The sequence below is a fragment of the Macrotis lagotis genome, chromosome 4 (genome assembly GCF_037893015.1).
Source record: "Macrotis lagotis isolate mMagLag1 chromosome 4, bilby.v1.9.chrom.fasta, whole genome shotgun sequence".
NCBI lineage: Eukaryota > Metazoa > Chordata > Mammalia > Peramelemorphia > Peramelidae > Macrotis > Macrotis lagotis.
Genome location: NC_133661.1, coordinates 205,410,383 through 205,531,217, shown reverse-complemented (window position 1 = coordinate 205,531,217; position 120,835 = coordinate 205,410,383). Strand labels below are relative to the sequence as shown.

General features: G+C 34.7%; 1 protein-coding gene and 1 non-coding gene across 7 annotated transcripts; one reads left to right on the top strand and one right to left on the bottom strand.

Annotated features, from left to right (window-relative positions):
- Nucleotides 1–6,518: 6,518 nt before the first annotated feature.
- On the bottom strand, nucleotides 6,519–113,568 carry GOLM2 (golgi membrane protein 2). 6 transcript variants are annotated; one of them, XR_012478135.1, is made up of 12 exons: nucleotides 113,227–113,568; nucleotides 82,697–82,751; nucleotides 79,449–79,551; nucleotides 72,425–72,515; nucleotides 69,150–69,294; nucleotides 68,476–68,556; nucleotides 42,675–42,773; nucleotides 40,012–40,188; nucleotides 25,822–25,989; nucleotides 18,475–19,982; nucleotides 14,343–14,454; nucleotides 6,752–7,206 (listed from the first exon to the last, which is right to left on the bottom strand). XR_012478135.1 is itself a non-coding variant. In XM_074235284.1 (10 exons), the coding sequence occupies exons 1-10, from the start codon at nucleotides 113,551–113,553 to the stop codon at nucleotides 19,912–19,914; spliced, it is 1,317 nt and encodes a 438-aa protein (XP_074091385.1). In that variant the 5' UTR covers nucleotides 113,554–113,568; the 3' UTR covers nucleotides 15,386–19,911. The 6 variants fall into 6 exon arrangements, 4 of the variants coding, with proteins under 4 accessions (XP_074091385.1, XP_074091386.1, XP_074091387.1 ...); XR_012478134.1 differs by having other exon boundaries at nucleotides 6,519–14,454; XM_074235284.1 differs by lacking the exons at nucleotides 6,752–7,206; nucleotides 14,343–14,454 and having other exon boundaries at nucleotides 15,386–19,982.
- Nucleotides 113,569–115,390: 1,822 nt separating this feature from the next.
- On the top strand, nucleotides 115,391–115,497 carry LOC141523262 (U6 spliceosomal RNA). Its single transcript, XR_012478444.1, has one exon. It is a non-coding gene; the product is annotated as a U6 spliceosomal RNA (small nuclear RNA).
- The last annotated feature ends 5,338 nt before the right edge of the window (nucleotides 115,498–120,835 follow it).

Below are 120,835 nucleotides of genomic sequence, written 5' to 3'. Positions count from 1 at the left end.
TCAATGAAAAAAGTACAAAAGAAGGTTGCTTAGCCCTACCTGATCTAAAATTATAAAGCATCAGTCATCAAAACTGTCTGGTATCGGCTAAGAAATAGAATAGTGGACCAGTGGAATAGACTAGGTGCAATAGCAGGAAACAATTACAGTAATCTGCTGTTTGATAAACCCAAAGGGTCCAGCTATTAGGATAAAAACTCTCTCTTTGATTAAAAACTGCTGGGAAAATTGGAAGTTAGTACAAAAGAAACTTAGATTAGATCAACACCTCACACCTTAATACCAAGATAAGATTAAAATGGATACAGGATTTAGACATAAAAAAACAATATTATAAGCAAACTAAGAGATCAAGGAGTAGTTTATCTGTCAGATCGATGCAAAGGGAAGCAGTTTATAACTAAGGAAGAGATGGAGAACATCACTAAAACAAACTAGATAATTTTGATTACATTAAAAAGCTTTTGCACAAAACCACTGCAACCAAGATCAAAAGAAATGTAAACTGGGAAACAATCTTTACAACTAGTATTTCTGACAAAGAACTCCTAAAAATATTCAGAGAACTGAATCAAATTTATAAAAAAAAAAAAACCCAAGCCATTCCCCAAATGACAAATGGTCAAAGGATATGCAAAGGCAATTTACAGATGAAGAGATCAAAGCTATCCATAGTCATATGAAAAATTGCTCTAAATCATCACTTATTAGAGAAGTGCAAATTAAAGCATCTCTGAGGTACCACCTCACACCTCTCAAATTGGCCAATATGACCAGAAAGGACAATGATCAATGTTGGAAGGGTTGTGGGAAATCTGGGACACTAATGCATTGTTGGTGGAGCTGTGAACTCATCCAACCTTTCTGGAGAGCACTCTGGAACTATGCCCAAAGGGCAACAAAAATGTGCATACCCTTTGATCCAGCAATACCACTACTAGGTCTATACCCTGAAGAGATGAGGAAAAAGGGTAAAAACATCACTTGTACAAAAATATTCATAGCAGCCCTGTTTGTAGTGGCAGAGAATTGGAAATTAAGTGAATGTCCTTCAATTGGGGAATGGCTTAGCAAACTGGTATATGTTTGTCATGGAACACTATTGTTCTATTAGAAACCAGGAGGGATGAGAATTCAGGGAAGCCTGGAGGGATTTGCATGAACTGATGCTGAGTGAGATGAGCAGAACCAGAAAAACACTGTACACCCTAACAGCAACATGGGGGTGATGATCAACCTTGATGGACTTGCTCATTCCACCAGTGCAACAATCAAGGACAATTTGGGGCTGTCTTCGATGGAGAATACCATCTGTATCCAGAGAAAGAACTGTGGAGTTTGAACAAAGACCAAGGACTATTACCTCTAATTTAGGGGGGAAATACTGATATCTTATTGTCTGATCTTGCTATCTCTTTTACTTTATGTTTCTTCTTTAAGGATATGATTTCTCTCTGGTCACATTCAATTTGGATCAGTGTATACCATGGAAACAGTGTAAAGACTGGCAAATTGCTTTCTTTGGGGGGTGGGGAGGGAAGTAAGATTACAGAAAAAAATGTAAAACTCAAAATAAATAAAATCTTTTTAAAAGAACAGCACCCACCTCCCAGAGTTATTGTGATAATCAGATGAGATATTTCAAATCATTAGGTGATAAATGAATGCTTGTTCTCATTATTTGCCTGATGTCAGTGGTTTGTTCAGCATTCTAGAAGGCAATTTGAAACTGTGAGCAAAAGAATGACTACAATATCCAGACTCATTCACCCAGAGATTCTTCTCTTTATCATCTACCCCAAGGAGGCCAAAGAGCATACCTGTCTGTATGCCATCAGTCCTCATTTAGGAGCTTAGTTCTCTTCTGGCCCCCAAATCGTCCTCTCCTGTCTGTATCTGTTCCTCGTTCTTGCCATGGCCATTGTTCCTCCTCCTACTCTCACTTCTCTGTCCCAGGCCCCCCATCTATTCTTGAACTGTATGCACTTCCTTTGGTCCATAGACTCTCTTTTCTTCTTCCCTCCCTCCCTCCCTTCCCCTGTCCATGAGAAATTGGCATTATATAAAAATTGCTTCATGTAAAGGTCTGCTGAAACATCAACTTATGTAAAGAAAGTACTGTCCATACATGCTCTGGGGAATAGGGCAGATGTAAATAATAATTGTCAATCAATCAATTAATCTGAACAATGTAGTTAGCCAAGTAATTAACTTTTTAAAAATACTTTTTCATTGTAAGTAACATCAGTCAAATACTAGTCCATAAACAGTAAATGAACAAAACAGTTTTTCAGCAGGAAAAGTGTTTCCTCTCCAAATGTAGAAACAATCAAAAAGTCAATTTTCTTTGATTTCAGCTTGGCTATAAGTTTTCAATACCAATGTATTCCTCTGGATGAACCTTAGTTTCCTATTCATGTTTGGATATTTTTAAATTATATTTTTATAAGAATCAGTTTAACTGGGGGCAGCTAGGTGGCACAGTGGATAGAGCACCAGTCAGGAGTACCTGAGTCAAATCCTTAATAATTAACTAGCTGTGTGGCCTTGGGCAAGCCACTTAACCCCATTTGCCTTGCAAAAAAAAAACAAACCAGCCCTTAAAAAAAGAATCAGTTTTAACTGGACCTTAGAATGCCAGAGAGAGAGAGAGAGAGAGAGAGAGAGAGAGAGAGAGAGAATAATATACAAAAACAAAAACAAAAAAATGGAAAGATAGGCTGGGGACAAGTTTTGAAGCACTTTAAATGCCAAAGAGAGGAATTTAAATTTGATCCTAAAGTCAATAATGAGTCACTAGAGTTTACTGAATGGGGAGGCAAGGGTATATGTGATATGGTCAGACTTGCACTTTAGGAAAAAATCACTTTGGCAGGGATGTGGAGAATTGGATCAGAGTTGGGTGGAGAAGATAGGATACCAGTTAGGAAGCTATTGCAGTAGACCAGGCAAGAATGGAGTAAATGGAGTAAATGGGACTGGTTGAAGAGACAGCGAAATTTGGCAGCTGCTTGTCTAGATACTTGTGAGGTAAGTGAAAATGAGAAATGGAGGATGGCATGGATTGTAAAATATGAATGACTGAAAGGATAGTAAATTATGGAGTTAGAGCTAGAAGGATCCTTGCAGGATTATCTAGTCTAGCTCTTTATTTTATAAATGAAGAAACTGTAGCTCAGGGAAGTTAAATAACTTACCCTGGATCATATAAGGGCCAGATTTGAACCCCCATCCTCAGATATCTTTCTATTTTGCCATGCTGCTGGTGCTACCCTCAGAAAAAGGAAATGTTTTGGGGGAAGGATGTTAGGGAGTCTTAAGTACATATAAAAACCTATCCATGACTATCCAACCTGTGTGACTCAGTCTTTCTCACCTGAAATAGAGATGGAGTTGGGGATAAGCCTCCTACCCCACTCTTACCACTGCTCCAAAGCTCAGAGCCTGTGCCATTAGATGATGGGGACTTTTGGGATGAGGGAAGTGAAATCTTTTGGAGAGGGAGAAGTTTTCCTGCCACACAGACCCAGCTACTGCAGATTATAATTGCCCTCAGGGGCAGGATGCAGAAGGGTGAATTCAAGAACTCTAGTACAGTTTAGGAAGTGGGAATATTCTGGGGAGAATAAGCTGAAGGGGTAAGTGTGGTTGTGTTGGAGAAAACCCCCACAACTGAATGTTATAGGAAGGGGAGGATACACTCCCAGTTCATTTTCCCATCATGGAATTAATTGATCAACTCTTTGATTTCATGCTGATTTCATCCCTTTGGAGATTATACTTTCAAGATAATCCTGGATTATGAAATTACTTAAACAAGTGATAAGCGAATAAAGTAAGTTATTATTGTGCTTTATGAAACAGTGAATGTGATGAAATCAGAGACTTCATGGGAAGATTTTGTAGAAATGGATGCAATAAAGAGAACCAGGAAAAACATGGACCCGTGACAATATAAGTGGAAAGAACAACAGAAAATTGAAGCTGAATGGTGTACAATTATAATTTAACTTGAAATGGGAAAATTTACCTTTTTTTTCCAGTTTAGGGGCTATGGACTTGGAATACTGCATATACTTTGAAATTCAGCTGATATATTGAACTTTTTTCCCCCCACTTTTTTATTTTTGTTATAAGGGATGGTATCCTAGGTCAGTGGGGGTGAAAGAAAGAAAAATTTGGAAATAGTCAAGTAAAAACAAGCCAGGGATAGGGATTTTGATTTCATTGATTTGGGGAATTCCCAGGGAAGGAACACTCCTGCACCCCCCCCCTTTATCAATGCAGGTTGGTACCATCTTTTCAATTTATAGTCTTAAGAGTACCTGAAAGTACTGAGAAATGAAGATCACACTACTAGTATATGCCAGAGGATGGACATGAATGCCAGATTTCTATATCCATTTTGCCATGATGACTCTTCTAAAAATATATTAAACTGTTTTTAAGGTTTCATCTACTGGGAATGAATCAGATTTATTCTAAATATCATCTTATTAGATGTTCCATTGGCGGTTTTTCATCCTTCAGGATATCCCACATTCATTAATTGTAGCTTTTTTGGTCCAATTATTCAACCAGTTCTAAATCCACCTAACATTAGTATCAATTTCCCATCTCTTCATCTTTTTCCCAAGGATAGAATGAGAAGTCTTGCCAAAGCCCTTTCCAAAATTCAATCATTTTTCTTAGACTTTATGGGCCAGACACTGTCCTAATACCACAGATGCAAGCACAAAGATGACTTCAGGTAGCTTCTTTTGTGGGAGATGTGTACATTCATAAGTAAATATAGAATAATTTAAGGTAATTTGACAGAGCCCTAGTAGCAAGAGAGATCTGTGTTATGTTCCTGCTAGACTAGCTGCTCAGGATGTATTAGGTTCCTGCCTGCTAGCCTAACCTTACCCAGGCAAATGTTGAAGGGGTGGGAGATAAGGATGGAAAGTACTCCAAGTTCTCCTAGATCTCCATTTATTTAATTTTATTTCCATTTATATTTACTTATATTTATTTTATCTTCATTTATATTTATATTTATTTAATCCCCATACATATATATGTACATATATATATATTTACATATATATATGTATATATATGTATATATATATATATCTATATCCAGAATGCAAGGGTTTAAATATCCTTCCAGTCCCTGGTCTACTCCCACTCCTGTGGCACTCTACAATCAACCAGTTAAAATAAGGTTCTGGTGCTCAAGGATACCAAGTGATGAAAGTTTACAGTACTTCCACACACAGCAGTCCCTTACAGATCTGGAAAGATTTTTTGGAGAAGTTGACATTCAAATACAACTTTGAAGGAAAGTAAGGGTTCTTAGAAGATGCAGTACTGTCCTTCCTGGAAAGGTGCATTAGGAGGAGGTAAGTGCCATGTATGGAGGACAAGACAAATTTGGCTGGAACATAGTGTGTAAAGGGGAGTATTTCATAATTAATCTAGAAAGGTAGGTTGGAGATGGATGATGATGGGCCTTACCTGGAGTTCCTATATTTTTATACTTAAATGTTGAAGTTTAATCCCTCTTATACATGAAAGACCATGAAGCATTATGTCCTCTCTAAGTGAGGCAACAAGGTACAATTGATAGAATGTTAGATTTGGAGTCAGAGGACCCAGGTTTGAATATTGACTGAGCCACTTCTGTGACCTTGGGAAAATAATTTAAATTCTAGGGTCCTTGGTTTTCTCATCTTTAGAATAAGGGTTTGGATTAAGTGGCCTTGAGTTCCCTTCCAGTTCTAAACCTATGATTAAATGACCTGTATTGATCCATGCTGGCTCAGTGATCACATTTACCTCCTAAATGTATATACATTATCCCTTTAATAATGTCAGAATTTTGCAAGGCATCCTTATTAACACCCTGGCCTACTGAGTCTTAAAAATATACTTTATTGTAAAATAAGCACAACTAAGTGAACATTGTATAAGGTAACAAAAATATTGCTTTAATATTGACTTTGAGTGAATAAGTCATTTTGACTATTATACTCAAATTAACTATAAGGGATATATGAAGAAAAATGCTATCTATATCCAAAGAACTGATAAACAGATGTATAGAAAAATTTTACATATCATAATCAAAGACCATGTAGTCAAATTCATGACATGACTTGCACAGTTATATTTATTATAGTGTAGGGAATGTTGTTAAAAGATACCCTTCTCACTTGCCTTTTCCAGAATCAATCTACTTCATGGACTAATTTATAGGAAATAGGACTATTGGTGATGGTGTGAATGCTACAGGAGTCTCTTGGTCCTTGAATTGGTTTCTCTTTCATAGTGTGGCACCCCAGCAAACTATCAATCTTGGAAAGCATCAGCACATGATTTCTGGTGACAGAATGCAATAACTCCATACATCTAAGATTGTCTCTCCCTGGATTAATTGTTAGTATGGCCTTTCAGTCTTTCCTCCTTTAAGCTACTTATTAATAATGGCACAAATGGGCACAGCTTTGACATTAGGACAATGTCAGCTTGCTACTCATAGGACTATGCTGCTCTGTTTTGTTAGTATATTCCCTAGAGCTTGAGCTCACCAGGCAGGTGGGCCCCTCTCATCAGGTGAACCCATTGTAGGGTCCCATTCCCTTCACAAAGAAAAGAGAACTTTTCTTCAGTTCTCTGGCTTCTCTGGGATACCTTATTTCCCCATGAATAAGACATACCTTAATTTTGGGGCCTGAAATTTGAAAAAACTTGCATCACATAAAGTTATTGAACTCAAGTTTTATTCATAATGAAATTTCCGGCATCTTTTGGGCAAATCTGGTACATAAACACATGCTTAGTCCATTCTGTCTCATGAACCTGAAGCACCAATTGTGTCTTCCTTTGAAACCAGTCACTTTTTTTTTTCAATAGCAAATCTTCTTGCCTCCTGCAGAACTATCTTTACAGACACAGGAATTTCCATTGCCCTTTGCTCTTCAATCCATCTCTTCAGTTCCCTCTCTCACTCAGGCTATTTGGCTGATTTGCCTCTCATAGCCTTCTTCTGTCATGGCATTTTCAGTAAGGTTTCTTCTTCCTGTAGTCAGTCTCAGATTGTTTTCTCAGTTGGAGGAGGACCAAACTGACGTTCAGCACCACGATTTCCATTCACTTTTGCAAAATGGGTCACTTTAAACTTGAATTCAGAACTATATGAAAATCTTTTCTGAGCCATTTCTGGACAAAATGTGGCAAAAAGTAATTTAATATACTGATAACAAATGCAAAACAATGAGCACAAAGACAAGTGTGAAAAAGTAGGAAATGCAAGTAAAAAAAAAATCTTCAACCTCTGTATAAGATGCTCCCAGTTTTTAGACCCAAAATTTTGGACACCTTAAAGCCACTCCCAATTTTGGGGATTCTGAACTTGACTGCCTTTTGGTCTGCTGAGGGCAACCGAGGCCATCACTTTTTCCTTTCAGATGGCACTCAGCAGTCTTTCAGGACTAATTGTCCCCTGTTCAAAAAAGGAATCTATTCTATTGCCTTTTTTTGAAAACCAAGAATTTTCCTATTAGATATGATTTCATATGGCACCTCATCATTCTTTGCTTTTTGATAATCAGCAGTATCAACAATTTTATCAGTTCATTTAGTACCTAAGATAGCATTTGTCCAGACCCAATGACTTAAAATCATTGAGGAAAGCTATGAACTTTCTTAGGCAACAATATGATTCAGTGGATAGAGCACTAGCCATGGAATTCAAATCGGGCCTCAGATACTACTAGTGGTGTGACTGTGGGCAAGTCACTTAACCCTGTTTGCCTCAGTTTCCTCATCTTTAAAATGAGTTAAAGAAATGGTAAACCAGGGGCAGCTAGGTGGTGTAGTGGATAAAGCATCGGCCCTGGAGTCAGGAGTACCTGGGTTCAAATCTGGTCTCAGACACTTAATAATTACCTAGCTGTGTGGCCTTGGGCAAGACATTTAACCCCGTTTGCCTTGCAAAAAAAAAAACCCTAAAAAAAAAAAAGAAATGGTAAACCACTCCAGCATCTTTTCCCCAAATGAGGTCACAGAGAATTGGACATGACTGAAATGACTCAAAAATAACAAGGACTTTCTGGCCACCTCCTTATTTGTCTTAGGTTTCAGGTATTAACGATTTCTGTACTTTTTCCCCCCAGTGCTGAGATTCTTCTCCTTAATAAGAGAAACAAAATGAGAATTTAAGAGCACAGCTCTCCTCATTCTTTATCATCCAGTTCCACTTGAACAAGACTGTTCTTTGATCTTTAATTTAGGGGGTAGCAAGGTGATGCAGAATCTAGAATGCTGGTTGCAGAGTCAGGAAGACCTGAGTTTAAATCTGCCCTCAGACATTTATTAGTGGAGTGACCTTAGGCAAGTCAATTAAACTATTTCTGCCTCCTGTTTCCCTCAATTATAAAATGGGATAATAATATAATATAATAAATATAATAAAAATGGGGATAATATAATAATGGGAATAATAAATATCTAACCAGGGTTGTTGTGAGGATAAAATGAGTTTTACTAAAGAGCTTAGTATAGTTCCTGGCACATAAGAGATGTTATCTCCTTTTTATTATAAGTTACTATCTTACTCCAACCATAATCCAAAGAGCCTACTTCATTATCCTTAGTAATCTTCAATACTTTCAGTTTGTGTTAAGCTTTACCACTCACAACATCATTTGTTCTAGACATGCTTTTCTTTTGAATTCATCCTGCCTTTGCTATGCTATACTTAGCATTTTAAATATTTTATTTTTCCAATTATATGTTATGAGTTCTTTAACATTCATCTACTTGTATATTTATAAGTTACATAATTTTCTGCCACCCTCCCTTCCCACGCTACCTCCCCTCAGCAGTGAACAGTCTGATAAAAGTTTTGTGTTTAACAAATATCTAGCATTTTAAAGAATTAAAATGGTCACTGAACTCAGAGTGTGTTCATATTAGTTTCTTTAGACAGCCCCCTCTCCCTTTTATTTCACATTTGAATAAATTGTGGCTTTATATTTTTGCTCTTGAACATATCTCCTCCCTCTTAAACTTCTATGGAATTCTAGGTCATGGGATTCTACCTTTTTTCCCCCCCTCTGAATTCTGTTCTCCCCAAATCTTAGGAACTTTCTCATTTCTTACCTATTGTAAATGAAGGAATGAAATTATGAGAACTAACTCATATAGCTAGTAATTTCCCATGTCATAAAAAGTCATGCCTAGACCTCAGTTTGTCTGTATACTAGCTCAATTTATTTCATCAATATTTGTTGAATACCTCTTCTGTGCAAGACATTGTGTGAAGTACTATGGAGAATGAAAAGAAGCCACAATCTGTTGTTAGAGTGAATGCTGCCTTTATGCAAAGCATTCAAGATGCATAACTATTTTCTCTGAACTACCATTATGATTATAATCAATACAACTGTTATTTGCTAATTATCTAAATCATATATAGTATTTCTTTCTCCCTTACTATAGCACAATGTAAATAATACTGAACTTCTAGTAAGACTAAGCGCCCAATCTTCCCATTTATTAATCATGCTTCTCTTTGACATTATATAAACCTTTAAGTACTTGACTTTAAAAATGGGGATGTTAACAATGTCTTCCAATTATCAAATGAGATAATATATATATTAATCCAAGTTTGTTCTGTAACTTAATTTCTCTCCAATAGACCTGATCCAGGAATTTGGTTTTGTCCTAGATTCCATTTCCTCAGGTTCCAGGAGGCTTGGCTTTGGAATTCCACCTCTTGCTTCTGTTGTTCCAATGCTAGACACATGCTATTATGTTTGGATAGATATAATGGAGTTTTCCACTCATTCTAGCAGCTTCTTGGCTTGTCCTCCATAATCTGTCTTGACTAGTCACATCCTTGCCAGATAAGTGTAAAATTGGGGCAAGTATTCTTTTCAAAAAGATTTCTGACTTTTCCTTTGCAAGTTGTAGGGTTGAGAAAGACAGGGTTGAGAAGAGGCTTGGTTAGACAGTCATATACTATAAAAGCATATTTAGCTTTATTCCTAGTCAAAATCCTGATTTGATATTTAGAGTGGGCTTTATTTGGGAAGATGACACTGATATTGAAGTATATACCTCTAGTATTTTGCATTATTATAAGCACAGTTTGGTTCAAAAATCCTATGAAGTGGTTGTATTATTCAGATTTGCACAGCATATTTTCATTGAACAGAAAGTGTGAATTTGAATAATGCCAACATGAGACTTAGTTTTAAGGTTAAAAGTTTTTCAGGAATGGGGATCAGATACTTTAACAAGGAATAAATAGGGAATATTAAAGAATAATGAGGATATTTCAATTAACGGGGGGTAATATAAGAGAATAGTAAGAAAATGGGGTTAAGTGACTTGCCCAAGGTTACGCAACTAGGTATTAAGTGTCTGAGAGATCACATTTGAACTCAGGTCCTCCTGACTCCAGTGCTGGTACTCTATCCACTGTGCCACCTAGCTGTCCCTAGTTTAATATTCTTGTTAAACTTTAACAAGCTTTCCTAGAAACATTCCTGTGAAAGTAGTCCCAGCAAATAGCATTTTCCCCCATTCTATAGTTGAGAAAATTGATGGTCCAGAGGTTAAATTACTTGCTTAGGGTCACAATGATGGTGCTTCTAGGACTTAAGTCTAAGATGTGGGCTCTAATGCCAAAAGAAATGCTTGGACAAATTGACCAAGGAATTTGAATCATGGAGATTTTACATTATGCTGCAATAGGCAGTAGAGAACCACTGTGATGTTTGGAGTAGAGAGAGAGATATAAGATCAGTGTTTTAGAAAGATTAATTGAACATCCTCCACTGAAATCTTATTCTAAAACCTATGGATAACATAGGTTCTCAAAGGATTTGCCAACACAGCACAGACACAGTTACATGTTACCAAAAATAAAGCTGCCACTCACAGACCACTCAGGTTTATTGAACACTCTTTTTTTACAACAAGCCTGTGTGCTAGGTGGGCTGGAGAGAGTGATGATCAGTAAGAGATTGACTTTCTCTTTTGAAAGGACCAGGTTTAGTGTGAAGAGGCTCACCACTAGAAAGTTAGCCAACACATAATGATTTTTCTTTACAGCAGCTGATAAAGACTATTTAAAAGGTGTAGCATTTCAGTCTGTGTCAGTGGAGGGAATATCCACACTGATGAAATAGTAGAGTCTTAAAAATATATAAGGGGTATATTTAGTAGCAATAGTACGGTAAAGGGAAGGAGGAGAATAAAGGAAAGGCAAAACTATTGATTAAGGTGTTTATTTTACCAGGTGCTATGTTAAACACTTGACATGTATTCTTTCAGACAGTTCTGTGAGGTAGGTGCTATGATTACCTCCATTTTGCAGTTGAGGAAACCAAGGTGGACAGAAGTCAAATGACTTGCTAGGGGTCATGCAGCTAGAAAGTATCTGAGACTAGATTTGAACCTGGGTCTTCTTTACTGTAGGCCCAGCTATATTGTCCAGAAGGTAGATCTGGATTTTTGCCATTATCCATATTATATATATTAGTTGTATGATTTTGAAGAAATTATGATTCTTAAATGAGACTAATTTTGGGGGCCAGAACAGATCATTTAGGTAATATTTATAAAGTAATTAGCACAGTGTCTGGCACATACGAGATGCCATATAAATGTTGTTATATAGTTCTAAGATATATGATTTTCTAGAATTGGATTTGAGTAGACAGAGAATGTGTAAAGGAAGGACAAAAAGATCATTTGACTTAATAAAGGCAAGAGATGATAAGGCTTTTCCTTAGGATAGTATACATACAATTAAAGGGAAAAGAATAAATGTAGGAGACAATAAAGATAAAGAATCAACAGGATTTAGTAATATATAGGTTACTAAAGTCAAAGGAGAGGAAGAAGTCAATTTTAATTAATAGGTTTTAAGCCTAGAGAATGTGAGAACACTGAAACCTCTGAAAAACTTGGTTAAGTTAGGAATGGAAACTAGTTTGGGGGGGTGGAAATGAGTTCAAATTAGGTATCATCAACAGAGATAATTAACCTTAAGTAGATAGATGGATAAAATGTCCTATTGGAAATAGTTTTATGTCACTAGCAGAGTTAATATTTGAAATCATAAGCAAGATAAATTCTCCTAAGGAGTCATTGTAAAGGAAAAATGTGGCATCCTAAAATTGATGTCTGGAAGAGTACAGTAGCTGAAGATAAAATATAAGATATAAAACAAGCAGAAAAGAAAAGATTACATCTTTAAGGAGGCCAGTTTCAAAACTGAAAGGTACAAGCTGCTTGGAGAAAGGTTTACTGGAAGTCAGAATGTTAAGGTTTGCCATGACTTCCAAGATCACAGAAAATAGTTTAGACTGGAAAGAACTCAGAGGTCTGTTTTTGAAGAACCCCTTCTGCTCATAGATGAAGAGTAATCATCAGCTTTTGCTTTTAGAGATCTCCAGTGAAGGAAGAAATCACTACTTCCCAAGATATTCCAGTCTACTTCTCTACAATTCTGTTAGGAATTGCACCCATTGTTCCTCATTCTGACTAGTTAGTTCCAAGCCAGGCTACTTTTATGGGCTGGGCTCAGGACTCAAATACTTGTTGCTTGTGTGACCCTAAGCAAATTAATTCACCTCATTTTCTTTATTTATAAAATGGAAATAATAATAGCATGAGATAAATATAAAGTGCTTTAGCACAGTGTCTGGCACAGAGTAAGTGGCATATTATGGTTTGGTTATTACAAGATACTGGCAGAAGAAAAATATGGGCTTTCTATTCCATAAATTGCTACATTTAACCTTTTTTTCTACATCACATCCTTAAATATCTTTCTCAAATTCTACCTCCTTCACATAACTTTCCTTGACCATCTAAACTAGAAATGTCATGTCCCTCCTTAATGCATCTTAACACCCACTACCTTCTTTTATTACCTATACATAAGTCTTATCTTCTTTACTGGATTCTAAGTTCATAATGGCCAGGGAACATATATGTATGTATATATCTTTATGCTTTCCATAGCCCCTAGCACAGAATTTTGCTCATAGGAATTTAGAATATCTTTTAACAATGACAAGCAAGATACTTTGTACTTATGTGTTTAGGAGGCAACTGATGAATTATGAAATATAAACATTCTAGTCAGTGGTAGAATTGGGTTGGAGAGTATTGAGAATAAAGGGAAATAGTAATTGGATTATCAGATCTTAGAAATAATGAGTCATTAAGACCCAGAAAGAAATGGTATGTCACCTTTTTTTTTTTGCAAGGCAATAGGGTCAAGTAACTTGCCCAAGATCACTCAGCTAAGTATTATGTGTTTGAATTTGGATTTGAATGTGAGGTCTGGTTTTGAACTCCAGCTGCCCCTTTAACAACCTTTTTTGATTAGTCTTTCATTTGTTATAAGAACTCACAATGAAGAAAACTCCTTAAATAGTCACAGCTGATTTAAACTCCATAAATAATCATACTTTGTTTTTAAATTTCTGTTCTAGGATTGATTTGAACAATTCTTGATTTTTTTTTTTTTAGATTTTCTAAGGCAATGGGGTTAAGTGGCTTGCCCAAGGCCACAGGGCTAGGTAATTAAGTGTCTGAGGCCGGATTTGAACTCAGGTACTCCTGACTCCAAGGCCAGTACTCTATCCACTGTACCACCTAGCTGCCCCGATTTGAACAATTCTTATAATCTAGTTTTAGTGTTTGTTAGTTTCTCAACTCTTATTTTTTGCCAGGTGACACAAAACATTAAAATTCTTTTAAATTTAGTTATTTTGTTGAAGTTTCCTCCTCATCTTTTAGGTTATTTTATATTTAGCGCCAGAGGCAACATAAAGCCTGACAGCATGGGTCATTTGACCCATGTTAATTAAAATATTCAAAATGCCATCTCCCTCTTCATGGCAGATTATTTTAATAAAATCTGTTCCATTCAACTCTATCCATAACTAATTCTTCACTGACAGTGGTAAGGCCGGTGTTAGCTATCCCATGTTAGTGATCAAGTACCACCTAATTCAGTTCTGAGAGGAGAATCTTCTATGCCATTGTAAATGGTTTTTCAAGTAAATAACTAACAGAAACTTTACTCTGAAAAACACAAATGAAGTATTAAAGTACCTAATGTTCTTAAGTTATATACAACCCTACATAATATCAAAAAAAACTTTTGCTCTTCTTATTTACACTACTCTCAAATTTTCCTCACTATTTTATTACTCCTATAATGTGAACTTTGTTCTAGGTGAGTTCCATGTTTAACAGACATACCAATAGGTAACATGTAACACAGTAACGTTTAAAATTTTTTATAAGTTTCTGCTTCTAACCTTCTAATCTTCATTTTCATCTCTTCTGCCAAAAAGTAGGATTTTCAGTGCCTTGTTTGATCCAGATGAGGAAGTAGAAATTGGCAGGTATCAGAGTCAGAGAAAACATAACCTGCCAATAATAGGAGAGTTGATAAAGAAATATTAGGAAACAAGAATAGTTGTGACAGTATGATGGAGAAAAAGTACTAATGAGTCATACTGTTTTTCACAGGATCTCTAAGGATTCTACTTTGTGTAATTCAAATGCCCTAATGGGCATTATCATCCCATTAGAGCTCTGGTCAGGCACATACATATGTTGACTAATTGTTTACTATATTGCTGCACAGGGGAATTTAGTTTACTCACAAATTCCATTTGTCTATTATATTTAGAGGGATCTAAGTTTTGCACAATTATGGATATCTATTGAGCTTTTAATGTGGAGACATATATATGTATATAATAAATAAATGTGTGTTTATATATAAACTTGATTACAAAGATCTTCTTAGTAGAAAAACACAATATGCTTATTTTGCATAGAATAAATTAGACAAATATGGCACAGTTGACACAAAACATTCACATTTTTAGAAATTATTTTGTTGGAGTTTACCCCTCTTTTTGGTTATTTTACATTTAGTTTTAGAGAACTAAGTTGAAAGTAGTAAGAAAAGAAAGGTGATAAAAGACTGGGGCATTGATATAACAAAGATGCTGTCTTGAAAGGGCTCCTTAAAGGTAGATAGTGGTGTTAAGGAAAGACTTAGTATATGGAGATCCATTTATTTGGAACTGCTCATTCATTTAAATGTTTATGACAACATTAAAGGTCTTAATGGAGTCATGGATTCCCAGCAAGTAGGATAAAGAAATTCAGGCAATAATTTATATATCATTATTGCCATGCTTTCCACATTAAGCTACTGTCATACACAGTATGACATAGTATCAGTACACACAGAAAGACACACACATATATATATATAGCTTAAGTATTTTAGTTTTGTTTTATATTCTCAGCAAGTGTGCTTTTTCTTGTATATATATATATATATATATATATATATATATATATATATATATGATTCATTTGAAACAGAGGGTAGTTAACTTAAATTTGTTTTACATAGTACAATGTATAGTACATATCATGAATGTGTATTTTCAGTGATAAAAATTCACTGAAATGGTTTTTAACATTGACACAATGTTAGTACACAGCCTCTTGTCTACTGAGCAGTTTCATAAGCATGCTTTCTCCTGGGGAAGTTTTGTCCTTATTTTCTAAAGGATGCTCTGTGTTGCCTAACTACAAAGTTCTAATGTAATCATATGACTGCATATGATACAAGAGAAAATAGATATGAAATCTGAAGATGATTAATTTTTTTGAGATAAGAGAGATAGTATAACAATAGTAATCTATTAAGTAGAGGTTGGACTAGTTGACTAAATTCATTGCGGGGTAGAGGGAGGCAGTCAGGATTTAAGTAACTTGTTCCAAGTCAACAAACTACTCCAGGGCTGTGTTCTATTCTCTGCACCAGTTGGTTGCCCTTTTTTATTCCTTTAAAAAAAAGTTTCAAGGTATGGTTGTTCACATTCTACCGAAGAATCATTCTTCTATTTTTATTTTATATTCTGTATCCCTTTTTCTCAATTCAATGAGAATGAACTTGAGTTTCTGGATACTTAGCTATAACTTTTATAAATAACGTAGTAGCTTGATGGTCAAAAGAGAAATTCTGTGCATTGGTCCAACACATCTATGTTTTCTCCATCCTCTCAAATAGGAATACTGATGAAGGACTTGGCACTAGTCATCTTTAGCATCTCATCACAATTGCTTTTACTATTATCTATCTGCATAGCACTTGAGTTAGGGAAATAAGTAAGAGACAAGGTTCCTGCCCCTGAGGTGCTTATAATCTAATCCTTGGGGAAGCTTTTTATGAGTGAAAAGTTAAAGGATAAAGGTAGCTTGTGATTTAGTATTAAAATGGTACACTAAATACAATGAGCTCTTAAAGGAGGGAAAGGTCACTATGAATAGGAGTCTTACTAAGAAAGGCTTAATGGAAATAAGGAAATTCAACTGTGTCTTTAAAGAATAGCAGGATTTGGATAGGCATGGGGGTGAGAAAAGAGGATCTAAAAACAATATAAGCAAAGACACAAGCCAGGAATAAATAAAGTGATGCTGAGTTATTCAGTTTGACATGTTTTAGGTGGTGACTTACAAAATGAAATGGGTGAGGAACTAAACTCAAAGTGGATAATTTAGGTTACAGTTAATTCAGGCATAAGGACCTGACTAGATTGGTAGCAAAAGGGGCATATATGGAAAAAAAATTGACAGAGCAGTAAAATAATTGTATATAGGAGGCAATAGAGAGTCAAATGACTAAGGTTTCAAGTCTGTGTATAGCACTTTATTACAAAGTGCTTTCACATACATTATCTCATTTGATCCTAAAAATAACCTGAGGTAGGTAGGAACTTAGGTTTTGAGAGGTTCAAATGATTTGTTCAAGATCACTCAGCTAGAAAATAACAAGATTCCCAATTCCATCTCTTTGTCTTCAAGGCAAGTACTCTTTCTCCTACAGCAATAGAAAAGGGGAATCAGAAAGGCAGTTGCATTTCTTTTTTGGGGAGTGATTTGTGTGAATGGCTAGGGATGGAGATGAATTTGGTTTTTCATATGTTGCACTTATGATACCAAGAAGGCATCCATGGAAGATGTCTATTGGCAGGTGGAACATCATGAATGAAAAGAAGAAAAGAGGCTAATGAAGGAAATATAGAATTGAGGGTCATGCACAGAGAGGTGACAGATGCAACTATGAGAAAAGATGAAGTCTCTGTGGGGACAGAATATAGAAGGAATAGCAGAAAAATAAGAATTGGGGGATGGAGATAATATTTTTGATTATAGGAAGAAAATTATTATGATGATAAAAAATTTTTTTCAAAGAGCTATATCAGTTCTTTCTCCATGAAAAGATATTTATATGACAATTTTTGCTTCAGAAGTCTGAAGTTTTACCTCCAAATATTCTATGACAAATTTAGAAAGAAGCTTGGATTGAAAAAAACTGGGGAAATATTATACAGAAGAAGCACTGAAGAAAGGATTAAGTTCATAGTATTTTCATCATGATAAAAAAATTATTCCAATTTGTATTCAATCTCATTCTGAGAAAAAAATGGAAAACTGACCATGTCAGACTGCTTTAATTAATAATATCCCTAAATAATGGGTTCAGCTAACCATTTTTAACTCTGACTTTTAAGCATAAATATCTTAGAGTAAAAATTAACAATTATTCCAGTTTCTGATATTTAAAAATCTTTGCTTTCTTTTGGAAACAGGTCCCTAAAACATTATTCATTCTCAGTGGCCTAAATAGCAAAGCTGGATATATATGGTCTTTTTTTTTTTTAACACAATCACTACAGGTTTTTATAGATATATAACATTATTGAATTATATTTAACATTACTTAAAAAATTCATATTGTCAATAGATTGTAGTTATTTACTACCACATATAATAATATATGTGGTAATATATATCATATATATATAGAGTCAGCACCACTAAAATGAAAAGGTATTTTTTTTATTCATTCTTAATTTAGTAGGACTCAGAAAGTAGTGATTGCAATAGCAAAGTTTCCATCAAATTAGCACAATGTGGGGCAAAAAAATACATAAAAAATTAAATCTTAAGGCAGAAGTAAACATCACAAAACAAACACTTCTAATAAAGTCTGTAGAATCTCAGGCATTTTTGTAGTACTAAAAGAAATTCTATCAATTGCATCTAGATTTCTAGGGTTATAAAAATTTTAGGCTACTGATAGAAATTTAACTGTGTAAATAAGTAATGGCTACTAAGATGCCCAAGTGATTGGTTTTAGGCCAAAGGAACTAAGGCAAATGTTTTAAAAATATATAAGATTGTACAGTATTAGATACACAGTATTTCTGGAAGTCTTTTCAACCTCCTCTGCCCCCATTGTATCTTTAACAGAATTTAAATTGTTCTATGAATTATCTCTCATTCCACAGCAGTTTTATCCTATTAGTGACAAAGGAGCCAATTTTGGGGGTGATGCAACAATTACTTGTTCATTACCTAAATTACAGCACCTTCTCCTGGTTACAAAATGATGCCCAAATAACTTGAAACATTAAATGAAATGAGTGATCCACTTATCTCTATTATTTGTGATTGACTTCAACCTGAGTACAAAAGAGAAAAGTATCTTTATGCTTATGTGCTATCAATAGTAGCCCTTCTGAATAGTAGTTAGGGTTAACATTCTTAAATTCTCCTTTAAGTGAATAGAATTATTTCTGTAAAATTTAAAAGTGCTTTAAACCAGATACAAAAAGTACCTAACTTACAAATTCTAATGAAATAGAAAACCAACAGTGTCAAATAGGTCAAATGTCTTAAGATGTCTGCATTTAATTTTGAGAAACTGAGATTTAAATTTTTATGTGATAAATGATAACAGTATCATTAAGTAATAGCAAATTATACATACCTCAGAACTCTCTAATATAAACTTTTAAACTATTTGTAATAATAAAACAGCTATTGACTCACTATACTTCTATTAACAGTTTGGAAATTCATCAAAAATGTTTATCAGAAAATTCCATGTATATTCATTCTGATAAAGTATAGGAAAATACCGCATTGAAGAGAATTCCCTAAAACTACTAAAGAATCTGTGATATACTGATTTCAGGTTTTCTATGAAGCCAATCCAGGATCTGGCATTTAAATCATGAACACTATTACCAGTCTTAATGACAGATATGAAAAATATGGTCACTGTTGCCTACAGTTAAATAATACTTGTGTTAAGAAAGGTAAAAATACAGTCATGCATTTTTTTCCCCAATTCAGTTTCAATTTTTTTAAATTGATGAGAGATACAACTTGTCAAAAGAATGTATGTGTTTCTTGGTTATCTCACCTTTTGAAAGTTTATCTTCAGAACAAAACAGCACCCATGTAAAAGAAAAGGAGTAGGGAGGTAATTTTTTATACATGCTATCCTCCTATCCCCCTTATACTTAGGTGTTTCTAGGTGTCATTCTCCAAAGAACTCAAAATAAGGAGCAGAGGGATGGAGCAGAACATGTATTGAACCAATCAAGAATATTTGTGTGTAAAAGAAAGCTTCCAGCTTATTCCCACCATTCTGGATATGCTATGTTCACATATAAACTATATAGCCTTATTTTCAATTTACCAATTTAAGGAAACAATTTAAGCTAAAATTTTGAAATAGATACACTAGCTTGCTTTAAATGCAAAGATTACAGTTTTTGTTTCTTGGTTCATCTTTAAAAGAACCAAAAACATCTCTGAGTTTCATGATACAATATGCAAAAGTTCAAATATTTACATATATACATTTCTCTATTAAAATTCTCAAGTTTCTTCTCATTGTTTCTTTACAGGTCATTTTAAAAATAAAAACCAAGAAACACTGAAGCAGAAATTGTTCCATTTTACAGCAAATCAGTTTTTCTGCATTTTCCTCCAGTACGGAATTTATAGGACATCATTGAAGCGTTGCTTCCCATAGTCTGCAGGGTCCATTTGAAGTTCACGTTCTTCATCATCTGTAAGAGAAATGTTTACATATCAAAAATATACTCTTAAAAAGGCCATTGTAGAAATTCATTTTAGGTTTTTGCAAGGCAATGGGGTTAAGTGGCTTGCCCAAGGCCACACGGCTAGGTAATTATTAAGTGTCTGAGGCCGGATTTGGACCCAGGTACTCCTGACTCCAGGGCTGGTGCTTTATCCACTGTGCTACCTAGCCGCCACTAGAAATTCATTTTAAATAATGCCTCAGAACTCTTCTTTCTCCTTTACTTAAAGACAGCTGCTTCTGTTCAATTTTTTTTAAATCAAGCTAGACATAAAATTTACATCACTTCCTTCCCCACAAGAAAATGACAATGAGGTAGGACCATTGAGATATTTATGTCTTCCATTGTAAACTCATGGTCTTGATTTAATTTTTCAAATGCAGGCTAATATTTTATGTTGGTTTTAAAAGGATGCATGTTTTGCAACAGAAACCATGTTAAAATATTTATAGTAAAATCTTGTCTGAAACCTTTGAAGAATAAATAGGAATAGGTAAGTTTTATAGTTAGTTGAAGATGTACTCTTTATACACCAAAACATCTTTTATTTTGATCATTTTGCACAGAAATCTTCTAAATTACATTTCTCTGTTACACCCAAAACAGTTTAGGTTTTTCTTACTAAGGGCTATTATGATAAATATCAATGCCCATCATATGCAGCATATAGTAAATGCCTGTGGGTCCTAATAGAGGTATACAGGGCTAAGATAATAAATGTAGAACTGGAAAGGTCCATCTAGCCCAATATCCTCAGTTTTACAGATGAGAAAACAAAAAACAAAAATAGATAGGTTGGGTGATACACCTGAAATAGCAAAGCTAAGATTCTAATCCAAGCCTTCTGACTCTACCTCCAGTGCTGTTTGCTTTGTACCATATTGTTTTACCTGAAACTAAATGTTATAATTATTCAAGCTGGAACAGAAATTTCTAAGAGGTTTTTTTTTTTTAGTTTTTGCAAGGCAAATGGGGTTAAGTGGCTTGCCCAAGGCCACACAGCTAGGTAATTATTAAGTATCTAAGGCCGGATTTGAACTCAGGTACTCCTGACTCCAGGGCTGGTGCTCTATCCACTGCGCTACCTAGCCGCCCCAAATTTCTAAGAGTTATTGTTTTGCCTCTATGTATGATATCACCTAGCCAAACCAAACATAGGATGATGGTTATCAATTAAAGCAAAAGGAATACACAGACTAAATGGATCATACTAATATAGTTCATTTCTATAAAGAAAAATCTCATCTATTTAGAATGGCACTTAAAAGAAAACAATTAGAAAGCTATCCACATTTGACTGAAATATTTTATAGTAACTAAAAAAAAAATGTCTCAATTCCCAGTGCATCACTTAAGTAAGGGGTACCTTCAGGACCATTTGGATAAATGTTTAAAAAACTGACTCTTTAAAAAACAATACCTATAACACACTTTTAAGGTTAATCTGCATCATTAGCAATCAGCAAAACAGAAAATCAAACCCTGGCCTGTGTTTGCAGATTCTTGAGGTATAAATGTTCACAATGAAAATTTAACAGCTTGCTCTGAGCCAACTTAAACTGGTTGCAGCAAAACCTCCCATAACAAAGGATCTGTGAATCTCAATAAATAGGTTTTCTGGGCTAACAACACAGTGGTATTAATTTCTATCGGAAAGTATATTTACTTTTCTTCTTTTGAGTATAAAGGACTTGCCTTCCAAAATTATTTAAACCTAGATACCATACACTTCTATTAACTATTTTTGTTTAGTTACCTCTATTTTGAATTCTGTGAATCAAAGTGGACACCTTCATAGGATTACTGATGGAAGTTATTTTGAATGAAAAGAATGAAAAATAAAGGTATATCTAGAACTCATTGTGAAAATCCAAAGAAAGTGTTTTAGAATTATGGGTTGCTATTTTTAGGACCTCTTATTATGAATTTTGTTCTGGATGATGCTGGAATCAATTTAAAGAAAAGCAAATGAAATCTCATGTAAATTTCCTTAGATCCCAGAAATGTAAAGAACTTAATGCATTATGATTAATTATGCTTAATCTGTGGTACAAAAATAGACAATGTGCAAACTGGGAAAATGTGACTTAAACAAAATCAGAATTTCCAAGGAAATATTTTTTGTTTGGTCTCTGATTTAGAAATATGCAATTTATAAGTGACATATATACAAACTGTCACCAGAGCTTTAACTCCTAAAGCCAAAACCTTCTGGGGAACCAGCTGCTGGAATCAGAGCCCTAAGAGCTGGGAGCGAGAGATTCTAGCAATTGCTGGAGCAATGGAAAATACAGTGTTGTTTTCTCATTTGTCAGGGGCTCTAGATTTGGTACTGGTTTGGATGGGGGACCTCTATCCGAAGGGTTAAAGGGGAAAGAGGTATATCCAGTAGTGGTTGTGGTGTCTCTCTTAAGAAAGCTTAATGAAAGTTCTTTTCCTACTACTGGTGGCTCCTGGTATATCTTGGGTTAGAATCTGCAACTTTTAAAAAACAGAATCAGTTATTGATGTTAATATTAGCTAGCATATAATGCTTCAAAGGTTGCAAAACACTTCACAAATATTATCTCATAATCTCATGACAATGCTAGGAAGCAAGTGCTAATATATTTCTCATTTTACAGATGAGCCAACAGGCATTTGGAAGTTAGTAACATGCCCAGTCTGAAGCTAAATTAGAACTCAGGTCTTCCTGACTTCAGGTCCAATATTCTATCCATGTCATCACCTAGCTGCCTTAATGATGGTTAGATTCCAATGCATTATTAACCATACAGACCAAGTAGGCCATTGTCTGTTGACTTTACAACCTAAACACCATTTATAAAATTTTCTATTGGAAAGCACATTAAGTAATATAGGGTGATATATTCAGAGTAGAAATGAGTTTGCCTTGTCCAACCTTGTCAGTTTACAAATTAAGAAATTGAGGCCCAGAGGGATTGAGTGATTTGCTCATGGTCGTATCAGAGTCAAAATCAAACCTAGTTGTTTGCAATGTTCTATTAAACCACAGATACACAAAAGAGTTTCTGTATATTTCTCTTCATAATAGATGTCACAGAAGCTACTAGAAGATAGAAACCAGTTATTCCTCACTTCTGAAAAATCACTGTTAACTTAGCCCTACCACTCTGGATAAGTAGAATAGAGACTTATGCCATAATTTTGTGTGCATGTCTATGTAGTAAATGGTTTGTGAATTTTGACATGTATTGTGATCCAGAATATGTGTACACATCCATAAGAATATTGGCCTCTTTTCAACATTTATTATAGCAGGTTTTAAGAAATTTGCACATATTTATCATAACAAACAATAAGAACTATCAATTTACCTGCTCCTTTAACAGAGACTTTAGAAAATTCATCAATTCCTCAAAAATATATCTAAAGAAAGATTGTAACTAACAGTTAAATGATAGCAAATAATCCCACTATTCCAAAAACACTAATTTTGTCATTTTAAAAATTGTGGGATTAGCAGCTGTGCCTTTCTTTGGTACTTTGCTACTATTTCTTAAAGTCCAGACTAATGGCCCACAAAAAGTCTACCACAAATAGCCTAGTATTCATATATCCAACCCTGATGTTTTTGAGTATTTTTGGTACATTTAAGTTTAGTTCTAAAGCCAAAGGAATAATGTTTTATTCAAATTATAAAAGAATAGAGTTCTAAGTGATTAGAATAGCAAAAAGCATTTTTTTTTCCAAACTGTGATTCAATTCTAAATGAAATCATCACTTAGGGGTACAAGACTGTCTTGGCTATCTTCTGCCAAGTTTGATTTGAAGAAAACTGCATGTTTTATTTTCTGTTCATAATTATCTCTTGGGGGTAATAATAGAAGTTCTTCTAAAATGCAAATAACCCTAAAAAAGATATTTTAAGTTACTTAGATCTCATGACAATGAATTGCAACTGTTATTATTTTCAGGTGACAGGAAAGATAGATTTATATGAGAGCTAAGCTTTTGGATAGAGTAGGTACACTAAAAGAGTGAGGGAAAGAAGTATAGAATGGGCCTATTTTTAAACTTTGGACCAACCTTGAATGAGTATACTATTAAACCGAAAATTCCTTTAAAAAGTCATTGGACTTCAGAAAGGTAGCACAGATTATATATAAAAAAAAAGATGGTCAATTACTGATGGAAAGTAATGGAGCTAGACAAAGCTACAGAATTATCTAAGAACTGGATGAAAATACATGAAAGCCCTTCAGAAAGAAAACTAGACATAGAGCTAAATATAAACAATTAAGTTAAAGCCAGAAAATAATGCAAAATTCAACCAAATCACAGTTAGAAGCACAAAAGCTCAGTGAAAGAGGAAGATATGTCAGTCAACAACATTTATTTGAAACTGGTTAGGGGAAGTAAGTGGATATTGGAGAAAAAAACAAAAAGCTAATTTCTGCCCTCTAGGAGCTTACAATCTAATTGGGTACACATGCAAGAAAAATGCTTGATAATTACAAATGCAAATAATTTTCTAATATGATGCAACCAAAATATAAAAGGATTGAGGATAAAGAATAAAAATGATCAGTGGGATGAAGTTAGCCAAGGTAGGGTATCTGGGAATGGTTATACTAAAGATAGGTAGATAGAGAATTATAGTTGCTTTAATAAGACAAAAAATTAGTTAATTCACTTAAGGAGTTTCATTTATGTCTCTTCATATAATTTTTAACATCTTTCTTAAAGACTCTAGACTTGGAAACCTATGGTCATCTTAACAAGCATACATCTATGTGAAATTTAGTGGTTCAAAGTTTTTTTCCTGTTAATTATGCAATACTTTTAAAACCAAATATATTTTCTTTTAAATTTCACAGCACATTTTAAAGTTGAAACTTTAGTTACTGTAATGACAGCAAGGGAGAAATCAAGAGCAAGTTAAACTTACAATCACAAAAGCATAATTTCCCATGCATAAGTATTGTAAGATACAATAAATACATACCAATGCCGGTTTAATTTCATAATCAACTTTGGCAGAAAAGAAAAAATTCTACTGGAAGCCACACCAAATTACATATAAAGAGCCAGAAAGCAAGCAGGCAAAATGGCAACAGAACTATATTCCCTCAAATACATGCAGTATTAAAACATAGGAAGGGCAGCATGCTCACAGGTAGTTTCTGAACTTTCATTAAATTAAAAGTTCAGAAGTATCACCTAGGGGAAAATCTGTTGAATCTGTGTATTACACACAAAAAAAATCGCTAATGGACTTAATGTAATGATGAGTATGACAGCTTAAATTTTAAAAGGGAAAATGAGCCAAAAATTCATTCTTATTGTTTAACAAGTGTGAATTAAATAGATCTTCAGTATAGGAGCCCATTCCCTTTTGTGCCAACCATCTCTGGAACCCAAGGTTATGTTGGGTATTATTTACACCTAGGTTAGAAATTTTTTTTCAACTCTAGAAACCTCAAAAGAAGTCCTTTTTTTTGGTAGTTTTGCCTTAATAAAGTCTAGAGGCAGGTGAAAAAAACATTAATTCCTATTCAAAGTTTCTGAAGATTTTAAATTTCCAAACTGTAACAAGATCTTGAAGGCATTTTAAGATTACAAGTCAAAATAACAATTTTCTAAAAATAATTTCAGAATCTAAAACTACATTAAAGCATTCCTACAAAATTTGAAATAAAAACTAAATTGAAAAATTATACAAGCCTTCTTTGTATTAAGACAGTTCTGCTAAGAAATGGGAAAAAAAAAAACTACACAAATTCAACTAGTAAGCCAGAGGTGGGTTTCACTGTCACAGCATGGAGATCTGACCCACGCTCACCTTGGACGTCTTCTTCTCCACCATCACCATCTTCTTCCTCATTGTAAGCCAGTTCAGCCTGCTTGTCTGCCTCATACTCACCTACGTTACCATCATCCCCATTATAATCCGCCAATTTAGAGCCATGCTGCGGATCAACAGGGGATTCATTTTCATCAAAGAACCGGCCTGTGAAGTAGGCAGAGGATTAAGTCAGAAGCAAAGAGGAAAGAAAGAAAGGAATCTACATTGAAAGCCAAGCAGAGGGTAGGCTAATGAATCCTGGCAATGTTAGGGTTTCTGGTAAGGAAAAGACTGTTTTGTGAAGGCTATCCAAGATAAAAGTTAATAGAACTACAGCATTTAAAAATAACTCTTAAGAATTTCTCAATTTCACTTTAGTGCTTGTTATTTTGATGCTTATTTAATTAAATAGCACCAGTCATTTTCAACTTTGTAGATTTTTTCCTCAAAATTTCAGGTTTTTCTAGCACTTTATCACTTTATGATAAAAAAATATTTCCATGAGATAATGAATGTGATTATTATTTTGTGATTGGAGAAATTTGAGCATTTCTGCCTTTCTGTTATTTTAAAATGCAGCTTTAATTAGCCTAATTCTTAAAGGGTATTTTTAGTTTTATTGTTATAGAGCAGGTTAGTTTCTTTTAGAATTCTAGGAAAAATTAATAGATTATACTAAAAATCACATTCTCCCTGTCTTTAGCAAAACATACTGAATTGGGAAATGAAAAACAAAAGTCTAGAAGGTACTAATATATACATATATATGTATATATATACACACATACACATTTACATACATACATATATTTATACATACACACACACACATAATGATCTTCAGAAAAAGTTTATGCTTGATGAATCACTGAGAATCAAGTAGAGCTTTTTAAATTGGATACAATGAAAAATCCTAACAAGGAAGCTATTAAACTTGTAATAAAACTACAATAATACAGGGCATATAAAAATGTATGGCTGATTCATGAAGATAACGAGGAAAGGCATTTGAGATCAGTATCAAATAAATTAGAGGATATGAAAATGATTTCTTAGTCTAAACAATTAAAATTATAGATGAAACTGATAAAGTAAGAACTTAACTTTTTTTTTTTAGGTTTTTGCAAGGCAAATGGGGTTAAGTGGCTTGCCCAAGGCCACACAGCTAGGTAATTATTAAGTGTTTGAGACCGGATTGAACCCAGGTACTCCTGACTCCAGGGCTGGTGCTTTATCCACTGCGCCACCTAGCCACCTAGCCACCCCTGAACTTAACTTTTTAAAAGAGAACGCTTATTTGTGATAAAATTTCTGTGTTTTTCCTCAGAATGCTTTCTGATTTATTTGGAAAATAAGTTTAGATTTTATTTAATCCCAGCTAAGCCTTAAAAAGTTTTAAAGAAGTAAGGCCACACAAGATTGCGGAAAAAAAGTAATTCATTATAAATTCATTTTCTTGCTAAACATAAAGCTTATTTGTCAACATGAAAGTGAAACGAAAAGAGTTTAATATATTAAACTTACATTATTTGGGGCTATAAAAACTATATTTGGAGAGAGTAACAATGTATTAGGGTCAATATATATTGAAACTATCTCCAAGAAGATTAGTAATAACTGCTTTGCTTATGCTGTAGGTAAAACAGAGATGGAAAGAACTGTTGAGTTCTGATTCATTTCACAACTGGTTCAACAGTCCAGTATTTCTAATTACTAGATAAAGTAAGATTAAAAACAAATCACAACAGTAGAGGTTTTTTTGAAAGAAAAAAGATATTACCCCCCCCCAAAAAAAACCCAAAGAAAAAAAGATGAGAAGATGAAGTCATTTTGGAGCCTCCCTTCCAAAAAAGACGATGCACAGAAACAGGGTGAATAAGTAACAACAAAAAGAGAGACTTAAGAAAAATGTCAAGATTCAGAAAGCCTACTTTCAAAAAAATCCAGAGATAAGTTTCTTAACAATAACAGCAATACAACATTTTGGCAGTACTGATAGTTTTTTTTCCCCCAAAGTTACATAAATGGTACAAATGCAAGCAGTAAAAATGATAATTTTTCTTAAAAGAACCAACCATACATTTGCTTTTCAACATGCAGTAAAAACAAAGTAAGCAGTATTCTTAAATCCTATTATGGAAACAGAAATTCCCATATGCTTTAAGTAATTGATATGGTGGTACTTATATGGAGATAACTTTTTATATATTCTTATTAAAATTTCATCAGTTCCTCAAAACACTGTAATTTTTCTTTTTTTAAAAAAAGATTGTATTTATTTTGAGTTTTACAATTTTTCCCTAATCTTATTTCCTTCCCACCCCCCCACCCCACACAGAAGGCAATTTGTCAGTCTTTACATTGCTTCCATGGTATACATTGATTCAAATTGAATGTGAGGGAGAAATCATATCCTTAAGGAAGAAACATAAAGTAAAAGAGATAGCAAGATCAGATAGTAAGATATCAGTTTTTTTTCCTAAATTAAAGGTGGTCTTTGTTCAAATTCCAGTTCTTTCCCTGGATACAGATGGTATTCTCCATAGAAGACAGGCCCAAATTGTCTCTGATTGTTGCACTGATAGAATGAGCGAGTCCATCAAGGTTGATCATCACCTGCATGTTGCTGTTAGGGTGTACAATGTTTTTCTGGTCCTGCTCATCTTGCTCAGCTTCAGTTCATGCAAATCCTTCTAGGTTTACCTGAATTCCCCTCCCTCCTAGTTTCTAATAGAACAATAGTGTTCCATGACATACATTTACCACAGTTTGCTAAGCCATTCCCCAAATGAAGGACATTTACTTGATTTCCAATTCTTTGCCACCACAAACAGGGCTGCTATGAATATTTTTGTACAAGTGATGTTTTTACCCTTTTCAATCATCTCCTCAGGGTATAGACCCAGAAGTGGCATTGCTGGATCAAAGGGTATGCACATTTTTTCCCCCTTTGGGCATAGTTCCAGACTGCTTTCCAGAAAGGTTGGATGAGTTCACAGTTCTACCAACAATGTATTAGTGTCCCAGAATTCCCACAACCTTTACAACAATGATCATTGTCCTTTCTGGTCATACTGGCCAGTCTGAGAGGTGAGGTGGTACCTCAGAGATGCTTTAATTTGCATTTCTCTAATAAGTAATGATTTAGAGCAATTTTTCATATGACTATGGATTGCTTTGATCTGTAAATTGCCTTTGCATATCCTTTGACCATTTGTCAATTGGGGAATGGCTTGGTTTTTTTTTGTTTTTTTTTTTTTATAAATTTGACTCAGTTCTCTGTATATTTTAGAAAGGAGTCCTTTGTCAGAAATATTAGTTGTAAAGATTGTTTCCTAGTTTACTACATTTCTTTTGATCTTGGTTACAGTGGTTTTGTCTGTGCAAAAGCTTTTTAATTTAATGTAATCAAAATCATCTAGCTGGTTTTTAGTGATGTTCTCCATCTCTTCCTTAGTCATAAACTGATTCCCTTACCATAGATCTGACAGGTAAACTACTCCTTGATCTTCTAGTTTGTTTATAATATTATTTTTTATGTCTTAAATCCTGTATCCATTTGAATCTTTCTAATCTAACTTTCTTCCATACTAACTTTCAATTTTCCCAGCAGTTTTTATCAAAGAGAGAGTTTTTATCCCAATAGTTGGACTCTTTGAGTTTATCAAACAGTAGATTATTTATTTCCTGCTATTGCACCTGGTCTATTCCACTGGTCCACCACTCTGTTTCTTAGCCAATACCAGACAGTTTTGATGACTGATGCTTTATAATATAATTTTAATTCAGGTAGGGCTAAGCCACCTTCTTTTGCACTTTTTTTCATTGAATCCCTGGAAATTCTTGACTTTATTTCTCCATATGAATTTACTTACCACTATTTCTAACTCATTAAAGTAATTTTTTGGAATTTTGATTGGTAGGGCACTAAACAGGTAGTTTAGTTTTGGTAGAATTGTCATTTTTATTATATTAGCTTTACCTATCCATGAGCAGTTGATGTTTGCCCATAAATCTGACTTTTTATTTGTGTGAGAAGTAAAACACTCTGTAATTTTTCTAAGAAACGTCCAGGTTTATGAAAAGAAGGTTAAGAATAATAGAATGTCAAGTAACAGAAACACAAAATATGGTTACATTAATTAATACCCTAGAAATCGTATATTAACTATATTAAGAATATGCCTGGGGCAGCTAGGTGGCGCAGTGGATAAAGCACCAGCCTTGGAGTCAGTAGTACTTGGGTTCAAATCCTTTCTCGGACACTTAATAATTACCTAGTTGTGTGGCCTTGGGCAAGCCACTTAACCCCATTTGCCTTGCAAAAAAAAAAAAAAGAATATGCCTTAGAAAACTTGAAAGATGAGGTTTCAAATAAATACATTCACTTAGCTGGCCTGGATTCATTCATAAAATGAACAACACTACTGTTTAAGGTGATTCTAATAGGTAATTTAAAAGTTAATTGAATATAGATAATATATTATTTAAAAAGATAATAACATAATAGCCTTTTGCTAAGAACTAAGAAGTATTCAGATATCTTCAAACTTTTCATTTTTAAACAATAATATTAAAATTTTTATATTTGCCTTAAAAGGAATTGTTCTAATTCTTGTTATTATGTCCAAACAGGATATCAAATTTAAAATACTATTTTGCTGGAATTAAGGATATTTATCTTGAAAACAGAAAGTTCTATAGAATTTTCATTTAGAAGTAATAACAATGGACATAAGATAGTTCTTACTGTGGTTTACAAAGAGTTTTATATGAAGTATTTCATTTTTGTCTTCATAGAAAGTCTCATGAGCTAACAACCAGTTATTATACCTATTCTATAGATAAAGATAATGAGGATCAGAAATGTCAAATGATTCCCTCCTGATCACAGTTAAAAACTTTTAGAGGTAAAGTTTGAACCCAAGCTTCAGTTGACTCCAGATCCAATTCTGCTTCCACTACATAGAATCTCCTCCTTGCTTTCATCATATCACAGTTATTCTCCCTTTTTCTCTCTTGTACTGATCTATTTATGTGAAATTTGCCATGAGAATTTACTAAAATATCATATTCCTTAAGAATGAGTTGTTACTGTCAGCTGCATCATTGAGTAGTTTGTCTACTTAGTGGAAAATGGAAAGAGGTACTCTGAACAAGTAGGAAACTTGGGCCCTTTCAAATGACAAAGTCTTAGTCTACCATTTTACCTAATTTATAAGCTAGAGAGTAAATTCTTAACCCAACAAGAGATAGAAATGATTAAGAAAGGTAAAAATAATTTTTGTTATTTAATTAAAAGATTTTATATGAAAAAATTTAACACAACCAGTAGAAAGGGAAAAATCTTTGTTGCAAATATGTGTAGGGACTTTATATAAATACACCAGGAAAGTCATTCCACAATAAATAGGTTGTCAAAGGATATGAAGATGTTTTCAAAATAAGGAATACAAACTATCAATAATCTTAAGAAAGAATGTTCTGGGGGGGGGGGCATCTAGGTGGCACAGTGGAAAAAGCACCAGCCCTGGAGTCAGGAGGACCTGGGTTCAAATATCAGACACTTGTTAATTATCTAGCTGTGTGATCTTGGGCAAGTTACTTAACCCCATTGTCTTGCAACCCCCCCCCCCCAGTTCTAAATCGTTAAAAAAAATTACAATTGCAAATTTAAATACCTAAGGTTTTACCTCACAGCTATCATATTTGCAAAAAATGACAAGGGGGAACCTAGATAATGTAACAAAAGAAGGAAAAAATATCATTTTAAAAAAAGATATCTGTAAAGCACATTATACTTATTACTTTATTTGATCTTTAAAACAACTTGGTGATGTAGATATTATTTTTATCCCAATTTAATACATGCTAAGGCTAAGGCTAATGCTAAGGCTAAGATAGGTTAAAGGAAATGCTCAGGATCACACAGCTAGTTGTTACCTGAGTAGGATTCAAATTCTAGTGTTCCTGAATCTAATTCCAGGGTAAATTTTATCCTGTCTGCTCCCCCTTTTCCATTAAGGTGATGATATTGAAAAATTAACCAGAAATCTACCAGCAACAGTATGATCTGTCATGTAGCTTGATTAGGAGATGACAAATAGAGATATTTCATATCTAGATTAGTTTTAAAATAAACTTTTAAGCCTTATGAGTTTTTAATGCTATTGAAGAATCTTATCATTTGTTTTAAGTAATTAAATTTTCTTTCTAAGGCTGCCTAGTAGGCAGTCTCTCCAGAGGTAGAGAAAACAAGGAATATTTGTATAGAAATGTGGTATAAATAAAAATATCAATTAAAAACAAAACATGTAATCCTCATATGGGAAGATAAGTTAAAGTCACTATCTCCCTCTTAATCCATGGCTTGTGAACTAAACTCAAGATTCTCCCCTTAACATTAAAGAACAAAACAACTGCCTGCCTGCTCAAGGATTTTCAGTGGTTCCCTATCATCAGTAGAATCAAATATAAATTCCTTTGTTTGATAATCAAAGCTTTTCATAACTCTGTCCTTTCCTACCTTTCCAGTTTTCTTACACTTTCTTCTCTTCCATTCATTTGAGGTCCTGCTTATATTGGTAGTTTTCTCAAACACAACACTCCATCTCCCCTCTTTGTATCTTTGCACCAAGAGTACAAGGAAGGAATCCTCTACCCCTGATTGTCATTAGGTAGCACTTTATTTTATACTGTTTTTTATATGCTACCCTTCCCCCCCCCCCAAGAGGAAAGGAAGCCTAGATGTTACTACCATTAGAAATAACTACACTTTGACAGATCTAAGATAGTCACAGGCGCTATATTAAAATCCTTGCTCTGCCTCTTACTACCTGTATAACCTCGGGCAAATCATTGAGCAGGTTAGAGTAGAACTAGCTACATTCCCTTCCAGCTCTGAATCTGTGACTATGTGACCTAATCTATCCTAAAGAACAAAAACCAAAGGCAACACCATAGTTTTAGAATATTAGAATGATGACTATAAAAGAATGAGGGCATTCTCTCAATAAAATCGATTTCAATTTTTTTTGACGTTTGCTTGTCATTATTTAAATTATCAGAACTCCTGACATGAACATCTAGTTCATATTAGGAGATGATGAAGTATTGTTGATGGGAGCACATAACAGAAATAGAGGAAAACTTTTGTTAAAAAAAATAAAAGGATGATGACAAATTTGTCCTCAAATTTCTCAACCATAAAAAGCTATATTAGTCTAGAAAAGAGGAAAAAACATTTCAAAGAATATTTCAGTCTCATGATACAGACTAAATTATAAAAAAATCACTAAGATGAATCATTTCATTGCTTCATTAACGTGGGACATTTATACTATTTGGTTTTCCAACTTTCTGCTATGAAAATCTATTTTTTAAAAAAAATATGCCATTCTATTTAAAGAACCACCACCATTTACTATAGTCACAATAATGAGTTGTTCTCTGAATGGGTATACTAAAATAAATCCAAAGGTAAAAATCTTTGTTGCAATGATTAATATGTCATGTGAATTTTCACACATTAAACACACAGTACATACAAGATAACTTACCATCAAACTAATGGGAAACACTACTATGGCATTATTGAGAACAAAAGATGAGAAAAGATTTTTACTTTCTCCTATGTGACTAGATCTTTCTTAGTCTAAAAAAGAATACCATTCCAAATGTCAATGTTAGTGTCATATTGTTCAAACTAAAGGACAGATCTCTCTTTTCTTTTAATAAACAGTAAAATTGCCTTCATTCAGAAAATGTTTTCTGTTGAATTGGGAAAAGGTGTTATGCAAGTGTTTGTAGGGAAACCTGTTGAGTTTCAAAATAAAATATATTAAATATTTTTAAAAGGAAAGTGGGATAATTTATGAAGTCACCTAGCTCAGTATGACCTAAACTTGCCACATACTTCATCAATTATGCAAAGTTGCATGCATAGTTAGCTCCCATCCAGAAAAACTATGTATAGCAGCAGGATAGTTGTTAGGGTCATTTCTATTGACCAGTAATCTCTAAAATATTTCGATTATCTACCTTTATTAGAAAATAAATTTAAGAGCCTTCCCTGTGTTATGCATCTACTCATTTGTAAATTATATATATATATATATATATATATATACATATATATATATATATATATACACTGCTATCCTAACACTTATTAGATATTATAAAACACAAAACAAATTTTAAAATGAGATAAAGATGAAATATTTGATTCTAGGGTATACAGGAGTCACTTGAGTTTATCAAGTAGGAAAGTCACACAGTCAGATCTGTGCTTCAGGAAAATAATTATATAAGAGCTGTGTGGAGGCTAGGTGGGTGTGGGAAGAGACCTGGACCAGAGAGACCAATTAGGAATCTGCAGAAGTAATCAAGGAGGGAGGTTGCTTAAGAGAACTTAAACCAGGCAGGTGGTCCTGTGAGTATCAAAAAATGTGTGAGAAATGTGTAGATTAAACTCCCAAGATTTAGCACCTTGGTGTGATATGGGGTGAGGGGAAATGATGAAATAATAATAGCTAGCATTTATAAACTGCTAATATGTTCTAAGCACTTGACAAATATTATCTCATTTGATGTTCTCAACAACTCCAGCAGGTGAACTAGTAGATGCTATTATTAACCCCATCTTACAGATTAGAAAACTGAGGCAAATTGTAAATGATTTGCCCAAGTTCACACAGCTATAAGAGTCTGAGACAACATCTGAACATATCTTTCTGACTATAGGTCCAGCACTCTATCCACTATACCATCTAATCACCCCAATGGGGAGCCAAACGGAAGTTCAAAAAATAGGTTGGTTGGGGTGAGGGGAGATAATATACTGACCTCTGCATTCTAGAACAGAGGTTTGCTCCCTGTGTTCCACGAAAAACAACATGGAAAGTAGATAAAAAGGGTGAATTTTCTCAGTGACATCAACACAGCTGGTATGGGTAGCATTTAGTTTAAGTTATAATGACCACACTTGGACAGTAAGGATGTGGTGGAGAAGAGTAGAGAGTATGAAAAACAGACAGAAGAGAATGGGTGGGAGAATGTTGAGAAATATGGGTTTTTGTGGGAGTCAAGAACTTGGAAACTTTCTTTGCACCCTCTGGGTACTTGATGACACATCCCTTAGGGTCTGGCAGTGGTCTGGGTTGAAACTTCTCTGGTACACCATACTTGTCTTACCTCTACCAGTCCTTTATTAAACAGACCAAGAGTCCAACCTTCTCACCAAATCCCACCTCCCAACCCTAATCCTTAATTACTTCAGCTTCTTCATTCCCCTGTCAATGTTATGGTGGTATAAAAAAAATCCTACCATCAAGCAAGCTTTAGCTCACTGGAGGTCAATGGTTCACAGGTCACACAGATCATATTTGCTCCAAATATCCTTTCTCTTTACTGAAAATGAGAGATTTAAAACTGGAAAAGACGTCAGAGATCATCTAGTCAGGGGGTGGGGGTGTGTGTCTGTGTCTGTGTCTGTGTGTGTCTGTGTGTGTGTCTGTGTGTGTGTGTGTGTGTGTGTGTGTGTGTGTGTGTGTGTGTGTGTGTGTTAGACTTCTTTGGCAGGCTGATAAAGCCTACAGACCCCTTTTCAGAAATGTTTGTTGTTTACATTTATGATTGAAGGAAATGTTGAATTTCAGTTAGAAGATAGTAAAAAATAAAAATGTAATTTTTTTCTCCTTAACCCAGATTCACGGAGCACTTGAAATCTACCCATTCTTCACCATTAGGGAGGAAGTTTGTGAATCCTCGGTTAAGAACTCTTGATCTAATTAAACTTCTACATTTTGCAAATGAGGGACCTGAGGTTCTGAAAGGTTAAGTGTAACTGTGTATCTGTGTGGACAGTCAAGTAGCACACCAAATTCAGGTCTTATGAAATCTTAATCCAAACTCCATCTCTTAAAATAAAAGTCAAGAGATTGGGGAATATCTTCCTTTTATATGGATTTAGCCTAAAGGGAATATAGTTTGCAGTAGTATACCTGTCATTATGTTATTTTTCATATAATAATGATTTCAAATATTTATTGATCTTTATATGGAAATTTTATTTAATTTCTCTGGACACTCCTCCTAAGCCCAGCCTTCTAAGAAGATGGGAGTAATGAATTTGCAAAAATGTTTCATTTTTCCCAAACAAACCAGTTTGTATTTTTAATTACTTTAAAATCTGAAGAAGTCAACAACATGCTCAACAACATATTCTTCTGGGAAGATTTCTAATTGTAGGATTGAATAAAAATTGTCTAAAACAACATTTTGTCCCCCTGGAAAAATGCCAGAAATGATAATTTAATGTAACACATTATGAATTTATTTCTTGATTTGGAAATGATATAACAATAAAATTCTGCATACTATGTTTCTATAAAATGAAAGTACTTGTTTATCTCAAGCAGATCTCTTTATTTTCTTTATGATGTTAAATAGTCAATTACCTTAAAATCTACTTGAACATTTAAAACTGTTTGTCTGTGTGTGTGTGTGTGTGTGTGTGTGTGTGTGTGTGTGTGTCCTATACTCATAGTGGAAGCAAATGCTCAATTTCAGTTGGAGGTTAGTGAAAATGAAGATGTAATTTTCTTCCTTACTCTAGGATTTCAACAATTGGAAAATAGAAAAAGATAATGCATTTAGAATATGACATTTTAGACTACAGTGAGACTTCATATCTGGCTTGATTTGGAGCAGACATTAAAGGGATATTTGTTAAATCTGTCAAGCATCTGTCATTTTCTTGATTGTTCAAAAATATAGATCACTTGAGTACAGATACTACTTGGTAAATTGTCTGTAGTGAAAAGCTATTAAATGTCACAGGGGAGAGTTGAACTCAAGTCTTCTGAACTTTATGCACTATATCAATACTTATGAACAAGTCAGATAAGTAAAGACTGCTTTGCTTTGTTTTTAAATTTTGATTTTAAAACTCAAAGGGGAAATCAAGAGAGTATCTCATTAAATAATCCCCAATTTGTTTAGGACACAGAGCTGAAGCTACGTGATACTTATTGGATGAAAGCATTAATTAAAAATGTAATGTAATACCAAATATGTAATAAGGAGATCTCAAGGAATAAATAATCAAATAATCCAATAAACAAATAATCAAAGAAACCCATGAGATTTATGTCTGAAAACCATTGGGTTTAGGAAGCAAGTTAGGTAGGAGATTACTAGAGCGAGGCTTGAATGTCAGTGGCCATAAGGGAAAAAAAGCAAAGAATTCACCATCATGAAAATGGGAAGGAAACTCTTCCCTCCTCAAGAATCCTTGCCATCTAATTAAGATTTAATTACAGATAATATTTTAGTCTTTTTTAAAAAATAAATAATCTATTTTCCACAGCTGAGGAAGGTATAACCCATTTCCCCAGAGGTACTGAAGGAGTATTAAACCCCTAAAGCAACTTGTGGAATGGTGAGGAGAATAGATTAAGGCAGGAAGATGTAATTTTCAAAGTCTAATTCAACTTCCTCCACATCCCTTTTCTTTTGTTTCTTTTTTTGGTTTTTGCAAAGCAATGGGGTTAAATTAAGTGACTAGCCCAAGATCACACAGCAAGTAAGTATTATGTGTCTGAGGCCACATTTGAACTCAGGTCCTCTTGATTTGAAGTCTGATGCTCTATCCATTGTGCCACCCAGCTGCCCGTTGCCCCCCACCCTCCACTTTTCTTTAAGAAACTAGAGAAGTAAGATCATCAAAGGAAAACTATCTGAACTTGTAGATAAATAAGTAAAAAAGTTGTAAGTTGAAAAAAAAACTTTAAAATCTTTTGTTTCTCTTCTCTTTTCCTTTGTGTTTATCTTTCTTTGGTGTTTCCTTTGTGAGTACCAAGGCTGAATAAATTTTGACTCTAGGGATTAGGGTGGGAATGGGTGTTTAACTATTGTGAAATAAGGTAGGATCTGGGCAAGCTTAAGTGGCACATGTCTCTAATATTATGTAAAGTGTCAACAAATTAACACAACAGAATATTTAAGTCTGAATAGGGTTTAATTATATGTAAAATTTTAAGTTTTTCTATGGACAAAGCTATTAAGTACTAAAGTATTAAGATGATTTTATTGTTGCTAAGTCTATAAAAATAGGGTTTCTGCTCTTAAATTATTTTATAAGAAAAAATTTTTTCACAACATATAAAACAAGGCCTGAATGAAGGCAATTGACCAATCCTTTAGTTGATGAAAATACTGTTTAGTGTCTCACAAGATTTAAAATACTTTAAAATCATAATAATAGTTTTAGGAATAAATAGGTCAAAAGCAGTTTATCAAAATATTTCAAAAAATGTGGCTTATGCTTGTCAGTAACAATTTAGTCAATGAGATAATTTTCAAAATATTTGTACATGGTATCTCTTCAAAAAAGAAAAACTATGTTTGTGGTTAAACAATCACATATATAACAAAGGCAGAGAAGATGCTAACCTACAAGGTCCAGTACCTAACCCCTAGTTACTAAAAAAACCATAAATCAAGATGAAAATAGCAACAGGATTTATTATAAAGGATATATTTACAGAAAATAACAAAAAGAAACAAAATGAGAAGTTATATTTTCTTATCCAATTACTATTTGTCTACCTAGAGTATGATTAGATTTTCCATTTCATTAAACATGAAGATTTAAGGAAATACTCCACTATATAGTAATTAGGCATTATTTTTGTGTATAATTACCAAATAAAATACTGAAGACAAAGTAGACAACCATAAATACCTGGAGATAAGAATGGAAAAGAGAAAGATCAAATTTTTTTATTTATTTTATTAATATTACCTTTTATAAATTCATATATTTGTAAGGATAAAATTTTGCTCTCCAGAATATATATATATGTATACTTTTTTTTGATATTTATTTTGTGATGTCAAGCCATAAGTGTGAAGGCTCATGAGGGATTCAATAAATGCTCTATCACAGCTCTGATGAATATACGTGATTTTCACATAATATTTTGCAAAAGACTAACATGCATATTTTAAAATATCAAGGAAAGAAATTATTGAAAAACAGAAAATTAAAATAATTATACCAGATAAGGATCTGAAATCTAGAAAAGTAATTATCACTAAAACATCAAACTCATAAAGGCTAACATTCTATAAATACCATTTTAAAATAAAATCCCAAAGATGTATGCCAACAAGCATTAAGTTCTTATTATTGGCAGAATAGGGTCAGAATTGGCATCAGGAAGGCTCAGGAACAGTTCCATTCTGGCCTCAGACACTTAGTAATTATGGGACTACAGATAAATCATTTCACACTGTTTGTCTCAGTCCCCATCTGGAAAATGAGCTACAGAAGGAAATGTCAAAACACTCCAGTATCTTTGCCAAGAAAACCCCAAAAGGGGGTCACAAAGTCAGACCCCACTAAAATGACTGAACAACAACAAATGGGTAGGTATTATGCTAAGTGCTACAGACCAAAGAAAGGCAAAAACAGTTCTTACCCTCAAGGTGCTCACATTCTCATGGAGAAGTCAGCATACAAATACAACTAGGTACATTCAAGACATATCCAGGGTAAATTGAAGGTAATTTTAAAGGGAAGTCACAAGACTGGGAAAAACTAAGAAAGTTTCCCAGAAAGAAGAATTTGAGCGAAGTTGAAAGAAAACAAAACCATATTTTCAAAGAATTTTCTAATTTTTTTTCCACCTTTTCAAGTAGATACAAAAATTCACCAGTTCACCAAAATTTGCTATATTGGCCTGAATACAGGTAAAGTTTTTCTCAAATCTGGCTTGAATAAAATTTGATAGCAGCTTGCATTTGATTTTTTTCCAGTGTATACCTACATTTTTTTCCTTTCAAAGAGACTATATTTGAAATAATAGGATAAAGAGCTAGAAAGAATTTCAGTTACCTTTTAATCTAACTCATTTTACAGGTAAGAAAAGTCAGAGTCAGAGAAGTTAAGTCACTTGGCCAAGGTCACACAGATAATAAGTGGCAGAGTTCAAAACTTTTTTTAAAAAAAGTATCTCATACTGCCTCCATATTAGAAAAGGATGAGTCCAAAGTGGAATACTATAGATATTAAAATGTTATTGCTGAAGATAACAATGAAGGCTGAGCTTCAAATATGAGTAAATGCTAATAATAAAGGCAATTAAGTGTCATAAATAATTGTAACAAATTGACTCTTACTCTGTTTCATCTTATGGAAGTCACCAACTCTATCCTTTGAAGCCTGCTTTAACATGTCTGTCTGAATTTTGTGTTCATTTCCATTCTCCAAGTTTGGGCCAGGAATTAAACGCTGAAGAGGATTGGGAGGGATCGGCTTCAAAGTGTCAGGGTTTTCATTGTGGTTAACATGCAAATCTGTGGCATAAAAACATCAAGTTAATTTTATATTTTGAAAAAGTCCACCATTTCACAACAGCTAAATGATCCACAAGAACTAAAAAAACTTGATCTCTTGAAGCTGAATACTAAAGTGACTCCTTGGGCTCTGTTTCTAGCTTCTAGACTTCATGTCCTTATGTCTTTCCCTATGGATTCTTGGTCCTGAGAGATCCAATCCCTTCTGTGGTCTTTTCACCCCATAATATCCGTCTATAAGATCTGTACCCTCTCCCACAGTGAGTCCCTGAGGCCTTCATTCCCCTCTAAGCCCTCATAACAACTTACCAGCCCTTCAGCTATTCTTTTGTGAGCTGTCTTCCCCATCAGAAAGTAAACTCCTGGAGAGCAAGGACTGCCTTTCTTTTTGTTTGTATTGGTATCCTCAGGACTTAGCACAAGCATGGTTCGTGGTAAGAATTTAATAAATGCTTGTTTACCATTTTACTGTTTCTTGAGTTATCCCTGGCTACAAATATAATTCACTAGTGATATGCTGTTCAGTCCCAAGTGTACCTCTATAGTACTAGTTACCAAACTTCTTTCTAAAATCAAAACGTGTTAAAGTTATCTTTTCCTCTAAAAACTTTCTAGGACTTGGTGACACAAGTATTCAGTTTAAATTTTCTCAGTGTTGGTCACCCTAACTTGAGACATGAAATTGAATAAACCTAACTGATCTACAAGAGATGAGTCAAATCCACTGCCTATTGGGACCAGCATACAGTAACAACACTTTTGTATGTGTGGTATGTGTATGGATCTCCTATAGTCATTCTGACTCTAAGTGTGGTTTTACCTAGATTACAATGTTGTATTTTTTTCTTTTTTCTTTTTTAGGTTTTTTCCCCCAAGGCAATGGGGTTAAGTGGCTTGTCTAAGGCCACACAGCTAGGTAATTATTAAGTGTCTGAAGCCAGATTTGAACTCAAGATGACTTCTGACTCCCGGGTCGGTGCTCTACTCACTGCACCACCTAGATGCCCCTTATTTTTTCTTTATTTTTTGAATTTTACAATTTTCCCCTCAACCTTGTTTCCCCTCCTCCCACCCCTCACAGAAGGCAGTCTGATAGTCTTTATACAATGTTATATATTGAACAAATAGTGAAGCCCTTTCCAAAAAAGACTTTCTGGAACTACAGGAAAGTAAGGCTAAAAAAGTCCAGTTATTAGTCACTTCCTATTATCTTCATTCTTGGTCATTATCAAGGAGCAAGGGGTTTATAACATTTCTTTGTGTCATGGCTTTATTTGGTAATATAGTGAAGCCTTCTCAGAATAATGTTTGTTACCTACATTCATAACTGAAAGAAATTTGAAATTTGAGCTCGAGGCTGGTGAAAACAAAGATGTAATTTTTTCCCCATCCCCATTTATGGATGTAATTGGAGTATTTGGAGCCCAAATTATGTATTCCAGGAAAAAATTGTACAATAGAAATGGGAAGAATGAATAAAGAGATCATTAATTTATTTAAAACAATTTTAAGAGAAACTTAAATTTTTGGTGTTCTATGAGCAAAAAGGAAGGTGCACAAATTATTTTATGACACTATTATCAAAAACATCTTTTTTGTACTTTATTAGTATATAGGAAAGGCCACAACATTATACTAGATTTTATTTTTAAAATTACTTTATATTAAAACACCATCACTGTCTGATTCTTTGTTTCTTGAGATACAGGAGTTAGCTGAGATGTCAATAATGAGCAAAAAATTATGTGTCACATAATCTGATAAATCAGTATATTAAGTGGTAAAGTAAATGGTCTTTCAAAACTGAGTTTGGGGGTGGTTAGGTGGCACAGTGGATAAAGCACCAGCCCTGGAGTCAGGAGTACCTAGCTGTGTGGTCTTGGGCAAGCCACTTAACCCCATTTGCCTTGCAAAACAAAACAAAACAAAACAAAACACTGAGTTGGGTATGCTGAATAAATATTCAGCCTTCTGATTTGTAAAACAAGCAAAGACACATTCACTTTGAAAATAACTCATGAATATGAATATTTCTCTTATCTTCATCTTTAGAACAGTAGTTCCAAATGAGTACAGAAGACAAGTTTTGCAAACACTAAAAACCTATTGTAAATGTATTACTATTTAGTCTGATCAGGATGTTTGGCTTATTTAGTACTCAAGTAATTTTAACCTGATTTTCAGATTGAATTATTCTTCAAAATATAAAATAGTTAAATTAATTGAAAAGGTAACCTAACATATTTAAATGTATAAAAATCAGAGAAATATATGTCCTTTATTTAAAATAACAGCTAAATATCCATGTTTTAAGCTATCATGCCATTAGCTAATGTTCATTTAAAAATTCTAACAGAAGATGAGAAATTATAAATGTTCCCTGACAGTATGCCTTCAAAAATAGTCTACATTTACAAGTTCTCCAAAAATTCTAGTTTCACAATAGTTAAAAATTGATCATGAAATATAATTATAAAAGTTCATACCTGGTGCCATATTTGGGGGATGAGGTTCTCCAGTAGGAGGATGTACATTTTCTTGATGGCTTTCATGCTGAGAAACTGAAATAAGGGGCTTCTTTAAAGCTAAAGAAAACAAATAGATAAAAATTTGACTTTTATCAAATAATCAAATATATATCTACTATAGAAACATTATGCCATGAGGTCTTTTGCAATTTTTGCAATTTGATATATTTATTTTGACATAATAGACACTTACCAACAAAAAAACACTGAAGCATCACATGCCCCCAAATACCTTCCCCTAAATAATCAACTGTCACTAGAAAAGGAGCTGTGCATTTAATTCTGACAATACTATACAGGACTACATTGTAGTAGACAGAACTATACTATACTGATTATTTACTGAGTTTTTGTTATCTCACCACACAAATTTTATTTACAATATTGTATTTGTTATGTATATTCCTATTTGCCCTAATTTTGCAAAGCTTGCAGTGAAATAGTTGAAATTATAAAGACTTGGATGAATTCATTCATTATATCATCTGCCATAGTACAGTAATCAATCAACAAAAGTGCACATTCAATTGTGTTCCTCAGTGTGAATAATAGAAGCTGAACTCAAGATATCTATAACTAAGCAATCTAAGGAAAGTAGTACTTTATCTTGTTCAGACTTTGCATGAATCCTAAATATGAGTTTATTTCAAAATGGGTACTTCATTTTTGAGAGAAAAAATAGAAAAATGTAAAACAAAAAGATGAATGTTGAAAACTATCATCATTGCATATAATTGAAAAAACAAAATAAAGTAATATTCAAAAAAAAGAAAAAAACAAACATTAATAAGTTGATATTGCCAACAGGGAAATTTTATAATCTGACATAATAAATTACAGGTAATAAAATTTTAAACATTGTAGTAAGTAATCAATTTTTCCAATAGGGAGGTTCAGACTCATACAAGGTTCGCTGTCCCCTTGCATGGAAAAACAGCAAAGATGACTAAGTTCTAAACATTGCTACCTCTACCTCTAGAAGTTGTAAAGCTGGAGGGAATTGATGGTATACTTATCAAAGTTGTAGATTACATAAAACTGGAATAAAAAAAAAGATGTTACAATACTGGGTCCAATCATATGAAATAAAATTTAACAAGGAAAATTTTAAAGTCAAATAATGAGGTTCAAAAAATTCAATTTCAAAAGTAGAAGATCATGGAGGAATGACTAGAAAGTAGTTTATCTGGAAAAAATTAGTGGACTATAAACTGTGTTATGGAAGTCAAAAATGATATTGCCATTATAGGTTGCATTAATTTTAGTGTTATTCCCTTTGAGACTACCCCATAATATTTTCTGTCTATATCATATTTATATATAGTTGTTTTAATTGTGGCTCCTCTGCTTCTTGAGAATAAGTTTTTTTTTTCTTTTCTTCTAGACCCAAGTATTTTTTGAAGTACCTGGCACATAACAGGTACATAATAGTAAGCTCCCTACTGATCAGTCACTTACTAGAGACTGACACAGTATTGAAGGAGTTCTACTATACTCTGTTCTGATCATATCACATTTGGAAGATTTTATCTCAATATATATTTTTTATTTTTTTTCTAATTGATATTTTATTTTTCCAATTGTGTACTATGAAAGTTTTTCAACATTCATCACATGCATATGCATATTTTTAAGTTACATAATTTCCTTCCTTCTTCTCTTCCCCCCCACAGTGGCAAACAGTCAGATGAATATTACACATACACATCTGTGTTTAACATATTTACAGATTAGTCATTTTTGGTAAGAAAGGAAAAAGAAAGAAAACCATGAGATAGGAAAGAAATAAAAAGGAAAAAGTTTTAAAAGTGAATATAGTATTTATTCAGATTCTGAAAAGGGTTTTTTGGTGTCATTTTATTTTGTTTTTCTTCCTCTCCATGGGGATAGCATTGTCCATAACAGATCTCATAGGGCTGTCTGAGGTCTCTGAATTGCTGAGAAGAAATTGCATCCATTAAGGTTGATCAACTCACATTGTTTTCTTGGTTCTGCTCCCTTTGTTCACCAACAGTTTCTGTCATTTATTCTATGCTTCTCTAGAGTTTGAAATTTTTAATTTCTTACAGAACATTAGTATTCATAACATTCATATACTATAACTTGTTCAGCCATTCCCCAACTGATGAGCAGTTAAGAGCCCAATATAATTTGGAAAATATTCACAGAAAGGTACCCAGGATAGAAAAACTAGTTGAAAGAACTCAGGATTATTTAACCTGAATATATAGTTGCACAACATCTTCTGCATCCAACCTTTCTTCTATACTCATATATTTTACCATCTTATTCAGGCATCCATCACCTTAATCCTAGCTACTGCAATACTCAAATTGAGCTCCTGCATGCATTTTCTTATCATTCCAGTCCATGCTACATAATGCGGCCAAAGTGAAGTTCCTTAAATATGGATCTGATCATGTGATTTCCCTCCAGGGAACTGGCCAAGGGCTCCCTATTACAAGGACAGAATAAAATACAAACTTCTGTTTTTTTTTAAGAGCCCTACATGCTGTAATCTCAACCTGTGTCCCCATATTCATTTCCTATGTACTCTGTGATACAGGCAAATTTTCCTTCCCTCTTCTGTTCCTCCCCCAATGACATCCCATCTTCTGTCTTCATGCTTTAACCTGACAAGTGTCTATTTTCCAAGCTGGGAATTCAGTCCCTTTTCACCTCTGCCTCAAAGAATCCTTCTACTTCCACTTCTACTTAAGCACTGACTTAGATATGAAGCCTCCTCCAGTATCTGTTTTTCAGATCAAGTATGCTATTATAGCATAAGTTTTTATATAAGATAGCTCATATTTTCTTCTATTTTTCAGACTTTTGACTTGTTATTAGTTTTTACTTGGTCCATTCTAATTTTCGGGGAGTTGGTTGCTTGGTTGAGGCTTAGCATTTCTTTTTTAAGGTTTTTTTTTTTTTGCAAGGCAATGGGGTTAAATGGCTTGCCCAAGGCCACACAGTTAAGTAATTATTAAGTGTATAAGGCCACATTTGAACTCAGGTACTCCTGACTCCAGGGAGGTGCTCTATCTACTGCGCCACCTAGCTGTCCCAAGGCTTTGTATTTCTTGTGCAACACTGTTAATTTCCTTTTCAATTCTTTCTTCCATAGCTCTCATTTCTTTTCCAATTTGCTGGAGGAAATGTTGCTGGTCCTGTTGTTGAATCCTTAGGGTGCCAACAGTTGAACTATTTCAGGATGTCGCAGCTCAGGGCAAAGACCTGAAAGCTTTCAGTGTTTTCAACATGTCTGACCCAAGAAAACATTGGATTTCTGCCTACTTAGCCTAAGCTTGGAGCTGAGCAACATGCTTGAGTTTCCATAGATGGCAGGATTTAGTCATTGTAAGTCAGCTGGGAAGATCTGTTGGTTCCAAGGGACAGAAGTGCAAGATGCCCTTGGTCTGGAAGCCTGCCTGATGGCAGAGGCTGGAATCAAGAACTGTAAAAAGATTTTTCACTGAGGGAGGTCCACTGATGTTAGGCAATACAGCAATTGATGAGCATTTAATAAGTTATTAATATTTGTAAGGCACTATGTTAGGTAATAGTGATACAAAGACAAATGAAAGAGTTCCTATTCTTATAGAGTTTACATTCTCCTGGGAGATAAATCATACACACACAAACATATTCAATACATATATGTATATATACATAATAAATATGACTTAGTTTAGGGAGGCTGGATTGCAGATTAAGTATAATGCCACTAGAAAGTAGGTATGGTCTTAAAGGGCTTTCAAAGTCAAACAAAGGAGTTTTATACTAGAGGCAACAGAGAAGTACTGGAATTTACTGAAGAAGGGGTGTACCAAGGTCAGACATATGGTTAAGAAAAATCACTTTGAGCAGTATATGGAATGGAGAAATTTGAGGCAGGGGGATCAATTAAAAAAAAACCCACTGAAATAATTCAGAAAAGAGAGGATGAAGGCCTGAATCAAGGTGGTGGTTTTATGAGTAGTGAGAAGAGGACAGATGTGACAAATATTGAAAAATACAGGTCCATAAGAATAATTTAAAATGTGGGCACACATTATAGACATATTACATGTTCTATATATCATCAATCACTTGTATTAAAAATATGATGGGGGGCAGCTAGGTGGCATAGTGGATAAAGCACCGGCCTTGGAGTCAGGAGTACCTGGGTTCAAATCCGTCTCAGACACTAAAATAATTACCTAGCTGTGTGGCCTTGGGCAAGCCACTTAACCCCATTTGCCTTGCAAAAATCTAAAAAAAAATAAGAGGGGTTTCATATACATTTTTAAATTGTTCTAAGAGTAATCAACTTTGTAAAAGGCAGTTTATTAAAAAGAAGGCTCTTTGCAAAATTAAATGACCATATAAGGGACAGAGAAGTGTACATTTCCAAATTATAGTATAACAAGTTAGATTTCTCATACCAAAAAACTTCAAAGAATTTTGGAATTTTTTTTTAGGTTTTTTTTGCAAGGCAATGGGGTTAAGTGACTTGCCCAAGGTCACACAGTTAGGTAATTATTAAGTGTTTGAAGACAGATTTGAACCGAGGTCCTCCTGACTCCAGGGTTGGTGCTCTATCCACTTCACCATCTAGCTGCCCCTGGAAATTTTTTTAAAAAGAAATCATCATTTTTCTAAGTGATAATTAAAAGGAGAAGAAAATTAATTTTGTAACCAAAATTAGCTCCTGAAATTTGTCTAGTTTATAGATATTTTTAAAACATATAGAATACCAAATAATCAGTGATTGGTCCTCAAGTTCATATTATTTTGAAAGATCAGGTATTGTAAGATTGAAAGATCAGGTATTTCAAATTGTAAAAATATTTGTATCTTAAATGAAATAGAAGTAAAGATTTTATTATTAATAATTTGTTGCAACTAGACTAGAAATAAGGAACATACTTGCCACGGATAAATATGACATATTTAGTATTACTTCATCTAAACAAGAATAATTTACAGAAATCTTATGACAGTATTATGAAAGAAGTATTTGAACCTGAAAAACCTCAAAGGTGTTTGCTTACAAGTGAATAAAGAATTCTGCCTGATCAAACAAAGGGATACGATCATTTCTTTAGGTGAAATGGCATTTTTCCATTGCAGCTGTTCTATGGACAAAATAATAATCTCAATAGTTAAAGTAAAAGCCTTTTGAATAACTACCAGAGAATTTTAATATATAGAAATCTCATTTAGCATGCTTCCTCAGTAGCCCCATGTGGCATGTGGCATGTGGATCTTGGGTAGAGAAATTCAGGATATATATGAGGCTATAGTGATTCCGCCCAACCATCCTCCTCAGAGGCACACTACTCATCCTTCAAATAACATCAAACACAGATTTTGCTCAGCAGTATGAAAGTAAGGAAGAAAGTGTAGTCAGAATCAAATGGTTGAAAATGTATTAATGCAGCAGTTAGATTCATGCTTAATACAAATGGGACTAGAAAACTTATGGGTCTGTCTTGTTCCCTTCCTAGTTTACTCAGAGCACGGACATAGGCAACCACCAGGTCCCTCAATGAGAGACTAAGGCAACCCTGTCTTAGAAATCTGTGCACTATTAAACCAAAAGGAACAGATCAGAGAGTGAATGATGGAGAATATAAAAGAGAGCCTTAAAGACCAAAGATATCAAGAGAAAGGTCTCAAAAAAAAGCCCAGCATAAACTTAGAAGAATCCACAGCAAGAATTCTAAGTAAAGCAAGGATGACTAAAATTGTAAAGAAAAATCAAAGTGAATTTAGCAATTTAGCCTGATGAAAGAATCCTGTGGGATCATCAGATATTATGAAAAAAAAACCTAGTAATTTTAGAATAATTTAAAAATAAATAAAATTCATAAAACATGAAATTAGGAATAAATTTCTGCCAAAAATTAGAACTTCCAATAAAATTGGACTCATGGGGCAGAATTTAAATACACAATTAGTAAAATAGGAAAAAGATAATCTTTTGGAAATTTTTAGATAGAGAAATTGCTATGAGAGAGAACAAAAGATTTAGAACACAGAAATATTTACGTGGAGGAAAAGTTGGCAGAAGAGAAACAAAGGAAAAAAATGATAAAACACATGAATTCAGAGATAATTTAAAGGTCACAAGTCTCCCAGAAGAACAACACGACAAATTTAAAAAACCAAACAAAACCATACAAACAATACAAGAAACAATACAAGAAAGCTGATCAGAACTCCTAAATACTTATAAAGCACCAATTGAGAAAACCCACATATTTTCACCAGGAAAGTTATACTAAATTACAAAATCCAAGATGCCTAATATTTAATTTAATAATTTCAATGACAAGAAATTTTCTAAGTGATTATGAGAAAGACCTTCTGATACAAATGAAAAGAAATTCAAACACCATACGACTATTCTGCATTTGTAAATAATTGATATAAGAATTGATATAGTATATTCCAAACAACATGCCCTGAAAATCTCATCTTAATCATCAATGGAAAAAAGATGCAGAGGCATGAGACTTTATTGTACCCTGCCCCCATCCAGCCATGAGTATAAATTTAGTCTTGCAAATATGCTACACAGAAGCACACCAGAAAGATAAATGTTTACTAAAAAGAACAAATAAATCATTTAATGTTTGTAGGTTATTTAAAATAAAAAGAATGACTAAATAAATGTCAAGTAAAGGACAAAGAAAGAATGCCAAAGGATTAAAAACAGAGAATAAGAGGAACTTAAAGGAAGGAACTTAAAGAAAGGAGATTTTGAAGGTGGAAGAATTGAAATGACACTCTATGTAGTCGTTTATAGAAAGTAAATGCAGAATGGGAAGTCGCATGAATAAGGATGGGTAAGGTAGGGAAGAGACGGTGTATTAGTCTCTCACAAAGAAGAGATTATGAGAGAATGGAAGGAAGCCAGGGATAGGGAAATGTGAGACCAGGAACCTAGAAAAGGCAGGGATTAGACAGCAATGAAGAATATTATCATGGGAAAAGAGGTGTGTGACTACAAGATGGGAAGCTTGTAGTGGGTTTAGACTGTGGGGAATTAAATCAAAGAGTTTACCTTCTCTGAGAATATTGTATCTCCATAACAGTAAACTATTTTAGAAGAAAAGATGTGATAATAGGGATGAAGTGACTGAATTAAGATAGCATGAGAGCATCATGCTGTTTCTATCAGATTATGATTCCTTCATGAATTAATATTTCTAAAAATGAGGCACAAGAGTTAAACGAGGAAGAGGAAAAAGCAAAATCTAAAAAGTCAATAACAGAGAATCACATAAAAGAAGCTCATACCTGGTACTTCAGAATGCTTTAACCCCCAAAGTGACAGAAAAAACAAAGAAGGAACAAATTAGGATAGTTAGCCAAAAATCAGAATAAAATGGAAAGGAAGAGAATGCTGAGAGGGCAAAACAGAAAAATTTCTTGTAAAAGAACAAAAACAAGAAATTTTTAAAATAAGAGACTGGAGATAAGGATGCTATCAAATGCTTAACTGAAAACAAAACAGACAAGGAAAAAAATAGTGGAATAGGAAAAGAGTCAGTGGAGATAGGCTAGAGTTATAGTAGTTTTAAGTAAAACTAATTGAAGGTGCAAAATAATGACATAGCATTATAAAGGAAAAATTAACTGCATTATAAAAATAATACAATAATTAAAATAATAAAAGACAATGTTTCTGTCTTACAGCAGGACAAATCTAACAAAAAGATGAAATAAAGAGTACTGGATTTGAAGTCAGAGGGCCTTACTTTGGTTATTTGTTTGTTTTTTTCAGAGGGCCTTACTTTGAATCATTCCTCTTCTATTTACTACCTCTGTGGCCTTGGGCAAGGCATTTAACCTTAGGGGACTCAGTGTTCTCATCAGTAAAATTAAGGGGTTGAACTAGCTGACCTCTAAGGTCCTTTCATGCTTTAGATCTATGATCTAAAGAGAATTTAGAGCTGAAAGATTAATGAGATCTTTTGAATGGGCACACTAAATATGCATATTTTTCTATACCACCTTACTAAATACCCTTACAAAAACAGATCATGTACAAGGACAAAGAGGAACTGTTCAAAGGATTTATACCAAATAACCTTTTATAGATCAAAATGTAATAAAAATAATAATTGACACTAGCAACCCCAGTAAAAGACTTGAATACTTAATAATAACAACCTGAATTATGAGTGGATAAAAGTAGAAATCATAGAAACAATTTAAAAGCTATGTTAAAGAAAAATGCTAATGATGTCAAAATTTCTAGGATGAGGCTAAAGTGGTCAGTCATCAGAAGAAATACATCTCTGAAAACTTAAAATTACAAAACAGAAAAATGAATTAATGGACCAAATATGCAATTTTTAAAAATAAAAATACTCACACCTCAAATAAATACAGAAGAAAAAAATCTTAAAATCAGAAATTATACAAAACTGAGAATCTTAGAGGAAAGAGTATCATCTACAAAAATATATAATATAATTGCAGGAGATGAAATTGAACTGCTTACAAAGGAGCTATGAAATGAAAAACAAAAGCAAATGAAAAACAAAAGCAAAAAACATTGGCCCAGATAAATTTACAGGTAAGTTCTATCAAACATTTAAGGAAAGATGAGTAACTATTACATAAATAATTCTTAAAAATTGAGAAAGAGAACAATTTGCCAAATTCTTTTTATGAGACAAATATAGTCCCAATGCCTAAACCATTATTAAAACAATGGAAGTGGGGTGGCTAGGTGGTGCAGTGGATAAAGCACTGGCCCTGGAGTCAGGAGTACCTGGGTTCAAATCTGGCCTCAGACACTTAATAATTACCTAGCTGTGTGGCCTTGGGCAAGCCACTTAACCCCATTGCCTTGCAAAAACTAAATAATAATAATAATAATAATAATAATAATAATAATAATAATAAAATAAAACAATGGAAGAAAATAATAGCTCATCAAGGAACTTAAAATTTTAAAATAATCCTGGAAAAAAAAGTTACAGTTGTGAAAGCCAAAAAATTTTTTACTATGATCAAATTACACCAGGGATGAAAGAATGGTTCAATATTAATAATACTGATAATAAAATATCCTAAAACAAATGATTATGTTAATGGAAGCAGAAAAAAACCCCTGATAAAGTAAAACATTCATTTTTATTTTGACAAACCTATAAAGTACAAAAAAAGGGTCCATATATAAAATATATCTAAAACCCCAAACATTATGTAGAGAAATAAGAGAAATAATTTTCCCAAAAAATATAGTAGTAAAGTAAGGATGTCTTCTTTCCAGAACTGACTCAAATGCTAGCTATAAACAAAAGGAAGGAAAAACTATTCCTATTTCCTAATAACATGATGGTTAAATTAGAAAATCTTATTTAACAGCTTCACATAAGTAGCAGGATATACAATAAATCCACAAAAATCAATAGCACTTCTATATAGTAACAACAAAATCCAGGAAAGAAAAATAGAGAAGGAAATCTTATTAAAAATAACTACAAAACAAAGTATCTGGGAGTCAACTTGCTCTGGCATAACCAAGACTTTTACAGATACAGTTACATGATACTAAAGAAATAAATAGCTGGAAATTAAGTTGCAGGAAGGAATAAATAAATGAAAATCAAATAGCTAAAAGGATATTATTCAGTCCCCTTGGTAGAGCTGTGCAACTATAATTTGGTCCAAAAGGTCCAGAAACTAAAGGGAAATAATGAAAAAATAGAAATGAAGGGAGGAACAGAACTTTTAGATTTCTAATTATGCCATAAGGAAATAATCACCAAGATCTTTGGAAAGTATTAGAGGAGGAATTATAAACAATGCCATAACCCAGTATCTTAAAAACTGAGAACAGATCACTTGGGGGAACATTTACTTTGACAAAATTGTTAGGAAAACTCAAAAGTAGTTTGTCAGAGATCAAATTTAGTTCAACACTTTCACAATATATTACATGCTCAAAGTGGTTTTATTGGAAAAGAACCTGATCATCATTTGCAGTTATGACTAGGGGGTGAATTCTTAACCAAACAAGGTATGCAGAAGAGCACAAAAGAAAAAACAGATAATTTCAGTTATGTTAAATTCAAATGCTTTTGCCCTAACAGTCATTCAGTAAAAATTTATTAAGCACCTTCTATGTCCCAGATACTGTGCCACACTCTGGGGAGAAAAAAAGACAAAAGTCTCTGCTCTCGGGAATTACACAATCTAAAGAATGAGACAATGAATGAATAAAAGAACCAAGCAAGTAATAACCAACACTGTGCAAAATGCTGTGATAAAGACAAAGAAAAAAATAGAAGAGTTCCTCCTCTCAGAAAGTGTAAATTCTAATGAGGGAGACAACACATGGAAGTTTTCAGCTGCAAATCAGATAAGAAAGTCATATAGTACTTACAGTGGGCAGTGGGCAAAGCAGATGCTTATACCTCTTCTTTATAATCTCTTTGATAAAATATCAGTTTTTGATATAAGTACCAAGAACTCTGGTGGAAAGAACTTCCCTTTTTGGCTCTTCAGCAGCTGTGCCAACATCTGCAGGAGAGTGTCAGACTGCATCTCCTTAAGTGTTACTTCCCCAAATGATGAGTAAGGGAACTGGGCTAGAAGCATTTCTCAGTTATGGATAATGGAAGTCACCAGATGACAAGAGAGATTGCTTGAATTATTTGAAGATATGAATACTGAAAAGGTATGTAAATTTGACCTAAGTCTATGAGGATAGTAAAAATCTGTAAAATTTTCAGATGTTAGGCAGTAAGATTAAACATGGGTAAGCAAGTAAAAGTCCTCTAATGGTTACAGTTACTCAAAGAATAATGGTCCCATAAGCATGCCCATAAACTGACATTCTTTCAACCCTGGAGTTCCAAACACATAAAAAAGAGGATAGAACTATCAAGAGATCTAATCTTCTTCCTTATCCCACTATCCTCAGGTGATATACTGATATACTAGTACAATATTCTACTTTTGGTGCATATGGCATAAAATATGATATTACTACAAGATCACAGATTTATAAGTAGAACCTTAGAGGTTATCCAGTCTAACTCCTTCACTACTATATTTCCTGCTACTTCTAAGATATTGAGGCCTAGAACAGTAAAATGATTTGGCTAAAATCACATAGGTAGTAAATAGCAGAGCCAATAATCAAACCCAGGTTCTTAACACTAAAAATGTAATTCTCTTTTCACTCTACCATGCAGCCTCCTTTAAAAGTCTGAATTATGTAACAAATATGCTGTTAGATATTTGTATATTTTTGTCATTATCATTTTAAAAATAATATTACTGAGATAAAGGATATATGCAGTTTAACAGCTGGAAGATTAGTCCTCCAGACTAGCTGGAGGAATTCAATTTTGTTTTTTAATAAAAAATATTATGAAGAAAAAGATTTATTTTGCATGAATTGATTTTTATGGCATGTTCTCCTAGAAGAATATTTTAAATCTAAATTCACTGACTGATGTTTTTATGATAGGCATTTGACACTATGTCAAAGACCTGTGATTTTAATAGTATGGGAACTGTCTCCTCTTAATGAGATCATAATATATTATAAATTGTTTCAGTTACCTGAGGCATGAGATTTTAAAAACTATTAAATGTTATATATATTTTTTCCAGATCTGTGATTTTACTGATGTAGGGGTTCTGAAACAAATGTGTCAGAAATGGATTATGATCCCAGACTGTCATGATACCTAAGATTGACACTCTATTCACTCTACTATACCACTTCTCTTAATTATAACAAACCAAAGGATGATACTTTAGTACTTTGTAGAGCATGTTAGTTAGATACATCACTTTCCTTCTTTACAAGTCTCTCTAGAAAGAATCTTTACAACAGTGATTAATGAAATTATTTCTTTAAAAACAAATCTGCTACATTTTCTCTCCCTTGTTTCCTCTCCACACCCATCAGGAAAAGTATAAATAATATACTTACTTTCTTCTACATAACCTGGCTTTCTCACTAATAGGAAAGATCAATGTCCCTTTTCAGTTATTTGATGATTTGCCTTTCCACTCTCTACCCTCTCCCTATTGGAAATTGCATTCACTCCAGTGGTTGCAATTCAATTCAATTTTCTTTAGCCCCCCAAGAGACTATTTCAAAATTTTGGCTGTAAATACCCCATCTTTAAATCTATGCTGAGTTGTTTTCCTAAGGCTACCACTAGGGGGAGTGTCTACCCATGGTATGAATTTCATTACTTCTCTGGAATGGGCACTCACACCAAAAGAATGGAGTTTACAAAAAAGAAATTGCCTTAACATGTATACTCCTAACTTCCAAGGAAACCAAAAGCATCTAACTGAGTACTCCAAGGCTGTTGTGCAGTATTTGAAGCATTCACAAAATTATACTGAGTTAGAAGACTATAAATTCATGTTCTTAATAATAGTTAACTTGACGTTATGAATTAACATTATAAATAGAAAGATGGACTAAGTTAATATTAAGGGTTCCATAAAATCATGGCGAATAGTTTCAAATCTACCAAAAATTGGATGCAAGGAAAATAGTGCATTCTGTCAATTATAGGAACATACAGGAATAGTCCAGATCTATTTTTTCATATCTCTTGTGGGTCCAAACTAAAATAGTAGGTAAGATTGAGCTGATAGAAGAAATATAAGCAAAGACTTCAATAAATAGTTAAGAAATGCCAATACAGAAATTTTTACTTTTGAATTCTGAGTCCATAGGGTAATTATCTTTAATCATTTTGAACGCTGACACTTATGCTATATTGCCAAGAATCTATATTTGTGGTAGGACTGTTGACTATTTTGTACATTGCAACTCCAAGTGAGATAGAAGGAATACAGCAGTCAGAAAAGGGAATGGTTTCTAGTCAGTCAATGTGCTTTATAACTCCTTAAGATAAATAATTAAGTAGTATTTATAACTAAACTTTCTCTTTCTTCGATATCTGAATAACCACAAAAGAAAAGAGTTCAATTCATGAACTATATGAACACAATTACAAAGCACGTCTCACATAAAGTAAGTCAGATCCAAGCAACTAGAAAAATATTAATTGCTCATGGACAGGCTGAGCCAACATAATAAAGATAAAATTCTACCCAATTCTACTATTTCTTGAGTGCCAAACGAACTACCAAAAATTATTTCATAGAGCTAGAAAAAGTTGTATCAAATCATTACAAAAGGTCAAGAATATCAATATACCAAATTTCAAACTATATTATAAAGTGGTAATTATGTAAACTATATGGTATTGACTAAGATATAAAGTAGTGGATCAGTGGAATAGATTAGGTACATAAGACTGAGAAGTAAATGTTCATATTAATCTAGTATTTGATAAAGCCAATGGCCCCTGTTTTTGCAACAAGAACTCATAATTTGAGTTCTTGACAACAACTTCTGGGAAAATTGGAAAATAGTATGGCAGAAACTACATGTAGACCAAAATCTTGCATTATATGCTGAGATAAGCTCTAAATGGGTACATGATTTAAACATAAAGGTTGATACCATAAACAAATTAGGAAGTAAATTATTCCCTATCATATCTATAGAAAAGGGAACAATTTATGACAGAGATGTACCAGATGTAAAATAGATAATTTTTATTATATTAAATTTAATATTTTTCACACAAAGTCTATGCAATCAAGATTAGAAGGAAAGAAGAAAGCTGGGGAACAATTTTTATAGCAAGTGTCTCTGATGAAGGCTTCATTTCTTAAATATACTGAGAACTGAATTAAATTTATTATACAGGCCATTCTCCAAATGATAATTGATCAGAAGAAATGACAATTTTAAGACAAGAAATAAAAACGATCTATAGTCATATAAAAATGCTCTAAATCACTACTGATTAGAGACTTACAAATTATTTATTTATTTTGCATTATTACAATAATCTTGTTGTAATGATAAAGTCCCCTCCCCCCCAAAAAATGGATGAGAAATCTCAAGAATACTGAGAGAAAAAGATGTACTTCAGTCTGTGTTCAGATTCCAACAGCTCTGTCTCTGGGATGAGATGCCTTCTTTATCAATTAAGTTCACCAGAGAAGTTGCTTCAATATTTTTCCCACAGTTGCTATCCCTAGCTGTATTTCCCTCCACTCTATTTCTTCCCACTCTCATCTATTCCATTCTCTCTCTCCTTCCAACCTGTCCTTGCTCAGAAGTGTGTTGTATCTGAGTACCCTCTCCCACAATCTTCCCTCTCTTCTATCACCTTCTTTGCCCTTCCCTCCTCCGGATCTTCCTTAACCCATCCCTTTCCTCTCATTTTTCTCTAAGGTAAGATAGATTTCTATACCCTATTAAGTGTATATATTATTTCCTCTCTGAGCCATTTCTAATGAAAATGAAGGCTTACTATCTCCCCTCACCTTCCCCTATTTTACTCCATTGTAAAAGCTTCCTCTTGACTCCTATGTGAAATATCTTAGCCCCTTCTTCCTCCCCTTTCCCTTCCTCCCAGTACTTTCCTTTAATTACCCATTGATTCCATCTTTTTATTATATTATACCATCATATTCAGCTCCTTCCTATGCCTTGTCTATATATGCTCCTTCTAACTGCTCTTATGAATGAGAAACTTCATATGAGTTATCAGGATCTTCTTCCCATGAAGGAATACAAATAGTTCAAACATCATTAAATTCCTCAGTTAGTCCTCCTTGTCTGCCCTCTCTATGCTTCACCTGAGTCCTGTACTTGGAGATCAAACTGCCTGTTCACCTCTGGTTGTTTCAGTAGGAAAGTTTGAAAGTCCCCTGTTTCATTGAAAGTCCATCTTTTCCCCCTGAAAGAGGATGTTTAGTATTGCTGGGTAGTTGATTCTTGGTTGTAAATCAAGATGTTTTGCCTTCCAGAATATCATTTTCCAATCCCTATGAGCCCTCAATGTAGATGCTGCCAGATCCTGTGTAATTCTGACTATAGAGTCATGGTAATTGAATTGTTTGTTTCTAGCAGCTTTTAATATTTTCTCTTTGACTTGGGAGTTCTGGAGTTTGGCTATAATATCCTGGAACTTTTTCTTTCAGGATTTCTTTCAGGAGGTGACCGGTGAATTCCCTCTATTTTTACCCTCTGCTTCTGGGATCTCAGGGCAATTTTGCTGTATTCTTTCTTTCTTTTTTTTTTTAGGTTTTTTTTTTTTTGCAAGGCAAATGGGGTTAAGTGGCTTGCCCAAGGCCACAGGGCTAGGTAATTATTAAGTGTCTAAGACCGGATTTGAACCCAGGTACTCCCGACTCCAGGGCCAGTGCTTTATCCACTGTGTGCCACCTAGCCGCCCCCTGTATTATTTCTTGAAAAAGTGAAGTCTAGGCTCTTTTCCTAGTCATGACTTTCAGGTAGCCCAATCATTTTAAAATTATCTCTTCTTGATCTGACCTTGATCAAGGCCAGTTGTTTTTCCAATGAGATATTTTACATTTTCTTCTAATTTTTTTTGATGCACTTTTATTTCTTCCTGGGTTCTTGCAAAGTCATCAACTTCCTTTAGTTTCATTCTGCATTTGAAGAAGTTATTTTCTTCAGAGAGCTTTTTTATCTCCTTTTCCAGCTGGCCAGTTCTGCTTTTTAAGGCATTCTTCTCCTCATCTGCCTTTTGTGTTGTTTTTTTCCATTTGGCCATACTGGTTTTTAACATATTATTTTCTTCAGTATTTTTTGTATATCTTTCACCAAGCTTTCAAATTGGTTTTCATGATTTTTCTGCATCTCTCTCATTTCTCCTCCCAATTTTTCCTCAACCTCCCATAATTGCTTTTCAATTGAGCTCATCCTAGCCTGAGCCCATTTTCTTTTTCTCTTGGAGGTTTTGGATACAGAAGCTTTGATTTTGTCATCATCTGAGTAAGTATTATGGTCCTCCATGGGACCAAAGTAATTTTCTATGGTCTGATTCTTCTTTTTTTCTGTTGTGTGCTCATTTCCTCAGCCTATGACTGATTTACTGCACTTCTAAGGTTTTGGGGTTTTTTTGGTGACAATCCATAGGGATCTTAATTCCTCTAAGGTCTTATGAGAGGCTTCATGCCCTCCCCTCTGCCTGGAGCTGCTCGGTTATGGTAGTATAGAAGCCCAAACTGCAACCTGGATCTCAGTGTGGGCAAACAGATGAGTCTTGCCCCAGGGAGAGCAGAGACATTTCTGCAGTCTCCCCCAACCCCCTTACCATCTATGGGCTGAGAGCTCTGGATGAGCTGGGTGGCTCTGCTGACACCCGCTGTAGGTTCTCACTGCAGGGCTCCTCTGAGGCCAGAGCTCCACTCTGCACTCACTCTGATCTGACAGAGTTCTCTCACCACCTCTTCCAGTTGTTCCCAATGATTAAACTGTCCTATCCGCCACAGACCTAGGCATCCAACTGGGCTCTGCTGTGACTTTTTCCAGCTCCTGGTCCTGGTGGAACAGACCTGTCCCAGAGATCTTCTAAGTTGTCTTGGACTGAGAAACTCTATTACTTTCTGTGGGTTCTGCCCTTCTAGTCATAATTTGACAGCTTTTGGAGTTTTTTGAGGAACAAGTTTCCGGAAATTCCTGCCTTCACGCGCCATCTTGGCTCCTGAGACATGCAAATGTGGTGGTGCCACCTTACACTTAGTAGATTAGTTAATGTGACAGAAAAGGAAAATATTAAATGTTGGAGGGGATGTGGGAAAATTGGGACACTAATGAACTGTTGGTAGAATTCTGCTGCAACTATTCTGGATTTGGAACTTTGCCTGAAGGTCTATAAAACTGTTAACCTTTGATCCAGAAACACTATTTCTAGCTCTGTATCTCAAGGAGATCAAAAAGAGGGGAAAGAATCTATTTATAAAAAATATTTATAGCAGTTCTTTTTTGTAGTGGCAAATAATTAAAAATTGAGGGGATGCTCATCAATTGAGGAATGGGTGAACAAGTTATGATATATGATCATAATGGAATATTACTGTGCTATATGAAATGATGAGCATGCTGATTTTGGAAAAACCTGGAAAACTTTATATGAACTGATGCAAAGTAAAGTGAGCAGAACCAGGAGGACATTGTGCACAGTAACAGCAATACCAGATGATGATCAACTGGAAATAATCTAGCTATTTTCAGCAATACAATGATCCAAGACAAATCCAAAGGATGCATCATGAAAAATACTATCCATCTCCAGAGAAAGAACTGAATGCCATAAGTCTGAATGTAGATCAAAGCATACTATTTTTCACTTTCTGTATTTTTTTGGTAAGCTTTTTCTTTGGTTCTGTATCTTTCACAGCATGACTAAGATGACAATGTTTTGTATGATTGAATATGTATATCTATATCAAATTGCTTACTGGCTCAGGGAGAGGGGACAAAAGGGAAGAAGAGAGAAAACCTGGTACTCAAAATTTTAAAAAAATGAATGTTAAAAACTCTTTACTTGCAATGGGATATAATAAAATATTATTCTTCTTAAAAAAGAGGAATGAGTTTGGGGCGGCTAGGTGGCGCAGTGGATAGAGCACCGGCCTTGGAGTCAGGAATACCTGAGTTCAAATCCAACCTCAGACACTTAATAATTACTTAGCCGTGTGGCCTTGGGCAAGCCACTTAACCCCATTGCCTTGAAAAAAAAATCTTAAAATTTTTTTTTTAAAAAAAGAATGAGTTCTTTGTTACGTAACAACTGACAAAGATAGTCTTTAATCAATATATTTTACCATATTATTTTATCATATTATACAGAACAAAGGAAATCCCTCCTCAGTCTAGACACTTTAGTACATCTTCTCTAGCACACTGGTAAATATCTTTGGTAAGCATACACCTCCCTGTTTGATGCCGTACCTAATTTTTGTCATCAGAGAGGCTCATCAAATAACATTATTTCTGTTGTTTTATCTTCCAAGGAATCCTGAGTGATCTTGACAAATGAAAAATATATATCTTATTGTAAAAGAGCCTAAATAACCTTTTTAATTCTAAGGAATTGAATGTTTTTGTAATCAACAAATAATAAGCACAACAGTCTCTCGTATGCTCTATATGTTTCAGTCAACTGTGAAATTGTAACGATATGATTTTGTATTTTGATCAAAAAAGAATCTGCTTTACTCTATTAATATCCTTTTTAAGAATGCCCTCTATGTGTATGTGTGTATATATATATATGAAAAATACCTTCATTTGTTCATGTCAATAAAAATAAGTTAAATGGCTACTGTGTGCCAAATGTTGGTCTAAGCTCGGGACATACAACGAAAGACAGTTTCTGCTCTCAGAGAGCTTCCAATGTAACAGATAAAGAAAACACACAAATTGAAGCTGAGAAGCTAAAGGTCAGCAGCAGTACCTGAAGAGGGGCAAGGTGGAGTCCACTCCAAAGGGCTGTGTGAAATAAAGCTAAGGCTGGCCGAGGAATCCTCTTTAAATGGAGGCTCTGAGAGAAGTTCTTTGATCTGCTCTACAACTTTCCAATTCGAGAGGTAGAGGGGTTGATGAAGTGCAAGAACTAAGGCTGAAGTATTGTTTTGGGTTTTTTTAGGTTTTTTGCAAGGCAAATGGAGTTAAATGGCTTGCCCAAGGCCACACAGCTAGGTAATTATTAAGTGTCTGAGGCCGGATTTGAGCTCAGGTACTCTGGACTCCAGGGCTGGTGCTAGCTGCCCCAAGACTGATGGACTCTTGCAGGATGGTGACTTTCCTAATGATGACATTTCTAAGAGTACGATGGAGTCCAACCCAAAGGAATTACAGCAAGGGGGAAAATCGAAAAGATTTTGTACAAATGGGAGAATAGGCATATATAGGTCAAAAATATTTATGTTTCCTTGATGAATTTTCTGGCATATACTTGACAACTCACCCACAAACAAAGAAACTCTCTGTAGAATTAAAGCAAATAGAAATGAGTTATACTTGTTAATTCACCAATTTTTCCATATTTAAATGATAGTACATAATCTAAAAATGTTTGGAAGTCACTAGTACAGTGGACAAGGCAAAATTCATAACATGATTTTATCTTTATTTTAATTTTGTGTCTTCATAGGTTTCTACTAAAAAATCTGACATAATGTATATATAGATGAATAATAGCATGCTAGTGAGAACTAATTTGAAAATTATGGATTCAAGATAGGCAATAAAATTCCAAGTTAAAATATAGATGGCATAGTCTATATAGAAATATGAAAATATGTGATAAATATGTAATAAATAACAAAACAATAATAAAATTATAATATAATAAATAAAAAATCACTATTTACTAATGATTTATAACAATGTTGACCCTTTAAAAATAGTAGGATTAGGCCCTTGAGAAAATATTAGTATATGATGCTGAGTGAGATGAGCAGAATCAGAAAAACACTATATACCCTAACAGCAACATGGGGGCAATGATCAACCTTGATAGACTTGCTCATTCCATCAGTGAAACAGTCAGGGACAATTTCGGACTATCTGCAATGGAGAATACCATCTGTATCCAGAGAAACAACTGTGGAGTTTGAACAAAGACCAAGGACTATTACCTTTAATTTAGAAAAAAAAAACTGATATCTTATTGTCTGATCTTGCTATCTCTTACACTTTATGTTTCTTTCTTAAGGATATGATTTCTCTCTCATCACACTCAGTTTGGATCAATGTATACCATGGAAACAATGTAAAGACTGACAAATTGCCTACTGTGGGGGATGAGGGGAGGAAGTAAGATTAGGGGAAAAATTGTAAAACTAAAAAATAAATAAAATCTTTAATAAAAAAAGAAAACATTAGTATAATAAGTAATGAATGGAAAGCATTTTTTTTTTGAGTTCTTTCTATATGCCAGAGGCACTTAAAAAGAAAAGATAGTCTGTAACCTGAAGGAGCTCACATTGTAAAAGGGGAAGATAACAAATATAAGTAAGTGATAAGAAGCAGGAGAGTATTTTGTTCTGATGAGGTAGAAAAGGTAGCAGCAGGTAGACAGAAAAAGGGCCTGCTTGGACTGGATGTGAAATGAGGTGCAGCCTGGTGTTTATGTCAGTCAGCAGAAAAACTAGGGGAAGTGAGCAATTTACACGCATTAAGTTACCAATTACCAGGGTGACTGACCCAAGAGTGATAAAAGTTCCAAAGATAGTGGATTGGCATGCCCTGTGCACCAGGGCTTAGGAAATATATCACTAGCGAAGCCACTAAATGGTGCCATGGCTAGTGTGGGATCTAGACTCAAGAAGACAGATGCTTATCAGCTGAGTGACCTTGGACAAGTCATTTAACCTTTATTTGCCTCAACTGCAAATTGGAGGTTAATAATGGCACCTATTTGGCCAGGCTGTTGTGAGGATGGAATAAGATAATATTTGTGAAATGTTTACCACAGTACCTGGAGAATAGTAAGCATTTATAAATGCTTATTCCCATCTTTTCCTTTACCCAATAAACACAATTAGCTGGCAGTTATTAATTGGTAAAAACCTGAAATTCATTTATTTTTATTTATTTATTTTTTTAGATGTTTTGCAAGGCAGTGGGGTCAAGTGGCTCACCCAAGGCCACACGGCTAGGTAATTATCAAGTGTCTGAGGCTGGATTTGAACTCAGGTACTCCTGACTTCAGGGCTGGTACTCTATCCACTGTGCCACCTAGATGCCCCTAATTCATTTATTTTCAAAAAACTAAAACACTAAACAGGAACAAGGCAAAGAAAACTAACTAATGGAAAATGTCAAACCATCAATTAGTAACTGAGCATTTACAATGTGCTTGACACTGTGACAATAGATCAGAAGTATAAAAGTATATGACAGAAGAAGGGATATAAAAATATATAGGCTGGTCCTTGCTCTCAAATATATCTTCACACTTAAACATTAGAGAAGCTGGTCTCTTCAGTGTCCTTCAAGTAAGTACTGCTCAATTTGCCTCCCTGCTTTTCCCTAGTTATTTACCTTTGCTGGAATGCAACACTTCCCATACTTCTTTCTACTTGTCAAGTTCTAACTATCCCATTAATGCTCACCTGCTTTATGAAAATTTCTTACTGCTTATACTAATTTCTTCTACACTGATTTAAATAATAGTCATTTTGATATTTAGTCATTTATCTATAGCTATATATTCAAATCTTTTATTTCATATGTATATGTCTTTTCTTTCCAATGACAGTAAACTTCTTAGAGTATCATGTCTTATTTTTCTTTAGTATCAAATTAAGTCAATTAGCACATAGTAAGCTTCCAACAAATACTCATCAAATGAAGTTGAAAAACTATTCAACTTTTCAGTTAAAGAATCAGAAACTACTTCATGGAATTATTTGGATGAATTAAGTTTCATTTTGGGGACATGCAATGTGAATTTTGAGTAAGTTATGAAACAAGATATGAAAATGCTCTGGAAACTTAGGCGCTAGCATTGCCGATTATGTCTAGCCAAGACTCAACCTTGCACCATTCCCACCTTTTGTTGCTTTTGCTCCCACAACTGTGCTGTCAAATGAAAATGGTGAAAATTACACAATCATTCTGACTGGATCCAGTATGAATATATGTTGTAAAACTTCAACTGGACCTTCACTGCCCCTAGGCAATTCTATGCTTTCTTCCTTATCCACTCACTATCCCACTCTCCACAGCAGCTCTTTCAAATATTTTCATTCCTCTTGAAACTTCCCCTTGCTCCCCTCCCTCACTCTCACAGATGAGATCTTTGTCTCATAGTTTATAGAACAAATTGAGGCCATTCACAAGGATTTCCCTCTTCTCCCCCTTCCTCATCTCTTATCACTTAGATGCCTTCTGCCACTAATTTCACATGATGAAGTAGTCCTACTTCTTACCAAGGGTAAACAATCTCATTCCAACCTCTCCCCTAAAATTTATTTCTTGTTCTATCATCCCTATTCTTTCCCTTATTTTCAATCATTCTTTATCTACTAAATCATTCTCTTCTGCTTATAAACACATCCATGTTCCCCTATCCTGAAAAAATCCTCACTTAATCCTTCCATCTCTATTAACATTCTGTATTTCTTCATCCCTTTGTAGTTAAATTCCTCAAAAATGCTATCAACAATAGGTGCCTCCACTTTCCCTCCTGCTCTGGTTTTCAACCTTACCATTCCACCAAAACTGCTCCCTCCAAAGTTACAAATGATTTTCTAGTTGCCAAATTCAATGGCCTTTTTCAGTACTCATTCTCTTCAACTTCTGCAGCCTTTGATATTGTTGATCATTCTTTCCTTCTTGATTCTCTCTTCTCTCTAGATTTTCTAGGATATTCTCTCCCGGTAATCTTCCTATCTATCTGACCATTCCTTCTTAGTCTACTTTGCAAGATCCTTAACTAGATTATGGTTTCTAACTATGAGCAGAAATCTCTCCTGAACCCTTTTTTTCTTCCTCTATAATACATTCCTTGGGAAATCTCATCAGCTTCCATAAACTTAATTACTATCTCTATGCTGATGATTCTCAGATATAGCTATTTTGCCCCTGCTGACTCTCAAAATGACCTTACCTTTCAGACAACTCAAATGGAATGTCTAGTAGACATCTTAAACTCAAAGGATTTTAATCTTTCTCCCTAAACCTTCCCTATTCCATCTTCCCTATTGCTGTAAGAAGGCAATATCATCCCACTTCCCTTATTCCTGGTCCCTCAGGTTTACAATCTACAAAATCATCTAGATTGTAAAGTGGATTCCTCACTATCTCTCACCCACCCCAATGCCATGTTCAATCTGTTGCCAAGTCCTATCGATTTCACTTTTGCAACATCTTTCAAACATGCTCCCTTCTCTCCTCTAGTACTGCCACCTCTCTCCTCCTGGCCCTCATCCCACAACCAAACTATTGCAATTGCTTGTGTGATGGTTTGTCTCAAATTTCAACTCGTTTCAATCCATCCTCCACGCAGCTGCTAAAGTGATTTTCCTAAAAGCACAGTTCCAATCATTCCACCCCACCCTTCATGCCTTCCACTCATTAAACCCTAATGGCTTTCTATTCTCTTCAGAATTTCTTCACTGAGTGGTGATATTATAAAGGTCAATTTTACTGGTACCAAATCTGAGAAGGATAGTATTAGGGTAGATAAGAAGACTGAATAAAGAGAAAGAATTAGAGGGAAATAAGTAGGGAGAACACAGAAGAAACCAGTGAACAGCCAAAGTGGCAGCAGAGATTAGAAACAGAAACAAGTGGCAAAAAGCAGAACTACAATCACTGGAATTAAAGAATAAGAGAAAACTTCAAAAGTCATAGAAGAAGAGAAGAAAATACCCTTAATAAACTGTGAGGGAGAAAAAAGTCTTACATCAGTTATCAATGGCAGAGAGTCAGGCAATTATAGGGGCAAAGCACTACCTATACAAATATATATCCTACTTGTTATTTTTGTTTAATTATTTTTAATTAAAAAAAAGAGAATTCAGTTCTAATATGAGTGTGTATTTCCAATGTATTGTTTACAAAGATGACCATGATATAAAAATGAAAATCATCGGAAAAAATTTATTTAAAAAAAAACACCATTACAAAGCAGTTAGGTCCTAAGGTTAATTCATGTGGTGTTAAATAAGAAGTAATTGAAATTACCTTTGAAAATCCCTTATATTACAAATAATGTATAATATCTTTAAACAGTTGTAGCTTGGAAGTGGTTAGTATTTCTTTATAATTTACTTCAGTTTTACTGTGGCAACCATTTGAGCTCCCCATGTACTCTGATATGTACAGCTTCCTTTTAGTTTTCAAAGATTCAACTAAAATTATCAAACAGGAGAGACACAGAAACTAAGACTTCTACTCAAATAGTATAAAGTAAAAACCAATATAGAGCCAGTTGGCTGGAAAACTAATGATGATGAAAAATAATCCTAATAAAGGTCTCACACTTAAGTGTGATTACATTAAAGCAGGAATACTTATTTTTTTGTGAGTGTCATGGACTCTTTTGGCAATCTGATCAAGACAATGTATCTCTTCTCAGAACAATGTTTTTAAGTGCATAAAATAAAATATATAAGATCACAAGTTCATGGATCCCCTGAAATCTATCCATGGAGAGGTTCACAGGTCCTTAGGTCAAGAACCTTTGCATTACAAGTATGATCACATCCCTACATAAATATTCCACCTCTTGCTTCACATGAAGAAATAGAGGAGACAAGAAAGTCAAAGAAATTACAGCAGGGCCTTCTAGCTAAGCAGGAATGGTAGGAAGTCAAATTAGGATTGTTCTCATTAACTCTACTTTTCTAATTTATATGACAAAGAGGAGATTCTGGAATCATACTTGGGCTAAACACTTAGAGGTGAGAAAATGAAAGAGTTCAAGGAAAGTTTCAGGGAAGAGGTTGAATTTGCACTGAGACTACAAGGGGGTATTCTGTGAAGAAAGGAAATCATATACATTGGCACAGATGTGGGAAAGCAATAGAATTATTCAGGCAACAGTGATTAGTTTCATCTATATTAGATTTCATTGGCAGTAAAGATTATCTTGAAGGATAAAATGTAATCAAATATTGGGGAGCTTTGAACTAGGCTAAAGTCTTTGGCTTTCAGTTGGTGAGGGAACCAGATATCTACTCAGTTTTTTAAGAGGATGAGATCAAACTTTATGAAAGTAAATCTGGCAGCTAAGTATTGGATATGATTACAGAAGGGAGAGATTATAGACAAAGAAGCTAGTTAAGTTTTTAAAACAAGAAGTAATAAGGGTTTGAACTGGATTAGTGACAAAAGGAATGGATAGCATAATACAGCAATTGTTCATAAATTATATTCCTGAAGATTAAAAAAAGTTATGTTCTGTATATTCTTTTTTAGTAAGGTAGAAAAGTATGCATTAAATTTTAAAAATTATTAAATAACAATATAAAAGTTCAGAAATTTAAACAAATAAGCTTCAGTTATCTAGGAAGTCTAGATTTGGACCACATTTTAAATCTACACTAAATAATTATTGTTAATTATTACCATTAATAATATGAAAAAAGTATTTTCATATCATTACAGAAGCATACTATATAGTCTAGCCAAACTAGACTATACATCCTTGTCTTATCATCCCTTCCCTATAACCAAATCTCTATCTTTTTTAATGTATATAAACATCAATCAATTTTTTAATATATTCCACGTCAATCAATCATTTATTAAACACCTACTATTATAGGTACTGTATTCCTATAAACCCTTACCATATAACATTATGTGTGTCGCTGATCACATATATATATGTCCCTTGTATTGGAGCATAAACTCTTCCCAACTCCACCTATTAAAATAAAATTTCCTCTCCATTTTCCTTCTAGATCCGGGAGCCATATTCTCCATGGAACTTTTTCTCAAACCCTCAGGTGAAAGTGAATTTAATTTCTCACAGTACTGTGACCAGAACTTTACCTTACACTTAATCATATTTTCTTACATTAGACACTTGTGTGTATATATATATGTATATATACATATACACACACACATATATATGTATATATATATATATACATATACATATATATATATAGATATATATATCTTATCCCTTCTACTAGACTATAAGCACTTGAGGACAGGGTCTACATCTTAATGTCTTTAAAGCCTCAATACAAAGCCTAATATCCTTTACATAGAAGATACTTTATTTTTGATAAATAGCATTTATGCTCTCTGTCTCAAATTTGTGACTCTTTATAAGTTTTACCACCAAATAAAAAAGAAGACTCACCATAAAAAGTTCATCTGTTAAGAACACATCTAATTATCCTTACTTACAGGTAGGAAGATCATCAGCTTTTGCAAGGTCATTCTCTTCTACTCCAGGCATGCCTGCATCACCAGCTCGTTTAATTTGTTCTACCAAAGAAATGACAAAAACATATTTTGTATTTTTCCAAGGTAAATTGAAAATATGTGAGGGAAAAGTACCAGTCTCCATCTAATCAACATCTAATTACTTTTTGATATACTTTTTGAATGATTTGGTATTTTGGATCATCTTCCCTAAAACTTTCCCTAAAAGAAAAGTTCTAAATGCTAAATCCATTTACCATCTGTTTATCAAAGGAATATTTAATTATTTATAACTTGGGGGGGGTATGGAAGATAAGGTTTTGACACAATACAGAATAATTTACAGAAATACAGAAAAAATTGGCATACTGGACAGAATGCAGCCATGAAACTAGAACCTCCTGGGTTGTGACATCTACTACTGACATAAATTAGCTCTTATCACCACTGGTGACACATAGAAGTGTGTGTGTGTGCTTGTGTGTGTCTCTGTGTGTATGTATGTGTGCATACCCATATCAACATATATATAAATATACATATATGTGAAAAATAATCATCTGAAACTGATCTGAGAACTTTAACTTTACAAATTTGAAGGGAAGATTTACAAAAAGGAAGAAAAAAACCACATCATTAAAATATTTTTCAAATACCTTTCCCCTGTGGAATATGATTGCTTGAGGGTTTCTCATTCTTATCTGCAGTATTTTCAACTTCACCTGGAATATTTTTGGGAACTTCCTGATCTTTTGAATCCAATTCGATTACATTATTCTGCTGAGTCTTTAGGGCTTCCTGCTGTTGAAAAATAAAGATTTGGTTAAAGAAAATGTTTTTCAATTCAAAATATTATATATTTATTTATTTTTTTCTATGTATAGAAAATATTAACCTTTCCTGTAAGTGCCAAATTTTGAAACTGTAATAAGAAAGTGTTACATGGGATATATTGTTATACAGCGGATGAGATAGGGAGTCAGAAAAGTTCAGTTCAAATTCTGCTTTGTTATCTCTTTGACCACAGACAAATCACAGAACTAGTTACCCTGTTTCCTCATCGATAAAATGTATATGTATTGGGCATATGGGGGAGGAATGAAGAGAGGAATAATAATACTTGAACTACTCTACTCAGATTTATAAGAAAAATGTTTTGTAAACTTTAAAGCATTATGTAAATATGAAATGTTGTTATTGTTTAGTAATAGAAAGACATAAAAGAGTAAGTTATTTTTAAAAGCCTCCAATTACAATAAATGGCCTAAAATGTTAGCCTTACCTAATTATCCAATTAAATGTGATATTGAGAAAATTATATTTACTTGTATATATTTTTATAAAAAAATTAATGTATGTCTTCATCCTGGAACCAAAAAGTAATGGGAAGAGAAACATTCTCTGCCACTACTAATAGAAGCTAGAACAATGAACAAAGAAGTTTACCTGTCAATATTATGGTTTTGGGGTGTGGTTTTTTTTTTTTTGGCAAAGCAATGGGATTAAGTGGCTTGCCCAAGGCCACACAGCTAGGTAATTATTAAGTATCTGAGGCCAGTTTTGAACTCAGGTACTTCTGACTCCAGGGCTAGTGCTCTATCCACTGTGCCACCTAGCTGCCCCTAATACTATGTTTTTGATAATAATATCTAATCATTTCTCAGAAAATTCTAACTTTCATATTTTATACACACACACACACACATATGCATTGTCTCATTACAGTTTTAAGTCATTTGAAGTTTTAAGAGTTAAAAACTTTGTTATTTTGTGATTTCCTATTACAATGCAATTTAAAATTGCACTAAGACTTTTGTTATATATATGTATCTCTTTTCCTTATCTATAGATATCAGTATCTGGAGATAATGTACATTAAAGTACAAAGCATTTTAGATAGAATACTTAGTCTGAATTATTACTTATTACATTTAAAAATTCCTTGAAGAGCTTTCTTTTTTTCTTTCAACATCTACTCAAATAAGTTTGAACATAAAAAGCAATCAAAATTTATCAATAATTTCCCTTACTGGAAGCAAAATTACATTTATGTTAATAAAAGTGTACACCTTCTATGCAGAACAAGATAACAGAAAATCCTTTTGCCTACTAGAGATGATTTTTATGGCAGTAGAATTTCAGATAAGGTTGATACTGTGTTATCCTTAAGAGCATCTTGACAAGTTCGGTAGTTTGTTTCTGTAAGGTAAAATTAACTACAGGTATCTATCTATGTATTAGGTGGAATTAGATTTTATAGTTATATATTGTATTACTATAAAATCTAATTCTATGATTTCCAGTTATAGTTTTCTACCAAACTATTTCTAGTTCTAGTTAATATATAATAAAGATAACTTCCATTCAATTTTTTTTTCTATTAAAAAAATCAAAGGCAAATAGACATATGCCTGTCTACTAACAATCAGAATTAACAATGATCTTCCCTAAATACAAAAACAATTCTGATGCCTCACCATGGCATGGTCAGGACTCAGAGTTATGCTAACAGAGTACAATCTCTCACAGGTTACACCACTTTGGAAAGGCTTTGGGTGGGGTACCGTACCAGCTAGCTTGAGGGAAGCTAATTAACAGTCTGGCTATAAGAATATGAAGTTTTTCATCACAGTAATTCTTAAAACATGTCAACCAGGTCACAGGAGAATAATTGTGATCTGCATGGTGGAAGGAATACTCACCTTGATAAAATCATAGATAAGTTATTAATAAAAGGTCTCATCACTATAGGACTGGTGTTGAATTTTTCTGGCTACAGAAATTTATGAAATTATATACTAAGGCATGGAAGGTATTGGATTTATATTGATAGAGTAAGATCATACACCTATGGAAATCAAAGATTCTTGTAGTACTGAAAAATATCAACTATCAAAATATATACTGGCCTTCAGGTAAAGTATTTCTGTTGGATACTGGTGCCAGAATATAAAATATTGAATGTTTTCAATAAAATATAACATTCCCCCTCCCCCCAAATATTACACTAGTATCTGTGAAGGGGGATGGAGAGGAAGGAGAGACCTTATTTATTTCTAAGCATCCTTTCCTGGGGAATCAAGGAATTGCTGGGTAAGAAGATTGGTGACTATAATAAATCATTAAAATGAAAAGGATGGTCTAGATGACCTCTAAGATCATTTTCATATTTAAAATTCTATAATTCTTATTTCCCATCATGAGATAAGATTATCCCCTGGTTAGTTTATCTTGACAAAGATACAATGTCAAGGTAGAATACTTTTGCATTAGGTGGAAAGAAAGGGTTTTAATATGATAAATTGTCTATTCTTTGCAAAAGTCTCCAAAAAATGTTCATCAGGTATTGAAGGTCAACCTCTAAGGTAAAAAATTGTGCAACAAAATATCCTGGTGGCCATGATTTTCCTGTATTCAAATAATGCTGAGTCAGTCCTTCATTCAACCAACACACAACAAGCATTTATTAAGCACTTTACTATGTGCAAGATACTGATAAGAGTATTGGGAACCTCATTGAACAAAGGAGGACTGGAAAAGGGGAGGAAAAGCTTTTCAAAGACCTGATCCCTAACCCTAACTCTACCAACTTTTCTCTGCAAATGAGCCAAAACTACTTCTAATAGTTTTTGTTTAATTCTAAAGTAATGACTGATAATTATTAAATACTGAAATGTTTCTCAAATTTAAAGAAATGGCTCATATTAAGTAGAACATTAATCAACATATAATCTGGCAAAGAAAAATATTTTTTAAAAACTTATAAGGAAATTTAAGCTAACAAATTTTAAAACCATAGACAACTGTAGCCATGTAAACATTCAATCGACCTGGCAATTTAAGGTGTCACTATAAAACTGATGTCTAAATTTCCCAAATTTTAAACAAAATAATATATTGCAGTAAGAAAAAATACTTAGAAATGATTTACCTTTTGTTCTTGCAAAAACTGATCTGCTAACTTTTTTATATTTTCTTCATGCTGTGCTCTTAGTTCCTTGATCTGTTGCCCACACTGAAAACTAAAATGGAAACAATCATTCTTTTTTGTTATACTGACTTCCTCTCCAAGTTGCCTAGAAGTGGGCATATATTTGAAAAGGTGTCTATGGTTCAGCATGGCAACAGAAATGCAGAAAGTCAGTAGTCAGTAAGAAAAGTATCAGTTAAATGTGATCAAAAGGTAGACTTTGGAAAGAGTAAAATACTCAGTATTGACTATTAGTTTTGTACCACATACATTTTCTACAACTAGTCTCATTAGCAAGAGAGAAAAAGATGACAGCAAAAGAGACAAAATTACTACTACCATGAACCAGGAAAGGATAAGAACCACTAGTAAGAGATTTAATAAGGATTTTTGGGAGATATTTGTTTAAGTAGAGAATTTCTCTACTTTTTTCACTTTTAGCAGGTCTGATAATCTGGAAAGGAACATAAAAAAGCTCAAATTTAAACAGAGGAATGGAGAGAGGAAGAAGGATGAAGAAGAAAAATGACCACGGGATAATATGAAAGGAAAATAAGATAGTTTTAACAGTGACCTATCATCTAATTAGAGAATTTTTGCCTTTGTGGACTAGAGTCTGGTCTGTGTAGATGAATATGTAAGTATATGTAGGGACAAGGAGTAACAAAGTAGGACTATAATGAGGTGGTTTTATTCTACCTTGCTCTCAACCACTGCTTTTCTCTGCTCTTCTGACCCTACAGGTTAGTTTTACTTACTAGCTTCCCTTTCAAAGAGCCTTTTTCCTTTCTCATCTTTGTCTTTGGTTTTCCACAGAGTCCTACTTCAAAGTCTCATCTTGACATAGGAATGACCCTGGACTCTGAGAGTTTGCCAATGGAATGTAAGCACTAATAAGTTCCACAACAGTGTAAAAGCTGTTAGTATGGTGGTAGCATCTGACTTTCTGCTGATGACCAGCCTGTCTAAATCCATATTCTTTTTACCTGAGGGCTGGTCATTTAGTGATGAATTCTTAGGCTGAGACCCACAAAATAAAGAAAAACACAAAATGACCTGTGTGGTACTCTTCTATTTTGAAAATAATAGTGACAAGACAGCATAAAGGGGGATCAAAAACAATAATTTAACTATTGTTATCATAAAATGTGAGATTCTTGTATAGTGACTAACAGGTGAATATAGTACAGGAGGAAATGAAACATACCAATCTGGATATTCTTACTTTAAGTAAAACTAATACTTATCAGTCAATTTGTTAAGTATATTTATTTGACACTTACTATATACCAAGGACTGTACTAGACGCTGCAGATAAAATGAAGCAATTCTGACCTCAAGAAAGTTAAAACCAAGAGATAAAAGGATTACAACTAAATGGGAAAAAAAGTTCTTCTTGAAAATATGAGTCATTAAAATGGGTTTTAGCTTATATTCAAAGGCAACAGGAACTATCATGTCATTGGACATTGATCACCTTGTATTATTATAATGTTCACAATAAGCATCTGCAAAAAGATTATAAAGATAACTGCAATTTATGCACCAACATCTGCTTCAAGTAGAGAAATTGTCTATGAAATAGATATAAACTTCTAAATTTAGTCAATATATATTTTAATACAAATGTGTGTACTGAAGAGAACTGTGAAAAATTTATTGAAAAGGTGGTTAGGGGTGGAGCCAAGATGGTGGCATGAAGGCAAGATTTCCTGGAAACTCATTCCCTGAAAACTCCAAAAGCCGTCAAATTATGACTCTAGCCAAAATTTAGAGAAGCAGAACCCACAGAAAGACTAAATGATACAATTTACCAGTCCAAGACAAATTAGAAGTTCTGCAGGAAAGGTCTGTTTCATTAGAACTGGGGGTTGGAAAGAGCTCCAGCCTCAGTACAGCGCAGCTGGGCCGAGTGCCTGGGTCCGTGGCAGAGGGAGTGATTTCCAGACCTCTTGTACCAGGGATCACCAGGGACAACTGGAAGGGGTGGTGAGAGAATTCTGCTGCACCAGAGTAGAGCTCCAGCCTCAGAACATCCCTGTGGTGAGAACCTGCAGTGGGAAACAATGGAGCCACCCAGCACTTCCAGAGCTGCCAGCCCACAGACAGTAAGGGGGTTGGGGGAGACTGCAGAGGTCTTTCTGCTCTGCTTGGGGCAGGACTCTGCTGTTTGTCCATACTCAGATCCAGGTTGCAGTCGGGGCCCCATCCCATCCCATCATAGTTGAGCAGGGACCCTCCTCACAGCTCCAGGGCACAGGGGAAGGCCTGTGGTCATCCACATAACAGAGTACAGGCAAGAGAGCAGTCAGAGCCTCTCATAAGACCTTGGAGGAATTATGGTCCCTGTGGGTTGTCCCCAAGCTCCCCAAAGTCTTGGAAGTGCAGTAAATCAGTCATAGGCTGAAGAAATGAGCAAACAACAGAAAAAAGAAGAATCGGATCATAGAAAAGTACTTTGGTTCCATGGAAGACCAAAATACACACTCAGAAGATGATGAAGTTGAAGCTTCTGTATCCAAAACCTCCAAGAGAAATAGAAAATGGGCTCAGGGCATGGATAAGCTCAAAAAAAAAAAGACTTTGAAAAGCAATTAAGGGAGGTAGAGGAAAAATTGGGAGGAGAAAAGAGAGGAGAAATGAAAGAGATGCAGAAAAATCATGAAAACCAAATCTTGGTGAAAGAAATACAAAAAAATACTGAAGAAAATAATACATTACAAACCAGTTTAGGCCAAATGGCAAAAGCAATACAGAAGGCAAATGATTAGAAGAATGCCTTGGAAAGCAGAACTGGCCAACTGGAAAAGGAGATAAAAAAATCTCTCTGCAGAAAATAACTCCTTCAAATGCAAAATGGAACTAAAGGAAGCTGATAACTTTGCAAGAAATCAGGAAGAAACAAAACTCTTCCAAAAAAAGTCAAAAATTAGAAGAAAATGTGAAATATCTCAATGGAAAAAAAACAACCTCGAAAACAGATCCAGGAGAGATAATTTAAAAACAATTAGGATACCCGAAAGTCATGACCAGGAAAAGAGCCTAGACTTCATTTTTCAAGAAATAATACAGCAAAATTGCCCTGAGATCCTAGAAGCAGAGGGAAAAAGAGAAATTGAGGGAATTCACTGGTCACCTCCAGAAAGAAATCCCAAAAGAAAAACTTACAGGAATATTACAGCCAAATTCCAAAATTCCCAAGTCAAAAAGAAAATACTAAAAGCTGCTAGAAATAATTCAACTACCATGAGTCTATGGTCAGGATTACACAGGATCTGGCAGCATCTACATTGAAGGCTCATAGGGATTAGAATATGATATTCCAGAAGGCAAAACAATCTTGATTTACTACCAAGAATCAACTACCCAGCAAAACTAAACATCCTCTTTCAGGGGAAAAAATGGACTTTCAATGAAACAGGGGACTTTCAAACTTTCCTATTGAAACAACCAGAGCTGAACAGAAGTACAGGACTCTGGTGAACAATAGAAAGGGTGGATGAAAAGGACTAACTAGGAGGAACTTAGTGATATAGTAGTGTTTGTATTCCTGCATGGGAAGAAGATACTGGTAAGTTACATGAACTTTCTCATTTATAAGAGCTGTTAGAAGAAGCATATATAGACAAGGCATAGGAAGGAGCTGAATATGATGGTTATAATATAGTAAAAAGATGAAGTCAATAGGTGATAAAGGGAAAGTACTGGGAGGAAAGGAAAGGGGAGGAAAAAGGAGCAAAGATATTTCACATAAGATATTTCATAAGAAAAAGCCTTTGCAATGGAATGGAATGGGGGAAGGTGAAGGGAGAATGAGTGAGCCTTCATTCTCATTAGAAATGGCTCAGAGAGGAAATAGCATCCACTTCTGAACAGAGACAGAATGAAAGGAGAGAGAGAGAAAATAGAATAAATGAGAGTGGAGGGGCAGCTAGGTGGCACAGTGGATAAAGCACAGGCCCTGGAGTCAGGAGTACCTAGGTTCAAATCTCCTCTCAGACACTAAAATAATTACCTAGCTGTATGGCCTTGGGCAAGTCACTTAACCCTGTTTGCATTGCAAAAACCTAAAAAAAAAAAAATGAGAGTGGAGAGGAATAGAGTGGAGGGAAATGCAGCCAGTAATAGCAGCTATGGGGAAAATATTTAAGCAACTTCTCTGATGGACTTATGATAAAGAAGGCACCTCATCCCAGAGACAAAGCCTCCGGAATCTGAACACAGACTGAAGTACAGTTTTTTTTTTCTCTCACTATTCTTGAGATTTCTCATCTTGGGGGGGGGGGGTTATGTTTACACTCACAACAAGATTATTGTAATAATACAAAATAAACAAACCAAAAAAAAAGAAAAAAAGATGAAAGTAATTAAGTGATAAGTAATTAAGAGAAGCTATAAACTATAGAAAAAGTCCCATGTCCTTATTCATTTTTCAAACAAAATTAGGAATCATCACTGAATTGATTCCTGAACAGAGAAATTACAAATAATACCATAAAAACAGAAGTTTATTACATTCTTATAGGATATGATCAGCTACTGATGCAGGAGGCACTTCTGAATCCACTATCTGAGTATAGTCAGACAACGAACTTATTATGACCAAGAAAAAAATCCATACCTAATTAGAAGAATAAAAATGAGAAGACAAAGAATATAAGTGAAGCAACTTCATACTGATTTTTTTTTAATTTAAGGCAATGGGATTAAGAGTGACTTGCCCAAGGTCACACTGTTAGTTAATTATTAAAAGTCTGATGCCGGATTTGAACTCAGGTCCTCCTGACTCCAAGGCTAGTGCTCTATCCACTGTGCCACCTAGCTGCTCCCAAACTGATCTTTTAAAGCAAATTATGAGCACAAGAAAATGGAAATGAATTTCAAAACTCTGATAGACATCAATAAAAGTTATCATTGCTTCTGGAATAAGTTTAACTGTTATAAATCAACTCTCCCAAAAGGGGAGTTAAAAAAAAAAGCCTAAAGCTGTCCCAGTCAGACAAAAATCTATCCTCTTGCAACTCAGAGTAATATGACAGCCAAGGGCAATCTGGCTAATTCATAACATCTTATGGAAGAAAATGGTAGAAGATTATGAACAGTATCATCCCATAAAACCTTAAGGAGTGAATGGAAGAAATAAAAGTTTTTAGAAAGTTTAGCAAGAGACCCAAGTATGCCAAATCATCTCAGGAGCATCTATGAAAGAAACTGGAATGAAGAGAAGAAATAAACAAAGATTGGAAAAATCATTCAAAAATTCTAAACTAACTTCTTCTATCAGTGACAAGAAAGTTACATTTATACACTAATGTTATAGTACTAAAATAAAGGAAAGAGTTAAATGACCCTAACCTTTTATGGTATCCCTTAATGTGAGAGAACCTTCACTCTGTTGGCTATCTCTAATTCCCATCTTATTTATGTATACAGATAAATTGTTTATATGCAGTCTCCTCCATAGACTATGAACTAATTGAGAGAAGTAACTATCTGTCTTTCTTAGATTATTATCTGACATACAGAAAGTAATTAAAGCTGCTTTCTAACTAAAGAAAACAAAGATAGAAAGAACTAGATTGGACTAAATTTCTGGAAAGGAGACTTGTGCTGGAACAAATACAAATTTGAAGTTGTAGAAGAATCAATTCTCAAACTATCTAAAAGAGGAAAATACTTGTGAAAAAATCACAGAATTTATATTCTTTACATAGAAGTGATTAATAAACTATAAATAATTGCCTTCCATAGAAGTCTACATTCTTTTTTACAAAATTTTGTGAAATTAATTCACAAATTACACAGAAGGAATCCTGAGACAAACTGCTAAATAGGGACTAGAAAGTCATCTATAAATTACATTATATAGCAAGTCATATCTTTATCCTCATACAAATGACAGAAAGGTATAGAAAATATAAAATCCCACTATAAATATAAGATCTCACTTTCTTTCCAGAAAGGTAGTTTTTTTTAAGTTTTTGCAAGGCAATGGGGTTAAGTGGCTTGCCCAAGGCCACACAGCTAGGTAATTATTAAGTGCTAAGGTCGGATTTGAACTCAGGTACTCCTGACTCCAGGACCAGTGCTCTATGTGACACCTAGCTGCCCCCAGCAAGGTGGTTCTCATTCAGATATATTAACATCCTACAAGATTCCCTGTAAGTTGTAATAGCCAAAAATATCCTTGTCCAAAGACACTATTGTTATTAATATCGAGAAAAATATAAAATAAAATAAATATGTTTACCTAAAAGGTATTACTATTATGGAAGGTATTCAGTATACAAGTAAGATGCTCTGTCACTGGACTAATTGCATCAAGTCCTAGAATATAAATACCTTTTAAATGGGATTTATAATCATAAAAAGAGATTAATTTAACCATCCCCAGAAGAAAAAAATAAGTGAATAAAAGATTTCTGTTGTCCACTAAAATATGTGATTTCACAATTTCTTCAAGAGGGTCACTAACACTTGCAATAACGTGTAGGAGATTTGAAGGAAGATATGAATAAGAGTCATATGGCATGACTATTGTGGATGGATTGAAATCTCTACCACCAAGAAAATACTCACATCAAGGAGATAACTATTTTAAAAGTAAATTTTTGCCAACTCCTATTTATTAGGTTTGCTGATAGATTTTTCTGACATATAAGGATGCCCATACTATCTTTTCTGAAGAAATTAGAATCAAAAGAAATCTGTTAGAACCTCTGGGCCTGTATAATACAAGTTATTAAGACAGAAAGATGGATCATAGATCCTATGGATTCAGTAAATGGAACTACTCTGATTTCCAATATGCTAAAATGGAAATGTGTCAAATATAGATTCCAAAAGGACAAACGAAGCCAATGAAAGGAGAGATCAATAGGCAGAAATAGAGAGAATTATCAGAAAGAGGATAGAAAGTAAAAAGGGGAAGTGTACTTAGGTTTCTAAAATAAGAAATGGGGATAAACAGTTCTGACCTTCTTACCTTTCATACTCTAACCTCTTCCCAAAGTAAGTATTGTTCTTCTTGTAATCATGAAGTTGATCTTCTTGTCGAAGGAATTCTTGACGAAGCTCAGCAAGTTGCTCTAACCCCAAAATAAATAAATAATAAAAAAGAAGCTTCATTTTCTCTGATCCTTCCTACTAAAATTTTAACCAAGTTGTAGCAGGCTTTCAAAATAAAATTATTGCATATTTCTCAACTAATCTATCCACAATCTAAGGTGTCATAAATGATATCATAAGCATACTACTGATTCTTATAAATAAAAGAAAAGTGAAATTTATTTTAATTTTGTGTAGCTTAACAGTGTCTACTCATACCAAAAGTAACAAGTCAAACCTCATATTATGTAGATCAAAGATGCAAGTGGAAGTATGGTACAAATAATTCCACTTTCTTCACAAATTCAATAATCTGTGATTTCATTAACGACAAGGTAGAATAGAGGAGAGATTACAAAACCCAGGAATCTGAAAACCTGAGTTCAAATCCTACCACATTCATTTATTAATTACATAATCCTGGATATGTCATTTAACCTCTTTCAGAATCATTTTCTTCTTTTGTATAATCAGAATAACAAAAGAAACAACCTTACAGGGTTGTTATAATAATCTAGTGAGGTAGCATATATAAAGTACTATATAAATGTTAGCTATTGTTTTCAATATTGTCATTATCATAGATACTCCTCCTCCATTCATCAGCAATACCTCTTCACCTCTGTTGATTGCCATTGAAAGTTACGTTGTGTCAAAAACATCACTATTGTGCAGCCAATCTACTTCCTCTTTTACAGAACCCCTATCTACTCTTTAAATCTCTATTTAAATGCCACCTCTTCTAAAAAAAAATCATCTTTTTGTCAATTTGTCAATAGCCATTTTCTTTAGGCCTCACAAAACTTTGTGCATCTCTAATTTACCTATAATATATGGATTATAATTAATTTTGCTTGTGTCTTTACCACCATCACATAATAAACTCTACTAGGAGAGTACATATTTTATCTAAACTCTCCATCTTCCTCTAGTGCCTAGATATAGTGAGCTTTGCAAGAGGAGGCAATTAAATATTTGTGATTTAATTTACTCAAAGAAACAGTATGACCCAACAGTATAAACCATACTTGACTACTGTTATGGACACTGTTTTTCTGATATCCTGATAAAGGGATTTAAGTACAGTGTGGAAAAAGAGCAGTAATCTCTATTATTTTATCAGATGAAATATAGCAGCAGTAGAACAAGAGAAAAATCCCTTATATTTTTTCTCAGGTTATAAAAAGACAACCATGTTCCATGAAAAATCACGAACTTTTGAGTTCTAAATTGTTTACCTCCTTCAGGCCCCTCCCTATTCATATTTTGTGGGGGGGGGGGGTAATGGAATTGAATGACTTGCCCAAGGTCACATAGCTAGTAGGTATCAAGTGTCTGAGTTTGGATTTGAACTCAGGTACTTCTGACTCCAGGGTTGGTGCTTTATTCACTTGCACCATCTAGCTGTCCCTGCTTGCTATTGACCCTGAAAGATATCTGGTAGAAAGTAGATTTAGACTAGCATTTTATATTGGGAAAAAAATTCAAAATAGAGATGAAATTTAGAAATGAAAAGAGAATAACTGTTCATTGGTATCATGATTAGATCTGAAGTCAGAAAACCACTGAGAAGGCAAAAAACGATGTCAATTTTGCATGTAAAATATTTCCATGTTAACCATATTGCAAAAAAAAAAAAGCAATAAAAATAAAGAAAAGAAAAAAATATGCTTCAGTCTGTACTCACACTTCATCAGTTCTCTTTCTGGAGGTAGATAGCACTTTTCGTCCTAAGTTCCTTGGAACTGACTTTGACCATTGGATTGTTCAGAATAGCTAAGTCATTCACAATTATTTTACAAATGACATTTTTACAGTAGAGGACAGTCTTTGTGATGGTCCCCAATATAAACTACACAGAAGGTAAAGATAGGTGAGAGCATTCCATGCTTGTACCTTATACAAAGACATGGAAAGAGGTGATGAATGTTGTAAAAGAACAGCCAGTTTGGCTGGATATAATAACTTTTATCCAATGGTAGGCAAATTCTTCTTCTATTTCAAATCCCTCCTTCCTCTCTGCTGATTAGGGAAAAAGAAAAAATTTCTGTACCAAACATCTCTGATATGGGCTTTATATGCAAGTTATATAGAAAACTAGCATAATTATCAAACCAAGTATCATTCCCCAAAAGAAAAGTAATGAATGGATATGAAAAAAAGTTCTCAAGAGAATTAAATCTCTCAGGATGCTTCAAATCACTAATAATAAGAGAAACATAAATTAAAACAACTCTGAAGATTTACCTATCCCTCAGAAAACTGGCAAAAAAATCTACAAAACTGTAAAATGTCACTGGGAATGACTGGAAAGAAAAGCAGAGTAATACATTGTGACAGAGCTGTGAATTAGTCTAACAATTCTATAAAACAACTTAGAATTAAATTTTAAAAGTGATTAAGATCCTTATTTCCTTTGACCCTAAATTAAGACCACTCATACCAGCAATCTGAATGAGGATTTCCTGAGCTTGAGGAACTTGAAAATGAAGAGAATTAACCAATTTCTCTTTCACATTTCAATTCTATCATTTGATTAGCAAATGCCTCTCCAAAAGAGTGATTGCATGGTAACCCAAAAATCCTTATTAGAAAGTGGGAAAGGAAACTCACATGGGAGGATTATATATAGAGAGGAGACTGTTTATTTTTTCCAGATAACTGGAAACAGGATTGGGATACTATAGCTCTCAAATCTGTCTTCAGATCTGAGATCATGAGAAAGTCTGGATGGATTGTGGAGTACCTGAACTAAAAAAAATACTTGCTTCGATGAAATTATTAACCATTAATTTAATGATGTAATATTTGAGTAAAATAAAAGTAATACTTCATTAAATCAGGCAAGCCTGGTTAATAAATTCAATGAACAGATCATTCAGCTCAGTCTAAAAAGCCTCTGATGTAGTCTAGTATAAAACAACATTTATAAAAACATTTTAGGATACTGTGAAGTGTGTATGATCACTAATTTTAAATCATATTATATATTAGGTTTTTGCCATATAAATTCATAGATGGAATTAATAGTTCTATTTTTATTATTTAACCCACTATTTCTTGGACCTTAGTTTTAGATGTTTAATATCCATTTATTTATATTTAATATTTAGTGAAATTTCTTACCCTTTAAACGATGTATGTCTGCCATTTGATATGATATATTGTTCTGAAGTTTAACCTGAAAAGAAAAATTAAATTTTATTTTACTAAATAAAACATAACTGCTTGTGTTTAGCTAGGTGGCACAGTGGATAGAGCACTGGCCCTGGAGTCAGGAGTACCTGAGTTCAAATGTGACCTCAAACACTTAATAATTATTTAGCTGTGAGGCCTTGGGTAAGCCACTTAAACCCACTGCCTTGCAAAAACCTTAAAAAAAAAACAGCACAATGGGTGGCTAATACTTTCCAACTTCAATTCATTATAGGGAAAGATTAATTGTGAAAGGTAGTTAAATTATAATAAGATGGATACAAAGATGTATTTAAGGTGCTCACATCTAAAAATAAATTAATGATATTTAATATGAATGACACTAGATGGCTTGAATATGAATATTTTGATTTTCTTTTAATTTAGAAATGCAAATAAAGTGACCAAAGCTCTATAAGAAATTTTCTCTCTGAAATATTGTCCCCAAGTAAAGTTACAAGAAAACTTCCTAGTGTACGAATGATATAGGCTCCATCACCAGTTCATATATAATAAATATATATAAATATTAGATACACTTACTTATATATATGAATATAAGTATGTTTGTAGCAAACAACTTTTATTTCACACAAAAAAAAGAAGTTACAAAAGACTAACAGAAGCCCAGAGAGTTCTTAAAAACACACATAAAATGCTCAGCAAAACTTTGTGTTTCCTTTGGGGTATCCATTTGACATTTCAGATACTGCTCAAGAATTATAACTGATTCTTTTCTTTCCCCAAGGAACAGGTTTCATTAGGAAATCTCTTTTTCTCCCAAAGATCTGAATCTGGAATTCTCTAACTTGGGCTAAATAAGCATGAAGCTGTATTCTTCTTTCTTTTATTTCTGACTCTCAATGTCTTGGCTATTATCTCCTGAGTTGACTTAGTTTGTGTACAAGCAAATAAAGCATATCTACCAGGTACTTCTTTTTTTATTTTATTTTTTTTATTAAAAATATTATTTGAGTTTTACAATTCCCCCCATCTTACTTCTCTCCCTCCACCCCCACCCCCACCCCCATGGAAAGCAATCTGTCAGTCTTTACTTTGTTTCCATGATTCCACCAGGTACTTCTGAAGGAATCCTTACTTAAGTCTCAACCATTGTTTTCTCTTTGAATATGAACGTCCACTTAGGAATTTTATCTTTGACTCATGCTAAGAAGCTATAAGTGAGCACCTGTAAAATCTGAAGTTTCCTAGGTTTTCTTGGCAAGGTGTTTGTTGCTGGGCAAGCCAGTTCAATGAGGAGAGATCTCATAGATATCTCCACCCAAATCTCATTGGGATCTTTGGAGAGTTAATCACAAAAAGGATTCCTCTTCTCAATCCTCCTTACAATAACAATAGTTAATATGCAAATAGATTCAAAAAATGCTTTATATAAACCATCTCATTTGACCCTCCCAAAAGGTCTATTTCTCTAATTTTATGTATAAATATTAAGGTATGAAGTTGTTTAATTGACCTGCACCAGTTTTATAGCTAAGAAATAGCAAAAGCTGAACTAGTGCCTCTGAGTCCAAATATAGTGTTTTTTTTCCATTATTCTCTAAGAATAATCTCATTTCTTTCCTTAGATACAGATATTTCACAGCGTAAGAGAAATAGAATCACAGATTTAGAACTGGAAGGAACCTCAGAGATTATCTAATCCAAACACCTTATTTTTATAGCTGAAGAAGCTGAGGACTAGGAATTTAATCATTTGCCCTAAAATACATAGGAGGTAAGTAATAAGAGATAAAAGTTTCTAACTCCAGATCCAAAACATTTTTCAGTGTGTCAATTAGTCTTGAAAGTCTAGGGCCTAATTACAGAAAAGAGACCAATAACAAGGTATTAAACTAACTGTAAAATTTCAGCCAGGAAGGTGATCCTAGGGAAGCTACTCATCCCCAAATAAGACTTCTTACCATTTCAAGAAATGAATGAAAACAATGAAATAAAAGAAAACAATTGAAACAGGGAACCTGTCCAAAAAATGACCAGGTATTAGGGCATAAAAACCTCATAATCAAATGCAGAAAGGCAGAAATATTAAATGTATCCTTTTCAGATCACGATGCAATAAAAGTTATGTATAATAAAAAGCTATGGAAAGATAGACTAAAAACTATTTGGGAACCAAATAATCTAATCCTAAAGAATGAGTTGGTCTGACAAAAACTGCTGGGAAAACTAGAAAATAGTACACAAACTCAAGACTAGCATCTCACACCTTATACCAAGATAAGGTTGAAATGAGGACAAGAGTTAGACATAAAGGGTGAGGGGGCAGGTAGGTGGCCCAGTAGATAGAGCACTGGTCCTGGAGTCAGGAGTACCTGAGTTCAAATCCAGCCTCAGACACTTAATTACCTAGCTGTGTGGCCTTGGGCAAGCCACTTAACCCCATTTGCCTTGCAAAATCCTAAAAAAAGAAAAGTTTAGACATAAAGGGTGATACCATAAGCCAATTAGCAAACAAGTAATAATTTATCTGTCAGATGGATAGGAGAAGAATTTGAGACTAAACAAGAGATAGAGAACATTATAAAATGCAAAATGAATTATTTTGATTACATTAAATTAAAAAGTTTTTGCAGAAACAAAACCAAGATTAGATGGAAAACAGAAAACATGGGAAACAATTTTTACATTCGGTGCCTCTGATAATGTCCTTATTTCTAAAATATAAAGATAAATGAGTCAAATTTATATGAAAACACATTTCCCAATTCAGATGAAGAAATTAAAGCTATCTATAGTCATATGAAAATATGCTTTAAATCATTTATAAGGGGTTAATAGACAGAGTACATGGCCATGAGGAGTTCATCCTGAGAGTCACAAGACTGGGGACAACAGGAGTGTCCATACCAGAGTGCTCTGAACTCAGGAAGGAGCTCTGGCCCTTCTCTCTGTTTGTTCTCTGCCTTTCATCCTTATCTTGTTGAAGATTCTCAGGAAGGAGCTTTGGTCCTTATCTCTCTGCCTTTCATCCTCATCCGGTTTAAGCCAGGATACACACCTTTTGTGGCATGCCCATTACTCTTTCACAGTGCCTGGAGATGAGGAATGCTGATAACAGGGGGACTAGGTTTATATATACCCTTACTCAACTATGTGAGTTAGAGATGTAGAGATGTAGAGATGTGGAGATGTAGAGATGTGGAGATTCAGAGATGTAGATGTAGAGATGTAGTGTCCTGTTAATAAAACCTGTTACGCATCTCTCCTGGTTGAACTCTCATTATTGAACACGCTGGCTGTGTCCGTGAGGAGCCACGAAGACCTTGGAATGGTAGAACCTGGCTGCCCAAAAGGAAAAGTCAAAGGACTTTTCAATCATTATTGATTAGAGATATGCAAATTAAAACTCAGATACCACCTCATACCTATCAGATTGGTTAAAATGACAAAAAAAGGAAAATGATTAATATTGGAGAGGATGGGAAAACTGGGACATTAATGCACTGCATTAGTTATGGAGTCATAAACTGATCCAACCATTCTGGAGAACAATTTGAAACTATGCTCAAAGAGTAATCAAATTGTGCATACCCTTTGATCCAGCAATACCATTACTAGGTCTGTATCCCAAAGAGAAAATAAAAAAGGGAAAAAAAAGCCACAAGTACAAAAATATTTATAGCAGCTCTTTTTGTAGTGGCAAAAAAAATTGAAAATTGAGGTTACACCCATCAAATCTAGAATGCCTGAACAAATTATGGTATATGAATGTAATAAAGTACTATTTCTGTAAGAAATCAAGAGTGGGTGGATTCAGAAAAGCCTAGAAAGACTTGCATGAACTGATGCTTACTGAAGTGAGCAAAACCAGGAGAACATTATGCACATCAACAGCCAAAATTATGTGATGATCAGCTATAATAGACTTAATTCTTCTCAACAAATAGTGATCAAAGACAATTCCAAAAGACTTGTGATGGAAAATGTCATTCATATCCAGAGACAGAACTATGGAGTCTGAAAGCAGACCAAAGCATACTATTTTCAGGTTTAAAAAAATTTTTTCTCATGGATTTTCCCTTTTGTTTTGATTCTTCTTCCACAGTATGGCTAATATGTTAATAGGTTTGAAAATGGATTGCACATGTATAACCTGTATTAGATTACTTGCTGTCTTAGGGAGTAGAGAGGGATAGGAAAGAGCAAGAAAAATGTGGAAATCAAAATCTTACAAAAAAAATGAATTTTGAAAACTATCTTTACACGTAATTAGAAAAAAATAAAATATAAAAATATGTAAACAGACAACAAAGAAAAAAGAATAAGTCAAACAAAAAACATAGAAACAGAGAATGACAATAATAAGACAACACTATGAAACTTATGGGATATAGCCAATGGAGTTCTTTTTGGCCTTTTAACATTTTATTTGTTTTCTTATACAATAGTAATATGTACCTATCTTTTTTTGTAAGGTTTTGAATTTTACAATTTCCCCCCCACTTTCCCCCCCACAGAAGGCTGTCTGATAGTCTCTACATTGTTTCCATTCTATACATTGATGTAAATTGAATGTGTTATCAGAGTAAACATAAGAATAAACATACCACACCTCCCCCAAGAAGATGAGAAACCTCAAGAACAGAGAGAAAAAAAATTGTACTTCAGTCTGTGATCAGATTTCAACGTCTCTGTCTCTGGGGTAAGTTGCTTTTTAATCATAAGTCCACCAGAGAAGTTGCTTCAATATTTTCCCCACAGTTGCTATTACTAGCTGTGTCTCCACTCTGTTTCTCCCCACTCTCATTTATTCTATACTCTCTCTCCTTTCATCCTAGCCCTGTCCAAAAGTGTGTTGAATCTGAGTACCCTCTCCCTCGATCTTCCCTCTCTTCTATCACCTATCCCCCCTCCCATTCCTCCTTATCCCATCCGTTTCTTCTCATTTTTCTCTAGCGTAAGATAGATTTCCTCACCCTATTAAGTGTGTATATTATTTCCTCGCTGAGCCATTTCTGATGAAAATGAAGGCTCACTTATTCCCCCTCACCTCCCTCCATTCCATTCAATAGCAAAGGCTTTTTCTTATGAAATATCTTCTGTGAAATATCTTAGCCCCTTCTTCCTCCCCTTTCTTTTCCTCCCAGTACTTTCCTTTATCACCCATTGACTCCATCTTTTTACTATATTATACCATTATATTTCACTCCTTCCTATGTCCTGTCTGTATATGCTTCTTCTAACAGCTCTTATAAATGAGAAAGTTCATAAGAGTTATCAATATCTTCTTCCTGTGCAGGAATACAAACAGTACAATATCACTAAGTTCCTCCTAGTTAGTCCTTCTCTTCCACTCCCTCTATGGTTCACCAGAGTCCTGTACTTGGAGATCAAACTTTCTGTTCAGCTCTGGTTGTTTCAATAGGAAAGTTTGAAAGTCCCCTGTTTCACTGAAAGTCCATTTTTTCCCCTGAAAGAGGATGTTAATTTTGCTGGGTAGTTGATTCTTGGTAGTAAATCAAGATTGTTTTGCCTTGTGGAATATCATATTCCAATCCCTATGAGCCTTCAATGTAGATGCTGCCAGATCCTGTGTAATCCTGACCATAGACTCATGGTAGTTGAATTGTTTCTAGCAGCTTTTAGTATTTTCTTTTTGACTTGGGAATTTTGGAATTTGGCTGTAATATTCCTGTTTTTCTTTTGGGATCCCTTTCAGGGGGTGACTGGTGAATTCTCTCAATTTCTATTTTACCCTCTGCTTCTAGGATCTCAGGGCAATTTTGCTGTATTATTTCTTGAAAAATGAAGTCTAGGCTCTTTTCCTGGTCATGACTTTCAGGTATCCTAATTGTTTTTAAATTATCTCTCCTGGATCTGTTTTCGAGGTTGTTGGTTTTTTTTCCATTGAGATATTTCACATTTTCTTCTAATTTTTGACTTTTTTGGAAGTTTTATTTCTTCCTGATTTCTTGCAAAGTTATCAGCTTCCTTTAGTTCCATCCTGCATTTGAAGGAGTTATTTTCTGCAGAGAGCTAGCTTTTTTATCTCCTTTTCCAGCTGGTCAATTCTGCTTTTGGAGGCATTCTTCGCCTCATTTGCCTTTTATTATGCTTTTTCCATTAGGCCTAGACTGGTTTTTAACATATTATTTTCTTCAGTATTTTTTTGTATATCTTTCACCAAGCTTTGATTTGGTTTTCATGATTTTTCTGCATCTCTTTCATTTCTCCTCCCAATTTTTCCTCTACCTCCCTTAATTGCTCTTCAAAGTCCTTTTTGAGCTCATCCATAATCTGAGACCATTTTCTATTTCTCTTGGAGGTTTTGGATATGGAAGCTTCAACTTTGTCATCATCTGAGTATGTGTTTTGATCTTCCATGGAACTTAAGTAATTCTCTATGGTCAGATTCTTCTTTTTTCTGTTGTTTACTCATTTCCTCACCCCAAGACGGCACTTCCAAGGCTTTGGGTTTTTTTTTTGTGGGGGACACCCCACTGGGACCTTTATTCCTCCAAAGTCTTATGCTCTCTTGCATGTGCTTTGATATGTAGATGCCCCCCCCACTTCCCTCTGCCCTGGGGCTGTAAGGAGGATCCTGTTATATTAGTATGGAAGCCCAAACTGCAACCTGGATCTGAGTGTAGGCAAACAGCAGAGTCCTACCCCAGGAGAGTAGATAAATCTCTGCAGAGTTCCCTTACCCTCGGGGGTGCAGGTTGCTTTCTCCAGATTCTGGCTGCAGAATCTCTACAGCCGGTGCTCCTCACTCTAAGCTCTACACTCATTCTGGTATAGCAGAGTTCTCTCATTGCCCCTTCAAGCTGTTGTTGGTGATCTCTGGGCTGGGCTGGGCTGCACTGTGCTGTGCTGTGCTGCACTGTGGCCATGGCTTTTTTCCCTACCCTGGTCCTGGTGAAACACATCTTTCCTGTGGAACTTCTAAGTCATCTTGGACTGGGAAAATGTATCACTCAGTCTTTCTGTGGGTTCTGCCTCTCTAAATTTTGGCTAGAGTCATCATCTGTTTGTTTTCTGGAGTTTGGGGAGAAAGGAGTTCCCAGGAAATGCTGCCTTCACACCGCCATCTTGGCTCTGCCCCACCAATGGAGTTCTTAAGGGAAATTTTCTATCTCTAAACACTTACATGAATAAAACTGAGAAAGAGGAGATCAATGAATTGAACACGCAACTAAAAAAGCTAGGAAAAAAACCAAATTAAAAACCAAAGTAGAAATTCTGAAAGTCAAAGGAGAGATTAATAAAATTCAAAGTAAGAAAACTGTGGAACTAATAGATAAAACAAAGAACTATTTAATGGGAAAAAAACCAATAAGACAGATAAACTTTTGGTTAATTTGATTAAAAAAAAGAAAAAATAAAGAACACCAAATTACCAGTATCAAAATTGAAAAGGGTAAATTCACAACCAATAAGAGGAAATTAAAATAATAAATCAGAGCCATTTTGCCCAACTGTATGCCAATAAATCTGATAATCTAAATGAAATGGTAAATATTTACAAAAATATAAATTGCCCATATTAACAGAATTAACAAAATACTTAAATAACCCTATTTTAGAAAAAGAAATTGAAAAAGTTATCAATAAAATCCCTAGGAAAAAATATCCAGAGTCTGATGCATTTACAAGTGAATTCTACCAAACATTTAAAGAACAATTAATTCCAATACTATATAAACTATTTGGTAAAATAGGCAAAGGAGTTCTACAAAATTCCTTTGATGACATAAATATGGTTTTGTTACAGGAGGAAATGAAACAGGTAGCTTTATTCTCTGAAATAGGTAGATTCATGGTGTCACTCTCCTTAACAGATTAAGTAGGGAGGTAATGGTAAAAGATTATGGCTGATTTCTTATCTAATTCATTATTCTAATTCATTTTCTTATGTAATTATTATAAGTCTTTCAATATTTACTGAACATTTACTATGTGTAACATAATATGGTTGAGCAAAAGATGAATAAGACAGTCCTTGCATTCAAGGAATTAACAATGTTTACAATCTATCTGACATACATAATTACAATATCAGCAATATCAATTATCAATATCAGCAATAAATATATGATAAATATGATGGGTATTACCAGAAAAATAAAGATAACAACTTTAAGTATGCTGATCAGTTTAAATGGAATTGGAATTTTATTTGAGACATGAATGGGTAACATCTTTATAAGTAGACATTCAGGAAGGAAACTACAGAAGGCATTCTGAGCAAATGATCAGTGAGTAAAACTGGCAGAATACAATGTATTAATGACATATTAAAGTTTGACTAAAACAGAAAATAACTATAGGGAAACAGTGGAAGATAAAGCTGTTAAGGATGGCTGGAGCTAGACTACATAGGTCTTTGAATGATAAATAAGGATATCCTTTTCTGTGGCATAATGAAAATTTCTGGGCAGGAGAAAGTGAAGCAGTATTTAGGATAAGCTAATCTGGTAGTAGTATATTATATGTATATTCATCCTGTTTCATTTGCTCTTCACAGCTTTTTCAATTATAAAATGCATTTAAATATTACACATATTGATAATTCTTTCCCCCAAATTCTTTTCAAAGACTCTACATATCAGTTATTTATTAACAGAATACATTAAAAATAACAATTTTCTTTTTATCTATTTCAACCACTTTTATTTAACACATTTTACTTTTCTGACCAATTCATGTGTGTGTGTGTCTGTGTGTGTGTGTGTGTGTGTGTGTGTATTTAGCATTTCTGCTACTTAATAGTCTACCTAGAATACAGATTCTCTAATCTTTTTCCCCCTTTCCTTTTTTTTTTTTAGATTTTTCAAGGCAATGGGGTTAAGTGGCTTGCCCATCCCCTTTCCTGTTTAAAAATTTTTTTAAAATTTATTTAAGGCAATGGGGTTAAGAATGACTTCCCTTCCCTTTTAATAAAATCCTATAAACTCTTTGACATTTTAGCTTGTTTCCTCTGTTCTCCCAATCATCTGATTTCAAAAACATTTTGCTTAGGTTAATTACAAGACTAAATGTTGCTGTGTTTCCTCTGCCCAATATCCTTTCTTGGATATGTGCTGCCCTTTTTTTTTTAAACATCTTTGAATAGGAATTTGATATATATAAACATGTTTTTATTCATACTTTGTCCTGGGTCTGTTTCTTGTAGCCTACTGATATTTTCATCCTGAAATATTTTGCTTTCCATTTTAAAAATAACTCTCCCATAATATTTCCATTTCAACTACTTTTCTTGTTTTCCCTTTTTGAATTCTTGGGTTTGATATGCCACCCTACTCTTTTCTTAATAGATCATTTTTTTTAGGTTTTTGCAAGACAAATGGGGTTAAGTAGTTTGCCCAAGGCCACACAGCTAAGGTAATTATTAAGTGTCTAAGGCCCAATTTGAACTCAAGTACTCCTAACTCCAGGGATGGTGCTCTATTCACTGTGCCACCTAGCTGCCCCTTAATAGATTAATTTTTGATACTTCCTTCCCAATGCCATTTTCTCAAGACATAGCTGAAATTTCCTCTAGTGCCGTTTTTCTTATCATGTGCAGAAAAGACACTATATCCTTAAAGGATTTATTTTTTGTTTTCAAATTTCTTTTACAGAATACACATATTTTCAAATTTAATTTCTTCAATTCACAAACCTAATTATAAGTCTTTCAAACAAGATGACATATTTTGAATATTGATAATAGGTAAAAAATCTCACTCCTCATTTTGAAAAGATAGCTAAACTAATGTATTTTTGGTGAAGCTGTGAAGTGGTCCAAGTGTTCTATAAAACAATTTCAAATTATGTAAAGAGAATAATTTAAACACACAATACTAGAGCTTCCACAGCTAGGCATACATTCCAAGAAGTTCAATTGCAAAAACAAAGGTTATCATATAAACTAAAATGTTTATGGTAGCACTTTTTACTCAACAAAAGGAATACCCATCAATTAGGGAATGTCTAAACAATAACAATATATGAACGAAATGGAATACTATTGTGGTACTTCAAAGAAATTTCAAAGAAACAAGAAGAATAGGAAGACTTATGATTGATGCAGAATACAAAAAGCATAATCAGGAAATAATAGATACTACTAACACAATGTAAATGGAAAGAATACCAGTAAAACAATCAAAACTAAATACTGTGAAATGACAATAGCCCAGTATGGTCTGAAGAGATAAGAGGAGGCATGTCCTCCTTCCTTCTCCCCTCTTCCTTTTGCTTCCCCCACCCCAGCCTTTGCAGAGGTTGAAAGACTATAGGCATGGAACACTATGAAATGTTAAATATTTTTGGATATTTTGGTTAGTTTTTATGAAGTATTTTCCCCCTTTATTTTATTTTCTCCCTTTATTTTATTTTATTCTATTTTTATAAAGAATTGCTTTGGGAGAGGGAGGAAGAAATATTCATTGGGAAATTTGGGTTCTATGAAAACAAAAGTTAGCAATAAAAATGATTTAAAAAAAAATTCCACCCTATTTGGGATGGAATACTAAACTTCTTTTGAAAGCACTTTGCTAGGCCCTTTATATGAGAGATTACATTCATCTTTAGCCCTTCTTATACTAAAATTATAGTTTTACTTAACTCATAGCCCCATAAGCTACACCTCTGACTTTCTTCATTTTATGTATTTTGAAGATTTGTAAGACATGTTCCTCCATTAGATTTATAATCTAATTAGTCTTGGGGTGGCAAGGTGGCACAGTAGATAGAGCACCGGCTCTGGAGTCAGAAGTACCTGAGTTCAAATCTGACCTCAGACACTTGATAATTACCTAGCTGTGTGGCCTTGGGCAAGCGCCTTAACCCCATTTGCCTTACAAAAACCTAAATAATAATAATAATAATAATAATAATAATAATAATAATAATAATAATAATCTAATTAGTCTTTCAAGGTTTCCTTTGAACTCTCTTTTTTTCCTCCTCCTTCCTTGGCCTTGTCTTTTTACCTCTTTACTATGTTACTTCCCTCCTGCTTCTTTGGGGCCTTGAATGTTATATATAATGAACCAGTTATACTTGTTCTTTTTGTTCTTTCCCTCCATTTATTTTTTTTAGTGACAAGCTATCTTCTCCCTATTTTTATTTAGCTTTTTAAGTATCTCATATATTACAAACTACTCTTGTGTCTTTTAATTTGCTTCAGCACCACCCATGGAAACCTGTCTTCTTTATTTTCCTCTAGTTTCCTGACACCTCATCTTATTGCCCTTTTCTTATCTTATTCTTTCTTATCTTAAGAGGCTTCTCTGAATAAATATGAACATCTGTTGCCAGTTCTGCTTCATTTTCTCCTCCCTTTCTGAGTTGCTTGAATAAATATGTCCAGTAAAAACACAATGGTTACCTATAATTCTCTTTTTACAAACATTGTAGGGTCTGTGTTTTTCTCATCTGAAAAACTAGGATGATTCTGTGAAGTACATTTTTATCTTCAATTAAGGCTTCTTCATTCAAATGAATTTAAGAATGCCTGTCTAAAAGGAGTTTACAATCTCCTGGAAGCAACAACTATTCATAAATAAGCAAATAAATACTCCTTTAAGAAAAAAGAAAACCCTAGAAATCAAAGAGGGCTCCACAAAAGGGGTGACAACTGAATTGAGCATTGAAAAACAGATTCTAAGATATGAAGATGGGAGACTATATTCAAGGCATGGGATGATGTGTGAAAGAATGGAGGTAAAGGATAGAATGTTAAGTAGGGAAAGAATTAGTTGATAAATTTGGCTCCAACACATAGACTGCAGGAAGGTAAGTAAATTGAAATAAGGCTAGTTGAAAAAAAAAAGGTAGGGTGGAGCAAATCATACAATACTTTTAAATGCCAAATTAAAGAATTTTAATTTTATCTCTCGGGCTACATTGAGACACTAAAGTTGTTTGATTTTTTTCTTTTAGCAAGAAAGTGAGAGAGTCAAACTTGAACCTTGGAAAGACAATTTTGTCAGCTTTGTTGAAGATGAATTGGCAAGAGAGCCCAGAAGCAGGGAGACCAGTGTTATCCTTTGTTTTTAAAGAGGACCAATGGTGCCATGATGACAATTAATATCTGGACTTGCCTGGGAATTGGATTTAAATGAGATCGAGCTGCACAAGATCATTAATCCCCCTCTTCTTGAGTCATCAAAATTCAGTGACAGGACAAGACTGGCAATGGTCTGGGATGTAGTAGACAAACTTGGTATCTTCAATATCTGACCAAGCTCTAAGCACTCCGCAATGCCTACTTCTGCTACCCTAATGGCCTTTGGAACAAACTGTTCTCCTCCACCTTTTCTGCCAGGGGAAATTTTTACTTGTCTGGAGAAGACATCCCCCTAGTTTGAAGTCAGATTTAGCACTTATGCTGATTTTACTGAGGTGTGGCTCATATGCTATAGTTTCTTGGAGGCACCAGTAAGAGTTAGGTGATAGTGGGCAGGTGAATGAGTGGTCCTGAAAAGGGCTTGGCAAACCTTCACACCAAAGGTTCTAATCTTCCCTAAACATCTCATAAACTCAATAAGAAAGGTATCATAAAAGTCTGGATTAGAAGTATTTGATAGTTTGGATGAGGATGGCTGCTGAGTAAATAAAGAGAAAGAAACCACTTACAAATTTTGAACAGCCAGTGGGCAGTTAAGTGACCCAGTAGGTAGAGTACCAGGCCTGGAATCAGTAAGGTTCATCTTTCTGAGTTCATATTGGTCTCAGACACTTACTAGCTATGTGACTCTGGGCAAGTCATTTAACCCTGCTTTCTCATCTATAGGAGAAGGAAATAGCAAATCACTCCAGTATCTTTTCCAAGAAAACCCCATTTGGGATCATGAAGAGTTGAATACAATTGAAACAACTAAACAACAACAGTCATGAGCAAGCCACTTAAATTTCTTATTTTATTTATTCTTTATTTGATTAAAATAAGAGGGTTAGACCAGATGACTTCTGAGATCTCTTCAAGTTCCTATGTTGTGAAGAGAAAATTAATTGAGATTTGGCAACTGACTTGAATATGAACCATGAATGAAAAAGAAAAATGCAAGGATGACTGAGCTAATGAACCTGGATGACTGAGAAATCAATGCCCTTACAGAGAAATTTCGGAAGAGAAGCAGATTTATTTTTCAGCTTAAAGTTTTTACCCACTGTATAAACTCAATTTTCTCAACAAAGGTCAAATTACCTACCTTCTCTAAGAGATCAGTGTCTGATTCTAGAATCAGATGTGAAAAGTTCTAGAAGTCTTGGTGAGGAATAAAGCAATCAATAAGAATAGACAGAAGCATTTCTGAGTAGCATCAAGGTTCAGCTAGAGCTAAGTACCACATATTTTTTTAAATCTTATTTTTAGTGAAATTTTAAAAAGTCACATTCATTTCTGAATATAGTCCTTCTGAATATGGCATCCTGAGATATAGTATCCTTGTTTTAAAAAAAAAAAAGAATATCTTATAAAACATTTGTAAAAAGAAAAAAAAGTCATTCCAGTAAAATACATCAATCATGTCTGAAAGGATATGTAATATTCCATACCCACAGTCCCTCCTTGTAAAAAGAGGAAGTAATATGATACATTTATTAAATCAATTCAACTTGATGACTTTTTCCAAAGAAGTTCTGCAGCTCAGAAAAAGATAAGAAATCAGATGGTAAATCTAACCCTAAATTGAGGATTAGAAGATCATGTTTTATCAGTTGAAGGAATGATAACTTCTAAGATGATAGTGGTAGATATTAAAGTGACAGACAATGCAGTCAAAGCTGGAACTGGAGAACTAGTGAGAGGGAGCTAATGGACAGCACAGAAATGAGAGAGTGGGAAAGATAGAAGGATTGAGGTGTGGTCAATTTTTTTTTATTGTGGACTTAGTCATATACAAACACAAGCATTTCAATATACAAAGAACATTGAAAGAGGATTAAGAAATCATAACCTGGGGTGGCTAGGTGGCCAAGGACTATTACCTTTAATTTAGGAAAAAACCTGATATCTTATTATCTGATCTTGCTATCTCTTATAGTTTATGTTTCTTAAGGATATGATTTCTCTTTTATTACCTTCAATTTGGAGCAATGTATACCATAGAAACAATGTAAAGACTAGCAAATTGTCTTCTGTGGGGGGTGAGGGGAAGGGAAGTAAGATTAAGAGAAAAATTGTAAAACTCAAAATAAATAGAATCTTTAGGGGGCAGCTAGGTGGTGCAGTGGATAAAGCACGGGCCCTGGAGTCAGGAGTACCTGGTTCAAATCAGGTCTCAGACACTTAATAATTACCTAGCTGTGTGGCCTTGGGCAAGCTAACTTAACCCCATTTGCCTTGCAAAAACCTAAAAAAAAAAATCATAACCCTTTGTTATCTTTTATTTTAAATTATAGATTTTTAAATTTATATAGTTTAATAATTTCAAATATATTTACACATAAATTTAACAAAGTAGTAACAAAACTGCTCTATTTGTGAGAGGAAGTCAATATGAATACTGAAATTCATTACATGAAATAAATTCACTACAATGAGATTCACAGGAAAAGATTTTGAAGAATGGTGGTAAATAGTTTAGAAGAACAATGAGAAGTGAGAAGCAGACAATCCTCCCAAACTAGTGAATCAAGGAAAACTACAAGACTGGCTGCTAGTACTGACAATTGAGAAGTAGGGAAAATTTATTTTTTATTTAGATGGAGGGAGTAGAAGGAAAGTTGAAGAAAAAGTTACTGGAAGCAGGAGAATACTATAAGAATAGAGTGGTCATTTCCAGAGGATTTAGTGCCACAAAACTAAGAGGAGTGCAAACTCAATTGGGGTGGCCTGGAGGAAGAGTAAAGCTAGTTTGAATAGGAATGGGAATTCAGGAAGGATTGGTAACTTCTCCCTCTCTCTCCCCTCCCTCCCTTCATCTCTCCCTCTCTCCCTCTTCCTATAGTGAGAAATGTAGGGTATTGGTCTTCACAGGGTGTGGAGGGGAGCCCTTAGGGAATCCATTACAAAGGGGAATGGCCCAGCCAATCACGAGATTGGAAGTCTTCCTAATTCCATTCCAAGGATACCAAACCGCAACAGGTCAAGAGTGACCTAGAGATCTTGACCTAATGCTACTAAGTTTGCTCAATTAGGTAATTGAATATTAACCCACAGACCCCCTGTGACCATTGGGGTTCATTAGCATATCATGCCTAGGATGATGTGGGGGGGGGGATCATATTTGGGGCATATCATGGAATGGGTGGACCTTTTAGATTGTAACTCAAACTCTGAGAGCCTATGAAAATCCAAGAGGGAGGGGAAAGAGTTTCTGAGGACAATAAATTACCTGACTCCTGAGACTAAGGTGTGCCTCATACCTAGAAGTGAGGTACCAGTATGTTGTAAGGTGCATATTCAAGGTTCATGAATAAAATGTACAATTTTCCCTCACTCTAGCAGGTTTTTCTTTTCATTCATTTATAACACTATTCTCTTCTTCTCTAGTCTTTCTTTCCCTCTCTCTCTAACTCTCTCTCCCTCTCTTCCCTTTTCTCTTTTTCTCCTCTCTATTTCTGTCTCTATTTTGATTTTTCTATTTCTTTCTCTCTATGTCTCTTGTCTGTTTCTGTGTCTCTTTCTAACTCTCTCTTTTTCTAGGAGGAAGGGAGGTTGACAATATATTACATATATTACAAATATCATAGAGGTAAGTAAGCTAAGAACTGTTATCTTCATTTTAAAAGGAAAAGTTAAGTGAGTTGACCAGGCTCACAAAGCTAAGTATGAGAGAAAGTATCTGAACTCTGGATTTTTTGACTCCCAAGTCCAGCACTCAATTCATTAGGCCAGGGGAACCCAGATCTTCTGATTCTTAATCCACCAGCTTACATAATCTTTTTTCTTTTAAAGATTTCATTTATTTTGAGTTTTACAATTTTTCCCCTAATCTTACTTCCCTCCCCCCACCCCCAAGCTTAGATAATCTTACTAGGAGCTGCAGTATATGTCCAAAGAAAATTAGCATAGGGTTCATATGAATATATGACTTAGGAAAAGGGAAAGGAGAGCCAAACTCAGTAAAGGTAAGTAAATAAGGAAGCATTTGAATAAGTAAACATGACCTTGTTTTCAGTTTTAAGAAATTATCTTGTCATTACATGTGTAACAAAATGGCCTAAGAAAACAAAAATATTAATCTGCTGCTCAGCAGGATAGTCTTCTGAATGTAAAGGTGGAATTACCAACACGAGACACAAGAATTCTTGAGATGTGTGAGACACACACACACACACACACACGTACAAACAAAAGAGACACAGAGAGACAGAGAATGATAAGAGCTTCCACAGACAGAGAGAAAGAGAAGAGACAGAATGATAACAACTTAAAAAAAGACAGGAAAAACCCCACGGTTTTCTTCCTCCAGGTCCTCCCTTTGAATCCTGGTTATTTGTGTCATAAAGAAAAAGAAATCATTGCATCAAACATAAATTCATTTGCCATACATTCAAGGTTTTTCATTAACTAAATGCAATCTCTTCATGTGTTATTGATCCCATTCATAAATGACTAAATGAAACAAAAATATTTTAAAAATACTATGTGCTGGACACTATGGTAAGCACTGGGGATACAAATATAAAAAGTAAGAGAGTCCCTGCCCTGAAGAAGCTTATAACTATGGGCAGGAAAGGGTCTTTTGTTCTGATAATTCCTATGGACATTAAGTTATTTTCAGAATCAATGAACAATGGTTGCTAGAACCAGAGCAAGAATTAAAAAGAGGTGATGGGTGGAAAGGAAGGAATAGGGTAATAAGGCAAGATGGTTTGAGTGAACTGCTAGATGAGAAGTGAAGCATAGTTTGATCTGTTCTGAGGCTGGCATAGGTAAATGAGCATTTATTCAAGACAGATTATGCTCAGGGTTGGAATTCTAGTATGAATATAATAGCTTCCCTTAGGATTGGGTGAATGGATTCTGGAGATCTGATGTATGGGATATTAGTCCAGGTGAGAGGGCAGAAGCAATCGAAGGGAGATGGAATGATGAAATATGAGGCAGTCTGGTAGAGTTCGGTCTGGGACTGCCTAGCTGTAGTAAGTTAGCCAAGTTTGTGCTCTTTCAAGAGTAGTGGAATTCAGCCTCATAGTCATTTAGTTGAGGTCAATCTAATGATGATGATGATGATGATGATGATGATGATGATGATAATTAGCTACATGGAGTTTTGCCAAATGTTTTATAAATATCATTTCATTTGATCCTTGCAATAACCTTGGAAATTAAGTATTACTATTATTCCTCTTTTTCAGATGAGGAAACTGAGTCAAACAGAGGCTTTGTGACTTGCCCAGGGTTACACCATTTATAAGGATCTGAAGCAGAATTTGATCTCAGGCTTTCCTGATTCCAAGTCCAGTACTCTAATAACAACTTTATGATACTGTATTACATCCTTTAGCAATATAGTTTGAGGAATTAGGGACTCAATAACAGCCTTCACTGTCTAGACTGCCAGACCTGATCCAATTAATATAATCCTTTCAATGTCCCTAGATGTCAAGGGTTCCTGAAAAGCCCCAACACATATTTTCAATCACAGATTTCATACAACAAAGTCCTGACAAATTCTCAGAGAGCTAAAGGCACAAATATATGGCTTTCCTACCATTTGGAAAACCATTCACATTTCACTTAGACTCAGTCCCATGATTAAAGGACTTTCTGTGAGTAGGACCAAAGGGAAGTGACAAGAAAAAGAGCAAGAAAATAAGACATTGAACCAAAAAGAGAAAATATAATGCATAGTTAACTAAAGTATTATTATTATTATTATTATTCCATATTAAAGATCAGAATGAAAGACAATCATTTTAAAGAAAATTTCTATTTGGAATTCGGGCAAATACAATATATGAAAAACTGGTTTCATGTTGAGATAAATAAGTAAAAAAGCAACTAAACAAATAAGAAGTATGACATTTCTTCCTTCAAAGAAAATATAATCTAGTAGAAGAAACAAGCAAAATTAACACATAAGTATAAGCATCATACAATACATAATGAAGCATTTAGGGGGATTTTAGAAGTACAAAAGTTCAAAAAAAGATAAGATTACTCAGAATCAGAGTATCTAGAAAATTATCGAGCAGGTTCTTAAGGAATATGAAGAAGTAGAAAGAGCAATGGATATAGAAACAGAGGTCCTGAAATGCTGTCTCTGCCACCTGCTGCCTATGTGACCTCATACTTTTCTAGGTCTCATTTTGTATAGGATAGAATGGAAGGGATAGACTGGGGATAAGGAGTAATAAAAATTAGCTCAAAGGGTCTGACTGGGATGTTGCTTTAGGAACAAAGAGGAAAAAACTGTAACAGATATTTCAAAAGAATGGATCATATTTGGTGACTTACTAGACAAAGAATGAAATGGAAGAATATTATTCTCAGATATATCATAATGTATCATTGATGGAGATGAAAAAGTCAAAAAGTGGACTTAAAGTGTGGGAAAATAACAAGTTTTAATGCAACATTGTATTTTAAGATTTGGAAGGAACTTTAGTTCAATCTCATTGCTTTAAATTTTAAAAAAATCAATTCTCAGAGCTAAACTATTTGCCTAAGGTCATATATTTAAAATTAGTAGCAGTGCAGATTATAGAATTCAGATCTTACTTCTTCCCATTTAATGTCCCACTATTCCAAATTGCAGTCATCTCTTGGCATTCTTGGGTTTTGCATTGGTAATTTTGATTTTTTGAGGATTGACCACTGATAAATGGGAATTTTTTGAAATTTGTGGAATAATATAGAAAATTGCAGATAATGCACATATATAAAGACAATAAAAATTAGTAAATAAAGAATTACAGGCTACATACTCTCTTTAGGAACACCTCCTCTTTGTCTCCTAGCATCCAGACTCAATCATGTGATTTTTCTCCCAATGTGATCATTGTATCTTGCTTTTGGAAATTGGTGATGCAGCTGCTGCAGTTACACTAGCAGCTGTGATGACTCTGCATAGTGTGAGATACTAATCTCTCTCATATAGAAACGGTACCTTTTTTTAAGGGTGCAAAGTATTGTTTAATTTAATTTGGGTGTTAAGAAAATAAGATCAGAATTAATAAAAATAAAGATTTGGGGTAGAGTCTAGAGTTAATAAAGAAAGGTTTTTCACATTTATGGGGGGTGCTGTGTTCCTAATCCCCCAATGTCAAGAGACAGTTGTGTTTTGTGAAATTTGAGATACATTAAGACATTCAAGGTAAGATACTAGAGCTGAAGATTAACAATGGGAGGCAGTTAGGTGGCACAGTGGCACAGAGTGCCAGGTCTGGAAGCCAGAAGACTCATCTTCCTGAGTTCAAGTCTGGCCTCAAACACTTACTCAATATCTGAGCCTGGGCAAGTCACTTAACCTCTTCAATTTCCTCATGTCTCAAATAAAGTGGAGAAGTAAATGAACAAACCATTCTGCTATCTTTGCCAAGAAAATGTCAAATGAGATCACGAAGAGTTGAACTCAGCTGAACAACTGGAACAGTAAATATACAAATGAGCTTGATTTTGACTCCTGACAAATTCTATTGTATTATTGTAATGTGTAATATCTGAGGATCTACAAAGGGAAGTAATAATTTACTAAGTACAGGTTCATTAAGAATACATTATGCTAAACTACATTTCCTTTTTTTCTGACATAGTTATTAGACTAGTAGATTAGAGGAATGTTTTACTGAATTTTAGCAAAGGGTATGATGATGACTTATGTTAAATTTATAGACATAATTGAGAAATATATAGAGTAGACAGAATTGTATCTAGTTGAATTTTCAATATTACAATTTGGGACCAAAAATTTAGTAATGGAACATCAATCTAAAAGGAGGTCTCTAGGGAGTACTCTAGAGAATCTGTCTTTGGCTCTGTTGTGTTCAGCAATTTTATTAATCATTGTGATAAAGGCATATGCCTCCAGACTTCTGGCCAAGAGGGTGGAGAGAAGTCAGGCACTGTGCTAGGGTCTCCTGACTTTCCCTCAGAATTTTTTTTAGGTTTTTTTTTTTTTTGCAAGGCAATGGGGTCAAGTGGCTGGATTTGAACTCAGGTACTTCTGACTCCAGGGCCAGTGCTCTATGTACTGCACCACTTAGCTGCCCCCTTTCCCTCAGAATTAATGTGAATCAAGCCTCTTAACAGAATTCACATCCACAAAATCCAGAGAAGAACAAAGGAGAACATCTACCAACAAGGTCTATCTCAGGGGAACATGGGTGAGCCAGGGACAGAGAGTAGAAAGTCAGTGCAGGGGTGGCATGGTAAGACCCAGAACTAACCTCCGAACAGCCTCAGAAGCTTTGGCTTTATGAGCAGGCAGGAGAGCAGCATAGCAGGTGGGAGAGCTCTAGGATGGCTGCCAGTCAATCTGGTCAGCTCTGCTGGCCAGGAAGACCAGGGCCACATGCCCCATATTTTTAGCAAAGTCCCTGTGCTTCCAGTTGAGTCCTCTTCCCCCCCCCCATCCCTGTGAGAGAAAGGGACTCTTCCTAAAACAGAGTAAAACCCCCCAACCTCCCCAGGCTCAGGAGTGGGCAGCAGATCTCTCTCAGTACTGAGTGAACAATGAGATTAACTAAAATAGCGAAGGGCTGGGCCCAGCCCACATTGTCAAAGGATAATTCAGACCTCGATGCTCCCCTCACCCCTTTCTAGGCCTAGGGAGAGGGCCTAAAATCAAGGTCACAGATAAACCTGAGAAAGCCTCTAGCACCCCCTACTGGCTGGCCCTCTTGGAGTTATTAAACCCAGTGAGCAAAGCCTCAAAGGTTTTTCAAAACCAAAATTCTGTAAACCAGCCCTTCCCCCAACACAAGGACCTAGGAAAATGAAGAAAGACTAGCAGAAAGAGGGATCTATGGAAAGCTACCTCAAAGACAAAAATTCAGAGAGAGCTAGAACTTCTGAAGAGAATATGAATTGGTCTCCAGCCCAGAAAGACCTATTAGAAGAGATCAGGAAGGAGTTTAAAAAACAACTGGAGGGGGCGGCTAGGTGGCATAGTGGATAAAGCACTGGCCTTGGAGTCAGGTGTACCTGGGTTCGAATTCGGTCTCAGACACTTAATAATTACCTAGCTGTGTGGCCTTGGGCAAGTCACTTAACTCCATTTGCCTTGCCAAAAACCTAAAAAAAAACAAAAAAAAAAACAAAAAACTGGAGGGACAGCTAGGTGGCACAGTGAATAGAGCACGGGCCCAAGAGTCAGGAGGACCCGAGTTCAAATCTGACCTCAGCCTAGCTGTGTGACCTTGGGCAACTCAATTAAACCCCATTGCCTTGAAAAAACAAAAAAATCAGTTGGAAAAATTGGAAAAAGAAACTCAAGAGAAAATTAAAACCTTGCAAGAGAAAATTAACACCTTGCAACAAGAAAACAAATCCTTAGAAAATGCAATTGGACAAATACAAAAAGAAAATAACTCAAAATTTCAATTGGACAAATAGAAAACTCCTTCAAAAATAGAATTAACAATTGAAAAAAGGAGTTGCAAGAGGTAAATGAAGAAAATTTTTCTCTAAAAAGAGAATGGAATCTATGGAAACTAATGACTTGATGAGACAACAAGAATCTGTTAAACCAAAAAATAAAAAAAAAATAGAAAAAAATGTAAAATACCTCATTGGCAAAACCAATGACCTCAAGAATAGGTCTAGGACTCAATATTACAGGATGTAGTGATGGAAAATTGCCCTGAACTCATGGAACCAGAGGGCAAAATAGTTATGGAAAGTATACATCAATCCCCTTCGGAAAAGGGATCCCAAAATGAAAACACCAAAGAAATATTGGGGCCAAATTATAGAACTATCAGATAAAAGAGAAAATCCTGCAAGCATCCACAAAGAAACAATTTAGATACTAAGGAGTCACAGTAAGGATTACACAGGACATGGCTACATCAACATTAAGGAGTTGAAAGGTATAGAATGTGATATTCCGAAAAACAAGGGAGCTTGGAATGAGCCAAGAATTCACTATCTGGCAAAACTGAATCTTCTCTTCAAAGGGGAAAGATGGACAATTAACAAAATAGAAGACTTCCAACTTTTCCTGATGAAAAGACCAGAGCTAAATAAAAAATTTAGACATCAAACAGGAGACTCAAGAAACACATGAAAACGTTAAAAAAAAAAAGGGTAAAGGAAAGAAACTGCTGTCCAATAAGATGACTATATCCCCACCTGGGAGAAAGATTCTCATAACTCTAGAGAATTTTAACTCTATTAGAGAAAATATACTTAGCCAGAAGTAATGGCCACCAATGACCTATCTGTGACTCTGAAAGAATGATTTAAAAACTTTATCTCCTTAAAAAGGGGGGGACAGCAAAGAGCCAGGAGAATGGAGGAGACTGAATGGGGTAAATTACATTACATAAAGAGGTAGAAAGGATTTAATGCAATAGAGGAGAAGAAGGGAGGAGGTGACAACTACCTGAATCCTATTCTCATCATATTTAGCATAAAGTTAACAAACACACACTTAGTTAAGAAACTTAACTTTCAAGTAATGGGAAAGGGGGAAGGGGGAGGAAAAGAAATTAACAGAAGGGAAAAGGGGCAAAGGGAAAGGGGAAAGAAAGGGGAAGGCAGTTAGATACAAGGAGGCAAACACATTGAAGGTAGTGGTATTCAGAAATAAAATACTAGGAAATATGGATAAAGTGAAAAAAGGGGGGAAATATAAACAAAGGGAAGATAGCATGGAGGGCAATAAAAAGTTAGTAATTATAACTTTGAATGTGAATAGGATAAACTCACCCATAACACATAAGTGAAGAGCAGACTGGATTAAACACCAGAATCATACAATATGCTGCTTACAAGAAACTCATTTGAAGCAGAGAGATACATACAGAGTAAAGGTAAAAGATTGGAGCAAAATATATTTTGCTTCAGGAAGTGAAAGAAGCAGGGGTAGCAATCATTATCTCAGACAAAGCAGCTGCAAAAATAGATCTCATTAAAAAGATAAGGAAGGTACCTCCTAAAAGGTACCATAGACAATGATTTCTTTTCTTTTTCTTTTTCTTTTTTTTTTTTTAGGATTTTGCAAGGCAATGGGGTTAAGTGGCTTGCACAAGGCCACACAGCTAGTTAATTGTTAAGTGTCAGAGGCTGGATTTGAACTCAGGTCTTCCTGACTCCAGGGCCAGTGCTCTATCCACTGTGCCACCTAGCCACCCCTGGTACCATAGACAATGAAGCAATTTCAATACTAAATATGGATGCATCAAATGATATAGTATCCAAATTCTTAGAGGAGAAGTTAAATGAGTTACAGGAAGACACAGATAGCAAAACCTACTGGTGGGAGACCTCAACCTCCTGCTCTCAGATTTAGATAAATTTAACCATAAACTAAACAAGAAAGAATTTAAGGAGGTAAATAGAATGTTAGAAAACCTAGACATGATAGACCTCTGGAGAAAGTTGAATGGAGATAGAAAGGAATATACTTTTTTTCCCTCCAGAACATGGCACTTACACAAAAATTAACCATGTACTAGGGAATAAAAAACAATCAAATGCAGAAAGGTAAAAAAACAGTGAATGCATCTTTCTCAGATCATAATTCAATAAAAATCATATGCAATAATGGACCATGGAGAGATAGGCCTATAAATTGTAAACTAAATAACCTCATCTTAAAGAATGAATTGATCACACAACAAATTATAGAAAGAATTAATGACTTCATCCTAGATAATGACAATAATAAGACAACATACCAAAACTTATGGGATACAGCCAAGGCAGTTATCAAGGGATATTATTATATCTTTAAATGCTTACACAAATAAATTGGAGAAAGAGGAAATCAATGAAATAAACATGCAATTAAAAAAAATCAGAGAAAGAACAAATTAAAAACCACCAATTAAATACCAAATTAGGAATTTTAAAAATTAAAGGAGAAATTAATAAAATCAAAAGCAAGAAAACTATTGAACTAATAAATAAAACCAAAAGTTGGTTTAATGAAAAAAAATAAAATTGATAAACTTCTGGTTAATTTGATTAAAAAAAGAAAGAAAACCAAATTGATAATATCATAAATGAAAAAGGTGAACTCACTACCAATGAGGAGGAAATTCAAGTAATAATTTGGAATTATTTTGCCCAACTATATGCTAATAAACTTGAAAATCTAAGTGGAATGAATGAATATTTACTAAAATATAAGTTGTCCAGGTTAAATGAAGAGGAAATTAAATACCTAAATAACCCTACCTTAGAAAAAGAAATTCAACAAGCCATTATTGAACTCCCTAAGAAAAAATCCCCAAGGCCAAATGGATTCACAAGTGAATTCTATCAAAGCTCAAGGAACAAGATAGAATAACAATTTGATACAAACTTTTCAGAAAAATAGGAGAAGACAGAACTCTGCCTGACTCTTTCTATGAAACCAATATGGTGCTAATACCTAAACCAGGAAGAGTCAAAACAAAGAAAGAAAATTATAGACATCTCCCTAATGAATAAGGATGCAAAAATCTTAAATAAAATCTTAGCAAAGCAATTACAGCAAGTTATCACTAGAATAATACACTATGACCAAGCAGGATTTATCCCAGGAATGCAGGGTTGGTTCAATATTAGGAAAACTGTTAGTATAATTAATTAAACCAAAACAAACCTATCAGAAATCATATGATTATCTCAATAAATGCTGAAAAAGCCTTTGACAAAATACAGCACCCATTCCTACTAAAAACACTAGCATGTAGGAATAAATGGATTGTTCCTTAGAATGATGAGCAGCATCTATTTGAAACCATCAACAAGCATTATATGCAATGGGGATAAGCTAGAGGCATTCCCAATAAAATCAGGAGTGAAACAAGGATGTCCATTATCACCACTAATATTTAATATTGTGCTAGAAATGTTAGCTTCAGCAGTAAGAGGAGAAAAAGAACTTGAAGGAATAAGAAATGGGAAGGAAGAAACAGAACTCTCACTTTTTTGTAGATGACATGATGGTAAACCTAAAGAACCCCAAAAAAATCATCTAAAAAACTACTAGAAACAATTAGCAACTTTAGCAAAGTTGCAGGATATAAAATAAACCCTTATAAAACCTCAGCTTTTCAATATATTACTGGCAAGATACAGCAACAAGAGCTAGAAAGACAAATCCCATTCAAAGTAACCTCAGACAATATCAAATACTTGGGAGTCTACCTGCCAAGGCAGACTCAGAAACTATGAAGACAACAACAAAACACTTCTCACAAATAAAATCAGATTTAAATAACTGGGCAAATATCAACTACTCGTGGATAGTTCTAGCTAATATAATAAAAATGACAATTCTGCCTAAATTAAGCTACTTATTTAGTGCCCTATCAATCAAAATTCCAAAAAAAATACTTTAATGAGCAAGAAAAAATTGTAAGTAAATTCATATGGAGATACAAAGAGTCAAGAATTTCCAGGGATTTAATGAAAAAAACTGCAAAAGGAAATGGCTTAGCCCTACTAGACTTAAAATTATAGTACAAACCATCATTCGGCAAAACTGTCTGGTATTGGCTAAGTAATAGAGTGGTGGATCAGTAGAACAGACTAGGTGCAAAAGAGATAGCAGGAAATGATTATAATAATCTGCTGTTGGATGAATCCAAAGAGTCCAGCTTCTGTAATAAAAACTGTCTCTTTGATAAAAACAAACTAGATAATTTTGATTACATTAAATTAAAAAGCTTTTGCACAAACAAAACCACTTTCACCAAGATCAAAAGAAACATAGTAAATTGGGAAAAATTTTTATAACTAGTGTTTCTGACAAAGGATTCATTTCTAAATTATGGAGAACTGAGTCAAATTTATAAAAAAAAAAAAAAGCAAGCCATTCCCCAATTGACAAATGGTCAAAGGATATGCAAAGGCAATTTACAGATGAGGAAATCAAAGCAATCCATAGTCATATGAAAAACTGCCCTAAATCATTACTTATTAGAGAAATGCAAATTAAAGAATCTCTGAGGTACCACTTCACACCTCTCAGACTAGCCAATATGACCAGAAAGGACAATAATCATTGTTGGAAGGGTTGTGGGAAATCTGGGACACTAATGCATTATTGGTGGAGCTGTGAACTCATCCAACCTTTCTGGAGAGCAATTTAGAATTATGACCAAAGGACAACCAAAATGTGCATACCCTTTGATCCAGCAATACCACTTCTGGGTCTATACCCTGAAGAGATCATGAAAAAGGATGAAAATATCACTTGTACAAAAATATTCATAGCAGCTCCAGTTTGTGGTGGCAAAGAATTAGAAATTGAGTGAATTTTCATCAACTGGGAAATGGTTGAACAAATTGTGGTATATGTATGTTATGAAACCCTATTGTTTCATTAGAAATCAGGAGGGATGGGAATTCAGAGAAACCTGGAAGGATCTGCACGAACTGATGCTGAGTGAGATGAGCAGAACCAGAAGAACACTGTACACCCTAATAGCCACATGAGGGTGATGATCATTCTTAATGGACTTGCTCATTTCAACAGTACAACAATCAGGGACAATTTTAGGGTATCTGTGATGGAGAATGCCATTTGTATCTGGGGAGAGAATTGTGGAGTTTAAACAAAGACCAAAGATTATTACCTTCAATTTTAAAAGTTATATTATTTTGTAAATTTTCTATCTCATATTTTATTTTTTCCTTTAAGATATGATTTTTCTTCAACACATTCAATTTCTTTAAAGAAAGATTTTATTTATTTTGAATTTTACAATTTTTCCCTTAATCTTGCTTCCCTCCCCCCCCCCACAAGGCAGTCTGTTAGTCTTTACATGAACATGTTGCATTCAACTTAGATCAATGTATAACACAGAAACAATGTAAAGACTAACAGACTGCCTTCTGTGGGCGGTGGGGGGGGGAAGCAAGATTAGGGGAAAAATTATAAAATTTAATTTAAAAAAAGGGCATATGCCTCTCAAGTGCATAGATAATACAAGGTTGGAGAAATCGCTATAATACTGGACAACAAATCTGAGAATTAGAAAGACTTCAGAAAGTTAATACAATGGGTTGAATCAAATATGACTAAATTTGAAGTCTAACTTTATTCCAAAAGAACAAGTGCATAAATTCAGAATAGGAGAGATATGGTCATACAGTTGACACAAAAAAGATAAAGTGTGTTTTAATACATTATAACATGAGTCAACTCCATGACATAATAGTCAAGGAAGCTAATGGAATTTTACCTTGATGGATCCATGATTCAGTTAATAAGTATTTCTTCTACCAATACAGATTATAATCTACCCAAGCCTTTTCATTTTATGTAATTCCATCCAAATATTTCCATCCATCCTCTATAGAAGAAGAATGGTGTAGTAGATAAAGTGCTAATCTTGACATTAGGGAGAAATTTATTTCAAATCCCACCTTAGTCACTTATTATCTGTATGACCCTGGACAAGTCATTTAATCTTTCTTGGCCTTGGTTCTCAGTTTTAAAATGAGAGGTTTGGACTCCCTGGTTGAGCTCTTATTCTATAACCCTATAAGGATGTACCAGAGTGTTAGACACTCCGGCTCTTTTTTTTTTCATTTATTTTTATTAAAGATATTACTCTGGCTCTTTTAATATTTTCCAGACACCAGTGTAATACTCCATTTTTTATTTCTAATCTTTCACTCTGCTATATAAACAACCCATCTCCTTTTCTGATATTGTTTGTGCCATTTCTTGCACTCCAATCCTATTATTCAGTATGCATTTTGTTGTTATTTTTTTGAATTCTTAAATTAGCAAACACCCATTAAAGTCAGCATTTTCATATAGATTGTAAAACTGGAGTGAACTGTACAAGAAACTGAAAAATCTCCATTTCTGTAGAGTTTGCTTTTATTTGCAAATATGTACACTTGAACTTAACCTCAAATGACTAATAAATTCAATGTGTAACTTTAAAAGTTGTATTGTTTGTGATTCTTTCTGACCTTGCTTTTGTTCTTTCTTACTATTCTCACTACTCATACTCTGGGGGGATGTAGGGAGCAAGTAAGAAACCCAGGAAACAAACATTTAGGTAATTCTTGAAAATATGCTTAGACTTCATTAATGGAGGGACAATGTTTAGAATTAAAGTCACAGTCCTGCTATACACTATCCTGTTCAGATTATGTCAGGAGTACTATATTAACATCTACTTACTACCATAAGGTACACAGTTTGAGGTAGAGGAGAGCAACAAGGATGGCAATGAGAATATAAAACATTCCATACAAAGGAGGAACTAATGATACTTGGTTTGGAAAAGAAAGACTCTAAGAGGACATGATAGCTACCTTCAAGAAGTTGAAAGGTTGTCATACAGAATAGCAACACTTGTTTTACACATTCTTTAGATGGCAGAACTTGGTGCAATGGACAAAGGTTAACAAGAAGCAGACTGCAAAAGAAACTCATTAACTTCCTAATAATTAAAGCTGTTCAGAAGTTAAATGGGATATCTAAAGAGAGAATAGCCTTCCCTATTAATGGAAGTTTTTAAGCAGATGACAGATGCATATTTGTTAAAGTTGTAACAGAACTAAATGACTTATAAATCTAAAATTTCAAAATAACTAGGATCACAGGTCTAAAGCTAAAAAGACCAAAAACAAAGCTTATTTCCAGGGGACATAAAGGGACAGAAGTAGCAAGAAAATAGAGAACAAACTGGGAAAATGTTGAATACAATGACAAATGTCATTGAAGTTAGAAAGGGGATGGTTTTAGGGTTTTTTTTGGTGAAAGGAGATGGTTTTAAGAAGCAAAAGTCAAGGGTATCAAATGCTATACAGAGATTATGTAGAATGAAAAATTAAGAAAAGGTTTTTGAGGAGGTCACTGGTGACCTTCAAGAAAATAATTTTACTTCAGTGGTAAGGACAGAAGATGTATTATTAAGGATCCAAATGAGGACAGGAGACAAGGAAGTAGAGGCAGTTGTAAACCATAGATTACAGGATTTTTGTGGGAAGAAAAAATACAAAACATGTAGGAAGGAGAGAAATTGGACAGTAGGTAGCAGAATCAAATACAAGTTCTTTCTGGGAGATAAGAAAGCTGTTTAAGTGTGAAGCAGAAGAGGGGAAAAACAGACACAGATAGTCTAACTGATAATGCTGGAAAAGAAGATGACTAGGAAAGAAAGATGGAATGAAACTCAAAATACAGGTAGAATGGTTTGCATTTGAAATAGAGAGCATAGTACAGTGGAAAGAGCACTGGATTCTGAGTCAGAACATACAGATCAAAAGCCTGACTCTATACTATACATGTGATCTTAGAAAAGTCATTTCTCTTCTCTGGGTCTCAATTTCCTCACCCATAAAATTAAAGAAATAGAACCAGAAGACATTTAAAATATCTTCTCATTCTAAATATATGATCCTATAATAGGTTTTCAAGAAGAAGCAGGCAAATGAGGACCTCAATCTTAATGTTATAAGAGATCAAATCCCGTAATGAAGAGAAGGCTGGAAAGTGTATGCTAGTTTAAAAAAGATATTAAATCTAGGAAAATGTCACATCTAACAAGGTTTTGATGCAACAGTGCAGATATAATTTGTGGCTGGCAAAGTGTTCGTATAAATATCAAGAATGTATAAATTAAGGTAATTAGCAAAAAGGAACTCGTAAAGCTTATTTCAGCTAAGGACTTTTGCTACATGAAAAACATAAAAACTAGCAGATTAATACAATGGTTTTAAATTTTTTATTTTTAATCTGAATTCATTTATCACTTTCTGCACAAAATATATTATGCTTTTATTCCCACCAAATCCCACCGACAAACACTTTCCTAAAATCTTAGGCTAGGGACTCAAATCTCTATGTCCTACCTGCCCTGCAAATTTTGCCACCAAGCTGTAATATAACAGTTATATCCAGGTCCTGGTTAGACTCTGGTAACCTTTGAAATCACCTACTTAAAGGAGTTAAGAATTGTATACCTCCTGTAGACTAAAACTGAAAAGGTGCAACTGTCTTTTTTTTTTTAAGTAGGAATGAAAAGAAACGTCTTTCAGCGTACAGGATCAGGATGATAGCAATAATAACCCAATCTTGGCAGCCTCTAGATTTATGTGTTTGCGAGTGTGATGTTGCCACATAAGCCTTATGATTGCTACTGCCAGCTCAGCAGCTGAGCTTGGAGAAAAAGGTGGGAGGGAGCGGTCCCTCCCCATCCATACATGCCAGCAGCGGCAAGGGGAACTACTTACCTGACACAGCCAGGCCAGCAGGGGCTAGGTGATGGTAGGGGGCGGTGAATGAGGGATGGGCTTTCAGTGACAGCCGCAAGGAATCTGTGGCAGGGGAAGGGAACTTCAGAGGCGCTAAGGAGGCTGGCGGCATCTCTTCCCGGGCCTGGACTTGGGGGTGGGGGTGGGAGCGCACGCCACAGAGGGTCGTCCTTACCTTGTCGTCTTCGCATCTCTTGCCCTGGCCCTCTCTGGCCTGCAGCCGGCTGCTGAGGAGGCCGTAGTCGGCCTCCTTCTGGTCCATCTGCTTCTTGTGCGAGTCCACCAGCAGCAGGAGGTCCGAGTTGCGCTTCTCCAGGTGGCTGCGGGCGACCTCGGTCCTCTGCACCTGGCTCTGCAGCTCCAGCATCTCCTCCTGAAGCAGGACGTGGCGGGAGGAGACCCTCAAGTAATTGAAGGCGAGGATGGCGATCACCACCAGCAGCCCCAGCAGCACCAGGGAGGGCAGCCGGCCGGCCCGCCGGTTGGCCCCGAAGCCCACCATCCTGCCGGCTCGGACGCTGGCGGGAAGCGGCCGGGGGCCGGAGCGGGCAGGTCGGCGGGGCGGCGGTGGGGACAAAGGCGGCCGCGGGGCGAAAGCACCTCCACCGGCGGCGGCGGCGGCGGCGGGGCCCAGGGCTGGGGGGCGGCGGGCCCCGAAGCCCCCAGGCAGGCGGGAGGGGCAGAGAAAGGGGCGGGGCCGCGAGGGGCAGACCCGCCCCGCCCTGCCCGCCTTCTCCCGGGCCCGCCCCGCGAGCCTTCCTCCGGACCGAGCACCCGAGGAGAACCGCCACCGGGCGGGCCCGGCCCGGAGCGCCCGCCAAAGCTCCCCAGCCCGACGCGCCGAGCCCCGGGGAGTCGGAGCAAGAGGGGCGGGGGGAGCAGACTCGGAAGGGGCGGGCTCTCCTCGGGCCCCGCCCAGCTGGACAGCTCCCACGCTCGGGAGGGGGGGCTTTTCCCGGTTTCCGCCGACGCCCCTTTCTCGCGAGAGGAGAGGAGTTTTCTCGTCGGCCGCCGGGACTCCCGGCCCTGGGGAGCGGGGAAGCGGCGGCGGCGGCGCGTTCGTGCAGCTTTAGGCGCGCGGGGCTTGTCTGCCCCCATCTTGGGCGCTTCCCTTCTCCCGGGGCTTCACAAGATGCCGCCTTGACTGCCCTCACGCCGCACGCTCTGTGCGGGGAACGAGACCAGGACGTGAAGTGGCCGGGGTCCGAGACCAGCATTCCCTTTTCTCCTTGTGTGAATTATAAAAAAAAAAAGAAGACAGACGTTTTAAGACAGGAAAAAAAGCTTGATCCTTAACATCGGAGAAACCTAACGAAATGGGGAGGGATGAGGAAAAATAGTATTAATAAGGAAATGCATCATGGTTTGTTGTGTTAGAAATTTTAACCTTTTCTTTCAATCATCGAAATCATTTTGGTGTTTTTATTTTTTCAATAGAGAAAAAAAATCAACTCTTCATTCTAACACTCCCCCAATTGAGAGAGCTAGGAAATTAAAACCCCTATAAAAACACTTTTAGTCAAGTAAAATGAATTCCCTCATTGGCTACATCCAAAAAATGTCTCAATCTGTAATCATGAGTCTCTCACCTCTTTACTAGGAGGTGGGTATACATTTCATAATTAGTCCTTTGAAATCCGTGATTAGTCTTTGTGTTGATTAGAATCCTTAAATCTTCTAAGCACTTTTTCATTTAAGCTCCTACTATGAGCCAGGCATTGGGGATTAAAAAAATACAAGTGGATTAGACAGTCCTTACCTTTCAAGGAGTTTGTGTTCGCAATTGGAGAAGCCAGCACATAAAGGGGAGCTGGAAAGGGGGTGAGAGTGGCCTTGAATCTAAGCTTCTAAGATAATAGTAAGCACAAGAGAATTGCATTTCAGGATGGAGTGTGTTCCCATTTATTACACTTCTCATACAGAAATCTAGTGGATTTATACTAATTGGGTTTAAATAGACATTGTTAAGCAGTCTGGATTAAGAAGAAACAGAGGAGCAGCAGATTGCCAATCATGAGCCCTAATTGTTGTGAATTAGAGACAACTATATTATATATTAAATAATCCTTAAAGAATATACCCTAGTTCTTTCACCTTGGATCTGTGAATAAAAACCTGAAGTAGTACAAAATCTACTACTTTTAAAGGGTAGAGTTACCTTGTTTCAAAATCTCACTCTCTCCCTTCCTTCCTTTCCAGTCTTTTTTTTTTACACCCTATTCTCCATCCATCAATACTGGTCTAATTTGTAGTTTCTCAATGAGACAGGATGGTTCCTTTTCCACCCCCAATGATCTTCACCTTCAGCTTCTTGGTTGCCTTACTTTTTTCATGTTTCAGTGCTCACTCCAGCAGCACATATACTAAAATTGGAACCATATAGAGAAGATCAGCATGACCTCTGCACAAGGATGACACGCAAATTCATGAAGCCTTCTTTGATGTTTCAGTGTAAGTCTCACCATCTGGAGGTCTCTATTGTACCCCCACCCACCAAATGTCAAAATCTTCCCATCTCAGAGTGCCTTACAATACTCTATATATCTTTTAGGTACCTATGCTGTCTCCCCAATTGGAATGTAAATTGGGAATTCAGGACTGTCATTTTACCTTTCTTTGTACCTGGCCCACACTAAGGTATAATAAATGCTTGTTGACTGATTTTCAGAGTAAATGTTAAAGAGCTTGAAAGGAGCAATGAAAGTCTTTCATGGTGAAGAGAGAACTATTTTTTTATTCTTCTAGATGTCAAAAGTCAGAAACATAATCAACAGGGTATAGATTTTAGTGTAGGCTAAGGGAAAATTTAGAGTCCCTTTATTAACTCCTTATAATTTCCCCTATATAGTATAGCAGATGATCCAGTCTTTTATTTTCATCAAGAAGATTAAAAGTGCCTAAAAGTGGGAGAGAGGAATGAAGAACTCCCTCAGCCTATTTCTCCAACTTCACAACAGTAACATAGACTCCATTAATTCTCTTTGGTCATAGAACTTGGAAGTATTCCTATTGCTCCTTTTCCTTTTTAAGTTTTCCTCCTTTAAGATTTATACAAGGGGCAGCTAGGTGGTGTAGTGGATAAAGCACCAGCCCTAGAGTCAGGAGTACCTGGGTTCAAATCTGGTTTCAGATACTTAATAATTGCCTAGCTATGTGGCTTTGGGCAAGCCACTTAACCCCGGTTGCATTGCAAAAACCTAAAAAAAAAATTTATACAATCCACATCTTCCAATATTACCTACAAATCTTTATGAGTTCATTATCTGGTTCACACTCTTTTTCTTCCACAACTCCTGTCCTCATACTGGGGACTTAAGCATATATATAAACACTCCCTTAGACTCTCCAAATTTCTCAATCTACTCACTTACCATGTTTTACTCCTCTATTCCTCTACACCTAATCTCACACAGAAAATGGTAATGTCCTTGATCTTGCCATCTTCCACAAATGCACTAAAAATGTGAAATCCCTTTATTTGGCCAAAGTTTACTGGTTTTCATGTAGTTAGCCTGACTCTGGAAGAGTCATCCAGTCTGTGCGATGAGCATCTTTTACCTCCTTTCTCAGCTCTGCCAGAATTACAGAAGAAGAAGACTTGGGTCCACATAGAATTTAAAGCCATTTTATATTTTTCTTTGCCTTGTGAGTTGTCATGGCTAAAAAACTTATATCAGCTGTCTAGCATATTGGCGAAAAACTTCTCTGTACTTATATAAGTTAGTTCTGTGAAAAAAAAAGACTAAGTCTATTGCCAGAGCCATACTTGAAGCCTTTCCAGTATGATAATCCCTGCCAGAGCTTACCCTCTGTTGGTACAGACTTCAAGAGCTCAGGGACTTCTCAATGAAGTAATCATACACTGGAATTGGACTTTGTGCTTGAGAAGATCTCCACATATACATATACACACATATACTTATGCATTCATAAATTTATACACATATACATATCTACATATATCTACATATACACATATGTACAAATGTATGACTAATTAAGGTCTTTTTTTACCTTGTTCAAATATTGGTATATTAGAAACTTATTTTCCCCTTCCTTATAGAATCAACATTGGCATTAATCTTTAGAATACCAAAGGAACTATAATTAAAAGCCCTCTGAGCCTCAGTATAGAAAACAACCCAAAAATCATTCTCCTAGCATTGACCAGGCAATTTAGAGGCAGAACTCAGTGGATAGTATGAATTGGCTGCTATCCTGTATATCTATAGAATTTCAGTTATTTTTTGCTTTCACCCCAAAACCAGATCTTATGAAAAAGGTCTTTCCATTTTCCTGGATTGTAATTTCATGAAAATGTTCTTCTTATTGCTCATAGTACCTGTGATCCTAGACAAAACCTTCCAAGTCCTCTTTGGTAGTTAATCTTGAGCAAATTAGGAAACATTTCAAAGTTATGTTCTCATTCCCTTCAATCAATTACTGTACTAAAAGATTCAAATGAATGCATTTGGAAGCTGAGGAAACAGATAATACCTTGCTTCTCACCAATCACTATCCTGGAACCACCCAAGTGTCCCTAAAACATCAGAGATGGAAATTTTCCTATTAAAAAGTTGGAAGAGTTTTTTTGAATCTAATTCTTCCTCTCACATGTTCAATATTGATCTGTGTTTAGTATGGTTATAAATATAGAACTTATATCAGATTGCTTTCTGCCAATGGGAGGGAGGAGTGAAGAGGGAAAGAAGAAAATTGTAAAACTCAAACATTTTGTAAAAAAAATGATTGATGAAACTACTATTTCATGTGGTTGAAAAAACAAATAAATAAAATATCTAAAAATAAGCAAAAATGGAAACCATTTGGGAACTATCACCCCACCACTCCTTAGCATATTAGATAAAGACTGGTACATCATAGGTACTGAATAAATACTTATTGACTTAGTTGAAAATATGAAAGTCCACAGCATTAGTATCTAATTCATGTCTTCACCCTCTTGTAAAGCATATCCTTTAAAAATCTTTTTTTTGGTCACATTAGTTTTATGTGTGGGTATTTTCTGTTTTTCCTTTCTTAATGCAGATGCTGAGCATAATTATTCATTTGGGGAAGCCTTTTTTCTGACAAATGTGGGAATCACATAGGGAGCTCCCAGCTGCAGTGAAATGTCCTAATTTACTAACTTGACCAGGACTACACAGATACATCAGAAGCAGTACATAAACTTGGATCTTCCTGATTCTGAGGTCATTTCTCTATCACTACACCATAATGCTTCACACATAGTAAATGCTTATTAAAAATATTTTATTTTATTATATTAAATGCAAACTAAAAATAGCAAAGTGGATGAAATATTTGTACTACCAGATTATGGCATAGAGTTGAATGGACAACTCATTAAATCAGTCCATTGATATGTAGATGGGTAGATAAATGATGATGATGAAGATGATAGTGATAGGGAGATAATTCAATAGATTAATTGAGAGATCAGTAGATAGATATTGGATAGATACTCTAGATGGATAAAGTTGCTTGCATAGAGGATAGAAAAGATCATGCAGGATGATATTTAGGAAAGTGTCTCGTTACCCATGATCCCAAACTTTTCATTAAGTCAAAAGTTTCTTCTCTTTAACATCAATATTTCTCTGATTATAACTATAATTTTGGCTATCAATCATGAAATAGCATCATAAAGATCAAAAGTGCTGTTAGCCAAATTAGCAAAGAAATGACACTTTGTGAATATAACCAGACTCAGCACACTCCTGATGATGACTTGCCATGGAAAGAGGGGTAAAGGAATCATCAAAGAATTGCAGGGAATCAGTCAATTAGCATTTATGTGTCAGGTACTGTGCTAAATTCTTGGAATACAAAGAATGGTCAAAGATAGTCCCTGCCTTAAAGGATCTTACAGTCAAATGGATTTGTATGATTGGAAAATGAGATGGACTGCTTTCAAGAATGAGAGGAAGTAGTTATACAGACTGAGGATCACACTTAAGGTATTAAAAGAACCAGAGGATAGTTTCCAATATATTGGTTGGATGATAGTCTAGGGAGGAATAATATGACAGCTCAAATGAGAATTGCTTGGGACAGAGGAGAAGGATTGTGATTTTGTGTGTTCCAATATTGATAAGATCTCAGTCATCTAAGTAAATTCTTTCTCTTAATCAAATATAGTTTCAGATTCCTAAAAGTCAAAACCATGACTATTTTGTATTAAAATGTCATAAAATGAAGGAATACATAGGAACGTATAGAATATGGCCCATAGAAAGTGTTTTCATATATTAATGTTGTTTAAAAAGTATTCTCAAATGAAATAATGTAAAGTATTATATAATTGTGGAATGCTATGTAAATATTAGTTCAACTGGTATAGATTTAAAATGGAGACATCAGGTAGCCTTTAACACCCCCACCCCTTATTGAATAATGTCATCTTCTGTGACTGAGGGAGTATTTCAACTTCAGACTTAAATGCAGGGAAAAATCCCTCTAATTGTTGATTTAGATCATTTCAAAGATACTGACTTTTCTAACTATTCAGACCAATACATCCTCCATTCTCCTGGAAGTTAGGACCTGAACTTCTTCCATATAGAGAATGCCATCTTAGAAAGTCTAGGTATATGTCAGTCTCTTAACTGCATAAACTTAAAGGATTATATAAGATCAGCTCAGGTTCACAAGAAGAAAGGGATCCCTGAGGGGGAGCCCTCAGTTTCAGACAAGCACCTTTGAAGTAAATCACCCTTAATGAAAGTGAATCATATTTAGAAATTAACTTAGGCTGTTATTGTAGTGTACTAGTTAATATTTTATTTAAAATTTTTTGTATCAATGTTCATTAGACTATAATTTTCTTATTCTACTTATCTCTCCCTGGATTAGGTATTAAGACCATATTTTTATCATAGAGTTTGAAATGTGAGTTTTTTTTGTTGAAAAGATTTATTATTAGAATTAATTGCTTTTTTGAATGCTTGATATAATTTACTTGTAAACCTATCTAGTTCTAGAGGTTTTTACTTTGGAAGTTCATTTATAACCTGCACAATTTTTCCCCCAATATTAGGTTATTTTTACTAGTCTTTCTTCTTTTGTAAATCTGGATATTTTATATTTTTATAAGAATTCATCTGTTTCTTCCAAGATATTGTGTTTTTAGCATGTAATTGGGCAAATAATTTCCAATATTTTCCTGTTTCCATTTCAGTGATTGGGTTCCTCTTTTTTTTAAATACAATTTAGTTTTACTCTTTTTTGAAAATTGAGGTTATTTATTACTTTTTTGAAAGGACCGGCTATTATTTTTATTTATTAATGCATTGCTTTTGATTTTATTAATGTCTTCAATTTTCAGAATTTTTATTTTGTTGCTTAACTGGGAATTTTTGATTTTTGTTTTTAAAGTGGTATTTTTAGTTTTATACTCAACTCATTGATTTATTCTTTTGTTGATGAAAGTATTTAGAGATCAAAATTCTCCCCTAATAACTGCTTCAGTGGCACCATTTGAATTTTGGTATGTAGTTTCATTATTGTTTTATTCTTTAACACAATTTTCTGCTGTTTCTATAATTTGTTCTTTGACCCACCACTTTTTCATTTATGTTATTTAATCACCAACTTCTTTGAAATTATTTCTTCAAGGGTCCTTTATCAAATATGCTTTTTATTTCCATTGGAAATGGTAAATGATATACTTGGAATTACTGTTTTTCTACATTTTTTTGAGAAGTCTTTATGCCCTAATACTTGGTCAGTTTTTTAAAAGGTCACACATGCAGTTGACCATT

Coding starts and splice junctions, on each gene's coding strand:
- GOLM2 (XM_074235284.1), bottom strand. CDS start 113,553: ATGGTGGGCTTCGGGGCCAACCGGCGGGCCGGCCGGCTGCCCTCCCTG. Junction 82,752..113,226: donor AGAGATGCGAAGACGACAAG/GTAAGGACGACC, acceptor TTTTCTTTTCAG/GTTAAACTTCAGAACAATAT. Junction 69,295..72,424: donor AGTTTTTGCAAGAACAAAAG/GTAAATCATTTC, acceptor ATTTTTCAACAG/CAGGAAGCCCTAAAGACTCA.